General features: G+C 41.4%; 4 protein-coding genes across 4 annotated transcripts in view; 3 read left to right on the top strand and 1 right to left on the bottom strand.

Annotated features, from left to right (window-relative positions):
* Positions 1–12,527: 12,527 nt before the first annotated feature.
* LOC130085723 (endoribonuclease ZC3H12A) lies at positions 12,528–36,579 on the top strand. Its single transcript, XM_056251649.1, has 6 exons — positions 12,528–12,656; positions 14,373–14,806; positions 18,818–18,957; positions 31,851–32,085; positions 32,182–32,288; positions 35,537–36,579. Exons 2-6 carry the CDS (start codon positions 14,463–14,465, stop codon positions 36,445–36,447), a joined length of 1,737 nt encoding a protein of 578 aa, XP_056107624.1. The 5' UTR covers positions 12,528–12,656; positions 14,373–14,462; the 3' UTR covers positions 36,448–36,579.
* Positions 36,580–50,569: 13,990 nt separating this feature from the next.
* Positions 50,570–73,343, bottom strand: LOC130085725 (uncharacterized). The gene is made up of 9 exons (XM_056251652.1): positions 73,242–73,343; positions 73,197–73,208; positions 72,929–73,023; positions 71,320–71,395; positions 69,665–69,885; positions 65,661–65,793; positions 59,206–59,317; positions 58,277–58,516; positions 50,570–50,658 (listed from the first exon to the last, which is right to left on the bottom strand). Exons 3-9 carry the CDS (start codon positions 72,998–73,000, stop codon positions 50,601–50,603), a joined length of 912 nt encoding a protein of 303 aa, XP_056107627.1. The 5' UTR covers positions 73,001–73,023; positions 73,197–73,208; positions 73,242–73,343; the 3' UTR covers positions 50,570–50,600.
* Positions 73,344–120,719: 47,376 nt separating this feature from the next.
* On the top strand, positions 120,720–134,559 carry LOC130085731 (uncharacterized). Its single transcript, XM_056251660.1, has 9 exons — positions 120,720–120,901; positions 123,031–123,082; positions 123,415–123,711; positions 123,779–123,813; positions 124,805–124,900; positions 125,021–125,180; positions 125,258–125,328; positions 125,415–125,510; positions 133,971–134,559. Exons 2-9 carry the CDS (start codon positions 123,031–123,033, stop codon positions 134,220–134,222), a joined length of 1,059 nt encoding a protein of 352 aa, XP_056107635.1. The 5' UTR covers positions 120,720–120,901; the 3' UTR covers positions 134,223–134,559.
* Positions 134,560–139,217: 4,658 nt separating this feature from the next.
* Positions 139,218–144,179, top strand: part of LOC130085705 (type II inositol 1,4,5-trisphosphate 5-phosphatase-like) — an 18,082-nt gene continuing 13,120 nt past the window's right edge. The window contains exons 1-2 of the mRNA XM_056251619.1: positions 139,218–139,542; positions 139,950–140,029. Of these exons, the coding sequence (XP_056107594.1) occupies positions 139,486–139,542; positions 139,950–140,029 (137 nt within the window). The 5' untranslated portion in view covers positions 139,218–139,485. The remainder of the gene's footprint in view (positions 139,543–139,949; positions 140,030–144,179) is intronic.

Below are 144,179 nucleotides of genomic sequence, written 5' to 3' on the forward strand. Positions count from 1 at the left end.
ATTTTTTGCAGATCATCTTAAAATCTTCTCATGTTGATGAGTTTGTTTTTCTGGACGCCAGCAACCGTGATCATGATGGAGAACAGTGTCAGGAGGACCATGACCTGACTTTAGGTTTTTCTATTATAAACTATTTCGCAGTGGTTGAGTGAAGAAGCGATGTGAGTACAGATCCATTATTGTTACCATGTGAACTGTTTAATATAACTGATTAATATATGCAATTATGCATGCACATCTAATCATTCAACAAGACACCGATACGCCAATACAAAATTAAACTCTTTATAAGTGATAGGCTAATTCTTATTTTAATGTTTTTTTTTTCAATATGTAAGAGAGGTAATTGTTGCAAATATTGGGCTATCAATTAATTAACAATACTTAACAAAAGACATGAAAAGAAGTAATGAAAAAGAAGTTGCGCTGGTCTTTTCCCCTGCCGTATATCGAGTGAAACGCTTCTGGAACAATAACAGATGTGGGCGGGGCTTGATTGGCTGGTTGCGGTTTGCTATTGGCTGAGCTCATGTGAGTGACAGGTTATAGCCCCGCCCTCATCATCAGAGAAGAGAAGAGATGCTGCAAGAGGAACATATTCTGATTCAAGATTATTAACACAATAATGATGTGCACCGTCATGGACAATCCAATCAATCCACAATCATCCAATCAATTCCCCACAGACAAAATTAAGCCCCGCCCACATTTGTTCTTGTTCGTGAAACGATTCACTCGGATATACACGATATGGAAGAAAAGACCAGCGCAACTGCAGTTTCATGCTGACTTTAACCATGAAGAACTTAACCTGGACGAGAGCAGAGCATTATAATCATCCACTGTTGTGGTTTCAAAGCATGATGTGAAATTAAACTAATACTGTATGTATTGCTCTATAAACGAGGGATTTTCTTTTACAAACAGTTTTAAACGTTCCCGCAATGTTCCACCAATACACCGCAGTAATTCACACAAATCGAATGGGTGAAAGTACACAACGAAATTAATAAATAGCTTGAATGAAAAGATAATCATCTAAACAATTACATTTGCAGAAAGAATAACGGTTCCTTGTGATCAATATGAGCCTAAAATACAAAATAATAAGCGTATCAGGGACAGTAAAGGTCCATTTCCAAAAGCACAATAAAAAATTGTTTAAAAAGTTGTAATTACTGTGTTCAAAGTTTAAGAAAATGAAAATATTAAATACAATTAGAAGTTAAAAAATGTGTTAAATAGTCTGTTGTATTTATCATATGATAATATATTACTTTTGTTTTATTTTTGTAAAGTCATAATTTTGTTATGATAAATATATATACTATTTTGCTATTTGAAGTTGTTTTCATAGTGTAATTTTTGGTGCATGTAAAACCATATTGATAGACCCACAAATATTATAATAATTATTAATTATAATAATATATAACACACAACAAGTAACACAAAATACATATTGTCCCTATTTTTTTAATTCAAAGACAATAACAATTGAGATTTCACAGATATTTTGACCAGTTTAACACTAACACTGTTTCAGACTCAGTGGCTTCAGTATCGTGTGCTTTTACTGCCCTCTTGTGTTCACTATAAAATAACTCTCAACAGAGATAGATTACAAATGACTAATGACTATAAATATTCAAAATATAATTCATAATCTTTGAGGGCAGTGAGACATTTTAATTCTATAATGTCATAATAAACTGTTCATAATATGCAGTTAGCGCCACACTTAAAACAAATAGGAATGTAATGTTTTAGATGGACTTTGTATATATTAAATGTTTATAAACATTGGTCATTTGTATTCTATGATCTTTGAGAGTGAGATATTTTAATTGTATAATGCCATAATAAGCATAGTTTATCATATGCAGCGCACACTTAAACATATCTAAGTGCAGTGGTATTAGAAGGCCTGTGTGTGATGTCCTCCGGTTAGTTGGATCTCAGACGCTGGTGTTTGCCGTGATTTGACATCCGGAGTGTCTAATTGTTGAAGGTGACATTGAGTCCCCCTTCGAGGCGAGCGCCAGCGGTGTGATCTGTGTGTGCCGGTGGAAACTCATCTGTGTTTGCCGTAGCTCATTGCCCCGCTGTAATGCGAGCGCCGGAGACACCTGTGCCCGCTGACACAGGACCTCAGTGAGAGCAGTGGACTGGCAAACCCCCGGTGATTGCTTTCTCCAGCGCCCGGACCTCCGCTCAACACACACCATTAACCCATGGACATATCAGTGACCTCACTCATGAGAACTTCCTCACAACACACACACACACACACACAGAGAGACTGACCTGGCACGGCCGTTTAATGATACTAGACCGGTGTTGTGCCGAATTTCGACCCCCGCCAAATTATTACCCCCCTTGCATTGGTAGGTTTAGGATTAGTTGAGGGGGAGGGGTTATGATTAGGGGCGGGGTTAGGATTAGTTGTGGGGGAGGGGTTATGATTAGGGGTGGGGTTAGGATTAGTTGTGGGGGAGGGGTTATGATTAGGGGTGGGGTTAGGATTGTTGGGGGGAGGGGTTATGATTAGGGGCGGGGTTAGGATTAGTTGTGGGGGAGGGGTTATGATTAGGGGCGGGGTTAGGATTAGTTGTGGGGGAGGGGTTATGATTAGGGGCGGGTTAGGATTAGTTGTGGGGGAGGGGTTATGATTAGGGGCGGGTTAGAATTAGTTGTGGGGGAGGGGTTATGATTAGGGGCGTGGTTAGGATTAGTTGTGGGGGAGGGGTTATGATTAGGGGCGGGTTAGAATTAGTTGTGGGCGAGGGGTTATGATTAGGGGCGGGGTTAGGATTAGTTGTGGGGGAGGGGTTATGATTAGGGGCGGGTTAGAATTAGTTGTGGGGGAGGGGTTATGATTAGGGGCGGGTTAGAATTAGTTGTGGGCGAGGGGTTATGATTAGGGGCGGGGTTAGGATTAGTTGTGGGGGAGGGGTTATGATTAGGGGCGGGTTAGAATTAGTTGTGGGGGAGGGGTTATGATTAGGGGCGGGGTTAGGATTAGGCTGTCAGGTACTGACTTCAACGAGGGGGGTAATAATTTGGCGGGGGGTCGAAATTAGGCACAACACCTGCCTTGAAATAAAATCCTGAGACCGGGACTAGAGTGAGTACAAATGTGGTCGGGAAAAGATCAAGAGCTTCAAATGAACATGATCTTGAGACCAGAGCAGTGTTGAGGAAAGTTATTTTTAGAGTACATTTTACATTTTAAAAGTAATGCATTACAATTAAAAAAATACACTCGGTAAAAAAGTAACTAATTGCATTACTTAGTTACTTTTAATGGAAAGTAATCCGTTACATTCATGGGCGTCGGAATAAAAAAAAAAAAAGTGTGTGTGTCCTCCCCCAGAAAAACGTTACTGGAGTAAATGCCATTTAATGTATTCTGGAGCCTTTTAATTATACAAGTGAACTAAACTCCGCTTCACGACGGGCATTAATGCACAGCTATCCGTGGATTATCCCGCTGATATCATGATCATTTACCAGCATTCACAACTTAAAGCTGTTGATGTTTGCAACGCAGTATTTGACTGGAAGGGTAAAACGGGTAGTTATTTGCATCAGTTGAGGCTCGTTGAGAAATAATATTAGCGATTCAGTGGAAATGGAGATTAATTTATTAGGGCATTCCTCAAGTGGAGTGGATTTGACTGACTCTGAAAAATGAACAGACATGCGCTGAATTAGAGACGGTAAAAGTGAGTGGATATCATTGGTCTTAAAAAGTGTGTGGGTCTTGTCCCGACGCCCATGGTTGCAATACTTTTGCGTTACTTTTTATTTCCTGGGCTGGGCTTTTTTTAATAACAAACAAAAGTTATATTTTTGGTAAATGTAAAGGCCCTTTTCCACCAAAAGTGAGCTGACGAAGCCTCAGGCTGAGAGAAATGCACATTCACTCCTGTACAGCAGAGGGCGCAGTTAAAACCTTTTCAGTTGTTTAGCCTCTCAGGATTGAAGAACAGGACACAGAAGAAGAAAGTACAACACTTACTTCAGCAATAAAAAATGAAACCCAAATGTGATGTTTATCTAAAGTCATTTTTGTTTATTGTTATGATCGAAGTGGATCATTGAAGGTCAGCAGCAAAGGCATTGGTTAATAAATACATATTCGTGTAATTTAATATATTTAATTATAGCAGGTTTGTGTATGAGATTGTATTTCACTGATTTTATTCATTTTGAGTAATACCAAACCTGTTTGGGTTGTTTTGCGAGTGAGATGAGTAAATGGCTGCACACATTTATTCTAAAACTACAATAACCATCATGTTTACACAGCGCACACAAACCCTGTGAACTTACGATCTCTCTCAACATGAGGACGCGAGCGCTGTCAGTCAATAACATGTACCAGATGTGGGCCGGATCTGAGCCGACTGTCTGGGTCGTCACATTGCTGAGGCATCAGAGTCCAAATAAACTGCATGTGTTGACAGGTTTTAAAGATTTATGATTTATTTCCCATATAATAGGTTTCTATAAAGGGTCACTGAATGACTCGCTCATGAAGACACGGCCATATACTGTAGAAAAGGATGGACAGTGTGTCTCCACTTCCTTCACTGTGGAAAAATTAAGGCAAAATAAAATGTTTTTTTTTTTAAATGTACTTGTCTTGCATGTCATGTGCGGGGCTCCGTAAACTACAAACACAGACATTTGTGAAACCGGTGAGGTCATGCGCATGCTTATAGAGAGCCTAAGTCCCTCCCCTTCCGGTCGACCACCATGGGACCTTATTTCGGAAAAATATTGTAAGGTAGTCAATGGCGAGAGACTACGGAAGCGTATTGCATTCACTTGAGGAAAAAAATCTACTCTGTTTTTCTGAATTAACGAGTTAATTATCTCAGAATTACGAGATAATTTTTCATGGAAAAAAAGTTTTTGCTCTTTTTTTCTGAATTAATGACTTAATTATCTCAAAATTATGAGTAACTCATTAATTCATAAAAACAGAGTGAAAAAAATGTTTTTCAAGAAAAATGTATCTCATAATTCTGAGATATTAACTCGTTAATTCAGAAAAAAAGAGCAAAAACTTTTTTTCCATGAAAAATTATCTCGTAATTCTGAGATAATTAACTCGTTAATTCAGAAAAACAGAGTAGATTTTTTTTTTCCTCAAGTGAATGCAATACGCTTCCGTAAGAGACAACAAATATTTTGATCTCATTTGAATTGTGCCCTGAATTACACATGATGTTTGTCAATTTAACAGATACATTTTAAAGTCAAGAAAGTCGCAGTTTGATGTAAAACTGTTGAGGTATAAGACTGTGAAAATACGTAATTACAAAGACTACAAACCCCAAAAGGCGCACATGTGACGTCATACCTTTCTCTCAAGGAATGAAGCTAACTTTACTGAAGCTAACGTCTGTCATTGTTTCTATAGTCTTACGTTATAATCGTAACGTTACGCCGTCATGCCTGAGTGTTTTGTACCAGACTGCACACACACAAGCAGCGGATCTCGCTCGTTGTTTCGCTTCCCGGGAGATGTAGTTCATTGAGCGATTTTCACATAAAACTAAATGTTACTCTTCTGTTTTATGACAAACTGTGACTTTCTTGACTTTCAGAATTATCTTTTAAATTGACAAGCATCATATGTGTAATTCAGGGCACAGTTCAGACGGAATAAAAAGATAAGTTGTCTCTCTCCATTGACTACCATACATATTTTTTTCCGAAATAAGGTCGCAACAGCCGGAAGCGGAGGGGAGGGGCTTAGGCTCTCCATTACATGTTCAGTCCATAGGTTCGTTTCTTTACAAAGTGGCATCGCCATCTAGTGGCCTGGCATGAATAATGCAGCGCTTTAAGTTGTTTTCATATATCTGTGTGTATGGGGATAGTTTTGACAACGTTGTTGTCTGTATGCGAAAAACTCAAAGAAAAAATGTTTTCGTTTTTAGTACATTGTTATCATGTAAAGGTACTAGGGGTGTAACGATATGTCATATCACAATACTGAACTCACGATGCGATATTATTGCGATACTCACATAACACATAAAAGGTTAACAAAAAACGAACTGTTGATTTAAATGCTATATTTGGTGTTACACTGTGTGTGTAAATGAATAGTCTTGGACTTGGTGCTGAAACCCAAAGCACAGGACAATAGAGACACCAGAATAACTATATTCATGATTCTGAAGCTGAAAATACTGAATTATGTTAGACGAATATGCTTGCACTCTTTCACTGACTAGATATATTTAAAATAATATTGGACACTTTTTACTGGTAACATCAGACATTTGGCATTATCAGGACACACAAATATTCCCCCATTGCATTATTATACATTATATTCAACATTATTGTAGTTTAATGTAGTACTGACACTAAAACTCTGAAAACTTAAATTATTTCTCGCAGAGTAATTTTCATTTTAGGTGAATTATTCAGAATACAAATTCACAATACAGATTGTCCCTATCCACAATACATATTGTTGCATTTTTTTATTGCGATATATTGTCCCAGGATATATTGTTACACCCCTAAAAGGTCCCGCTAATCGCAAGCACAGGCGATCGAGATGCGTTCACTTTTCATAGTCACCGCCAGGGGGCGATCGAGATGCGTTCACTTTACACAGTCACCGCCAGGGGGCGATCGAGATGCATTCACTTTACACAGTCACCGCCAGGGGGCGATCGAGATGCGTTCACTTTACACAGTCACCGCCAGGGGGCGATCGAGATGCATTCACTTTACACAGTCACCGCCAGGGGGCGATCGAGATGCGTTCACTTTTCACAAACACCGCCAGGGGGCGATCGAGATGCGTTCACTTTACAGACAGTCACCGCCAGGGGGCGATCGAGATGCGTTCACTTTACACAGTCACCGCCAGGGGGCGATCGAGATGCGTTCACTTTACACAGTCACCGTCAGGGGGCGATCGAGATGCGTTCACTTTACAGACAGTCACCGCCAGGGGGCGATCGAGATGCGTTCACTTTTCACAGTCACTGCCAGGGGGCGATCGAGATGCGTTCACTTTACACAGTCACCGCCAGGGTGCGATCGAGATGCGTTCACTTTACACAGTCACCGCCAGGGGGCGATCGAGATGCGTTCACTTTACACAGTCACTGCCAGGGGGCGATCGAGATGCGTTCACTTTACACAGTCACCGCCAGGGGGCGATCGAGATGCGTTCACTTTTCACAAACACCGCCAGGGGGCGATCGAGATGCGTTCACTTTACACAGTCACCGCCAGGGGGCGATCGAGATGCGATCACTTTACACAGTCACCGCCAGGGGTCGATCGAGATGTGTTCACTTTACACAGTCACCGCCAGGGGGCGATCGAGATGCGTTCACTTTTCACAGTCACCGCCAGGGGGCGATCGAGATGCGTTTACTTTTCACAGTCACCGCCAGGGGGCGATCGAGATGCGTTCACTTTTCAGTCACCGCCAGGGGGCGATCGAGATGCGTTCACTTTTCACAGTCACCGCCAGGGGGCGATCGAGATGCGTTCACTTTTCAGTCACTGCCAGGGGGCGATCGAGATGCGTTCACTTTACAGACAGTCACCGCCAGGGGGCGATCGAGATGCGTTCACTTTACACAGTCACCGCCAGGGGGCGATCGAGATGCATTCACTTTACACAGTCACCGCCAGGGGGCGATCGAGATGCGTTCACTTTACACAGTAACCGCCAGGGGGCGATCGAGATGCGTTCACTTTACAGACAGTCACCGCCAGGGGGCGATCGAGATGCATTCACTTTTCACAGTCACCGCCAGGGGGGGATCGAGATGCGTTCACTTTAAACACTAACCGCCAGGGGGCGATCGAGATGTGTTCACTTTACAGACAGTCACCGCCAGGGGGCGATCGAGATGCATTCACTTTTCACAGTCACCGCCAGGGGGCGATCGAGATGCGTTCACTTTTCACAGTCACCGCCAGGGGGCGATCGAGATGCGTTCACTTTACACAGTCACCGCCAGGGGGCGATCGAGATGCGTTCACTTTACAGACAGTCACCGCCAGGGGGCGATCGAGATGCGTTCACTTTACACAGTCACCGTCAGGGGGCGATCGAGATGCGTTCACTTTTCACAGTCACCGCCAGGGGGCGATCGAGATGTGTTCACTTTACACAGTCACCGCCAGGGGTCGATCGAGATGTGTTCACTTTTCACAGTCACCGCCAGGGGGCGATCGAGATGCGTTTACTTTTCACAGTCACCGCCAGGGGGCGATCGAGATGCGTTCACTTTTCAGTCACCGCCAGGGGGCGATCGAGATGCGTTCACTTTACACAGTCACCGCCAGGGGGCGATCGAGATGCATTCACTTTACACAGTCACCGCCAGGGGGCGATCGAGATGCGTTCACTTTACACAGTCACCGCCAGGGGGCGATCGAGATGCGTTCACTTTACACAGTCACCGCCAGGGGGCGATCGAGATGCATTCACTTTACACAGTCACCGCCAGGGGGCGATCGAGATGCGTTCACTTTTCACAAACACCGCCAGGGGGCGATCGAGATGCGTTCACTTTACAGACAGTCACCGCCAGGGGGCGATCGAGATGCGTTCACTTTACACAGTCACCGCCAGGGGGCGATCGAGATGCGTTCACTTTACACAGTCACCGTCAGGGGGTGATCGAGATGCGTTCACTTTACAGACAGTCACCGCCAGGGGGCGATCGAGATGCGTTCACTTTTCACAGTCACTGCCAGGGGGCGATCGAGATGCGTTCACTTTACACAGTCACCGCCAGGGTGCGATCGAGATGCGTTCACTTTACACAGTCACCGCCAGGGGGCGATCGAGATGCGTTCACTTTACACAGTCACTGCCAGGGGGCGATCGAGATGCGTTCACTTTACACAGTCACCGCCAGGGGGCGATCGAGATGCGTTCACTTTTCACAAACACCGCCAGGGGGCGATCGAGATGCGTTCACTTTACACAGTCACCGCCAGGGGGCGATCGAGATGCGATCACTTTACACAGTCACCGCCAGGGGTCGATCGAGATGTGTTCACTTTACACAGTCACCGCCAGGGGGCGATCGAGATGCGTTCACTTTTCACAGTCACCGCCAGGGGGCGATCGAGATGCGTTTACTTTTCACAGTCACCGCCAGGGGGCGATCGAGATGCGTTCACTTTTCAGTCACCGCCAGGGGGCGATCGAGATGTGTTCACTTTTCACAGTCACCGCCAGGGGGCGATCGAGATGCGATCACTTTACACAGTCACCGCCAGGGGTCGATCGAGATGTGTTCACTTTACACAGTCACCGCCAGGGGGCGATCGAGATGCGTTCACTTTTCACAGTCACCGCCAGGGGGCGATCGAGATGCGTTTACTTTTCACAGTCACCGCCAGGGGGCGATCGAGATGCGTTCACTTTTCACAGTCACCGCCAGGGGGCGATCGAGATGCGTTCACTTTTCAGTCACTGCCAGGGGGCGATCGAGATGCGTTCACTTTACAGACAGTCACCGCCAGGGGGCGATCGAGATGCGTTCACTTTACACAGTCACCGCCAGGGGGCGATCGAGATGCGTTCACTTTACACAGTCACCGCTAGGGGGCGATCGAGATGCGTTCACTTTTCACAAACACCGCCAGGGGGCGATCGAGATGCGTTCACTTTACACAGACACCGCCAGGGGGGCGATCGAGATGCGATCACTTTACACAGTAACCGCCAGGGGGCGATCGAGATGCGTTCACTTTACACAGTCACCGCCAGGGGTCGATCGAGATGCGTTCAATTTACACAGTCACCGCCAGGGGGCGATCGAGATGCGTTCACTTTTCACAGTCACCGCCAGGGGGCGATCGAGATGCGTTTACTTTTCACAGTCACCGCCAGGGGGCGATCGAGATGCGTTCACTTTTCAGTCACCGCCAGGGGGCGATCGAGATGCGTTCACTTTTCACAGTCACCGCCAGGGGGCGATCGATGCGTTCACTTTACACAGTCACCGCCAGGGGGCGATCGAGATGCGTTCACTTTACACAGTCACCGCCAGGGGGCGATCGAGATGCGTTCACTTTTCACAGTCACCGCCAGGGGGCGATCGAGATGCGTTTACTTTTCACAGTCACCGCCAGGGGGCGATCGAGATGCGTTCACTTTACACAGTCACCGTCAGGGGGCGATCGAGATGCGTTCACTTTTCACAGTCACCGCCAGGGGGCGATCGAGATGCGTTCACTTTTCAGTCACTGCCAGGGGGCGATCGAGATGCGTTCACTTTACAGACAGTCACCGCCAGGGGGCGATCGAGATGCGTTCACTTTACACAGTCACCGCCAGGGGGCGATCGAGATGTGTTCACTTTACAGACAGTCACCGCCAGGGGGCGATCGAGATGCGTTCACTTTTCAGTCACCGCCAGGGGGCGATCGAGATGCGTTCACTTTACACAGTCACCGTCAGGGGGCGATCGAGATGCGTTCACTTTACAGACAGTCACCGCCAGGGGGCGATCGAGATGCGTTCACTTTTCACAGTCACCGCCAGGGGGCGATCGAGATGCATTCACTTTACACAGTCACCGCCAGGGGGCGATCGAGATGCGTTCACTTTTCACAGTCACCGCCAGGGGGCGATCGAGATGCGTTCACTTTATACAGTCACCGCCAGGGGGCGATCGAGATGCGTTCACCTTACACAGTCACCGCCACCTACTGGTGTAACAGTGTAACTGAAGTCGCTTGAGTCATGGAAGTCGTTTTTTTGTACTTCTGACAGTAAAATAAGCCACTATAAACTTATGTAAAGACCAAGTCACGCAAAGAAACAAATATATACAGTGAAACCGCCAAAACTATTTAAAAAAATTATTATTTTTGGTCATAGCACCCAAAACTAATGGCGCTTTTCCACTGCTGGTACAGCTCAGTACGGCTCAGTACGGTTCGGCGCTCCTCGGCAGCCAGCGAGAGGAACGTCTGCACTTCGTCCACTGACCACGATTCAGCCATTTCTTTTTTGGAAGTTTTCTTTCTTTCTTTTTTTTTCAAGCAAGTAGTTTTAAAACAGGTGCTACAGCGGTGGCTGTTACCGGCTATTTAAATCTAGCGGGTTTGATGTCTCGCAAATACAATGACGCTGGTAATGACGATTCGAAGCGAGCCGTACCGTACTGTACCATGCAGTGGAAAAGCGCCACAAGTGAGCCGTACCGAGCCGCGCCGTACCGTACCATGCAGTGGGAAAGCGCCATAATTATATTGTGCGTTTTATTAATATTCTTATACAGTATGCAGTGAGGTCCAAGGTTGTATAATGACCATTTTGTAGTATGATATATTGATGCTCCTGAAATAAAACCCAGGAAGTTATGATAAATTGTTTTTGTAAATATGACTCATCGTGTACATCATATTCAGTCCGTATAAGGGTATGATTCAAAGTTTTCCCATGGTCTAGTGTTAAAAAAAGCAAACAAAAACAATATTTTTGTTTAAAACACTAAACATTACATGTTTATTGGCATACACTTTCACAGACAAAAGAGGAAACAACAGATGATGACAGTAATATTGTTTCCTGGTCTTTATTTAGAAGACATGAGGGAAATCACATGAGACACAAATCACCCGATAAAGTCATCTCTCAAATGTATTTGATACTTCTCTCTCTCTCTCTCTCTCTCTCTCTCTCTCTCTCTCTCTCTCTCTCTCTCTCTCTCTCTCTCTCTCTCTCTCTCTCTCTCTCTCTCTCTCTCTCTCTCTCTCATAAGTGTAATATAACCCACAGTTGCTTTGATAAAAAGCATTATGTCATGATCATAAAATATGATATAAGGTATGTTTATTATAACACCTCCCATATGATCATATTTCGTTTGGACAGGTTTCACACACATAAATGTAAATTGTATGCAAAAATGTGCAGTTTTTTTAAACAAAAGGAAAGTTGGAAAAAAAAACATTCCAACTTATTTCAAGATATTTCAAGATTATTGATTGTTTACCACCCTGTCAGTTGGTTATATCAGTGATATATATATATATATATGTTGCTTGCTTTAAATGATGCCAAAAATACAATAATAAAGTAACAAGTATCTGAGAATTAGTATTGTAATTAATGTTAATTATAAACATAATAATAATAACACTATAATCTCTCAATCTGTCTCACTCTGTCTGAGAGTCAGATTCAGCGATGACTGATCATCCACATTTACAGTTTTACCAAAGCCTGGTCAAGGAAAAAGATCAATCACCAAAAAGGACAACAGCAAGTGAATAAAGTGCTAAAACAGAAATACAGGAGATGAAGATGAGGATGAAAGAGAGAATAAAAAATTCTAACAGAAAATAAATTAAGTTTAGAAAAGAGGAATATAAAAGTAAACTAATTCATGTAAAGGTGATTTGCCAGTGTAATGTCTCTCTCTCTCTCTCTCTCTCTCTCTCTCTCTCTCTCTCTCTCTCTCTCTCTCTCTCTCTCTCTCTCTCTTTCTCTCCGGGGGAGGAGTCACACCTGAAACAGGAAGTAAAGTAAAGGTGTTACACTGAAACACGTCATTGAACACCAGATCAGTTCTTCATAATCCTCACAGATGCGCGTTATCGATCACTGGACTCGTCATTTGGAGAATATGGTAGGTCTGGGTTACTCTATTATATAAATGGTGTTTATTGACAGCTGAGACAAATACAGGTAAACTCTGTCATCTGTTTACATGACAGCAACGATTTATTATTCTTATTTTAAAACTAGCTTCCTTAAGTATTAACGACGGTTAACAGGTTAAACAAAAATCCAGCCGGTGTTTTTACCGGAGAGCCCGGAGAAGGCGAGGACGAGCGCGCGCGGTTGACAAGTAGTGTAGAGTTGTTTGTTAAATGTATAGTTTACTATTGTTAAATGCACTATATTGTCTCTTAATTATTCAGATAGACAGGTTATCACTGCTTGAGCGTAGAAAGTTCACCCTACTACATTATCACTGCATCAAATACCTCACATTTAAATTTTGCTCCAATTAGTGAAATCGAATGCAAATTAGTCGAAAATAATTAATAAAGAGGAAGACAATAAACTGATTTTGCCTGAGCCCCTCAGACAGTCTGGCAATGGATTTCAAAGCCATTTTCTACCTCTTTAAATAGGCTATATTCCACTGTACACACGTCAGGCTGTCCAAGCCATATCAACAAAGACAATAAATGTATATTGAACGCATATTTAAAATAAAAGTGATCAAAATAGCAAGTCAATGCTGCTTTAAATTTGTAAGTACAATCAACTAAGCTGTATGAGTCATAACTTAAATGACATTAAACTGACTTGAAAATGAGTTGACTCTTATAACTTACACAAAGGTTGATTATGTTTGCTTAACTTATTTTAAATTAAAGTAATGTAAAAACATATGTTGTCATGACTTATCGATTATATCATTCTTTTTACATCGTGTGTATTTTGCATGCACTGGACCATTGTGATTAAAAAAATCCATTCTATCTTTATTTTATTTATTTTTTTATTATTGATGACTTGAAAGAATGGATGAATTAATTTATGGAGAATATCTGTGTAGGCATATATATATATATATATATAAGATAATTATGCAGTTCTTTGAAACAAAAGGAAAGTTTGAAAACACTTTCAAGATGTTGTAAACTAAAGCATCTTTGAGTGTCTAGTGCCCTGTCAGTTGGTTATGTGTATCTGTGATTTATATATATATTGCTTTAAATTATGCCTACAATAATAAAGTAACAAGTATCTGAGTATTGAAATTAATAATAATTATAAACATAATAGTAATAATATCACAATTAACTCTCAAGATTCTACATGTCAAAGATAGACACTACATGTATATTGAACGTATATTTAAAATAAAATGAGCAAAATAGCAAGTCAATGCAGCACAAAATTGAGTACAATCAACTTTTGTATCAACTGTAAAAGTCATTTATGTAATTATTACATGTTTAATATTTAATATGTGTGTATTTTGCATGCACTGGACCACTGTGATTTTAAAAAATCCATTTTATTATTGATGACTTGAAAGAATGAATGAATGAATTTATGGAGAATATCTAGTGTAGCAGGGGCGTAATTTGTGGGGGGGGGGGGGCCCCCCAATATTTAAATCTATGCATTACAACCCCTATTATTTATACCATGATCACAATATCAGGAGGCATACCCAAACTTCAACCCCCCCAATGTTCAAACCAAATCTACGCCCTTGTAGTGTAGGCATATATATATAAATAGATCATTTATGTAACTATAACATGTTTAATTACAATTCGAAGCATGCATTTTAAAGAGCATTTATGTGTTGCTGTTCCAGCCTGATTCGGAAGCGAGAGCAACATGTGTTTGCAGCACACACACCACACAGGAGCTCCTGCACTGAAACACACCCCCGTCAGACGCCAGCATGCAGCAGTCGAGGTGTTTCCATCATCCGCCCGCGGGCCTGAGCCGGGACACACACGACCCGCAGACCAAGGTGGACTTCTTCCGTAAGCTGGGCTACTCTCCGGAGGAGGTGAAGGACGTGCAGAGGAAGCTGGGACTGGGGACGGACACCAACGCTGTGCTGGGAGAACTGGTGCGGTCCGGGGCGAAGTCCGTGCCCTCCCCCTGCTCCGACAGTGATGATGGGTTGCCCCAGTGGGGGGGGAGCTCATCCCGGGGACAGGGGTCAACGCTGGAGGACAACAGTGAGCCCGAAAGTGACCTGAAGCCGATAGTCATTGATGGCAGTAACGTGGCCATGAGGTGAGGAATCGGCTCTGCTTTCAATAGTCTTTCCGTAGGAAGAGAATTATCTAATGGAGCTTGAGTCTTTGCCAGTTTCTTTTATTTCAATAGTCTTTCCGTATGAATTCTCTTACGCTTTGCCAGTTTAACAGTATCAACAAGTTGCAAAGGGAAGTCCAGGATGAATGTGCTCCGCGGTTGTGTGTGAACTTTTCCCGAACTGTGCAAGGCTTTTACTTTGAAAACACTTTTTTTTATAAATGTCGGTCCTCCTCAGATTCTTGTAACCGTTTAAAAAGCATTTAAAAAAGGGAATATCGCCAAATAATTGCATAAATGCACATGCAAAATGGTTGATGGCTCATTATTTGTAATCGTTTAATAATTCGGATCAAAAGTAGTAAGTAGTTTGTTTATTATAATATTAGTTACCACTTCCCATGCTGAATTGATCACGTTGCCTCAGGGCATTAACCTTAAACCTGCTTCATCTGAAAAGGTTTTTACTTCCTCTTTGTCTATGCCTTTCTGTTCTCCAATATGCAAATAATATGTAACCTTTTCACTTCCAGTAAGCCTGGTATACTCAGCATACCCAGCCACATTTTTGGTCACGCTTTCTGCAAATGTCACAGTAGGGAATTCTGTGGAAGACTTTCATTCAGGGAAAAAATGAGATTTAGTAGTCAATTGCAACACTTTACAATTACTGTATGGGAAAGGCTGCTGATGCATTGATTTTTGTTATGACAACATGGCGTAATGTAAATTGCAGTTTTGTATGTGTTCTTAGATGTAGCTTCCCTGTCAAAGCAAACAATTCTGTCATCATTTCCATCTCGGGTTTTCTTTATCAAACATCTCTGACAGGCATCTTTCAGCAAGTGCAGTGCGCCTTCCAGTTGTCTTGTAGTTTACTGTTTTGTGGTTATGCAAATTTTTTAGCTTGCTCCTACTTGCATTATTGCCTTAAGCTATTCCAATTATTCCAATAATTATTCCAGAGCGGGAATTAATTATTTTAGGTTCATTGGGCCTTCTGAGTTCAAATCTGATACAAGTTCAGTCATGATACTCAATTTGACGCTCAAATCACATCATTACATCATGGCACAAGCTGATTGGCCTCTGCTGATCCACCTTCCCAGCTCCACCTCCCCAGCTCCACCTTCCCAGCTCCACCTGCCCAGCTCCACCTGCCAAGCTCCACCTGCCCAGCTCCACCTGCCCAGCTCCACCTGCCCAGCTCCACCTGCCCAGCTCCACCTGCCAAGCTCCACCTGCCCAGCTCCAACTGCCAAGCTCCACCTCCCCAGCTCCACCTGCCCAGCTCCACCTGCCCAGCTCCACCTGCCAAGCTCCACCTGCCCAGCTCCACCTCCCCAGCTCCACCTGCCCAGCTCCACCTGCCCAGCTCCACCTGCCAAGCTCCACCTGCCCAGCTCCAACTGCCAAGCTCCACCTCCCCAGCTCCACCTGCCCAGCTCCACCTGCCCAGCTCCACCTGCCAAGCTCCACCTGCCCAGCTCCACCTGCCCAGCTCCTCCTGCCCAGCTCCACCTGCCCAGCTCCACCTGCCCAGCTCCACCTGCCCAGCTCCACCTGCCCAGCTCCTCCTGCCCAGCTCCACCTGCCCAGCTCCACCTGCCCAGCTCCTCCTGGCCAGCTCCACCTGCCCAGCTCCACCTGCCAAGCTCCACCTGCCCAGCTCCACCTGCCCAGCTCCTCCTGCCCAGCTCCACCTGCCCAGCTCCACCTGCCCAGCTCCTCCTGCCCAGCTCCACCTGCCCAGCTCCACCTCCCCAGCTCCTCCTGGCCAGCTCCACCTCCCCAGCTCCACCTGCCCAGCTCCTCCTGCCCAGCTCCACCTGCCCAGCTCCACCTCCCCAGCTCCACCTCCCCAGCTCCTCCTGGCCAGCTCCACCTCCCCAGCTCCTCCTGCCCAGCTCCTCCTGGCCAGCTCCACCTCCCCAGCTCCACCTCCCCAGCTCCACCTTCCCAGCTCCTCCTGCCCAGCTCCTCCTGGCCAGCTCCACCTGCCCAGCTCCTCCTGCCCAGCTCCTCCTGCCCAGCTCCACCTCCCCAGCTCCACCTCCCCAGCTCCACCTGCCCAGCTCCTCCTGGCCAGCTCCACCTCCCCAGCTCCACCTCCCCAGCTCCACCTTCCCAGCTCCACCTTCCCAGCTCCTCCTGCCCAGCTCCACCTGCCCAGCTCCTCCTGCCCAGCTCCACCTCCCCAGCTCCACCTGCCCAGCTCCACCTGCCCAGCTCCACCTCCCCAGCTCCACCTTCCCAGCTCCTCCTGCCCAGCTCCTCCTGCCCAGCTCCTCCTGGCCAGCTCCACCTGCCCAGCTCCACCTGCCCAGCTCCTCCTGGCCAGCTCCACCTGCCCAGCTCCACCTGCCAAGCTCCACCTGCCCAGCTCCTCCTGCCCAGCTCCACCTGCCCAGCTCCACCTGCCCAGCTCCACCTGCCCAGCTCCTCCTGCCCAGCTCCACCTGCCCAGCTCCACCTCCCCAGCTCCTCCTGGCCAGCTCAACCTCCCCAGCTCCACCTGCCCAGCTCCTCCTGCCCAGCTCCACCTGCCCAGCTCCTCCTGCCCAGCTCCACCTGCCCAGCTCCACCTGCCCAGCTCCACCTCCCCAGCTCCACCTCCCCAGCTCCTCCTGGCCAGCTCCACCTCCCCAGCTCCACCTCCCCAGCTCCACCTTCCCAGCTCCTCCTGCCCAGCTCCTCCTGGCCAGCTCCACCTCCCCAGCTCCACCTCCCCAGCTCCACCTTCCCAGCTCCTCCTGCCCAGCTCCTCCTGGCCAGCTCCACCTGCCCAGCTCCTCCTGGCCAGCTCCACCTCCCCAGCTCCACCTTCCCAGCTCCACCTTCCCAGCTCCTCCTGCCCAGCTCCACCTGCCCAGCTCCTCCTGCCCAGCTCCTCCTGGCCAGCTCCACCTCCCCAGCTCCACCTGCCCAGCTCCTCCTGGCCAGCTCCACCTCCCCAGCTCCACCTCCCCAGCTCCACCTTCCCAGCTCCACCTTCCCAGCTCCTCCTGCCCAGCTCCACCTGCCCAGCTCCTCCTGCCCAGCTCCTCCTGGCCAGCTCCACCTCCCCAGCTCCACCTGCCCAGCTCCAACTGCCAAGCTCCACCTGCCCAGATCTGGGGTTTATCTGTCTATTTATGCAGCAGCAGCATATAAGCGCAACAATAATCAACAGCAGAAATGTAGAAGATCTAATCTATCCAAATACATTAACATTTTCATTTTCAATAACAATAACATGCTAAAACTATTCGAGAGCTGTCATGATTAAAAAAAAAATATATATATATATATATATATTTATATATACATGCATGCACACAGGTTCACACAGGACACTCTGCACTTGTCTGACTCTAATCTGACACTTGCATCTTAGAAATGTGACATTCATGGTGAAAAAGCAGCAGTACGTTACCAAACCCCAGAGGGACCTTAACGTGTGTACGGACCAGCAGTTTAACATGCATATTTAATGATTTGTGCCATATGCTAGACTAATGCTCTCTCTCTCTCTCTCTCTCTCTATATATATATATATATATATAAAGAGAGAGACCCACCCAATATATATATATATAAAGAGAGAGACCCACCCAATATATATATATATAGTTTCAAGCTTTTGAGGGGAAAAAAGAGAACAAAATGGCACTTTGAAATTGGAAATTTATCTGACAAGAAAGGAAACATTAGAAGGTGAAGTTGGTCGGGATGTAGTACACGTTTTTAAGAGTTTAATAAAAGTAAGAATTAAATCAGATTTTTATTTTATACAACTATGAAGAATATAGAGGAATTTAAAAAATTGATGGAATTATAAGGAAATGTTGTGCTTTGTTAGAGACGGTGAATGAAATTTTGCTAAATGTCTTGAGTAAAGTGAATGTTTGTTAATTGTTTTTAAATGATTTAATAAAGTGTTATTAAAGTGCTCTCTCTCTCTCTCTCTCTCCCTCTCTCTCTCTTACTGTCTCTCTTGTTCTCTTTCAGTCATGGGAACAAGGAAGTGTTTTCATGCCGTGGGATTGAGCTGGCAGTTAACTACTTCCTTGACCGAGGACACAGAAATATCACTGTGTTTGTGCCTTCCTGGAGAAAAGAGCAGCCCAGGCCTGATGTACCTATTTCAGGTAGAGACACTCCCTCAGCACCTTTGGTAAAAATGAGTCATCACGGGTGTTTTCGCTTTTCCGAGAAACCAGTCTATCTGACAGCAGACTAAAAGTTTAGGGTCAGGGAGTTTTTTCTAAAGAAATTCACACTTATATTTATAAAGGACGCATTGAATTGATCAAAAGTGATAGGACATTTATAATGTAACAAAAGGTGTATATTAAAATTAAACTTTCTATTCATCGGTTTACACAAAAATATGACTATATATTTCTTTCCAAAACATTAAAAAATATCTGACTGACCCCAAACCTTTGAGCAGTGTGTGTGCTTGAATTAAGTTTATTTATATTATCCACTGGCAATTGTTTTTTCCTTGTTTTAAGCGTAAACCTCACTAAGTTTTGTTATATTTTTGCTGAAAAAGTAAGAAGAAAAATAATCAATAATCAAACAAAATATATTGGTTTGTTCAGACAGTTCATGTAAATAAAAATGATAATACAAAAGACTCATCCCTGCGTAGAAGTCCTTATTTTACATTTTGTTAAGTGCTGTTTAAAAAGCTGAAGCTTTTGACACTGTTATACATTAATTTACTTTAACTACATTAAAGTTTGCTGTTAAGTTTTTACATCACAAAAAATAACATCTCAGCTGGTTGTATTTTCAACTATTGCAGCGTTTTGTAAAAATTTAACAGTGTTCTGTTCATTAGTTAGTTGCAAAACAGTCCCTCTGTACATCTTGGTACTAGTACAACATGACCTTTGTTTTAGGACTTTAGGAACACTGATGTTTAGTTTAACAGCCCTGAGGTGTTGTTGTAGTTGATGATAATGTACTTGTTTATGTCCCTGGACTATCTCTCTTCTGTTGTGAACGCCCCTGCTCAGATTCCTCAAGTCAATTCGGGCAAGAGAACAGTAATAACAAAACCAGAATAATAAGGAAGAGTTAGGTTTCCTGCAGGTCTCACTTGGGATTTCCCCACCAGGAAGTTCAAGAGCTTTCCCTATTACCACAGTTTGACTGTGAATCTTTAATCCAGTTTAGTGTTGCGTGCCTCTTTCCTGTTTCACAACTGATAGCCTGTGTTATATGGGATCTTGTGGGATCCTTACAACTTCCCCAAAGCAGCATTTGATATGGTCACTTGTGGTAGAAATTAAATGCTAATGTAGGGAAATAACCATTTGTTTTGTATCTGTAATGTAGAGAATCATTATTTTTGAGCATTTATGTCATGAATTCAGTTAGTGCACAGTGATCAAGTTAGGGGTGGAACGGTACACAGAAGTCACGGTTCGGTTCATACCTTGGTTCAGACATCACGGTTCGGTACGATTTCGGTACAATGGAGTGAAAAGCAAAACAAAAATGCAGAAGGCATTGTATTTTTTAAATAAGTTTTATTATTAAAGGCATAGAACCAGTTTATTTGTAGTGGACTGACAATAGTTTTATATAATTAGTTTATTACTTAAATTAATAAAAAGACCTTGCGATATGTTTGGTAATTGTACCTGAATTAATTTAAAATTAATTTGCTATATTTCAGATCAATATATTTGTTTTCCTTATTTTTAATTAACATTATTAATTAACAATGTAACATTATTCTCTTCTGAATTATAAATAATTGATTTCTGTATAAAATAATACTACCATTAAAAACACATTCGATTTTCTTTTTTTAATCAATGTAGAATGTGTGAGATTAGTGCTCCGAGGACAAGAAATGAAAACCAATGCAATATGATGAATGTCCAAAAGATGGGACCCACAGAGTGTTTTGAAATGGAGTTGGATAAATATGTTTTGCTTTTAAAACTGTGTGTGTGTGTGTGTGTGTGTGTGTGTGTGTGTGTGTGTGTGTGTGTGTGTGTGTGTGTGTGTGTGTGTGTGTGTGTGTGTGTGTGTGTGTGTGTGTGTGTGTGTGTGTGTGTGTGTGTGTGTGTGTGTGTGTGTGTGTGTGTGTGTGTGTGTGTGTGTGTGTGTGTGTGTGTGTGTGTGTGATTTTGGTTGGGTGACAGTTGTAGGTTACAGTTTGACAAGAGTTTACAGTGTGACAAAAGCACAATGTTGTGTTTTATTGCGAGTGTACACAAATATAAGTAAACACTTTGCAGGTATAATGATCTATATGAACAAAATGACGGAGTATGTTTTTTTTATGTTTCCACAATCGCGCCCGCGCCTCTCTCTCACACACACACACACGCACACTCCAGCATTGCAATCTTGACATCGCAGCCTGTTCATTATATGCGGTTACACCAAACGCGAATAGAGCGTCAAATTCGCGTCTATGGCGTCTAGTTCGACGCTAGTTCAAAGCGAATAGGATGCGAGTATAAAGCCAACGTTTGAAGTGAACGCGCGTTCAGAGCATAGACAGTATAAGAAGTGGACAGAGCCATCTCATTGGAACTCAGTTGAGACAGTTGAAGCCCATTTTTAGCGATTTTTGAGCACTTCCGTTCCTGACGCGCAGACTCAAACCGACTCAAACTAAGCTTGATGACGTGAGCAACCTGTCTGACAGACGTTACTCTTCTAGTAGCTGTGCGTGAAAATAGCCAACGTTAATCTTGCAGAGACGGGGAACTTGAGCAAAGAGGTCTTTGGCGTGAGTGAGCAGGAGTAAGTATCCCGTTGCTTTTATGGACTCATTATCTATGTGTAACGGGTATATATTACCTAGAAATAATTATTATTTTTGGCGGACTTTTATTTTGACGGGTGGACTGGTTTTCGGTGTTCAGTGTGGGCTGAGAGAGGAGAAGAAGAAGAGCGCGGGGTATGAGAGGGTCGGACAGACAAAAAAAGTGAGTGTTGTCGTGTTCGAGAAGCTCGTTCGATAAAGTGACTTGAACAGAAGTTGATCGGGGCTTTGGTCGAATAAAGGACGACATCAGGTGATTTTTGCGAGCTGTGTCCCGCGTTTCGTAGTTTTTTTGTGTGAATTTTGATCCGTGAATCATATCGCATTGCTTTGGACTGCTGGAGTGACGCAGTAATGTTTTGTGAAGGCAAGAGAACTGTCTGTGAGTGCATTAAAAGTACACGTTAGTTTGATTGGCGACGATTGAAGAGATTTTTTTTTACATTTTTGTTAAGTTTTGGACTTTCATTTTGATTGAGAAGCACTCTTACGAACAAACATTTCAACCGCACTGGTCACGCGCATTTGAGTGTTCTGCACGTGTCATCGCACGTGAGATGGGAATTGCGGTCTGCAGTTGGTGCTGAACATAGTTATTTTCGGAGGAGATTTGAGTTTAAGACTATTTGTGTTACCCTGCCATCCAACGACATCTCAGGTTGACACATCTCTGTGGGGTATCTCAGTTTGTTACATTCCTGTACATTTCATCTTTGATTCATCTCAGTTTGATTCATTCATTTTTCGACTCATTTTTTGATTCATTCATTTTTTTTTGTGGGACATTTCATTGAGCTTGAGTGATATTGCTACGAAATCTCAAGATAATTTCAACGCACGCTACGTCGAGACAACTCCTCTCAATTTTTCAACCTATTATTATTTTCTTTTAATTATATTTTTGATCCGAGGAACTGTGAGAGTTCTGTTGAATCACAGAACCTAAGGTGAACTGAGTGAGCACATAAAAGGACATTTCACGTAAGTGCTCTTCTAGATGTGAAACTGCATTGTGTATATTGGAGTTTTTCCCCAATGTGATTGTTTGATCATTTGAAAACTGAGAACTCATCCTAAGTGGTGTTTACAAAAGGTTTTTTTTGTATTTTATTTTGGAGTGAGGTTTATCTTGGTAAGTGAAAAGTTTAGAGCTTTTACATTGAAAGTGATTGAGTCATAGTGAGGGTAAAGGAAAAACACAAAGACCATACATTTTATTCCTTTATTTTTATTTTATTTTATTTTGTGATCATTAACCCTGAATTTAACATTTGATTACAAGAAAGAAGAAAAGACACAAAGAATAAATATTGTTTGATTTCGTACTTACTTCATTGTATCTTTTTGTTTAGAGCTGTCAAGGAGTAGGGGCATCTCAGCTACTTTATTAGACCAGAGGAGGGAGGGGTTTACTTTTACTTCAGGAAGCCAGTGACATTACTTAAGCTGAAGCCTACTCTCGTCAGTCTGTACATCCCAATAAAGTAGAACATAACATACACACATTTAGTGTGTAGTGAGATTAAAAGCACTGAAAGCGGGGACTAAGATCTTTCCGTTACTCAGTCTTCCGTGGCAGCACTAATACATTTTCCCCTACAAGACGGGTTAAATTCCCGTTACATAAGTGGCGTCACGAACAGGATCATACTTAGCCTAATTTTTGTTGTTGTAGTATTCTGTCCCAGGTCTGTGAGCAAGAAGAAAAATGGCAGAACTGGAAGAACTGAAGAAGGAGTTCGCTGAGATGTAGAAGAGGTTAGCGGAGCAAGCTGGGGCATTGGATCATGCCAGAACAGAACAGCGAGAAGCCCTGTCACTGGCCAGAGCAGTAATGGAGCAGCAAGCATCCACTCGTGCAACCCCAGCAACAATCTATATCCCAAGAGATCATAAACTTACCGATTTCACTGGAATCGCAAAACCTGGAGAAGGAAGTGTGGAAGAGTGGATTGTCTCTATGAAGTCAGCCTTTCGAGTCATGAAGGTGCCAGAGGAAGATCAGGTGGAGCTGATAAAGCAGCACTTAAAAGGAGAGGCTAAAGATACTGTGAGGTTCATGATGGAAGAAGTGGATAACAGGGTGGAGTCCATTTTTCAGCTGCTCCAGGAAACCTATGGGGACAAGGTACCTATTGGCACAAGGTTGAAAGACTTTTATGATCGAAAACAAGCACCTGGTGAGACCATACGCGCCTATGCTTACGATTTACGAGAAAAGCTCCACAAGGTGAAACGCAGAGAGCCTAAGCGAGTTCCAGATGAAGAGAGTGTTTTGAAAGAGCAGTTAGTCCTTGGACTGAGGGATGATTTCCTAAGAAGAGAGATGAAACGGAGGGTCAAGGAAGAGCAACGCTTGACTTTTGCACAGCTGATGCAGGACGCCATAACATGGTCTGAGGAAGAGGAAGCACAACCTGAAGGTAACTTGAAGACCCCTGTGCGTGCGAGAGTAGCAGTTCACACTACAGTTGCGACTGGTGACAATCCATCCTCACTGACATTAGAAAAGTTGCACGAGGCAATAGAGAAGATAGCTGCACGGCAGGAAGAATTGTACAGAATTGTCCATAGTCAAGGGAGAGTTGATCCCCAGCCTGATGTTATGAGAAGACAGCCTCTGAGAAACAGTGAAGGGCAATATATCTGTTACACATGTGGTCAACCAGGTCACACCAGTCGACGTTGTAGACAGTATAAGGAGCTGGGTAACCGGGGCACGGCGTCATCACCAATGGCCGAAGTTTCTGAGGTGTTAAAAGGAGCTTCGTCGGGTGACAATGCAAGCACCAGTGGGCCTTCCGTAATCCGGAGCCATGCAGCTGACTGGAATGCAGATATAGCACCAGAAACACTAAGGGATAGTGCTTTTGGAGACTGTTTGACAGTGGATGTAAAAATAGCAGGGGTGCCTACCAAATGCTTGTTGGACACAGGTTCAGAGGTTACCACCATCTCAGAGTCTCACTTTAAACATCATTTCGGAGGACAAGAAATACATCTGTCATCTGCTAACTGGGTGCGCCTCACTGCTGCAAACGGACTAGACATTCCTGTCCTTGGATGTCTACAGGCAGACATAGAGTGCATGGGAAAGCTGCTTCCAGGGAAGTGTGTTTTCGTGCTAACAGACTCGAACCCCGATGTGAAGGAGATGAAGGGATTGGATGGAATTGTGGGGATGAATGTGCTTAGTGAATTGAAAAACCTTGTGCTGTCTGGAAAGGATTTGGATAAGGAAAGCAAAGTGAGTCAATGTGCAGATGCTAATGTCAGACGAGTGATAGCAAAAGTGAAAAAAGATGAAAGACTCTTGGGCTCAGAGGGTAGGATAGGATTTGTTAAGGTGTCTGGCAAGCAAGTTGTGATAATCCCACCCTTAAGTGAGAAGATTGTGGAAGGCCACTGCAGTATCCCTCATCAAGTGAAGCATCAAGTGTTGGTGGAGTGCACAGGTTCTGTTACCCTTCCAAAAGGATTGTTAGTAGCCAATGTGCTTGCAAGCCCAGAGAAAGGGAAAGTTCCGGTGCGAGTGTTAAATCTCTGTCAAGAAACCATCAGGTTGATGCCGAGATCCAGGATTGCAGTTGTGTCCAAGCCTCAAAAAGTAGTCCCAAGGCAAATGGTGGAATTCGAAGAGAGTGATGATGAGTTGCGTGTTAAACGACATGTACAGTGCAGCATTAAGAGTGAGAGCCAGCCCGCACAACTGTCAGTTCCAGTTCAGATGAATCAGGATGGACTGTCTGAGATGCAACGGGAGGAGCTAAATGCTCTGCTGACACGTTACAGTGATGTTTTCTCCAAGAGTGACACAGACTATGGATACACAACAACAGTGACGCATAGCATACCTACTGGAGATGCTCAGCCAATAAAACAACGCCATCGACGAGTCCCACCTCATGTTTTTCAGGAGTTTAAGAGACATGTGCAGGATCTTGTCAGTCAAGGTGTACTAAAGGAAAGTCGCAGTCCGTGGGCCTCGCCTGCAGTCATCGTCATAAAGAAAGACGGAGGTGTTCGTTTCTGCTGCGACTACAGGAGACTCAACCAAGTCACATTTAAGGATGCCTACCCCCTTCCGCGTGTGGAGGAATCATTGGATGCTTTGGGGAATGCACAGTTGTTTTCCACACTGGATCTCACGGCAGGTTATTTTCAAGTGGCGGTAAATGAATCGGATAGGGAGAAGACTGCTGTCACAACTCCGTTTGGGTTGTTTGAGTGGACACGGATGCCGTTTGGTTTATGCAACGCTCCGGCCACCTTTCAGCGATTGATGAGTGCAGCATTAGGTGATCTGGCCTTTGACGTTCTCTTGATCTATCTTGACGATATTATCGTATTTTCTGTGGATTTCAAGAGCCATTGTGAGAAGTTAGAGCTTGTGCTCTCAAGGTTGCGTCAGCACGGACTGAAGCTGAAACCGAGTAAATGTTTCCTCCTGAGACCAGAGGTCCGGTTCTTGGGACACATCATTTCGTCGAAGGGAGTTCAGGTGGACAAGGACAAGGTTCAGTGTTTGGATGCGTGGCCTTCACCTATGAATGTTAGGGAGGTTAGACAGCTGCTGGGATTTATGAGTTGCTATCGCCGTTTTGTTCCAAGATTTGCACAGCTGGCAAAGCCCCTACATGCCCTGGTGGGAAAAGGTAACAAAGGCAAGTCAGCAGAAGCGTTTCTCTGGAGTGATGAGTGTCAATCCGCATTCAGCAAGTTAAAGAGTTGTCTCATGTCACCTCCGATTCTGGCTTACCCCGATTTCCAGTGTCCGTTCATACTCACGACGGATGGGAGCCTCAACGGACTTGGAGCAATACTCAGTCAAAAGCAGGGGGGCGTTGAACGTGTTATTGCTTACGCGAGCAGAGGTCTAAAGGGATCTGAAAGAAATGACAAGTATTACAGTGCCTTCAAGTTGGAGTTACTTGCCCTTAAGTGGGCAGTAACTGAGAAATTTAAGGAATACCTGATATTTGCAAAATTCCAGGTTATTACTGACCACAACCCTCTTCGCTACCTGGAGACAGCCAACCTCGGAGCAGTGGAACAGCGTTGGTCTGCACAGTTAGCGGAGTTCAGCTTTGAGGTGTGTTACAAGCCCGGCAGACAGAACATCAATGCTGACGTTCTTTCTAGGATTCCCTGGGGTATGGAACCTGAGGAGGATGACGATGGAAAAGACTTCATTCGGTTGACAACAGATGAGGTACGGGCATGCCTGTGGCCAGGTAAAGAAGAAGGGGTTGACAAGTCTGTTGTCAGAGTTGCCAGGCAAGCAGCCATAAGGAAGGGTGTTGATGGTTATAGCTGGTCATCCATCAAAGAACAACAGAGGAAGGATCCTTGTATAGCACCTGTGTACAACGCTGTATTCGAGAATAGGAGCATAATGACACGTAGTTTTCGGGAAATGGAAACCCAGCAAAGAAGCTAGCTAGACAGTTGGAACGTTTGAAATTAAGACATGAAGTGCTGTTCCGAGTGATTACAGACCCAAGAGACGGAGAGGAGATTTGGCAGTTGGTAGTGCCTGAGTCTTTACGGGAGAAAGTGTATAAGGGAGTCCATGAACATGGAGGGCATTTCGGTAGCAGGAGTACATTAGAGCAGGTGCGACAGAGTTATTATTGACCTACCATGGCCAATGACGTACAAACATGGGTAACCCAGTGTCGAAGATGTACCCTAGCTAAGGATGTATTCCCCAAGATTCGTGCTCCTATGACCTGCACCAACGTAACTGCACCTCTAGAAGTTCTTGCCATGGACTACACTGTGCTTGAGAGATCAGCAGGGGGTTACGAAAATGTTCTAGTGCTTGTTTACAAGATTTACTGTGGCAGTCCCGACGCAAAATCAGACAGCACTTACCACCGCCAAGGCCCTTGTACGACACTGGTTTGTTTGCTATGGGTGTCCTGCCCGATTGCACTCAGATCAAGGCAGATGTTTCGAGGCAAGTGTAATAAAGGAGCTCTGTAAATTGTATGGAATCAGCAAGAGTCGCACCAGTCCTTATCACCCGCAAGGGAATGCGCAGTGCGAAAGGTTCAATCGCACAATGCACGATATGCTGCGAACATTACCTGCGGAAAAGAAGAAGGATTGGAAAACGTACTTGCCTGAACTTGTGATGGCCTACAATAGCCACGTTCATTCATCAACCGGTTACTCCCCATTTTATTTAATGTTTGGACGGGACGCAAGATTGCCTATGGATGTCCTAGGAGGAAAAGACCTATCTGATGATGAGGCAGATGATCTTGATGAGTGGGTAAAAGTGGGTAAAGAATCATCATGAACGCCTGAGAACTGCAGTGGAGGCGGCGAAGGTAACTGCTCAAGAAGCTTCCAGGAGAAGGAAGAGGGTCTATGACCGCAAGGCTTCAGGAGCGCTCATTAGACCTGGTGACAGAGTATTGTTGCGTAACCACAAGTTTAGAGGACGGAACAAAATCCAAGATAAGTGGGAGTCTGTACCGTATTTGGTAGTGCAGCAAAATCACGCAGGTTTACCAGTCTTTACTGTACGTCCTGAGCAGGGAGGTTCCACAAAGGTGGTTCACAGGGATCAATTGAGACACTGTACTTTTCCCTCACCCACAAGGCAGGTTACACATGCGGGAAGAGAAAAAGAATTGTCAGACTCAGACTCGCAAGACATTGTCTACATTCCATATACTACACACTTACCAAACACAGGCTTACCGGGAGAAGTAGAGGGTGAAGTGGTATGTGAGGAGGGTAATGTAGCTGGGAATGAGAGAGTAGACACAGGTCAAGATGGGGAATCTGAAGATTCTGACATTTCAGAAGTTGACACTAGTGGGGTACCTGGTCTTAGACGTTCGAAGAGGGAAACCCAGGGTAGAATGCCTGTGAAATACAGGAATGATTACATTCTAAAATAAGGGTCCAGAAAGTTTTGTAACTTGTAAGGTATTAGGAGAAAGAGTTATACATGTACAATGTGATGTCTGCCTAATATGTTTTTTGTGTTTCAGAGATGAGTCTGCTGGAGATGTCGATGGAGTGGCAGGGTTTAGTAGGGGGGAAATGTAACGGGTATATATTACCTAGAAATAATTATTTTTGGCGGACTTTTATTTTGACGGGTGGACTGGTTTTCGGTGTTCAGTGTGGGCTGAGAGAGGAGAAGAAGAAGAGCGCGGGGTATGAGAGGGTCGGACAGACAAAAAAAGTGAGTGTTGTCGTGTTCGAGAAGCTCGTTCGATAAAGTGACTTGAACAGAAGTTGATCGGGGCTTTGGTCGAATAAAGGACGACATCAGGTGATTTTTGCGAGCTGTGTCCCGCGTTTCGTAGTTTTTTTGTGTGAATTTTGATCCGTGAATCATATCGCATTGCTTTGGACTGCTGGAGTGACGCAGTAATGTTTTGTGAAGGCAAGAGAACTGTCTGTGAGTGCATTAAAAGTACACGTTAGTTTGATTGGCGACGATTGAAGAGATTTTTTTTTACATTTTTGTTAAGTTTTGGACTTTCATTTTGATTGAGAAGCACTCTTACGAACGAACATTTCAACCGCACTGGTCACGCGCATTTGAGTGTTCTGCACGTGTCATCGCACGTGAGATGGGAATTGCGGTCTGCAGTTGGTGCTGAACATAGTTATTTTCGGAGGAGATTTGAGTTTAAGACTATTTGTGTTACCCTGCCATCCAACGACATCTCAGGTTGACACATCTCTGTGGGGTATCTCAGTTTGTTACATTCCTGTACATTTCATCTTTGATTCATCTCAGTTTGATTCATTCATTTTTCGACTCATTTTTTGATTCATTCATTTTTTTTTGTGGGACATTTCATTGAGCTTGAGTGATATTGCTACGAAATCTCAAGATAATTTCAACGCACGCTACGTCGAGACAACTCCTCAAATTTTCAACCTATTATTATTTTCTTTTAATTATATTTTTGATCCGAGGAACTGTGAGAGTTCTGTTGAATCACAGAACCTAAGGTGAACTGAGTGAGCACATAAAAGGACATTTCACGTAAGTGCTCTTCTAGATGTGAAACTGCATTGTGTATATTGGAGTTTTTCCCCAATGTGATTGTTTGATCATTTGAAAACTGAGAACTCATCCTAAGTGGTGTTTACAAAAGTTTTTTTTTGTATTTTATTTTGGAGTGAGGTTTATCTTGGTAAGTGAAAAGTTTAGAGCTTTTACATTGAAAGTGATTGAGTCATAGTGAGGGTAAAGGAAAAACACAAAGACCATACATTTTATTCCTTTATTTTTATTTTATTTTATTTTGTGATCATTAACCCTGAATTTAACATTTGATTACAATAAAAAGAAGAAAAGACACAAAGAATAAATATTGTTTGATTTCGTACTTACTTCATTGTATCTTTTTGTTTAGAGCTGTCAAGGAGTAGGGGCATCTCAGCTACTTTATTAGACCAGAGGAGGGAGGGGTTTACTTTTACTTCAGGAAGCCAGTGACATTACTTAAGCTGAAGCCTACTCTCGTCGGTCTGTACATCCCAATAAAGTAGAACATAACATACACACATTTAGTGTGTAGTGAGATTAAAAGCACTGAAAGCGGGGACTAAGATCTTTCCGTTACTCAGTCTTCCGTGGCAGCACTAATACATTTTCCCCTACAAGACGGGTTAAATTCCCGTTACATATGGGCTTCTCCCTTGACGGGACGTCCCCCCGATTGCCTGCGAGCTTCTCCTCCTGTCTGTACGGTCATTTCTGTACAGCGCGACAGAGAGTCGAGTGGTTATGACGCAATCGTTAGCCTATTTTTACTAAATCTGTTTCTACGGGGCCATAATGTAACATAGAAGGTAATGGAGCACTTTATACATTGTCGTGTTTCTTTAGAAATAAATAATGGACAAATGGAGTCTTTAAACGCCTCTGATGTAAAGTTATTCGCTGTCAAAGTGACGCCAAAATGAATGGGAGTCAATGGAAATGCTAACGCAAGTGAAGTTCTGCTACAACATAGTTGTACAACAGTTTCTGCTACAACCCGGCCGGCCAACCCCTTGGTTCAGAGCATAGACAGTAAAAGAAAGGTTCAGAGGCAGAGCTAAGCCGATGGTACAGATTATGTGTCCCTAAAGAACCCGCGTATCTAACAGTAGTTCCGCATTACATTAATTAATTTGTACGCGAGTTTTATTTATTTTTATACCGTGTATTCTCTGTGTAAATTCGTGCACCGAACCGTGACGCCCGTACCGTTTCGGTTCAATACGAATAGGCTACATACCGTTCCACCCCTAGATCAAGTACACCGTTGAAAGTGCAAAGTAACAATGACATGAGTCTCAAGATCGTAACACAGCGTCTTAAAAAATGCAAAATCTAAAAAATTTTAAAGAATACATTTTTATTCTTACAGAAGTTGTCATAAAATTGTTTAGATTTGATGGGTGTTATGGTGTGATCATTCTGTCAGCAACTGGTAAATAATGTCCCATGGCAATGGGGTTAGAAATCGAGAATCCATATTAGAGGTCAAGAATCGGGTATTTGTTATAAAATTTTAATTTTGATTCCTTTGTGAGCATTTCAATATGACTTTTCGAGCGCGAGACGACTGGCGCTCTGTTTTCTGTGTGTAACTATATTGGGCGACTCTTAAAGTGACAGCACTAATATTCCTGCTGCCGTCTCTATAATAACACTAATCAAACGACAAAAGACAGAGAAAATTAACTCGTTCTTGACTGAATACAATTTTTAACTATATTTGTAATGTATATTTTATTTATAAAGTGCAGTGTTATTGTACATTTGATTACAGTTTCTGTATCTGAACACTGAAAATCTTAAAACACTGTTTATTTCAATCATATCTTTGTTCAGTTGTATCTATAAAAACTTTTTTATTTGTTCTTTTTTAATTACTGAGTGTTTACTTGTCTTTAATAATGCTTGAAGTTTTCATTAGTTAGGTTAGTAGTTTTTCTATGGTATTTTTAAACCTCAGGCAAACGCTCCTTGTGTTTTAGCCTGTAGATTTTTGTTCATGATATTCAGCTACAATTAAATGTTTTGCAATAAGACTAAATGTCAATGATATCTACGTTTTTTTGTTGTTTTTTACCATATTGGAATCCAAATTAGGATTAGTCATTCAAATTCAAACGATCCCCAACCCTACATGGCAATTAGAAATACAGCCTCCATTCCTGAAAATTGTCCACAAAGACAATAAAATTTCCTTGTTTCTTTATTTCCAGATCAGCATATTTTGGAAGAGCTGGAAAGGAAGAAGTTTCTCGTGTTTACACCTTCACGGAGGATTGGAGGAAAGCGCGTGGTCTGCTATGACGATCGCTTTATTATCAAGTTAGCTCACGACCTGGATGGCATCATAGTGTCGAACGACACGTATCGTGACCTGCAAAGTGAGCGCCCGGAGTGGAAGCGTTGCATTGAGGAGAGATTGCTTATGTACTCCTTTGTAAATGACAAGTATGTTATTGCATCAATATTTCTTCTAAAGCTTTTGGTACTATGTCATCTCATTCCTATCCATTAGTCTAACCATCATAACTCCATCTTGCACAGGTTCATGCCGCCTGATGACCCACTCGGCCGTCACGGACCCAACTTGGATAATTTTCTTCGGAAAAAAACATTGTTGCTTGACCACAAGCGCCAACTCTGTCCATATGGTAAATATTTATCACTAAGAATCCTGTTATTCAATTTTTAACCACAAACCACTGATTGAAAAATGTTTATTGGGCTGTCAAGTTAATGTGTCAGTTGTGTGCAATTAATAAAAAAAATATAGCCCAATAATAAATTACAGGCTTTCCTGTAGCTCAAACAGTAGAGCGTTGGCGCTTGCAACGCCAGGGTCGTGGGTTCAATTCCCAGGGAAAGCAAGAACTCATAAGAATTAAAAAAATGTGTACTTTGGAATGAAATGTAAGTCGCTTTGGATAAAAGCGTCTGCCAAATGCGTAAATGTCAATGTCAAATGTCATAAATGGATGTCATCAATCATGCCCAATGACTCATCACATATGTTTGACAATAAGGGATTTTCCTGCCATCACAGACATTGAAGCCGAATGTAACACTCTGTAGGCCAGTGTTAATCTTGAAGGTGAAATCTGTTCAATGATATGGAAACAAAACAAACAATATATTCACTTCTAAAACAACTATTCAAAGTCTATAGTATTCAGTGCTAGTATTACATTTTTCCAGTCGGAGAGCTTTTCTTATACCGATAATAGGGGTGTGGCGGTATTCGGTAATGCGATAAATCGCGGTAATGAATATGCACAATATTGTTATCGCAGGGACTTCAAAATATCGTGAAAAATAATAGATCCGAATTTAGATTTTTAGAAACGCGCATTAGCTAATTTTCCATCAACCGCTTAAAAAACACTGCGTATATGCTGAAAAAAATATCAGCTCTCAGGTTCTGTCCATTTTATTACGAAATTCAGACAATAAATACTTTTTTGGCGCTTGTAAATGTGACGTGACAGATCCCCTAGTGCCTCAGTTCAAGTAAACCGACCATCTATTACTTTTTATTTAAAGATACAGTACAACTTACCGAAAGGTTTATGCCTCATACATAATGTCGATCAATCAGCGTTTTTCAACCACGGAAAGAGGTCAATAAAACTGCAGGAGAACAATTTTCCAATATTTCTAATATTGGAAAATAATAATAATTTCTAATATTTATCCAAATGAGTCAATTTTGAATCAAGATTGAAATCCAATCCAAGAATTTAAATCGTTAAAATTGTGTTAAGCAATAATACAAACAGTAGTCTACCAGTCATTGTACCATGTAAACATTGTAAAAATTCTGTTTAGTTACCAAATGTTTTGACAATCACAATTACACATTGTGAAGCAAGTTGATGTTTTTTTAGAGACCCCCAATCCAGCTGTTTCTCTTGTGCAGTTAAAATATCGTGATAATACCGTATACCGTGATAAAAGCTCAATCAATTAATCGCAACATGAAAATTTGATACCGGCACATGCCTAGTGTAGGGGGGCATGTATTCGTCCCGAACAGTACGGGACGTCACGGTTCGGTCCATGCGATCGCACAACGAATACAGTCAGTCACAGGCGATCTGCACTCCAATCCAGAAGGGGGCGTGCGCGGTAATGCAACACTGTTTGCTAACCGTAAAAAGCGCAGAAGAAGAAGTGACAATCGATCGATATGTTTACATCTCTCAACCAGTGTTTCTACTTTAGAAAGATATTATTCTCAAGCTGTTTTATTAATATCTCACGTAGCACTACATTTACTTCAGGCATTTAGTGTCAACAGCAGGTTAGTTCACTAGAGAAATGAACTCTTGAGAGAAGCATTTCGTTTATGCACTATATTAATAAATGATTTAGTAAATGATTATATTTCTAAAATGAATTGGAGTAGAAAATTAACTTTATAATTAGATTTAGAAGTTAATGCAAAACCTGCCTTATGTGCAATTTACAGTATTTATTTATTTATTTATTTATTTTTTAGTGTTGATTATTGTATCTAAAAATATATAGCAACTAAATTTAATAATTTGGCCTCTGTTGTTAATTGTAATCTTTAATATTACCCACCTTTTCGAAAAGCCCTGCTCTGATTGGCCAGCTGGCCAATGTTTTTGCTCCTCGACATAGTGAAATCACTCACCCAATAGTTTATTGAGGGTGGGCCAAAGCAGCTAGTAGGTGGGAATTGTGCAAATGTGTAATATGATGACGTAGCAAAGTCACAGAAATAAGGCCAGGATTACAAACAAGGCATTTCAGACACGTGTTTTTTCCTGGATAGATTAACCTCCTTTAGTGTGGACTTTGTGCTTTGTAAATTTGCAGATCCTTTACATGCACAAACAGCTATACTTCAGGAAAGGAAAGGAAAGCTCAAATAAAAAAAGCATAATAGGTGCCCTTAAAATATCTGCATTTTATGTAATTCAAGTCACTACATTTTTAATCAATTGACAGCCCTAGTATTTGACCTAACCCTATATCAGAGGTCTTCAGTCCAGCTCCTGAAGACCTACTGTCTTGCAGAGTTTAGCTCCAACTTTAATCAAACACACCTGAATCAAAGTCTTCCGTATTGCTTGAGAGCCACAGGCAGGTGTGTTGGAGCAGGTTGCTCTGGCCTCTATAGCCACGTTTCCACCGAAATTACCCGAAACTGTTTTTCCCCCAGACCTGTTGCTGTCTGCTTTTCCACCATGGTCTAAAGAACCTTGAAGATTATGCAAATTAGTCCGATGACATAGGACTACGTGCTACTTTACAGTTCCCGCTGGATTTCATCCTCTGAATTTAAGCTTAATAAAGCCTGAACCTCGTCGTCGGTCCATCTGTCGTATTTTTTAAACTCCATTATTAATTCGAATAGCAAACAACTGTTACTGCACGCGCCACAACAGATTTAAAAACAAAATGGTGGTTAAAATAAAATGCTGCGTGGAGTCAACAAATCAAAATGCAGCATTAACTCAACCAATCAGCATGTTCAGCGCCCAAGTCCCACCCCTGAAAGTTCCTAAACTTTGAAAAAGTACTACCTCGCAAATATTTACCCGGAACTTCATTTAGACCCTGGTTCCTGCGGTGTAAACGCACTGAGAACCAGCTCAAAGTCCCTAGTTCCTGCAATGTAAACGTGGCTTATGTCAACACTCGAAGTGAATGAATGGGTGAATGAACCAGGGTTCCTCAAATCTCTGCTCTGCAGAGTTTAGCTCAAATCCTGATCAAACTCGCCTACCTGAATTTTCTAGTAGCTGCTCCAGAGGCGTGCGACCTCTGACATATATAGCAATTGTAAGTCGCTTTGGATAAAAGCGTCAGCTAAATGAATAAATGTAAATGTAAATAGACCTTATAACACTTTTGTATTTTTACTCTTCAGGAAAAAAGTGCACATATGGGATCAAGTGTAAGTTCTACCACCCAGAGCGCACTAACCAGTCACAGCGCTCTCTAGCCGACGAGCTTCGAGAGAATGCCAGACTGTCTGGATCTAAAGAGGACAGCAGAATAACTGGGAGAGGCATGTACCCAAGAAATGACCCCGAGTTTGGGTCCAGTTCTCCCTCCTTGGAGCAAGAACTTGAACAGAAGCTCAAATTGGAGCCAGAGAGCTCTGACAGCAGGGGTGTCATGCTCAATTACTGGGATGATATTTTGTCCATGAAAAAGCCTTTAAATAGAGCCCCAGTGGGACAGCGCAGTCCTCTGGTTGACAGAACCAGTATGCAAGCACCTTTCCCAACAAACCCTTCGTCCATTTTCAGTTCCGACTCTGGGCTTGGATCCTATGAAAGCCCGTTTTCAGAGCCATCCAAGAGCATTGACGACTCGCATAGGATGAGATCGAGTCATCCGCCTTTGTCCGGTATCCCTACCACACCTGTAGGCGGCCAGCGCTACTACGACAACATGAGCCCTTACTCCAACTTTCATCACAACTATAGTGCCTACAGCTCCCTACCTCTTGCCCACCCTGCCCAGAGTTACAGTCTTCCTGCTTATGCGGGCTGGTCTTACCCTCTCTACTCACCACAGGCGAGCAGTTTACCCGAACCTTTACCCTGCCCTAGCTCGCACAGGTCTTCCAATGGCTACGGAAGCCAGCAGCACTCAGCCATGCCACAGTCCAGCACTTTCCAGGAAGAAAGAGAGGAGGTCAGGAAGAAGCTTCATGCAATTTTTAACCCACATCATGTAAACAAAGTTATGGAAATGTTCCCACAGCTGAAAGACGCACAACAGATGGCTGCAGAGATTCTCAAACTCAAGTCCAGGGGAGACTTCTTTTAATTTCTTTGAAACTTTGGGACCACGAAAAGGGCAATGCATGAATAGTCTCTCAAAAGAAAGAATCATCTCAGAAGCCGATAACTTCATGGGAAGTGGTCCGACATCTAGATCTTCGGCAACCCGAGTTTGAGTCCAGACGATCGGGAAAGGTGAAAGACAGTCTGGACTCAAACTCGGGTTGCCGAAGATCTAGATGTCCCCCTTTCTCTCCCACTTGCTGTCAGTTCTCTGTACCAGGGGTGTCCAAACTCGGTCCTGGAGGGCCACTGTCCTGCAGAGTTTAGCTCCAAATTGCCACAACACACCTACCTGGATGTTTCTAGAATGCCCAGTAAGATCATGATTAGCTGGTTCAGGTCTGTTTAATTGGAGTTGTAGCTAAACTGCAGGACAGCGGGTCCCCAGGAGTAGGGTTTAAGTCCTCTGTCTTAAAAGGGGACAACTGTGTACCATGTTACCCCTAGCTCAGTGGCCCTCCATGAGCAGGATTGGACACCCCTGTTCTATACTATCCTATCTCATTAAAGGCAAAATGGCAAAAAATAAAGAACACCCTGCCCATAAGTAGGTCTTACTCTCAGAGAAAAAAAAAGCCCAAAATTTTTACCTTCATGGTACAACAGCTTGTCTCCAGGGCAATACCCTTAAAGCAGAGGCCTAGGGGGCAGTCGTGGCCTAATGGTTAGAGAGTCAGACCTGTAACCCAAAGGTTGTGGGTTTGATTGTTAATACTTGCAGGAAATTACTTGGGTACCCTTGAGTAAGGCAATAACCCCAAATCGCTTTCCGGGCACCACCGCAAAAAAGGCTGCCCACTGCTCCGGGTGTGTGTGTCTATGGTTTGCAGAGTGCAAACTCAGAGTAGGGGTTACCATAGTTGGCCTTCACATATCTTCAACCCTGCACCTGGGGGCTTCAATGCTTATTTCCAACCTGCTTCAGCACACCTGCCTGTGTATTTTCAAGTGATCCTGGAGAGCTTGATTAGCTGTTTCAGGTGTGTTTGATTAGGGTTGGAACTACTCTCTGCTGGAGAGCAGGTCCCTGAGAGCAGGTCCCCAGGAGCAGGGTTGAAGACCTCTGCCTTAAAGGGACAACTGTGTACCGTGTTAGCCCTAAAAGTTCATTGTGTTACTTTTAAGGGTACATGTTACTACCCTAACATACTAATATGCTCCATTTGGGGGTAGATAAGGTACTATCTTTTCACCCAATGACAAGCTGTTGTACCCCTGAAGGTACCGTTTTTGCCCATTCTTTTCTGACAGTGTAGCTCTGGTGTTTTCATCTTTTCTGTTTTTTGGAGGTTTCTGACTGGGGCTCTTTAAAGTCTCAGAAACCTAATTGACTTATCACATAGTACATGTGGTAACTACGTATGACTACAAAGTCAAATGTGTGTCTAGTTGTTTTTAAAGAGGTTGATGCACATTGCATCAATTGTTGCTCCTAGCGTGCAGCAAACTGTACCTTGTCTCAAAGGCTGCAGATTTGGTTTGGACAGAAGCTGAAATGTAATTTGAGCATTCTGTAAAATTAGTTGTATGTAATTACAGTCATTAAGGGCCAGCCCTGCTTTCAATGTTCAGAGTAATTTTGTTCTTAAGTCTGCACCTAATCGTTCATTCAATTCTACTCCACCACAGAATCACTTTAAATAGTAATAGATGTGATTCCTTGTCTCCTGCAGACTTTTTATTGTACTTCTGTGTTTCAGTTGTTAGGGATGGGAATCCGCTGATATGTTTTTATAATAGTACTCAAGTCAAGCACTACAATTGGACTGTCACATTGCATTTTCTGAATCTTGCCATAGTACTGGACATCATATTTAATTGTGCTTTATTGTTACATGTTTCTTATCAATCTGGTTCAGTTATATAATGTTGAGCTTGTGGATTTTGACAATTTGAATGTACAAAGGACATCTTATGTTGTCAATTCAACATAATGATGACATCATTATTGTTATAATAATTATACTGATGTTTTATCCAATATTGTCAAATTAGCATATAGTTATATGTGTAATTTGTATCACACTTGTGTCTTTGATATGCTAGTATCTATTTTAACTGTCAGTGTGCATGAGTTTGTCCAGTTTCATGTTTTCTCTTCAGAGGAGACAGTCTAATCTTAGCATCTGTCTGCAAAGATGTCCCATTAACATGAGCTTGTGTGCATTATGTTGTTGTCATTCTGTTTAATGTTTCAGTTCTAAAAATATCATACTCAGCTGTAACAGCTTGTCACGTTTAGTTCAAGGTGTCCAAGTAGCAACGTGCAACATGTTTATTACCTGCCAGTGCCTTATAATCATTAATGTGAACAGGAATTAAGTTCTCAGAGTTGCATTGGCAAATGCAATAAATAAAGATGTACTTCCTGCTCCTTGTCCGTTCAACATTCATTAAAATAAAATGATAAATGTGTATTTGGCTTCTTCTTTTTTTTCTTGGTGCACATCATCTCATTGATATCACAAATTAAAATGCAATACTTAAAGGTGAAATGATCAATTATTAAACTGACCGATAATAAAAAAAATAGAGAAAGTAGTAACAAAAAAAATATATATGTGTGAGAAAATCTTGAGACAGTAGCTGTTCTCATCCAAAATTGTGAATTTAACTAATGCGCAAAATTGGAATATCACACAAAAACATTTGCGAATAAAGCAGCGTTTCCATCCCATGTGTTCAAGAGAACAAAATCATCACTTCCAAGGAGATTGGTGCAAAATATCTGTAAACATTCATTAAAATAAAATGATAAATGTGTATTTGGCTTATTTCTTTTCTTTTTTTGGTGCATATAGTTATAAAAATAGCATATAGTCACAAATTAAAATGCTATATCCATTTATATATAATATAAATGGAAGTTGTTGCAATGTGGCTCTTTCTCCTCCATCATCATTTATGAGTGTCTCAGAGCGTCAGACGAAACACAGTAAACGCTGTCATGTTCATCTTGCGTTCGGATGCTGGTGTTTGGGAACACACTCGTGTGTGTGAGACGCTTCTGGAGGGAATTAAACCTCAGATTAAAGATCACACAGTTCGACTCCGGCGTTTCGGAAACAGCAAACCAACATTAGAGACGCTGCGACGCCATTGGTCCACTGGTTACTCCAGTTATCCAATCACAGCTGACGCTGACGGACAGTCGCATGGGGACGAGGGGTTTATTCGGTAAATGTGTTTCAAACATGTCTTCTTACTGGATAAAAAATATCCGCCTTAATTGAGCACTTACATTTTTAGACTTTATGCGCGTCTTGCCGTTTCAATCCAGGGTTTTTACAAAATAGGTGGGTGAAAATCACAGTAACTTTATTAGTCTAAAAAAAAGAAAGAAAGACAGAAATAGAGCCTCCTCATTCCAGAAGTCCTCTGCATTCAACCAGTGGTGCCATAAATGGTTTAGTAATAATAGTCAATAAAATGTTCACGTGTTCACTTTTTTGGTTTCACTATAACTTGAGCTTTTATATAATCAAATCATGCAATCTTACTAATTACGTTTTGAAATATGTAAGTATATACAAATAGGTGTTAGCTCTAAAAAAAAAGCTGCATGCACAACAATTTAAGACCAATTATTGAAATATGTTTTAACAGTTTTAGATGGAGATTAACCAGTAATACCACAGACATGAGTATTTTATGTTGACTATGTTTTGACATGTTTCTTGTCACGAAATAAAAACGTTTGTGTCAAATATTCTGTTTTGATTTTAATTGTGATTGATGGTTTATGGCATCTGAAGTATGTACTAGAGCTCTAATTTTAGTCCATTACTATAGACACACCTTTAAATTCAACAGAAAGTTGTGTTATACTTTTTTCTTTTTTCTTTTTTCTTTGCTAATTTGCTTTTACTGCCAAAAGCTATTTGCAGCTTATAAATAATGACATTTTCACATGTAAAGATATACAAAAATCATGTAGAGCAATAGGTTTGATTTGAATGGTGAATCCATGTGTATATCAATCCATGTCGAATTTGGCTTTCCTTCCTTCCCTCCCTTTCTGACTATATATTTATCCGCCTCTACAAGGAAGAAGGAAGTTCACAAGCAACAAAAAGTGCATAATGAATATGCAAAACAGCTCCTTGTAAACATTGTTTATTACTTTATCTCAATCCATAGGAATGTTATTTCCTTTCTTAGTAAGAGGAAGTTAGGTGACTCAAATAATAACCAAAATAGACAAAAGCCAAAGCAAACACTTTTGCACAAGACGTGCGTCACATTATTGCATCTTTGACAAACATTTGATAACATGATCATTATAGTTTCTTTAGTGTAAAATACTAAATTAAATCTTTTAACATCCTCTCAGTTTCCATGAAGGTCCAAAGCAATGAAACATCATCACATCACATCGTTCGCCATTCAGGGAAATCCTTAGATAGCTTCATCATCGTGAGGATCACAGTTGTGATGTACAGTAAATACAGGGTATTTTGAACCTAAACCTGATATGGTACAATGCAAATGAGCGGTGGCTGATCATTGCCTAACATGGCTGTTTAAAACTCTACTTCGTCCTGGTCCAATAAGTGTTTCTTTGATTTGCATTAGCGGATATTGGCAGTAAGTCGCCCTGTCTGCAACGCCTGACTGCAGAATTCCACAGAATTTGTGTTCATCGCTCATCACGCTTCTACACATGTCTGCTCCTTATTGTGGTTGATTTGATCATTCTCTAAAGCTACTGTTGAGAATGTGCTAATGTTCAAAACAAAAATAATCACTGAATTCTGCAGAATTGGTGGCTAATTTTTGTACGACCTGCTGACGATTAGGAGTGGACCCCCTCTGGTGCTCCTCGGTTATTTGTGACCGAAAAATGTTAAGATTTTTTAGTTTACGATCGATTTTTTTTACTTCATCGGAATGGTACGAAACTTAGCAAAGGTTTTGGCACTTGCTATGTGAACTAAAAAAAATCATGGACATGATTCGAAAAGGTTAAATGCAGAGGTGGGTAGTAACGAAGTACATTTACTTCGTTACATTTACTTGAGTATTTTTTTGGAAAATTTGTACTTTTAAGAGTAGATTTAATTGTGGGTACTTTTACTTTAACTCGAGTAGATTTCTAATGAAAAAACTGTACTTTTACTTCGTTACGTTGGGCGACGTTCCTCTCGTTACTTTATTTTAATGCAATATGTTGTTAAAAGCGTAGTTTATTCTAAGCGCGCGCTCTCTCTTTTTTCTGGGCATGAGCGATGCTCAATTCACAAATGAATCACTCTTTTGAGTCGATTCTGTTCAAAGACTTCATCAAACAAGTTGGGCAGATCTGTCTAAATCGGTTCGCGAATCAGTTTGAATGATCTGTTCAGTTTCCTGCACGCACTGAATCGTCTCGGAGTCGTAACAGGAAGATTTAAGAACATCAAGAACATTGTGTGGCGGTCCATAGTCTACAGTACAGTCTAGAAAGTAAATCTGCAAATGCATCATATTTTTTGCCAGCGATGAAGATCTTTATTAGTTGAACTTGAACATCTTCGTATACTTCGTAAGCTGTCTGTGAATGAATTATTCCACACGACGATACATTCGATTTCATTCAGGTAATACATTTTACAACCAAACACATTATTACGCCATATAGCACTACTACAAAGTATGGCATTACCCTTTTTTTGGACATATACATTACTTTATACATTAAATAAGCTATCATCGTCCAGTTTATGAATGTGTGTACACACACAATGTATTCTCGGTGTTGTAGTGTCGGTATTGCGCAGTGGCGTGCGAACTCGACTTGAAAACGAATGCCTTTGCCTGCCTTATTAGACTCAGTTAACCAGTTTAAAGATGCTTTCATAAATATAGCCTACATTTAAATACATTTTGGAGAACAGACAGAAGAAGATCCGTGCATTTGATCGTTGTTTATGTTGGGCACAGGGTTCTCAAGTTTTATCAAAAGCTTGGAGTGAGATCACATGCGGTTAGGGGAGGAGCCTAAATGGAGCCCCGCCCCCGCCTAGCCACGCCCCCAAGTTTACCCATTGTTCATAAAAATTAACCAGCAAAAATTGAAATTATAACAATTGGTAAATCTGATAAATGACAGAGCAATTCATCACATCAAATATAGGCCTACTCTTTAATGTTATATTTCAAAATTAGGCTACAAATATATAACAAATTGCTCCAAAATGTTTGGAAAAACAAATATTTTTGCATTTTTCCCTGACATCTTTGAAAAATACAAATGCAATGGCAATGATTAGGCTAATGTATGTTTTGACAGGATATACAATATTACCAAGAGCACTCTGCTTTAGCCTTAATGTAGCCTAACTAGAAATACTATTAATACAGTATAATATAGAATTTAAAATAAACTGAAGAAATACATCTTCATTCCTTCCCATACCCAATAACATTTCCTTAGCCAAACTGAGCCAAAGCTTTTGGCCTGGTTGCAAAGCAGTTGTAGAGTTTTTGACTGCATCAATAATGTATAGGCTACGATGGGCTATATATTAAATATTCTAGAACTTCTAGTCTAAAAATGTTAGGCGAGCTTTCTTCCAACTTACTTTCTCCATCACGACGTGTGTTCGCGCGATGTCGCGGTGGCCGAACTTCCGTGTGTGTTCGCGGACTTCGCGCGTCTATAAGTTGCCTAGTAACGAACGCAATCTGGCCGAGATGCGGACGCGCTGGCGGCAGGAAACTTATCTTTGTGTGCATGCGCCTCGTATACAACGTTATATATAAAGCTTGCAGGACAACTTGGTTGGCATTGCCTTTTCAGCGTGAGAAATACACGGTGTGGCGTGTGAGCGTGTGAACTGGTTGAATTGCGTGTGTCTCACGGCCAATGCGTGAGACTTGAGAACCCTGGTTGGGCATGACATGACTGCGAGCACATGTGCAGAGTTTTAACACTTTCTAATCTGTCAATGGTTCCCATCCCTTGAATGCAAAACTCCATAGAGTCACTTTATTCCGACATTGTCTAATAATCCAAATGTAGTTGTATAAGTTACTATACTATTATACAAACCAAAGGACAGCCAATGGTTTTCAGGCTATAGATATACAGAAATAATGTTTGTCTCTTCTGTTTTTGTTGCAAAGATAGCTTATCTAATTATGATAATAATAGTCATTTAAATGAAAAAAAAAAAATCTAAATAATATCATGTTACATATACAGTATATATATATATATATATATATATATATATATATATATATATATATATATATATATATATATATATATATATATGCCTATGTGTAAAGTAACTAGTAACTAACTACTTGAGTAGTTTTTTCATTGGATACTTTTTTACTCTTACTCAAGTAACTTTTAAGATTATTACTTTTACTTTTACTTTGAGTAAATATTTCTATAAGTACTTGTACTTTTACTTGAGTACAGTTTTTGGATACTCTACCCACCTCTGGTTAAATGGTCCTGAAAAAATAGTCACACTTGTTCTAATCGTGGTCAAAAGTGAGCGCATTGGAAATGAATGGGAGACGAGTTTCCTCTAGTGGAAGCGTTTGGTACTGCAGCCGAACACACTCTCACTGAACGGCACTCATTTTTTGAGATATCAAGCTCAAATTTGGAACACAACTTTGTGTTCTTTGTAAAGCCAATTTATGGCTTTGATTCTCTTGCAGTTTTAGAGTAAAACGTGATTTAGAAAATATATATTTCATATAAAAATTGAAAATAGTATTTTTGTGCATTTTTCATAACAATACACATAACATTCTGTGACTTTTTTTAAGTTCACTTTTTAAAACTTTTTTTCACTTCAGCAATAATCTGCCGAGTGTCGACTTTGAAAAGAGATCAAACTTCAGCCTGTTGCTTTAAAGCATTCAAGATTTACCAGTTTAAGTTGGAAATTTAATTTTCAGGGGCCGTATTCACAAAGAATTTTAAGGCTAAAAGTAGCTCCTAACTGGCAAATTTAGGAGCAACTCCTAAAAATAATGGGCGTGTCACTCCTAACTTTAGGACTCCTAATTTTTTTCACTAAGAGTAATTCACGAAGCATTTTAGCCCTAAAAGTAGCACCTAAGTCTGGGACAGCTTAAAAGAAGTCGAGAGGACTCCTAACTCACTAAGACCTATTCACAAAGGATTGTAGCGCATACCAGCGCCTCTCGCAGTCGTCCGGGGTCCGCGACACAAGCGGGAACGCTGCATTGATCTGCAAACAAATCCTCTCCCATTCTCACGCTAAGTTTTGCTTGATATCCCAGTGCCGAATTTCACTTTTATTATGTTTTTGGGCCAGCAGCAGTAACTGATCCTGCGTCCAGTTGGGCTTTCTTTTCCGTTTTGGCGAGTTCATAATCCACCGTCATTCAACTATTATGGTGTGTTCACACCGAACGCGAATTTAATTATTTGCGCGAGTAGATTACATACAAAGTCAATGCAAAGACGCGAATAGGCGCATCATTCGCGCCGGGCGTTGCAAATGACGCGAATTGGGCGACGCGTTTGCCGCGAATGTCTTCCGCGCAAGTTGAAAAATTTGAACTCGAGCGAATGTTCAAGCGATAGACGCGTATTTGACGCTTTATTCGCGTTCGGTGTGAACACACCATTACATTACTTCAATAGGAGTAACATTTCCTTGCTTTAAGTAGTCTATTTAGGCTAATAGGATGTCAATTAACCAAGCAAGTGTTAATGCAAGTGTCGTTTTTTCATTATTAGGCAAGTGGCGGTTTTCATTGGGGTATAAGGCTACCTTGATTTAATTTAATTTAATTCACGACTTCTCTCTCTCTGCCTTTTTAGAATTACACTTCACTGGGGCCTGCACAAACATTTCGATGACATTACTATTATTATTTTGTGTAGGACACAGACATATTTAGATGTCCTAAATCCATGATTTGTTGCGTCTGTGTTATGTTCCGCATGATGGCCCTGTCATCTAACAACCAATCACCGTGATCACTGCGAGGAGGCTCGTGCATGAGAAGTGACGTCATCCATAGCAACGAAGACTCACTCTTAGTTTAGGAGTAGTCATTTTTCCTTACTAAGAGTAGGTCTGAAAGGCGTTGTGAATAACTTTTAAGAGAAAACTCCTAGCTAAAATATTTTAGTGCGATTTAGGAGTACTCCTAGTGGTAAGATAAAATTCTTTGTGAATACGGCCCCAGGTCTATGCTCAAAAAGTGAATAAATGGATTATAAATACAGCGTAAATATAACTTAGTACCATAAAATCCCCTAAAAAATACAAAATATGAAATAAAAAACATTATCAAGCTAAAATATAGTAGGGGAGAGCCGGAGTTGAAACACTTTTCAGATAAACGTTGTTTTCTAAGATAAGGGTACAGATTTTTTTTTTTTTTTTTTTTGTGATCAACAACTCACATGTGTTCTCTTAGTATCATGTGTTATTCGGTAGAAATATAGAATGATTTAAGTAAAAAATTGACGCCAGCGGGGCGATTGAAACACAGGGGTGGGACGGATGAAACATACCAGTTTAAACGGTAACTATTCATCTAATGCTTGTTTTTCTGAACAATACCTGACAAGTAACTTATGTACATATTGCTACAAACATATTTTGTAATTTATTTTAATTTTAAGGTTCATATTAACATTTTTGTTCTGTCGCCCAATAAACAATAGGCGATAAGCATTTGCGCATTTTGCGTAATCTTTCTAATAGGCTGTTTTGAAGAAGACAGACAAATCCGTTTACAATAAATTTTCTTACATTTATTCCTAGAGTCATATTGAGTGATTGAGTCATATTGAGTGTTTTCCTATGACCAGGTTTAACTGGCAGGAGTCGTTGTTTCAACCGCCCAGAAAGCGCCTCCTGCCAGTTAAACATGTTTTGTCCTTAAAAAATAAAAAATTCCCAATAAAACTCTGATATTAGACCCTTAAAGGGTTGGTTCACCCCAAAATGTAAACTCTGTCAGTAATGACTCTCCCTCATGTCGTTCAACCCCGTAAGACTTTCGTTCATCTTCGGAACACAAATTAAGATATTTTTGATTAAATATGAGAGCTGGGTCACTCCACAAATGTTATTTTTGTTTGTTTTTTGCACACAGAAAGTATTCTCGTCGCTTGATAAACTTAAGGTTGAGCCACTGTAGTCACTCGGACTATTTTAACGATGTCTTTAATAACTTTTCTGGCCTGGCGAGTTTCAATCCCCTAGAAGCCTATGGAGGAGTGAACCAGCTCTCAGATTTAATCACAAATATCTTAATTTGTGTTCCGAAGATGAACGAAAGTCTTACGGGGTTTAACAACATGAGGGAGAGTAATTACTGACAGAGTTTACAGTTTTGGGTGAACGAACCTTTTAAGGGTGTGTTGCAGTACTAATACACCTGCCGTATTATCATTACAATGGCACATGAAACAATAAATACAACTTGTCAGTCAAAAAAAACCAGTACCGCACGAAAGAATTCACTAACCACACTCAAAAACAGCTTTAAACCGGTAGGCTTTAAACTTTAAACCGGCATGACGTAAAGAAGACATGTTTTCGCCGGTCTGGTGGGCATTGCGTGCTGAAATTTGACGTACATGACGCGAGTGGTTTTCAAGGAAAATCTCAATGTTTCATCCGTCCCGTGTTTCAATCGTCCCGGCTCTCCCTGCATTCATTTCATTGAATTTTGTCATTTTTGACCGACACGCGAAGAGCACCAGAGGGTTAATTTTTCTTATAAAATCCTTATAAAATTTCTTATAAATGGATTCATAAGAATAAATCGTATAAATTCATAAGAAATCACCCCCTTATGAGACCGGGCTGACAGATTCTGGTAACAGGTCTCTGAGTAACCCATAAAACATCCGAAGTCCTATTCTTTCCCAAAAGATTTTGCTATGCAAGTGTGTCGTCTCCTAGCTAAATGAGCAAAGACAGGTATTACTTGATTCGCCGAGAGGGTTTGTTTTTGAGAGGGTTCGGGTAAACAGTCGTTGTTTTTGCTATTTCACTTGTGAACACTAGTAGAAGTTCAATAAGGTCACTAGATTGTCAATAAGAAGTTACTGTACTAGTTAGACTACACACACACACGTGAATAGAGTGCTGCAGGGATGACATATTTCTGTAAGCCAAAACCCACAAACGAGTTTGTATTTTAGCACTTCCTGTTCCATCGTCCCGAGGTCAATGAGTTTTTTGAATGGGGTTTTTGGTTCATAAGGTTCGCGGTGAACACATGCAGGCTCAATATATTTTCATGTTTTATTCTCTGATATAAAATAAATTAATGTAATGGGATTTTTTAAGCTTTTACTCTTGTAAAAAGGCGGTTGCTAACAAGTGTCGGGCTCGTTTACACTGGAGGTCTTGATGCCCAGTTCTGATTTGTTGCCTATATTCGATTGTTTTGACTGTCCGTTTACACGTTCTTTAAATTGTGACCCATATCCGAGTCATGTGTTTACACTATCTGAAACATCGCGCATGCTTAAAGGGTTAAATTCTCCTGCACAGATGGACGAACGCGAAACATGCTTGACACTTGCTCTGCGATAAATGCAAAGTTTGCCAAACATCAGCATGATGTTGAGGCGGAGGACGACGAACAGGACCATCATTGAGCCTGACCATACGCGTCAGTTACTGTGTGCGAGAGAGATCTCAGGACTGGTGGGACGGGAGCATATTGTGGCGGGCTTTAACGAGGAGCAGTGGGTCCGAAATTTTAGGATGAGCAAGCCAACCTTTGATATGTTGTGTCAACGTTTGTCCGCATTCCTCTCCTACGGCGACATGGCGTTTCGCCAGGCCGTGCCTTTGCAGATGCGTGTCTGGGTGGCTCTCGTCATTAAACCGCGGAGATAGCCTAAAGCCTTGTTTATACTTTCGCCTGGAATGTACATTTTCAGAAGAAAATGTGAGTGGTGCTTGCAGTGGCAAAACTCGCCACTCGGTTGCTAGGGTGTTGTAGCCTACATGATTGCATACGAGCCAACAACCATGTCTGTACGATATTGTGGAGCTGAGATATGGCTTATTCATGTGTTATGGTTACTAGGGTACTCTATATGGTTGCTATGGTGTGTTTATACAGTTTATGAGATGATTTTTAAAGACTAGTTGATGAGTCAAAAAAGCCGAACTCCTTTCTACTATTTTCTGGAGCTGAGATATGGCTTGTAAATGTTGTTTTATGGTTGCTAGGGTGCCCTAAGTGGTTGCTAGGGCACAGCTATGAAGTTATTATGTCACTACTTATTGACATTTCGAGTCATCAGGAATCAACGGTGAGAAGAAGAAAGGTCCACACGTGACAATGTTTATTTTAAAGTGCATTACCAAAAACAACACTACAAAAAGAATCGTGTAAAATCCAGTAAACCCTGAGATTATTACTTGTGACATTAGAAGAAAATATGTGGATATAAAAACATGTATGTAGTCTATATTTATAACTAAATTATTTTATTACTAAATAATTTTATATTTTATTACTAAATAATTTTATATTTTATTACTAAATAATTTATAACTAAATTAACGATCTCTTAAATATTTTCTAATTTCACTAAACATTTCATTAGGTTTCGTGGACATTTTATAAAACATGGATCTTTATTTTTATTAAAAAGGCGGCTTATGCTATTGTAGGCTCATTTTGTAAATATGCAACTGATTTAGACGCGCAAACTGGGTGCCGGAGCGGTGAGATGTACATGCTCGGGCAGATCATAGAAATGGACACAGTGACCCCATAGATTTCAACGGAGAAAAGTGAAGCCCATTAGAAGCGTCTCTTCCTGATGGCTGAGCGACTGCGCCGGCTCAAACTGAGCTTGACGATGGAGATGTGACGTGAGCAACCGTTCTGACAGCTGTACGTCTTCTAGTAGCTGTGCTGAGAGGAATCTGAATCATTCCCTTCCAAATCCCACAGAGCCGGAGATCGTGAGTATTAGCTGTCCATGAGCAGCAGGAGCAACTTTATAACTCTCTATGGGCTTCTCCCTGGACTTTATGCCTCCACGTCCCCCCGATTGCCCGCAAGCTTCTCCTCCTGTCTATACGGTAATTTCTCTACTGTGCGACAGAGAGTTGCGTGTTATGACGCAATCGTAAGTCTTTAAACGCCTCAGATGTAAAGTTAATCGCTGTCAAAGTGACGCCAAAATGAATGGGAGTCAATGGAATGCTAACAGCAGGTACAATGGCGGCGCCCAGGCAGGCTTCAGTTTCCGTCTGATGGATTACCCCCTTGGGGCAGATTCGGTTAGAAGTCGTTCATCTTCGGATGCAGCTTTAACCCTAACCCGCCCGCCAAGCGAAATGGGGTCTTGCACCCAACGCGCGTGACCGCCCACACCGCAATGACGTCATTTTTGCCGGCGCACCTTCGCGCTCGTGCGGACACGTCGAGTATAAACAAGGCTTTATGCTTCAGAAAATCCGATCAGCCTGTTTATATAGTCGCATTGGCACATATCTGATTTATATCCGATTTATTTCCACATATGAACGAGGCCTGAAACCGATCTCGAAATATCCGAATGCATGCGTTTTTTTCCTGTTTATACGGTCATAACACATCTGATCTGTGTCACATATGAGCAAAACATCCGAACTGGGTCACATTTCACTGACAGTGTGAACGAGGCCTGACTGTTGTGGCGTCATCACATTGTTGTGTGTACCTTTATTGTTCCTTTATCCTATATCACATTGTTCCTTTATTCCTTTATATTTTTCTTAGTTTTAAGAAGGTCAGCCTTATTTGTTTTTAAATGTGCTTTATAAATAAATATTGTATTGTATTGTCATCGAACGTCGTAAACTCATCTACTTTCACGGCCTTCTTTGTGTTCATAATCGCGCTCTAACTCAAACAGTCAGGAGAAATGTTTTTAAATAAAGACTGAAGGAGTTTTAATGAAGTTTAATGATGGTGATGTGTGTAGATCATTGTCAGCTTTTGACTTCTGCCAATTGTGTTTACGCTTGTTTTCATTAACGAAGATTATCATGATGAACAACATCAACAAACTTGTGTTAGTCACAGAGCTTATATTCGGCGATAATCCAAAAGCCAGGTCTCTTTGTTGAGGGATCCAGGATGGTTGTGCGACTGCAGTTCTTCACTAGTGTCCCTTATTCACTCCCAAGCCATCAACAGTTTACTGAATGCTACAAATGCTCCATGGCCAGGGTCACTGAAGACAAAGAGGAAATGAAGAAGAAATATCAGAAGAAAAGAACAGCAATGAAGACATGTATTTCTTTTCATCGGATGCCCATTTTCCACAAGTTGGGATGATTCTTTAGGGCAGGGGTCACCAACCTTTTTGAAAATGAGAGCTACATTTCAGGGGTACTGAGTCATATGAAGGGCTACCAGTTTGATACGCTCTTCTGAAATAACAAATTTGCTCAGTTTGCCTTTAGTTATACATTATTAATAATGATTAATGATACTCATCTATGTGAAGACACTGATCACATTAATGATTTCACACAATAATTATCAACAATGACAATAAGGTGGGAAACAGATATCATTATTCAGCACTTTAATCTCAGATTGTTAAATTTTCAGATGATCACTTACATCACTACATTTCATAGGAAAAATGTCCCATTTTCACTAGCCACTGAGAAACCCTTTTAACAAATCATGAACTATGTTGCACTGTTTCAAAAAGTTATCAATTATGTAATGTTAGAAAAATCAATTTACATATTTGTAAATAAATCTTGTCACATTTTGAACAAACGACCAAATCTGCTGCATTTTTTAACACACTTTTAAATTGAACACAATTCTTCAATATTTTAATTTAACTTTGGCATGGCACTGCCATGTTGCCACTGATAACATCTGGTATCTGTTTCTTAATGTTAATGGGAAGACTGGCATTGTATGCTGTTCACCATTGTATTGTAATCTGGTGTGTAACTTGACACTGCAACTGTGAGTGAGTCTTTCAGATGTGCATCAGTTAGGCGTGTTCTGTGTTTGTTCTTGATGAAGTTCATGTCAGAAAACGCTGATTCACAGAGATAGGTTGAACCAAACAGGCTCGCAACCTTCATAGCTGCTGTGCACACTCCACTGTACTTCTCTGTATCAACAAGGCTCCAAAAGTTTGGTGCAGCCTGGTAGGCTTTGAGGTGGAGGTCATTTTGCAATGTTATGATTTCAATCTCCAGCTGTCCAGCATCCAAGTTGAACGTTGCACTTATTTGCTCAGCAAAGCATGTTGTGTCCACATTCATGAAAGGATTGGAAATGAACGACACACATGGCTCAAGCTGATGAAGGTCACAAAACCTATTCTCAAACTCTTGCCCAAGTCTGTTTATGACTTCACAGTACTTTTCAGCAACTTTGTCAAATGTCTCAGAAGCAGAAGCATTGTCTTTCAGCACCGACTGCACAGAGGGAAAGTGCAGCACCTTTTTTTTCTGTAGATCCACAGAGAAAATGTTCATCTTGGCTTTAAATGCATTTAAAGCACTTATCATATCAACAACAGTCTTACCTTTGCCTTGCAGCTTGCAGTTCAAGTCGTTTAGTTTCCCAGTAATGTCCGTCAAAAATGCAAGGTCAAGTGTCCACTCTGTGTCCTCTAGCAGTGAGACGTCTTCGCCTTTGGACTGCTTGAACTCTTTGATTTCACCCAAAAGTGACAAAAAACGAAGTAAAACTCGTCCTCTGCTGAGCCATCGGATTTCTGTGTGTAGCAGCAGGTCACTAGCCTGGATGCCAGCCCGAACCCCGCCCACAACATTTTTTGATCGGGAAGTTCGGTCTGGACTCGCTCCATTGAGGAGTAATTATGATCGGTTCAGAAATCGTCGGGCCAATCAAATTGTCAGGGCGGGCTTTATACGATGATGGACAGATGATCTGCAGGGACGTAATCCTCACGTTATCAAAGAGCGCTTGGGTTGAACTGGTTTCCCTCACAGATGACTGCCGCTGGAGAACTGAGATGTATAGAGTCCGCTATTGCGTCTGTTGTAAAAGAAATCGACAGCGCATTCATTTTAAAAGACGAACATAGAACTGCAATCAAGGCATTTGTCGATCGGAAAGATGTGTTTGCCGTCCTTCCTACGGGATTCGGCAAAAGTTTAATTTATCAGCTGGCTCCGATGGTAACTAAGAAGATGGAACGCAATGAAAACCCTGTGGTCGTTGTAGTTTCTCCTTTGGTCGCACTCATAGAGGGCCAAGTAAAAGAAGCAACACTCGTTATTTTACTTCTTCCAGCGTGCGTGCATTTGAGTTCTGTAGTTGACAACTGTGCTATGCAAAGTAGTTGACTTACTGCGTTGCTCTCATTGGTTGTAGGTCTATCCAATTGAGTGCAGAGTTTTTTTTTTTCCTGGTTCGGTTAAGACACGCCTCATAATCATAGCCCTATGAAGCAGTATCAGACTCACATTCTGACTAGAATATGAGTATGACGAAGTCAGGCTAGCAGGTCACCATATTCAGCTGACATCTCCTCCAATAGCACCTTAAAAATCCTGTGCTGTTTTGCTTTGGAGCGGATATTGTTTATGATTTTTACAACGGGAGTCATCACGTGCCCAAAGCCGATCACTTTTGCACATAACGCCTGCTGGTGAATGATGCAATGGTAATGCAGAAATTTGGGGAAGTCTGGGTCACTTTTACAGTGCGCGATGAAACCTGTATGTCGGCCGATCATAGCAGGAGCCCCGTCTGTAGTCACGGCTACCAGCTTTTCCAATGGTACCTTTTTCTGCACGAAAAACTCCTTCACCGTGTTATAAATGTCAACTCCCCTCGTAGTTGTCTTTAAGGGCAGTAGTGTCAGGAGTTCTTCTCTTGTGGAGAAATCTTCAAACACCATCCGGATAAAAACTAACAGCTGTGCTGTACTGCTGCTGTCCACGGACTCGTCGCACTGGATGCTAAACCAGCTGCACTTCGCCAGATCCCGGTCCAGCTGATCGGCCAAGTTACCAGACATAGCTGACACTCGTCTAACCATCGTAGATGCACCCAGTTGGACGTCGGAAAGAGAGGAGATCAAATCGGTTACATTTTTCTCGTCTTTAAGTACAGTGTTAGCAATTATCATCATTGCTTCTTTGACAACTTCTCCGTCTGAAAATGCCTTCTTCTTCTTGATCAGTAAATGTGTAGCTCTAAACGAGGCTTCGGTTGCTTTTTGTGACTTTTTCGCCGTCCTCGTGAAAAAAGACTGTTGCTTACCCAAAGCTGCCTTTAGCTCACAGGCTTTTTCTGCCCGTAGTGCACTTCCCGGTGGGTAATTAGCATGGTAGATTTTGTGACAAGTAATGAAGTGTCTCTCCACATTGTGCCGTTTTGCCGTCGCCACAGTCGCCCCGCAAATGAGACACACGCAGGTTTCTTTCACCGTCGTAAAAAATAATTCCTCCTCCCATTCGTTGTGAAAGTGATAAGCTTTCTTCCTTTTTTCTGCCATGTTTTTGGGGCAAGAAACTGCATTCAGCTACCATCTTCGCTGCGCCCGCTAGCTTACTTCTCGCACTGTTTTTTTTGTCACGCGCACAATACTGACCTTTGAACTAGAGATCTCAATTCATGTATAATAAAAATATTTTTAAGATATTTTTGTCATTTTTAAATATATATAAATGCAAGTGTGATAAAAAAAAAATAGCAACAGAATACAATTAAATTTCAGACGCAGCTCACTAGTGAGTTGTGCTATTTTTAGAACAGGCCTGCGGGCGACTCATGTGGTCCTTGGGGGCGACCTGGTGCCCGCGGGCACCGTGTTGGTGACCCCTGCTTTAGGGTCTTCATGTAAAGTTTGTAACATACTTTGATTAAAATTCCTCAATGGTTGTGTAAAACAACTAGCCTGGTAATACCAAACTCTGCTACTTCGCTTTGCTTCATTGACAGAGTCTGGCATGTCATCATTGAAAAGTGTTTTCTTTCTCGCGGGGGGGGGGGGGGGGGGGATCTTTTCTGAAGTATAAAATCATTGGTTACCCGTAAGCCAATCACATAACGTCTGGTTATGACGTGTGTTATTCGCCAGCTCAGCCGCATCGAACTTCCACTGTAAACACATGTATGATACATACGACGACATACATCGGCCAGCAGCCATATCACCCTGTAGCCCAAGACTGGTTGCCCACTGAAGCTAAGCAGGGCTGAGCCTGGTTAGTACCTGGATGGGAGACCTTCTGAGAAAACCAGGTTGCTGCTGGAAGAGGTGTTAGTGAGGCCAGCAGGGGGCGCTCACCCTGTGGTCTGTGTGGGTCTTAACGCCCCAGTATAGTAATGGGGACACTATACTGTCAATTGAGCACCGTCCTTCGGATGAGACGTTAAACCGAGGTCCTGACTCTCTGTGGTCACAAAAAATCCCAGGATGTCTTTCGAAAGAGTAGGGGTGTAACCCCGGCATCCTGGCCAAATTTGCCCAGTGGCCTCTGTCCATCATGGCCTCCTAATCATCCCCATATATATACCAATTGGCTTCATCACTCTGTCTCCTCTCCACCAGTAAGCTGGTGTGTGGTGGGCGTTCTGGCGCAATATGGCTGCCGTCGCATCATCCAGGTGGATGCTGCACATTGGTGGTGGTTGAGGAGATCCCCCCTTCTATGTGAAGCGCTTTGAGTGTCCAGAAAAGCGCTATATAAATGTGATGAATTATTATTATTATTATTATTATTATGATGCGAAAACGAAACCATCGAGCGAAATACCGGAGTGAACATGGCTGCCCGAGTTTTGCTGCCTCCTCAACCTGATCCTCCATGAGTGCAACCAAGGGGGACACAATCACAACTATCGCCTTGCCGGCCTTTGGCCTCCCCAGTTACTCGCTGACGATCGGTAATAGTTGATAAACTAAACTTTTACCAAAACCTGTCGGGAGTAGGGCCACAACATCACCTTCATTCAAAATATTAACCAAACACTCTTCTTGTTCGGCCTTCAGGTTGGAAATGCCAGGAATATTCTCCACAACAGAGCGAATTGCATCCCGTGTCTCCATATCCGCGGTCGTTTTCGATTTCCCCAATCTTAAACTCGGTGCTTAGCGTCTACGTCACGGCTCTCAGCCCGCCCTCTGTTCGTTGATTGGCCGGCTGTTTTCAGGCCGGAGGAAAACTGAGAGACATGTAGATGTCTCAGACTGAGTACAGAAGCGAACTGAAAAAGAGCGGAAGTACGAAGTCTGACGTAGTCAGGCTATAAAACAACATCCTTTTACCTCCTCAAAAACAGCTCTGTTCACAGCGACCCGTTTCAGTGCATGTCTCTTTAAATGATAATGAGTAACTGCTAACCCCCGCTAACCTAACCTAACCTAACTTACACCTAAACTAACCTAACCTACACCTACACCTAAACTAACCTAGCCTACACCTAAACTAACCTAACCTAACCTACACCTAACCTAACCTAACCTACACCTAAACTAAACTAAACTAACCTACACCTAAACTAACCTAACCTACACCTACACCTAAACTAACCTAACCTAACCTACACCTAAACTTACCTTAACCTACACCTAACCTACACCTACACTAACCTACACCTAAACTAACCAAACCTACACCTAACCTACACCTAAACTAACCTACATCTACACCTACACCTAAACTAACCTAACCTACACCTAAACTAACCTAACCTACACCTAAACTAACCTAACCTACACTAACCTAACCTACACCTAAACTAACCTAACCTACACCTAAACTAACCTACACCTACACCTAAACTAACCTACACCTAAACTAACCTAACCTACACCTAAACTAACCTACACCTAAACTAACCTAACCTACACCTAAACTAACCTACACCTAAACTAACCTAACCTACACCTACACCTAAACTAACCTAACCTACACCTACACCTAAACTAACCTACACCTACACCTAAACTAACCTAACCTACACCTAAACTAACCTACACCTACACCTAAACTAACCTACACCTACACCTAAACTAACCTAACCTACACCTAAACTAACCTAACCTACACCTACACCTAAACTAGCCTAACCTTCACCTACACCTAACCTACACCTACGGCCTGAAGGAAGGAGAATAACATATTTGTAAAGTGGGTGATTGAGTCGTTTAAGATTTGTTGTGACTTTCGCAACGTGAATGTCGAGACACTATACGATAAATTAGGGGTAGGGATATCAATAATTGTACTTGCTAAATAAGTTATCTTTAATAATTTGTTCTTGTTGGTAACTGTTAGCATATGAAACAGTGTTTCTGTGTTTCTCGGCGGGGGTAATCAGAGAACAGTGTTCTTGTGGGTCGAGTTTACACCGAAGATTCACGGCAAGAGAAGATGAAAGTGTACTTGCAGAAGAGAATGGTCTGCGACATTGTAACACTGGCTGGACGCTTCAAAGCATTTCCAAAACTGTAGTCACAATCACACGATTACATCAGACAGAAGCGCACATCTGTTGACTGTGCGCTAGAATAGACCTGCACTGATGAGGACGGGTTCTGTTTGCTTTAGACGTGACTCGTCTGGTGTAGACAGGGTGTAAAACCTGAGTTTCTGTTAGCTTTCACAATGACATCCAGACATGATATCAAACATGACATCACTAAACAATCCCTTCAGCTTATTTTCTAGAATAATAAAAAGAGAGCTTCCTGTTTGCTGATTGACTGAGTTTGTGATAAGTTACCGATGAACAGTTTCAGTGTTCAGTCATAAATATTCACATGTTTTTTTTGCTCATTGTGAACCTAATGATGTAATGATATTCCAACTGTCCAGTCTAATCAAATTTGCTATTTAGTGACATTCTTTTTTAGTGATATAATAATAATAATAACAAACAGAAAAATAATCAACATTAATATTCAGGGAAGACCACAATTTACATTTAATTTGATGCAGTGGTGAGGGATATAAATAATGAATGTTGGCTGAAAAATGTTGAGAACTACTGTTTTAAAAGAAGGTTATTATAGTTGACTACAACTACGACTAAAGCCATAAAAACAATATTTTACTTTAAATAAAATAAATGTTAACTGAAATCAAATCGAATATTTCATCTAGTTGCCAAAGCAACATTTCTCATTTTTATTTAGTTTAACTCGATGTACTAAAATAACTAAAACTAAAACTGAAATAAAACATATTTTAACTAATAGAAACGACAAAAAAAGAAATAACAGAATTACTAAAAAAAAATTTAAAGTTAAAATGGAAATGGTAAAATAAAAACTAATTCAAAATATTATGAAAAACCTATAAAAGTATTTTAATAATACTAAAATAACACTGTTTAAAAGGTAAATATTTTATCAGAAATCTTCAATATGGTCAAATTCATACATTCATTTCTGATTCTCCTCATTGAAACTTTAAATATTTAATTAATTAATATTAATTAATTCATTACATTTATATAGCGCTTTTCTGGGTACTCAAAGCGCTTTACATAATGTAATGATATTTAAGTGATCATTTTTTATAAATAATCTTGTTGCCATGTTGTAATTACCATAATAATGAGATTTGCGTCCTCGTAATTCGCAACTCGTAATTACAACTTGCAAACTCGTAATTTCCCGAGAACTGACGGCTGCAGATTCATTTTGACGTTGATATTGTTGCCATATAGAAACACATAATTCCGAAGACGTGAACTTTTTTCTTTGATCTTTGAATGGAATGTCACTTATGATAATTACAGCATGAACGCAGAGTTAGCTAGTCTTTTCATCAGTATAAAACCCAGTTTGCCATCATCCAAATGTCTGAAGGCCAGAAAGTGTCTCATACCAGTGAAAGTAGCAGTGCCCTCCACAGGCGCCGTCATGCTGTCCGTTGTCCGCCGACTCCAGCTCCACGCCGAGATGGTAGTCGGGAGAGTTCCTCATGTTGCCCAGGAAGCGTAAGGTACCGGTGCTGATCCGGCCCGAGGGTAACATGATCCGGACCCTGTGCCCGATCTTCAGATCCAGGGGAGAGTGCGGAACGAACACTCGATGAGGTCCACCTCCACTCCGCCAAGACCTTACACTGAAGAAAAAGTCAAAACATCTAACCCTTATGCAGATACAACTCTTTAAATCTATCACTGATTGTTATAGAGGAATTCTTGATTCTGATTGGCCAATCACTGCATTCCAGAGTCAATTTATTACACGGTTCTCTGGAACACTTGATTGTGACAATGACAGGGAAGAATGAACATGTCAAGCTTAAAGGTGCATTGTGTAATATTTAGGAGGATCTGTTGACAGAAATGCAATATCATATACATAACTATGTTTTCAGTGGTGTATAAAGACCTTACATAAGGAACCGTTATGTGTTTATTACCTTAGAATGAGGCATTTCTCTCTACACACACCGTGGGTCCGCTTACATCGACATGTTTCTACGGTGGCCCTGAACGGACAAACGTGTTTCGAATGTTGTTCTTCATGCAAAGAAGCGAACTAAAGTCAGCGAATAAAACACTGACACAATGATGAACAAGTAACAATAATATTCGCAATAAAATCGTTTTACTGAATAATTAAGTAAACATAATTTCTTAATTTTTCTTTGTAAAGAAACCTCATTTCTGAACTTGCTCTGCTGTCTCAGACGACGACATCACTTCCTGTCGGCCACCGCAACTTCTGTTGGGTGCAATTAACAACCTCACCACTAGATGCCACTAAAACTTACACACTGCACCTTTAAAACATAATAAACGAGACCTGATGTTAGACATGGCAGAAGTGGCTCTGGAGTCTGATGGGCCGGTAACACCACTAAGCAATCCCATGTCAGATCCCTTCTGCTGGTGAATCTGTCTGAGACTGAGACCACCTATGGAAAGTTGGAAGAGATGGTCTAATTTCTTTTCATTCATTTCCATTTTCCTCACACCGTGTGCTAACCAGACATGATGCAGTGACACGATAAAAGGCGCCTTTTCATAATCATGATAATCAGCGTTTTTGTTCTAACCAGCCGGCTGGAACAACAACTTTATTTAATGTTAAAGGCATCTTAAATATCATTTTGTGTGACAGTTATAGCCATACTGAGAGCAACAATGGATAATTCACTTCACAGGGATTAAAGTGAAAAAAATTCTTCTGACTGAAATTTTTTTCAGGCCAAGTCATATTCCTGTAACTTTATTTAAATAGTCGAGACCAATAGCGTTTTAAGGGAAGATGTTTAAAACCGATCTAATATTGAGTAATTTAAAAGCTATTTTAATCTATGAAAAACAATTACTTATCTTGACAAATAATCAACCATCTACATAACTTTTCAGTGCGTGTTTTTATTTATCTTATGAGACCAAACAATGCTAAACTATATTAATATATAGTTTGTGCCATGGCAAATTGTTTTGGCTGAGGGCAAAGTGAAGTTTTATAACTTTATTATGTAGGCTATATTTAACTTTAACTTTGTAGCCTATTACAGAGCTGACTTATGTTTAATTGAATTGTTTGCTTTATTTCTCATTGTATAGCTTATTATAGCCTACCTAGGCTACTACTTTTGAACGGGATATTAGCATTAAAACTGACATTTAACAAAAAAGAGACATGGTTGTGTAATTTTATATATTCTAAAATATATAAAATATTATATTACTATGCATTCTCTTCACTGTATGTGTACGCATAATACAATAAAACGATACAACCCTGTCTGTTTGTTAAATGTCAGTTTTAATGATAAATAATGTTTCATATTTTTAAAATGAAAACAAAAAGAAGCAGGTTTGTGTTTTAGCTATATTTCGTGTTGTTATAACTATATGATAAATCAATGTGCGTTGCCTGAACCACATTTGTGTGGCCATTTATATGTTTATGATAATAATTATGTTCATTTATAAAAGAAAAGAGGCACAGTGGTGTTGATGAAAAAAGGCAGAGTTGATAACCGGAGTAGCCGCGTGCTGAGTGACGCGATCAAGAACGCGCTGTTAGCAGCGTCCTCTCGTTCTCGGGAGTTTGTTCTCCTGAGTCGAACTTGGCAAGTCCGAACTACCAAGGACGCAAGTCCGAAGTTTGCGTACTTGGTATTGAGAAACGACCAATATTGACCCGCGTTCTGTTTTCTATCATGGGACCGCAGCAAACGAGCTGTAGCCTCGCCTGACAAGATTGAGTGAACAGGGTCCAGGGAGCAGTTTTTCCGTGAGCGGGAATTGAAAAACCGGAGTGGACCATGAGCAAAGTGATTACAGAATGCTTAGAGTGGAGAGAGGAACGTGCTTTTGCTCCACTCCAGGCTTTATCACATCCCCCCTCAGCAGGGTGAATACGCATCATCTTTCCTTAATTTAAGACCTATTCAAACTAAAATTAAGACATTTATCACACTGTTTGCGAAATGAAAGCCTATTTACGGCCTTAAAATTATGAAAAGTTAATTTAAGACATAAGGACAGACGGGAACCCTGCAATTGACGGATATCCGTCATAGACTCGCTGCAATTAACGGAAATCCGTCGTAGCGACGGAGAACTTTAATCCCTGACTTCAGATGTTAAAGGGGACATATTTTGCAGAAAAAAGTGCTATAATCGGGTCCCCGGTGCTTCTACCAACCCAGAAAACGTGAAAAGTGAAACCCAGTAACTTTGTTTTGGTGAGTCTTTCTCTGCAAGTATGTCAAAAAATAAGCAAATCAGATTTCGCTCTCCTTCTGACGTATGAAGAGGATCTTATTATAATATAACCGGCCCTTAATCTGCACGTTTATAATATTACCGGCCCTTAATCTGCACGTTTATAATATTACCCGGCCCTTAATCTGCACGTTTATAATATTACCGGCCCTTAATCTGCACGTTTATAATATTACCGGCCCTTAATCTGCACGTTTATAATATTACAGGCCCTTAATCTGCACGATTATAATATTACAGACCCTTAATCTGCACGTTTATAATATTACCGGCCCTTAATCTGCACGTTTATAATATTACAGACCCTTAATCTGAACGTTTATAATATTACCGGCCCTTAATCTGCACGTTTATAATATTACCGGCCCTTAATCTGCACGTTTATAATATTACCGGCCCTTAATCTGCACGTTTATAATATTACAGGCCCTTAATCTGCACGATTATAATATTACCGGCCCTTAATCTGCACGTTTATAATATTACCGGCCCTTAATCTGCACGTTTATAATATTACAGGCCCTTAATCTGCACGATTATAATATTACAGACCCTTAATCTGAACGTTTATAATATTACCGGCCCTTAATCTGCACGTTTATAATATTACAGACCCTTAATCTGAACGTTTATAATATTACCGGCCCTTAATCTGCACGTTTATAATATTACAGGCCCTTAATCTGCACGATTATAATATTACAGACCCTTAATCTGAACGTTTATAATATTACCGGCCCTTAATCTGCACGTTTATAATATTACAGACCCTTAATCTGAACGTTTATAATATTACCGGCCCTTAATCTGCACGTTTATAATATTACCGGCCCTTAATCTGCACGTTTATAATATTACCGGCCCTTAATCTGCACGTTTATAATATTACCGGCCCTTAATCTGCACGTTTATAATATTACCGGCCCTTAATCTGCACGTTTATAATATTACCGGCCCTTAATCTGCACGTTTATAATATTACAGGCCCTTAATCTGCACGATTATAATATTACAGACCCTTAATCTGAACGTTTATAATATTACCGGCCCTTAATCTGCACGTTTATAATATTACAGACCCTTAATCTGAACGTTTATAATATTACCGGCCCTTAATCTGCACGTTTATAATATTACCGGCCCTTAATCTGCACGTTTATAATATTACCGGCCCTTAATCTGCACGTTTATAATATTACCGGCCCTTAATCTGCACGTTTATAATATTACCGGCCCTTAATCTGCACGTTTATAATATTACCGGCCCTTAATCTGAACGTTTATAATATTACAGACCCTTAATCTGAACGTTTATAATATTACCGGCCCTTAATCTGCACGTTTATAATATTACCGGCCCTTAATCTGCACGTTTATAATATTACCGGCCCTTAATCTGCACGTTTATAATATTACCGGCCCTTAATCTGAACGTTTATAATATTACCGGCCCTTAATCTGCACGTTTATAATATTACCGGCCCTTAATCCGCACGTTTATTATATTACCGGCCCTTAATCCGCACGTTTATTATATTACCGGCCCTTAATCCGCACGTTTATTATATTACCGGCCCTTAATCCGCACGTTTATTATATTACCCGGCCCTTAATCCGCACAATTATAATATTACCGGCCCTTAATCCGAATGTTTATAATATTACCGGCCCTTAATCTGAACGTTTATAATATTACCGGCCTATAATCTGCACGTTTATAATATTACAGGCCCTTAATCTGCACGTTTATAATATTACTGGCCCTTAATCTGCACGTTTATAATATTACAGACCCTTAATCTGAACGTTTATAATATTACCGGCCCTTAATCTGCACGTTTATAATATTACCGGCCCTTAATCTGCACGTTTATAATATTACCGGCCCTTAATCTGCACGTTTATAATATTACCGGCCCTTAATCTGCACGTTTATAATATTACCGGCCCTTAATCTGCACGTTTATAATATTACCGGCCCTTAATCTGCACGTTTATAATATTACAGGCCCTTAATCTGAACGTTTATAATATTACCGGCCCTTAATCTGCACGTTTATAATATTACAGACCCTTAATCTGAACGTTTATAATATTACCGGCCCTTAATCTGCACGTTTATAATATTACCGGCCCTTAATCTGCACGTTTATAATATTACCGGCCCTTAATCTGCACGTTTATAATATTACCGGCCCTTAATCTGCACGTTTATAATATTACCGGCCCTTAATCTGCACGTTTATAATATTACCGGCCCTTAATCTGAACGTTTATAATATTACAGACCCTTAATCTGAACGTTTATAATATTACCGGCCCTTAATCTGCACGTTTATAATATTACCGGCCCTTAATCTGCACGTTTATAATATTACCGGCCCTTAATCTGCACGTTTATAATATTACCGGCCCTTAATCTGAACGTTTATAATATTACCGGCCCTTAATCTGCACGTTTATAATATTACCGGCCCTTAATCCGCACGTTTATTATATTACCGGCCCTTAATCCGCACGTTTATTATATTACCGGCCCTTAATCCGCACGTTTATTATATTACCGGCCCTTAATCCGCACGTTTATTATATTACCCGGCCCTTAATCCGCACAATTATAATATTACCGGCCCTTAATCCGAATGTTTATAATATTACCGGCCCTTAATCTGAACGTTTATAATATTACCGGCCTATAATCTGCACGTTTATAATATTACAGGCCCTTAATCTGCACGTTTATAATATTACTGGCCCTTAATCTGCACGTTTATAATATTACCGGCCCTTAATCTGCACGTTTATAACATTACCGGCCTTTAATCTGCACGTTTATAACATTACCGGCCCTTAATCTGCACGTTTATAATATTACCGCCCCTTAATCCGCACGTTTATTATATTACCGGCCCTTAATCTGCACGTTTATTATATTACCGGCTCTTAATCTGCACGTTTATAATATTACCGCCCCTTAATCTGAACGTTTATAATATTACCGGCCCTTAATCTGCACATTTATAATGTTACCGGCCCTTAATCTACACGTTTATAGTATTACCGGCCCTTAATCTGCACGTTTATAATATTACCGGCCCTTAATCTGCACGTTTATAATATTACCGGCCCTTAATCTGAACGTTTATAATATTACATGCCCTTAATCTGCATGTTTATAATATTACCGGCCCTTAATCTGCACGTTTATAATATTACCGGCCCTTAATCTGCACGTTTATAATGTTACCGGCCCTTAATCTGCACGTTTATAATATTACCGGCCCTTAATCAGCACGTTTATAATGTTACCGGCCCTTAATCTACACGTTTATAATATTACCGGCCCTTAATCTGCACGTTTATAATATTACCGGCCCTTAATCTGCACGTTTATAATATTACCGGCCCTTAATCTGCACGTTTATAATATTACCGGCCCTTAATCTGCACGTTTATAATATTACCGGCCCTTAATCTGCACGTTTATAATATTACCGGCCCTTAATCCGCACGTTTATAATATTACCGGCCCTTAATCCGCACGTTTATAATATTACCGGCCCTTAATCTGCACGTTTACACACACCAGCCGACATTCGGTTCGGCGAGCGCCAACAGAGACCAGTTCTAATGCAATGGCAGAAGATCCAGCTAAGCCTGAAACTGTTCTGTGGTTGAGCACAGACGAGCACTGAACAATACTGACCAGAACATGTCACCGCTGTCTTATAAACACCTCAGGAACTGTGGACACTTGTGGAAGAGTTCAACATGATGGTACATGCAAGACGATGAGATCAATGTTACTCCACAACAACTACATAAATGATCCACTAACATTCAGAAACGTCTAAAAGTGAAACTCTCCCTGAGTCTCTCCGTAAGGCTGCACTCGCTACTGGTTATTTCTGAGATTTTGGATGAGTGATATTCCCATGTTTTGTTATTGCTGGAGTCTCTGAAGCTCGTGTAAAGGCTCCGCCCTGGAGGCGGAGCAGCAGCTCATTTGCATTTAAAGGGACACACACAAAAACAGCGCATTTCTGCTCACACCCAAAAAGGGGCAACTTTGACAAGCTATAATAAATGATCTAGGATTCTAGGGGACATTTTGAGCTGAAATTTCACAGACACATTCTGGGGACACCATAGATTTATATTACATCTTATGAAAAGGGGCATAATATGTCACCTTTAAATTAAGTTAAAGGAAACAAGAGCATTCAAGCTTACTCAATGTGAGCAAACAAGTTCGACAAAGATTGCTTCTGTCACTCGGTAAGTAATTTTAATAATGTTAAAATGGTGTAATATTAATATGCAGTGTGCTTGCAGAGAGGCTCCGCCCACACGCTCTTCTGATTGGCGTCTGGTAGTCGTGTCACATGATCTGGTGTGGAGAGTCTAAAATGCTTGTCACTGGAATCGTATCCCATCGCGTCTGGTAAGGACACGGTGTAACACCAGGGCAGTTTTGACATCCAGTCCACCAAAGGAATATGAAACTCTTACTAGAACATTCATGTTCCTTCTCCTCAGAATCCAGTCCGTTCTCCAACCCGGACTCTACAAAGACCTCGTTTGTATCATCTGAATCGGTGTCTCTGTACAGCAATCCAGACCTCACCAGAACCTCAGCGCTCAACTGAAAAGATCACATCACACAATTCAAATGCAAGTATAAAAGGTTAGGTTTCCGTCAGGCGCTTCATTTACTGTATATACAACCTTTTAGGGGTTCCCATCATGGCATCATTTTATGGATTTAGTCCTAAATAATTTAGCTTTAATTCATTTTTTTATTTTGATACAATTAAACAGCTTGTTAGCATACTTTATCACTAGAAAATTAGAAATAGCTCATAAAACATGAAGACATTTCTCCTTATATAAACCATTTTGGCATAAAGGGTTCTTTAAAATTGAATCAAGAACCCTAGAGTTCTATATTGAACCCTATTTTCTAAGAGTGATACAGAAACCTTGTCTGTTCACACACTGCAAAAAACAAACAAACAATTATTGGAGTGGGTAGTATGACGATATATATCGTTACCACGGTATAAAATGTTGAGATTTTGCTGTAAATATCACGGTGTGTAAATATATAGCTCTTTTGACACTTTAGTTTAGAGTGATAAGTGTGCTTGATGTTATAAAAGAGCTATAAGCGCAATCTATCCTGAAAAGGACCTCGGTACGGTGCTCGTGCTGACTGGCACACACAGAAAGCTGCCTGTCTCAGTCGATCGCGGATTTGGGACGTGCTCGGCACTGCTCGATGTTCAAAAGTTTTACTAAGCAGTGAAAAAGAGCTCAATGTGGTGCACGCGCCGACTGACACAGCATAAACACAATGTATTGATGAGGAGACCATATGTGATTGAACTGAACTGGCTTTTACACGCGTCTGCCTATGATATAATGATGGTGATGCTATAGTGCCTCACAGCGTTCACGCCATTACATTACAACATGTATCATACATGACAGCGTGCACAGAAAGCAGAGTCTCTCAGCATGTGATCGCGAATTCAGTTCTCTTTCACGTCTTATTGCGCTTGAATGGTCGAATACACACACAATTACGTCAAAACGCCCATCGTGTGCAGTATTCACGTGAACACAGCCAGTTATGGTTATGGCTGAAGTGAAGGGTGTAAACTGGATGTGTATCAGTATAATGGATCTGTGCATTCGGTCTTAAAGGGACAGCAGCTAATAAACCTGCTCTGTGTATCATTAATATGAATCAAACAAAAGAGAATATCACTTACTGCTCTTCACTGAATAACTTTTTTAGCTTTAATAATAAACAAATTTATATTTAATCCATACAGTGATGACTATGCAATATTTTATTTTTATATTTGATTATTACATTTCTGTACTAATTCTAACATGTTAAATAAACCTATTGTACCTGAAAAACTTAATTTGTTTAATTCATATTTTTGTTATATTGTATTTGTCCTATTGTTTGTAATTTGCTTCTTTTTAATCATTTTTAATAATAGAAATGAGAGAAAATAACACAAATAACTATATTGCGGTATACACTCACCTAAAGGATTATTAGGAACACCATACTAATACTGTGTTTGACCCCCTTTCACCTTCAGAACTGCCTTATTTCTACGTGGCATTGATTCAACAAGGTGCTGAAAGCATTCTTTAGAAATGTTGGCCAATATTGGTAGGATAGCATCTTGCAATTGATGGAGATTTGTGGGATGCACATCCAGGGCACGAAGCTCCTGTTCCACCACATCCCAAAGATGCTCTATTGGGTTGAGATCTGGTGACTGTGGGGGGCATTTTAGTACAGTGAACTCATTGTCATGTTCAAGAAACCAATTTGAAATGATTCGAGCTTTGTGACATGGTGCATTATCCTGCTGGAAGTAGCCATCAGAGGATGGGTACATGGTGGCCATAAAGGGATGGACATGGTCAGAAACAATGCTCAGGTAGGCCGTGGCATTTAAACGATGCCCATTTGGCATTAAGGGGCCTAAAGTGTGCCAAGAAAACATCCCCCACACCATTACACCACCACCACCAGCCTGCACAGTGGTAACAAGGCATGATGGATCCATGTTCTCATTCAGTTTACGCCAAACTCTGACTCTACCATCTGAATGTCTCAACAGAAATCGAGACTCATCAAACCAGGCAACATTTTTCCAGTCTTCAACTGTCCAATTTTGGTGAGCTCTTGCAAATTGTAGCCTCTTTTTCCTATTTGTAGTGGAGATGAGTGGTACCCGGTGGGGTCTTCTGCTGTTGTAGCCCATCCGCCTCAAGGTTGTGCGTGTTGTGGCTTCACAAAAGCTTTGCTGCATACCTCGGTTGTAACGAGTGGTTATTTCAGTCAAAGTTGCTCTTCTATCAGCTTGAATCAGTCGGCCCATTCTCCTCTGACCTCTAGCATCAACAAGGCATTTTCGCCCACAGGACTGCTGCTTACTGGATGTTTTTCCCTTTTCACACCATTCTTTGTAAACCCTAGAAATGGTTGTGCGTGAAAATCCCAGTAACTGAGCAGATTGTGAAATACTCAGACCGGCCCGTCTGGCACCAACAACATGCCACGCTCAAAATTGTTAAAATCACCTTTCTTTCCCATTCTGACATTCAGTTTGGAGTTCAGGAGATTGTCTTGACCAGGACCACACCCCTAAATGCATTGAAGCAACTGCCATGTGATTGTTTGATTAGATAATTGCATTAATGAGAAATTGAACAGGTGTTCCTAATAATCCTTTATGTGAGTGTATATCGTATATACAGACGGCCGTACACAAGTCGACTTACGCCAGAAGAGTAACACTTGACGATGTGTGACGTAGACGTAGGAGTAGCGTAAGCTTTGACGCCTCTCGTCATTACGTTGTGAGTCAAGTTGAAGAGTTACTCTTTTGGCGTAAGTCGACTTGCGTACAGCCACCTGCCGGAAGCTAGTTATTTTAGTCGATAAAGTTTTAAATATGTATATTTTTCTTACACCGACACATGGCTTCGCTTCAGAAGGCCTTCATTAACCCCCGCAGAACCGTTTCAAGCACTTTTATCACGGATGAATGCGTTTTGATGGACTTCCAAAAAAATATACCCAATGACTCCATCATAAAGCTTTGAAGAGCCAAGACATTTTTTAATATAACTCTGATTGTATTCGTCTGAAAGAAGAATGTTATATAGGTCTAGGATGGGTGGAGGGCGAGTAAATCATGGGCTAATTTTCATTTTTGGCTGAACTATCCCTTTAAGGGCCAGATTTACTAACAGCTTACTCCATCTGCACAAACCCTCTTTTGCCGTTAAAAAACTACTGTCAGGATTTATTAAAGACACACAGTGAAAGATTTGCGCTGAAAAGGCCTGGACACAGTTATTTTTGCTGCTGACTTTATTGCATTTCTATTGCTCACACTTTATATGAGGTGTTTTTAAATACTTTGTAGTTACGTCAAAAAATAAGTACAGTGCACTTATTTTGTTGATATGTGCATATGTGAATATGTGGGTACGGTTAGAGACAGGTCTGCTGGTATGGGTAGGGTTAAGCGGTAAGGGAAGGTTAACAGAGTAATTATAGATGCAATTACAGAAAATAATTACAGATGTAATTACATGTGGGTTTCTAAATATAAGTACAATGTAAAAACATACTGTACACAATAAGTGCATTGTATCAAATTATTAATTTAAATGTTAGTACATTTAAGTAGGCTACACATAACGTGGGACCTGTGCATTTGTAGAAGTTTGCCTCTCAGACGCAACATTTATGGGAGGAGAGTATTTACTGCAACCTTTGAGCATCGCTAGTTTCAGTCGCCAACCCCATCAATTACCTAATGAAGCAGTTATACTCATTATCAAAAAAACGTGCATGCTACATTTAGCATTTAAACAAAGGGCAAGCAGTCAAAGTGTCACAGGTGGTTCGTTATAATGGATTTGTGAGTTAGATTAATTTGTGAAATATTATGAGACACACATAGGCCTACCTGGTCTCTCAGATCACGTTGTCTCCTTCGCAGCTCCACAAACCGCATCTCCCATGATGCTCTCTGGTTTGCGATCTCTATCTTCAGCTCCTGGATCTCCCCTTCAGCCTTTAACAGTCTCTTGTGCAGGCGTTCACGCTGAACACCGTGTTCTGCTCTGTCCTTCTTCTCAGAGACTGTGTTCACATCTGTCCCTGCGAGATGCTTGACACCTTGGACAACTACAGATTTATAAGGCTTAATATTTTGACAAAAGCAAATCAAACGGTTAATATGATAGTTCACCTAATTTTTTTTTTTTTTAAATAATCATTTTCTCACTTGCATGTTGTATGAAACCTCTGTGGTTTTCTTGTGGAACAAAAAAATCTGTATTTAAAAAAAAAAAATCTCAATATACAATGAATGTCAGTGTTGTTTTGGATGGACAAAAACATTCTTCACAATATAATGTTCCACAGAAGAAAGAAAGTCATAGAGGTTTTGTAAGAGACGAGGTCCAAGGAATCAATGACAGAATGTTAATTTTCCCTTTAAGGACCCTTCATTTATGAGTTCTGCAATGTGATTTTGTCAGACTATTTTTCATACAAAACTAGCCTGCCATCTATTGGACAAGTATGGACATAACATGTTTCTTGCATATAAATAATTTAACATTTACAGATAACTCATCCACATGTTATGATGTATTGGTAGAGTTAAAACATTTACCTTACAATTGACTGTCAAGCTTTCGCGCCTGGCACATCTATTACAGTGTGTATGCACCGGTGTCAGACATTCCCAATGAGATAATTAGTAATTTTTGGCGAACATGTGAAATATCTGAGAGAGCAAGACAATTAAGGGACTGCAATATGCATTCGAGGGATATATCCACGACATAATATGCAACCGATTAGAGAATAATTTCATAAAAATTTAAGCTAAAGCCTAGTCCCAGCGCAAGGCCTCATACGCTGACCATTCAAATGGGAAACACACAAATTGAGGAACAGCTATGTTCGTGCACAGCAGGGTAAGTGATGTGAAAATAATCTACCGGTAATAATTATAAATCAAACAGGAAATAAATCTTGCGGAATAACACCGGGAGAGCCACGGTCGGATTGGGTTAAAGTTAACGTTACTTAGTCAGGGGTAGTAGGCTGTCGATTAACAAAATGCTGAAATATATTTTAAAGTATGTCAGTGAGCCTCCATCTTGTCTTTAATCGTCTTATTTTACGTTAAAATATATGCATTATGAACAAAGAACCGTCATTATTTCCAACTTCCAAGCAATAGGTGTTTTTGTTAATCCTGTGGACATGTAGTTGTGAATGGGGTCTCACACACTGCTTGATCACGCCCGGCATTTCTCCCCTCGGCTTTTAGATTTTCGGGAAGGAAAAAAATTCCACTCCCCCGTCCAAACTTTTAGGATATCGGGTATCAGATTTGCACAATCCTTACGCACAACACTTCGGCATGTTTCCCTGGCTAGAAAGCTTGCCAGACCTCCCGCGCCCAGTTACGGTTGCTAAGACACGATTGGCCAGTGGCGGTTTTCGGGCGTGGCTTAGCGAAGGGTCAATTGTAAAACAATCAGCAGAGTTTGAATATAAAAAATGTATCATGACTGCAGCTCTATGCTGGATGTTTGGATTTACCTGTGGTCAGTTTATGGTCAGTATCCGCTGCGTTCTCCGTCCATGGGGCAGATTTTAGAGCACAATATGGGCTGACCTACAGTACAAACAAATAACATTTGATTCAATTTAGCAGTCATAACTGGAATAAGCTATATGTATACAATGTATTAACATTAGCATTAAAGAGGACCTATTATGGGTTTTTTTTTTATCTCTCTTTAGTGTGTAATGTTGCTGTTTGAGCATGAAAAAGCTCCAGTTATTCTCTATATCAGAGTTAGTGTTTCTGAACTTCCGTGAACAAAACACATCACAATATTCCTTATTTAAATAATTCATATGCAGAATAAAGTGGCCGGGCCTGGTTGAGTTAGTTAGTTAGTTAGTAGTGTGTTGAAACTGTGGTCAAGCAGTGTGGTTATGGCAAGGGGTGGGACATTTCCCAAACACACTCAAAGCGCTCGACCAATCACAACACACTGCTCCAGCCGACCAATCAGAGCACAGTGTGCTTTTCAGAAGGAGGGGCTTCATAGAGACAGGAAGTAAACAGAGCGTTACCAAGGGGGTAATCCATCGACCGGAAGTTGAAGCCGGCCGGGTGCCGCCATGTTGTAGCAGAACTTCACTTGCGTTAGCATTTCCATTGACTCCCATTCATTTTGCCGTCACTTTGACAGCGAATAACTTTACATCTGAGGCGTTTAAAGACTCCATTTGTCCATTATTTATTTCTAAAGAAACACGACAATGTATAAAGGGCTCCATTACCTTCTATGTTACATTATGGCCCCGTAGAAACAGATTTAGTAAAAATAGGCTAACGATTGCGTCATAACCACTCGACTCCCTGTCGCGCTGTACAGAAATGACCGTACAGACAGGAGGAGAAGCTCGCAAGCAATCGGGGGGACGTCCCGTCAAGGGAGAAGCCCATAGATAATGAGTCCATAAAAGAAACGGAATACTTACTCCTGCTCACTAACGCCAAAGAACTCTTTGCTCAAGTTCCCCGTCTCTGCAAGATTAACGTTGGCAATTTTCACGCACAGCTACTAGAAGAGTAACGTCTGTCAGACAGGTTGCTCACGTCATCAAGCTTAGTTTGAGTCGGTTTGAGTCTGCGCTTCAGGAACGGAAGTGCTCAAAAATCACTAAAAATGGGCTTCAACTGTCTCAACTGAGTTCCAATGAGATGGCTCTGTCCACTTCTTATACTGTCTATCAGCGTTACTGACAGACTGGGAAGAGAGGAGCCGCAACAAAGGAGAATATGAGGAGAATAATCAACATTCAAGCAGGAAAACCTGTTCTAGTAGAGCCTGAAACAACATCAAGACTTTAGCATAATAGGTCCTCTTTTAAATAATGAACCGGTAAACTATGCTGAGAGTAAATAAAGTGATTTTCAAAATGGAAATGGGAATTGGTCAGGGCTAGGTCATATTCGTACGAATTTATACGATGGGCAAATATGTACAATTTAGCAAAAATCGTACAAATTCGTACGAGTGAGGTCGTATGAATTCGTACGAATTAACCACCTCGTAACATTCGTACGAATTGCCGTGAGATCGGGTTGGAAGGGCATAATAGGTCTTCTTTAACTGAAGAGTACACAATTCACCCAGAAAAACCTCCATGTGCACAACAGGCCCTTGAGTGTCCAGGCGACTGCTGACCACACACACGTAGCCATTTTATGGAGATTTCACATGGTGCCTGCAATACAGACATGGAATTAATTCAAGCATAATTCTGTATATTAAGTCCTTAAATTCTGACTCAGGTTTTAAGACTCATGACCAGAGTGACTGCCAACCGCTGTGGCTTTGAGTGAAAGAGGAATCTATTCTGCTATTTACTTCTGCAAAAACATTGAAGCAGGTAAATACCTTGATACAACAGTTGAATGATTCGGTGTCTGAATAAAGATCCCTGTTGAACTTCAGTGGATATAAAAGTGTGTGTTGGTTTGTTTCTCTTCAGCTGGTCATCCGATGGCATGTTTACAGACCAAGACTTCAGCAGACGCATCGAGCCTAGAGACATAATCCTGTGTAATCTGATTAGTGACAGGGTTACGTGCTCCTCTTGTGTCCCTTCATACTAATTTTGGTTCCTGATCCTATTTTTCCCATGTCCATATATCTGTGTATTGCAGTGGCAATGATCAGTGAGCGAAACCCTCAGATTCCTCTAAAACAAGCCCTAATCTAACAAGATGCTTCTGCTTGACTGAAATAAGCTTTAAAATCCTGATGTATCCAGTGTCATGGAGGGCAAAACATCCATAGAACTGCAGCACAGGCCTGTATATTTTTCATCTGTTTAAATACATGAATTTTTAGATCAAACCTTAAAACAAAAATAACAAACCGCAAGTCTTGGACACTATCACTGGTGATTCAATCACTAAAAACACCAGGCCGTTCTAAAATGCAAATGTACTATAGTGATGTTAAAAGATCAGTTTACAGGTGTGATCATGACACATAAACACTATGAAGCAAACTGATGCTTATATGTCATTCACAGTCTGGGGAAAAATCATGGTTTAATGAGTTGTTTATCATTTATGTAGTTGCACTTGCAACAAGATGATTATTTGAAAATTAATTCGAATTTAGTAATAAAACAGATCATAAAGCTGGGTAACTTTTTTTGTTGTTCAAAATGAACAACATTTAAATACTAAATCAATACATTATCAATCAATCAATGTTTTTGTCTTACCCTGATTCACTATGGTAAGCCTATTTGTGAATGCCTTTTCATTATGATTGTTGTAGCGCTGTGCTGGAATTTATTTTCAAGAAACTGCCGTGCCTATTAAAGTACAAAAATCACTATAGGCCTCAGTGCATATCAGGGTTGTGGGTAAGGAATGAAGTGAGGACTCAAAAGCAAAAAAAAAGCAACAACAAAAAAAATACCCTGTGGGGGAAAACAAGACAGCAACTGGACAAGGCAAGACTTGGCAAGGAAAACAGGATAGCAGGGCAGGACACAAGGGGTGCATTCGACGTCTGGGTCTCCCCTATCTGAATCCTGACAGACCGAACCAGCCGAGATTGGACCCAGCAGAATGAGTTTTATTTGATTTTTTTTCACTTTATTTTTAAAGATTTGACATTTTTACATTTGAACGAAAAACAGAATGAACTTAAAATAACAAACAGATAGACCGACCAAAGAAGAAATTATTCTCTATAATAAGAAGCCATAATACAGTGAATCATGTTCCTTAGATACATATTAGGTGGAATTATTATATATATTTTCTAACATAAATGGCATCTATTTATCAAAGAAAGCTTTCCATTTCTTCCAGTAACTTGCCCCTTTTTCCGAAGCATGCCTTAAGAAAAAGGTCAGTTTCTCCATGTTGTATATTTCGTTTGTAATTTCTATCCATTGTGATGAAGTAGGAGGGTCTATCTAGATTATATCGTACCTCATTAGTCTGTGGGGTTTTTTTTAACTTATGTATGTAACGACTAGCTTCTTGTTTGCATGTTCTCCACTCAAGTAATCTCCTGGCTTTATGTCCATTCTCGTAATAGGTTTGTTTGATAAATTTAGGCTTTTTGGTCAATTGATTTTCATAAAGTTCATTTAAAGTCTTCCGGGCCAGATTTAGTTGTTCTAAACTATCTGCATTGTTATTTCTTTGATGTTCCTCTTCCAAAAGCTTAAGTTCCCTGTCCTTATCAGCAATTCTTTTCTCTTTTTCTTTTTTCCTATGACCACATTATCAATTTACCTCTGAGAACTGCTTTAGCGGCATCCCATATTACTTGGTGAAGTATTTTCCTTATTATTGTGGTACATGTAATCTTCAAATTCCTTCTGATTGTATTGCTGAAATGCTTGTCTCGTTAAGAAAACTAGAGTTTAACCTCCAAAGCCTTTCTTTTCGTTTAATATCTAAATGTATTATTAAGTATACCCCTGCGTGATCCGAGATGTCTCTAACTCCATTTTCAGCATTAATCACTCCTCTTCCCTTCAGGTCGTTCGCGGCTTCTTGAAGATCTCTGTAAATCACTGGACCGGTTTGGAAATGAACACGGAGTCGCGCTGGGTATAGCGTCTGACAGCGAAGGTTTTTTTCCCTTAAGAGCTCTTCTAACGGGGGCATAGGCCTTCCTCTTTGCCAAGATGTCATTGGTGTAGTCTTGTTAAAAGAAAATGCGCTTCTCTTTGTATTGAATGTTGTTCTTCTTCCAAGCAGATTGAAGCACACGCTCTTTGATTTGAAACTCTAGAAAGCATAGGACGATTGATCTCGGGTTAGCTCCATGAGGAGGTTTAGCAGCCAGTGAGCGATGGCACCTTTGTATTCCGAGGGTGGTGTCGGGAAGAGCTAGCTCTGCTTTGATAAATCTCTCCACAAAACCCGTTATATCGTCTCCTTCGGCCTCCTCTTCTATGCCGTGGATCCTTAAATTGTTTCTACGGGAGCGTGCCTCTAAGTCTTCAAGCCGTGTTTGGAGTTGTTCCTGTAGTTCAAGTGAGTGGGATAGCATATCTCTTGCATCCGTGCTAAAGGCCTCCATTTCAGTGATTCTATCCTCAGTCGCCTCCACTCTAGTCGTTACATTTTTTATGTCGGTCTCAATAGCATTCAGTTTGGTATTCATTTCTCCTCTAAAATCACCAAGCTCCCTTTTGAGCTGCTCCGTTGCCTCGCTGAGCTCTTTAGAGATGTCCGTGCGTATTTGTTTTATTTCGTGAATGATGCTAACCTTCATAGCCTCCATGATATTGGCGTCTGTTAACTTGTCAGGGCACGAGGAGCTGTCCTCGCTGTCACTCGGTACTAAAACGTCCTCTTCTGAATTAACAGGAGTCTGTCCTTTGTTTTTTGATTTCCGTCCCCCTGGCATTATCTTCAGTAACTTTTATATCATTAAAATGGCGTTAAACCTTGAGGGGGATTCAAACCTGCCGGGAGCTCTATAATTATGCGACCGCTCGTCTCTCCGCCATTACTGGAAGCCAGCAGAATGAGTTTTAAGATACTTCCACCCACCAATGCTCAGGACGGTCCGGTCAGCGTGGGCTGGATGTGAGGGCCTTCGCCCAGACATTCTGGACTATGGATAGGGGCCTAGACTATCAGGATGCGGCTTTCAAAGACATTTTTAACCTCTGCTTGGAAAACCCTCTGCCACAGTGGGAGATGGAGGGGGTGAGAACCTTGGAGTTCTGGGAATTCCCCAACTATCTAGACCAGGGTTACTCAAACTCTGTCCTGGAGGGCCACTGTCCTGCAGAGTTTAGCGCAAATCCTGATCAAACACACCTGAGCAAGCTAATCAAGGTCTTCAGGATCACTAGAAACTCACAGGTAGGTGTGTTTGATCAGGGTTGGAGCTAAACTCTGCAGTACAGTGGCCCTCCAGGACCGAGTTTGAGGAATCCTGATCTAGACCTTCACAGACATTGAAAGCACTAACACGACCTGAATCCTTTTGCAGCGTCCAACCCACTCTCTCACCCTTGTCAAGTCAAGTTCCAGAGCCAGTCGATTCAGCTCCTGCCGGTCCAGAGCCAGTCGAGTTAGCTCCTGCCGGTCCAGAGCCAGTCGTGTCAGCTCCAGCCGGTCCAGAGCCAGTCCAAGTAAGCTTCTGCCGGTCCGGAGCTAGTCGAGTCAGCTCCTGCTGGTCCAGATCCAGTCGAGTCAGCTCCAGCCGGTCCAGAGCCAGTCGAGTAAGCTTCTGCCGGTCTGGAGCTAGTCAAGTCAGCTCCTGCTGGTCCAGATCCAGTCGAGTCAGCTCCAACCGGTCCAGAGCCAGTCGAGTCAGCTCCTGCTGGTCCAGACCCAGTCGAGTCAGCTCCAACCGGTCCAGAGCCAGTCGAGTAAGCTCCTGCCGGTCCGGAGCCAGTCGAGTAAGCTTCTGCCGGTCCGGAGCCAGTCGAGTCAGCTCCTGCTGTTCCAGAGCCAGTCGAGTCAGCTCCAGCCGGTCCAGAGCCAGTCGAGTAAGCTTCTGCCGGTCCGGAGCTAGTCAAGTCAGCTCCTGCTGGTCCAGATCCAGTCGAGTCAGCTCCAACCGGTCCAGAGCCAGTCGAGTCAGCTCCTGCTGTTCCAGAGCCAGTCGAGTCAGCTCCAACCGGTCCAGAGCCAGTCGAGTCAGCTCCTGCCGGTCCAGAGCCAGTCGAGTAAGCTCCTGCCGGTCCGGAGCCAGTCGTGTCAGCTCTGGCCGGTCCGGAGCTAGTCGAGTCAGCTCCTGCCGGTCCAGAGCCAGTCGAGTCAGCTCCAGCCGGTCCAGAGCCAGTCGTGTCAGCTCCAGCCGGTCCAGAGCCAGTCAAGTCAGCTCCTGCCGGTCCAGAGCCAGTCTAGTCAGCTCCAGCCGGTCCAGAGCCAGTCGTGTCAGCTCCAGCCGGTCCAGAGCCAGTCGAGTCAGCTCCAGCCAGTCCAGAGCCAGTCGTGTCAGCTCCAGCCGGTCCAGAGCCAGTCGAGTCAGCTCATGCCGGTCCGGAGCCAGTCAAGTCAGCTCCTGCCGGTCCAGAGCCAGTCGAGTCAGCTCCAGTCGGTCCAGAGCGTCAGCTCCAGCCGGTCCAGAGCCAGTCGAGTCAGCTCCTGCCTGTCCAGAGCCAGTCGAGTCAGCTCCTGGCGGTCCAGAGCTAGTCGAGTCAGCTCCTGCCGGTCTAGAGCCAGTCGTGTCAGCTCCTGCCGGTCCAGAGCCAGTCGAGCAGCTCCTGCCGTCCCAGAGCCAGTCAAGTCAGCTCCAGCTTGTCCAGAGCCAGTCGAGCAGCTCCTGCCGGTCCAGAGCCAGTCGAGCAGCTCCTGCCGGTTTAGAGCCAGTCAAGTCAGCTACAGCCGGTCCAGAGCGTCAGCTCCAGCCGGTCCAGAGCCAGTCGAGTCAGCTCCTGCAGGTCTAGAGCCAGTCGAGTCAGCTCCTGCCGGTCCAGAGCCAGTCGAGTCAGCTCCTGCCAGTCTAGAGCCAGTCGAGTCAGCTCCTGCCGTTCCAGAGCCAGTCGAGTCAGCTCCTGCCGTTCTAGAGCCAGTAGAGTCAGCTCCAGCCAGTCCAGAGCCAGTCGAGTCAGCTCATGATGGTTCAGAGCCAGTCGAGTCAGCTCCTGCCGGTCCAGAGCCACTCGAGTCAGCTCCTGATGGTCCAGAGCCAGTCGAGTCAGCTCCTGCCAGTCCAGGGCTAGTCGAGTCAGCTCCTGATGGTCCAGAGCCAGTCGAGTCAGCTCCGGCCGGTCCAGAGCCAGTCGAGTCAGCTCAAATTGTCATGCCCTCAGAAGAAAAGGAGGTCCCATGTTGGCAAGTCAAATGCCCTTCTTATAGAGGCCCCTAGCCCATTGGTCCGGGAGGTCCTGAATCAAGTGGTTCCAGCCCCTGACCAGAGTCCAGTGATGGCTCCAGCTCCTGACCAGGGTAAATCATCCGCTCCAGCCCATGAGGCTGTCCCAGATGAAGCTGTCCCAGAGCCCACCAGTACAGCCTAGGAGGGCACTCCTGAGTCCAGAGTCCAGTGTTTGCTAATTCAAATTTCCTGAATGCCCTGGAACTCCAAGTTTTGTTCCCCGCATGCCCTCCCAGTAAGTATCTCATTGGAATCCTTTGCTCAGTATAGCTGCACTGGTTTGATGAAATAAAGAATAAAAAAGAAAAATACTGTCAGGGTCTTGTCTGTCTTGTCTCTGTTCAATGTTTCTTTGTTTGTATTGTGTCTGACCACATGGCTCTGTCTTTGTTTGTGTTGGCCATATGCTCCTCTAGTCCTGCCTCCTTTTTTCCCATTACCACGCCCCCTTTATTAGTCCTTGTGTAGTCATCCTTTTCTTGATTGTGTTCACCTGATCGTCATGTGCTGTTCCCTTTATATTGTGCCTCTCTCCCTCATGTCTTTGCTGATTCGTTGTGTGTGTTGGAGACTTTTCCTTTGACGAAGCAGAGACCAGGAGACGTTGGGATATCTTTCAAGCAGAAGTTATTCTTTATTGAGGACTTCACTGTGCGTCGCTGTAGTCATCCAAGTCTGACTAAGGGAACTTTACATTGCAATTTATATACATTTAGGGGGAGGGATTTACATCGAGGTGGCATAAATGAAGTACAAGATTCAGCTCGTTACCTGATCTCATCAGCATAACAGTGTCATTCAAATGCTTAGATGCTAATCCAATCAGCCTGACTATTCAACGACTGGGACAGGGGCTCCGAGAGACATTAAAGACAAAGGGTGAGAGTCTCTGTATTCTGACTCATTTAAAGAAGAATTCCGGTATTTAGCACTTTGAGTCTATTTTCTAGTTTGTTTTGGATGAATTAGAGTGGTGAACACAGACATTTTTACTTTTAATCTCGACTTTTTTACTCTTTTAGAATCGCCTCTGACCGCTTCAGAGTGGCTGTCTACCGGCATGCACAAACATGTCCTTAAAACAACCCTTAACGTTCGTTTTCAAAACTGTGCAACTCACCGAGTGGTTAGTGGTGTTCGTTGATGTTCCAAAACAAGTAGCGTAGCGAAATACAGTTTCTGTCGTGTTTTATTTGGCATTTTGTAAAATCGCATTGATTTCTGTTGGAGGACTCATTGCTCGTTGATATTACTGCGCTACCATCATCATCAAGTGGTCGGGAGTGTGCTAACGCTTCAGCGGAAGTTTGTGAGGTATCTGAAAAAATAGTTCCACTATAGCAAATAACACGGATTGAAATCATACATTGCACCGATATATTTGTTTTTAATCATCAATGAACACCACTAACCACTCGGTGAGTTGCACAGTTTTGAAAACGAACGTAAGGGTTGTTTTAAGGACATGTTTGTGCATGCCGGTACACAGCCACTCTGAAGCGGCCAGAGGCGATTCTAAAAGAGTCAAAAAGTCGAGACAGGACCCATCATCAATTTCTGTGTCCACCACTCTCATCCAAAACAAACTAGAAAATAGACTCAAAGTGTTAAATACTGGAATTATCCTTTTACTTACAATAGAGAGAACAGGACTGGCAGGAATCTCTTGCTGGAAACTCTGATATAATCATCATTTATACCTCAAATGCTAAATTCAGTGTACTAAACTTTCTCAGTCTATATACTGTTGTATTGGAACCTAAATTAAACATTGAATAAATTTGTAATACAACATGCGTTATTGCTTATCTTGTCAGTCAGTGCTAAATTTAGTGTCTCTGTCAGGTCTAGTTTTGTATTTATTTTCGTTTGACTTTTTTTAGTTTAGTCTTTGTTCCTGATTTTTAGGTCATGTTCTAGTCTTTATTTTGCTCTAGTTCTCCCAAGCTTTATTTTTGGTTTTATCTCTTGTTTTTGCTTTTGTTAACTAATCTTTTATTTCTTTTCTCTTTAGCTTCCCTTCAAGGTTGCATTCTTGCAGTCTTGCAGTTTCAGTTATATTTGGTTTCTTATTTTGTTTTCTGGTGTTCTAGTTTTGCCAGTTTCTATTTTACTCTTGTTTTCTGTTATCTCTTGTTGTCTTGTCTTGAATCTTGTCTCGTGATGGTTCCCCGCCTGCAGGTTTCTTCCGCCTGGCAGTTAGACTGGTTCAGAGTCTGTGTGCAGCAAGTATCAGATCTCTGCTTCATTGTGCCTTGTCTTGTCTTCACCACAACCATCTGCCAGGCCAGGGTGTTTCCCGTACAACGACGTACTCGCTGCTTCACTACCGCAGTACGATGCATCGTTGAAGAAATCAACTAGCTAGTCACGACTGTTTCCCCAAACCATAGTGTCACAAATTGATCGTTCAACCTCTTTGATTAATGATGTCACGCACGTGTGGAGTAATAACGAAAGTGTTTGAGATCTTATTAACGCTAGATGTTTTGATATAAATTACAGACATGGCATCTGAGGATATTTCTAATTTTTCTCAGTTATTTTGCTTTATTTCCAGATTCAATCATAGGCTCGTTCTTACCATAGACAGTAAAAGAAATGGACACAGACTTCAACGGAGAAAAGTGAAGTCAATTAGAAGCACTCACTATATATATATTGGTTTATCACTTCAAAACTAAAAGACTTCTTCGTTTTGATTGGCATCCAATGCAGTCATTTACAGACATTTTAAGTTTTTGTGGCCACTAAGTGCTTTAGTCCTGCCACTAGATGGCAGAAGTAATCATTTCACATTCCTGATTTTAAACTAGAAATAATCATAGACAGTATAAGAAGTGGACAGAGCCATCTCATTGGAACTCAGTTGAGACAGTTGAAGCCCATTTTTAGCGATTTTTGAGCACTTCCGTTCCTGACGCGCAGACTCAAACCGACTCAAACTAAGCTTGATGACGTGAGCAACCTGTCTGACAGACGTTACTCTTCTAGTAGCTGTGCGTGAAAATAGCCAACGTTAATCTTGCAGAGACGGGGAACTTGAGCAAAGAGTGCTTTGGCGTGAGTGAGCAGGAGTAAGAATTCCGTTGCTTTTATGGACTCATTATCTATGGGCTTCTCCCTTGACGGGACGTCCCCCCGATTGCCTGCGAGCTTCTCCTGCTGTCTGTACGGTAACTTCTGTACAGCGCGACAGAGAGTCGAGTGGTTATGACGCAATCGTTAGCCTATTTTTACTAAATCTGTTTCTACGGGGCCATAATGTAACATAGAAGGTAATGGAGCCCTTTATACATTGTCGTGTTTCTTTAGAAATAAATAATGGACAAATGGAGTCTTTAAACGCCTCAGATATAATCGATGGATTACCCCCTTGGAAATAATAGTTCAAATGTCAACAGGATATCCTATAATCTTCTAAAATGCATTCTGTGCCACAGTTACTCTTAATAAACAAATACATTGAAATTGTGAAATGGATATGGACTAAAATATATTCTGTGAATTCTCACTGACACATTGTTTAAGCAGGAACTTTTTGTAAAAACAAGAGGTAATTTAAGGACATATTACAGCATATAGCATACTTTCAGAAATATGCATTGGTCAAGCTCAGACATATTAAACTTTACTGGTTATAACTGTATCTAAACCATTATGTTTTGGTTCACATATCAAATATTTGAGCCAAAAACTCAAGAAAAAATTTGGATTTTATTTTAGAAACAACAAGTCAAGCTTTTCTTTTAATGCGAGAAAGAAACTAGTGTCTGCTAGTTTTTTTTTACCAGTGTTTGACTCTGTGGATGTAGTGTATAAGCTCTTATCTTCTCATCTCTCTGATGCTTTGTACCATTGCTCTGAGATTCATAACTCACTGTAGATTTTCAACACACCATCGTGATCTATACAAAATGGTTATTTGGCCTTCGTTGAATATTAGAAGAAAAATGCACTGGTATTTGTTGATTTACAAAGCTATATTGGGTTACTGCCCCCTTATCTTTGCTGTCTTGTTAAACAGAAATTGCCTGGTAATTACTCATTACGCTCTGAATCAACCCACGATCTGTGTGTGCCTTTCGCCAGAACCGATCTGGGTCAAACCTCTAAAATTTGCCGGAGCCTCGGATTGGCATCTTCTCCAGACTGAGATGAAGCTAAAAAATTTGGTGTCTTGAAGTCAATTAAAATTTTTATTAAGCAATCGTCAGAGTAATTTTATGGTGTGTAAATGTTCTTAACCAGTTGTATGTTTATGTCTAATGATGTTTCTGTTTTATATGTTTATGTGTGTCGTAACTTTGATGTAAAAACTGTCTATGTAAACTCAGCTGCTTCTCTTGGCCAGGACACTCCTGTAAAAGAGATTTTAATCTCAGTGAGTCTTATTTCCTGGTTAAATAAAGGTTATACAAACAATGGCAAGAAACAGGGTGGAAACAACCATATTTTGGTATTATCAGATTTACTTTTAATTCTCTCTTTCTTAGAGTGAGACAATATCACAAAACAGCACATAATTCATCAAATCCATTTAGTTTGTGCTACTGTTTTCTACACAATAATGTCCCTTCTTGATGTAACATATCAAACCCTTTGAGATGGCCGATCAAAGAAAGCTATTCCTGCAAAAGCGCATCAGAATGGTCATCATTTTAAAAGGTAAAAGTGCCAGGTAACACATTAGATGCTAACTTTATACCCACCGACAGTAATCTGCACCTTTTGTTCACCTTTTGAATTGAAAATATGCCAGTTAGACATATTTAATAATTATTATTATTGTAGTTCATAGTTGTATACCATATGTAAATAGAGTGAAGACAAAGAATTAGCTGAACAGATTTCAGCGTATCAGACATAAACAAGTTTACAATACATTTGAGAGTTGATGATTATTACAAGGCCAAACTAATATTATTAAAGTTGGTAACACTTTAAAATAATGGTCCGTCGTTAATATTCAGGAAGTAATGCAGGAAAAATTAGTGAAACTAGCCTCATAAAGAACTATTAACATGCTATGACAAATGAATTATAAAGAATTATCAATTAATTACAAATAAGTCAAGTGTAGTCACTCTTCAAGAAATATAGCCATTATTTTAAATCATTTTTTTTAAATCATTTTAAATCCTGGTCCAGATCACTAGTAGTTCTTAAAGATTTGAGTAATTAGTGATGCACTTTATGGTCATGTTCAGAGTCGAAAGGAAAAGTGCTCAGACATGTTAATGTTGAGATTGGTAATTCTTTATAATTTGCTGTAGTTCTTAAAGAGGCTAATTTCATTCTGTGATTATTGATTACCTAATTAAGAAATATCTCAGTCCCAACTTTGCTATAAGTTCATCTTGTTTCCATATTAGTTAAAGGGATAGTTCACTTTCAAATAACCGAAGCGCCGGCGCCCTCAGATCACTTGGACGTGGCTGTGGTTACAAGAGGTAAAAACGATATAAATACTGTTCGTTTTCTCACACAAACCGCTCGTTTCGTGTCTTAGGCCATCAATGTGTACTTACATTTACGAGTCATTAAATCATGTTTAACTTGGACTTCTCTGTGCATGCTCTTTGAGGAAGTGACCGTAGACATGCATTATATGACTGACAGACAAGAACGGTTTGACCTAAAAATATCAAAATTGAAACTACTGCGGAAACCAAGACACATACATCTTGGATGCCCTTGAGGTAAGCTAAAACATACCAAAAATTAATTTCAAAGTGAACTATCCCTTTAATACAGGTGAAACTCGAAAAATTTGAATATCCTGCTAAAGTTATAATTTTGATGCTTATGGCTTGCAGCTTATGAAAACCCCAAATTCAAAATCTCAGAAAATTAGATTACAGGAAATCAATAAAAAAAAGTATTTTAAATGCAGAAATGTTGGCCCTCTGAAAAGTATAATCATGCATATGTATATAGTTATACGTATATACTAAATATATTAGTTTCAGCTTCTAAGTTGAATTACTGAAATACATGAACTGTTGCACGATATTCTAATTTTTCGAGTTTCACCAATTACTCATTACTTTCTGTAGTTACCTGTAAATGATGGACCATTATTCTAAAGGAAGAGCCTACATACATTTTTAGATTAATATTGTATCAAATAAGACAAATGATGGGAATATGAAAATGCAGTACAGCATAGTCATATTTTCCTATCAGAGGACTGGTCGTGTTATTACAGTATGACTCGATGAGCCTTTCATTCAGCATTTCATTGTTGCAAATATATTTTCATCCGCATTGAGGCGAGTTTGTTTAGGAAGAATTCATCAATCCTCCAGACACACGTGTTTGTCCATAATAACATGTAAAGCGAGATTCGACTTCTGTTTGAACATGTTCTTGTTGCATGTCGCAATGAAAGGCTCATTTTCCATCAGTGTGAATTCTGATGTTGATCCTAAGCTTTTAAAAGAAACCGGAGCTTAAAATCACTGCGACTGATTGTTCTGTGTAAATAGCACTCGAGTCGGCTGTTTATTTTTGGATTGCCAGGAGTGGGATGGGTGGAAAACCGAGGCCTGGTGTAAACAACAGTGTAATGTTATCTCTTTAACAGGGACTCTGGGGAGCGTTTAATCATCTTAAAGGGAAAGTTCACCTTCAGAGTTAACATACGCTAACACTTCATTTCAATGCTCCACTTTAGTTCTACTGACTATATATACTGCATGTCGACTTATTAATACTCTGATGAGAGTTAGTTAGCTGACATGAAGTTGCAAAGTTACTTAAGGTGATGATACACAGGGCAACTTTTTGAGCAACGTTGCTGGGCAATGTTGCCGTCAACGGGCAACCAGATGAGACACAGGGCCTACGACCGATCCAAATTATCCAGATAGAAATGTATTGCCCATTTTCAATGGGAAAGTGCCCAAGCAACAATCGCTTGGCAAGATTGCCCAGCAACATTGCTCAAAATGTTGCCCTGTGTATCATCACCTTTAGTTTCGTGGTTAGTACAGTGTCTGAACTATATCGGAATAACGTGTAAATGATCATTCTGCATCATTTACTCCAAAACCAAAGTCCCTTTAAGGCAAGTCATTTTTCCCAACGGGTTACGTATGGTGAAACTCGAAAAATTAGAATATCGTGCAAAAGTTCATTTATTTCAGTAAATCAACTTAAAAGGTGAAACTAATATATTATATAGACTTATTACATGCAAAGTGAGATATTTCAAGCCTTTATTTGTTATAATTTTGATGATTATGGCTCACAGCTTATGTAATGAGTCTATATAATATATTAGTTTCACCTTTTAAGTTGAATTACTGAAATAAATGAACTTTTGCACGATATTCTAATTTTTCGAGTTTCACCTGTATGTGCAGCTCTCATCTTTTATCTCCGTTATTAAATTTCATATTTGAAATCACCAATGAAATTTTTTGTAAGAATATCCTGGCCACTCTTTTCCACTAAATGAAAATGAAAGTGGACTGTGTCTAAGATTATAAAAAACACTTACATGTTTAGTCTGTCAGAACAGTACAGCACATGAGACTTGTGCACTTGTAATTGCTGTTATTTTGTATGGTGTTTTTTGTGATTTTGCAGCTTGACAGGCACAGTTTCCATTCAGGCTGTTCTTTAGAAATGCACCTTGAGTGGGTCTGGTGAATGGATGGATGTGCATTCGTGACGTGTGAGTCTCAGGGGTTTCATTAGTTCAGTCTCCGAACACCTGTCCACAGAGACACAAAAGCATACAGGCTTTTGAATTCAAACACGGGCGTCTTAATGAGGCATTTTTCAGGTCATGTCCTCTCATTCACTTCAGTTATGAATTACCTGCATTGTTATATATGACGGAGCACTTTCATTCACTTCATTCAAAGCACTTACAGTGTTTGCTGTCTTCCTGTCATGGAAAATATGTCACATTAATCTGGATAATTACCATTTTCATGTACAGTGGTGGCCCAAAGTGGCCTATAAAATCTGACATCTGCACCCTTTATTTAAACATGATTATAAATGTGCTAAAGATAGTAATGCAATGAAACATGACAAATTGTGTGACATCATTGTTGTCCAGGCGGTCATAAAGATATTATGAACACATGCAAAAGCAAGAGAGAACCAACCAAATATTAATAACTGATTGTGTTGTAGTCAATGTTTGCTTTTTCCTGTCAGCTTTTTGTTTGCATAGAACCTGTAGCTGTAGTTTGCCAATTAATTGTGTCAGATAAATACCTTAACTAAATTTAGTTTAGTGTTTCGTTCTTGCCTCATATTTAAAATATTTAAAAAATAGAAAATATTTTCCTCATATTTTGATGGTTTAATCAAACTTGTAGGGTCATTAAAAACAAACATCCCCTCCAGACATCATCACTTTCACACTACTGTACTACTTAAATTACTATAAATTATACTACTATAATAAAAAAAACACACACACACTGTAAAAAAAATGTATACGTTGGTATCTTGAGGGTCTATTTTTACCTGATCTAAAAATATTTAACAGGAAAATAGTTGGTTCTTATCCTTAAGCTAATAATATATTTATTTTATTACATTTATTAGTAAGTATATTCCTGCAGCTCAGACAGGGAAACATGCGGTCGATTCCCAGGAAATGTATGAACCTTGAATGCAATGTACAGTAAGTCGTTTTGGATAAAAGTGTCTGAAAATTAAACTATTGTTAATTGTGATTATACATTTATACTAGTTTTTGATTTATTTATTTATTTAATGAGCATTGTAACGAATGAAGTTAAATGGAAAGTTATTTGCCTGTGTCTTAGACATGGCCATGTGATTTGATTATGTTTCACTGCAGTTTAACGACATGCATTTGTCTCGAATTGCAATGCAGTAATTATGAAAATGAGCTGCGATGCAAACGTGTCCCCCTGCCTGCCGAATGGAAATGCAAAGCCACATATTTGAGAGCTAAATTTTACAGATGACAGAAACATACTTTATTTGCTCAGTACAAATCAAGGGCTTATTTCGGGTCATTTCAAAGAAAAAGAAAAACTCTTATGTTGATCTTTTAAGTTTTAATACAGTTATTTCTGGAATATTTAGGAATGACTTTTAAAATGTTGATGTTTAATAGTCTTTGCTATTTTCGAACAATTGGGTCAAGTTCTAAGTCTAAATGACATATAGGGTTGGGTAAGCTGTGCCATAATTTACTTATGTTGTCCTGGTCAAGGAGAAAGTAATAAATAAATACACTTCATTTGATTTAGGATGCCTTCGATCAACTAATCTACGACAAAGTAATGTCCACATTCTCCCAGAAAGTCTTTGAAATGAAGTGTAACCAGATCTTTTTTGTAATGGTCCACTTTAGACATTCTACTGACTATAAGTAACTTTGCAACTACATATCAAGTTATTCTACTAACCTGAACCCTAACCTAACAGTCTACTAATACTCTAGGCCTGGTTTACACTGGAGGTCTTGATGCTCAATTCTAATTTGTTGCCTATATCCAATTTTTTTGACCTGTCCGTTTACACGTTCCCTTCCGAAGGGAACTCGCACTGCGTTGAATGATGCTTTGGGGAACGCCTCAGGCGTGACAGGTGTCTGAAATCACTATCAAATCACGTCAATCACATTGACCGGCGACAGCCCGTGAATCATTAACGTGAATGATAAACGTGCGACCTGGAAGTATATAAGGGCGCCTTGCAAACGTGACAAATCATCTCATCGTCTGAAGGCGACTTGCGTCATGGGGTTCCCAGATGGAGCTCGGCGATCGCCTCGAGAGGGCTGTTAGCCTCTCAGATGATTAGACGGCTGACGAGGGCGAATTGCAGGTCGATGTGGAAGATTATTCACCGACTGTTCCTGCAGTTGCGGCTCAGTTGCGGCTCACTCCTTGGCAGCGTGCTAGAGGAGAGATGGCTCGCGGTAGGCTCGACGATCGGTTTCTCCCCAGCCATACACCACCAGCTCGGGTGAGCCTTCCATTCCTTACTGATCTTCACTTGGAGATCGAGAAGGCATGGAAGAACCCATACTCTGCCCGTATTCATCAACATCAGCGGGCCAGTTTCGCTGATGTTGAGGGGATCGGAGAGCATGGGTACGTGTCAATGCCGCCCATTGACGAGACGTTCGCGAACTATCTCGTATCTGGGTGGGCAGCGACACTGAGAGCTCCAACCCTGCCATCCAAATCGCTGAAAACAACGGCGTGTTTAATGGCAGAGCGTACACGGCAGTAGGTCAGGCCGGTGCTGCACTGCACACTATGGCGGTGTTGCAGGCATACCAGGCCGACCTGCTGGGGGATCTCGACCAGGGGCCAGGGATGTCCCCTGAGGCGGTGGCTGAGCTGCGCCGCACCACAGATCTGGCTCTCCGGGCTACCAAGCAAACCGCCACCACGATCGGGCGGTCGATGGCGGCGATGGTGGCCACGGAGAGGCATCTGTGGCTAAATCTAGTCGACATCGGGGAGAAATAAAAGGCCTTTCTCCTCGATTCGCCGGTTTCGCCTTCCGAACTCTTTGGCACCTCCGTAGAGGCGGTGGTGGAGAAGTTCAGGGAGGCGAAGGCGCGCTCAACAGCATTCAAAACCTGTATACCGCTGAGATCCGCGTCCGCACCCGGGCAGGCGGGAGAGCCTGGCCCTTCACAGTCTGACGACCGTAGGCAGGGCCAGCGAGCCAATGTCGCCTCTCGTGCGCCCCCTCCCTCGAGGAGCAGGTCGCAGAGGAGGCGTGACTCCCACAACAGAGGAGATTTGAGGGATTCCTCGGAGGGTCTCGAAATCTGCCCTCTCTCCTCTGACCCCTAGGCGTTCATTACATCAGGCCTGGGGATGGGCCTATGATGAGAACTATGTTCTGATGGCCCACCTAGGCTTGGTTAGTGGAAACGCCCCTTTCAGGCATGTAAAGTGGCGGATCCCAGGTTCGTAAGAACTATCTGGCGAGTCTTCACTTCGCACGCCGCAGGTGAGCTGCTGGTCTTTATAAAGAGTATTTTTTTGTGATAAAAAATAATATGTTTTCTCTTTACAGACCTCGTTCCCTGTATAGAGGTATGGGGTCATGTAACAGGAATAAGGTAAGAGAACTTATTGGATTATCAGGGCCCTGAAGTTCCCTGTTAGGTGGCCAGAACGATAACTATGTTAGCCTTCGGGCTTTTAGCCACCTCAGGGTAGAGTAGTTGGTCCCTCTATAGGATGTTTTACTTAGAGTGGTGACTGACGCTAGAGCTTCAGATAGATCTGTGTCCGGCCCATGGGACCGTTTTGACTTCTCTGAGTATTTCGCCCCTTGAGCTCTGAGTTTTAATTAGGTTGAGCGCTTCTGCAGCCCTTTGTATGGAATAATACAGACTATATTCTTTAGTAGGCTGTGGCTCCTCCGAGCCCTCAGATAGATCTATGCTTACAGGCTGGCCCTCACAAGGGGCCAGCCTGTAAGCTGGCCTAGGCTGTGCCTCTGTAGCTGGCCTAGGCTGTGCCAGGGATATTAGAGGCGTTCTGTTAAAATTAGCATTTCTTCCTCTGACCCTTCACTTTGTGAATGTAGGTTTCTGGCATCCCTGTATAAACAGCCTCCTCCCATGGGAGTCGTTAGGCCAAGGCCCGCCCCCTTCTCTGCATTCTGGGGTGACTAGAGTAAAGCAGCGTGGTGCAGAGGATGGTTTATAGGCCTCAGTTAGGCCTCCGTGGTATATAAGTCCTTTTGAGCAGGGTTACCCCGTCTTTCGCTTCACGAAGAAGACTGGGTCTCCTGCCCGACCCTGCCGTGCAGAACTGGCCTACGGATTTAGGTCGCCAGTATAGGCTTCACTTACCTCGCTGAGCTACTGCTCGAGCGCCGGGTTGTAGGTGGTTGGCTTTCATCCAAGCCCCACTCCCCTAGGTTGGGCACAGATACATTTCTGTCACCCCTAGAGCCGCTGGCAGGCCCGTCCCCTGGTAACCTCAGGGTGAGGCGTGAGTATTCCCCTGTGATTCAGGGTAGGTCTGAGTACTTCACTCCCAGTTCTGTTTATCCTACCTCGCACCACTATGGCTCGGGTTGAGTATGAAGTAAGCCTTCACTTCTTCTTTGGTCGAAGTACACTCCCCTGTAGCCAGAGCATTGCCCTGAGCTGACGCCCATGCATAGATGGTAGGCCTCTGACTAACTGGGGCCTCCGTTGAGGCAGAGTGGCGTATGTTGTACTCCCCTTGTTTTTAAGGGTGCTAAGCTCTCTTGCTGAGTACACTGCCGTGGGCAATGTGATTAGGCACCAGGATGCTGTAGGTGCTGTGTAAACAGCTTATCTGCCAACGAAGGCTGCGCCATCAGGTAGTAGGCCTCAGCAGGCCTCCTTTTATGAGCAGCCCCCAAGAGGGCGCTATAGGCTACTTCTCGAGAGAATTGGTTGGCCTTGGTGGTTCGGGCAGTTGACTCACCGGTGGGTAGTAGGCCTTAAACAGGCCTCCTCTGAGGTGAGTCCCAACATTGTGGGACATACTTTATAGCTGCTGCAGGTAGCTAGCCGTACTAGGCCTCCTGTGGGTGGGCCCAATAGTTACGTTGGTGTAGTATGGTCCCCAACAGTGTTCCCTTGTAGCAGAATTGACTTGCTATCAGCTAGTAGGCCCAACCAGGCCTCCCTGATAGGCGAGTCCCCAGCTGGCTGGCCTTAGCAGGCTGCCTTGGAACTGTCACCCGGACTAAGTTAACAGTTGCTATCAGGTAGTAGGCCCCTCAGGCCTCCCTGAAGGTGAATTCCCACTTAAGATGGTTATCAGGTAGTAGGCCTCACCCGGCCTCCCTGAAGGCGAATCCCCACCTACATTGGCTATCAGGTAGTAGGCCTCACCAGGCCTCCCTGGAGACAAGCCCAAGGAAAGACAACTGGACAGCTAGCCTGACTTTCTATCGGGTAGCAGAAAGAGCTCCCAGATATTATGGCTGTCAGGTAGTAGGCCTCACCAGGCCTCCCTGAAGACGAGATCCCACATGCTGTGATTATCTGGTAGTAGGCCTCACCAGGCCTCCCTGAGGGTGAGTTCCCCACGTACTATCGTTATCAGGTAGTAGGTCTCTCTAGGCCTCCCTGTAGGTGACCACATACTGTTGCTATCAGGTAGTAGGCCTCACCAGGCCTCCTTGTGAGTGGTTCCCTAGCGGTGCTGGGTTCAGGAAGCTAGTGGCCTCTTGCTATCATTTCAGCTGGCCTTATCAGGCAGCTGCTGAAGGCGAGCTTGCGCCCTGGCTCGACTAAAGTGTTCATTCTCTGCTACTGGTTCCCTCCCGGAACCTCTTTCCTGCCTACAGCCTGGTTTTGCCTACCAGAGGGACCATATGAGTGAGTGAGTTAACTTTATTGTCCCCGAGGGGAAATTTTGCTTGGGCACAGTGCAGAGTTGTTTCATAAAACAAACATCATACAAAACATCACAAATTACAAAACACATCAACAAAAACAGAAGCAAATATAGACACAGAAGAAAAAGGGACATAATTGACAGCACAATTCCATGGATTAAAGTGCAAGTGCTTAAGTGCTAGTATGGTTGTTGCAAATTACTCCATTGTATTGAAGTTTATGTAAAGTGCATATGCTAAGGTGCTAGTATATATATTGCACATTGCCCTATTGCACTGAGATCACAAGTAAAGTGCTGAAGTGCTCACACAGTTTTATTTCACATCGTTCAGCAACTTAATAGAGACTGGCACGAATGATAATTTTAAGCGATTAGTTTTGCATTTTGGTACACGGAGTCTTCTTCCCGATGGCAAGATTTCATATTCAGGAAAGAGGGGATGTTGAGGGTCTGATTTAATTTTCATAGCCTGTTTTATAACTGCCTGATCATACAGGCTCTGTATAGGCTCATATTCTCTCCTCCCTATAATTTTCATGGCTATTTTGTGCATGTTAGCAAGCTTATTTTTCACCTTAACTGTTAGGTTGCCAAACCATGCAGTAATTCCATATCGGATGACACTCTCTAAGATGGCATGATAGAAGATCATCATGATACGACTGCTCACACCACACAACCTTAGGCGCCTTAAAAAATATAGCCTCTGCTGCAGTTTGTTACACAGGTTATCAACATGTGTATTCCAACAAAGAAGACAGTCAATATGGACACCTAAATATTTGTATGAGGACACCTGAGTTACGTCCTGGTTTTTAATGACCACTGGCTTGTGGTCTGTAACTTGCCTCGGTTTAAAATTAGTTAGTTTTACTAATCCCCTCATTGAGGGTCACTGTGAGCACGCGGACTCCTGAGTCTGGTCAGACGGTCGTAGGCCTCTCGTGAGGCCTCCCAGTTAGATCAGTCCTTAGGCCTTCACAGGCCTCCTCAGTGTTTTGAAACACAGACACTGGGTTGATCCGTGGATCGAGTAGAGAAACTCCCCTCACTAGCAAGGGTTGGAAAGCACTATGCTGAGTCATACTCTCCGGGATATCCCGTCTCTGAGATCCGGGCCGAGTGGTTCACTGCCAGCTTCGCAGTCCCTCGGGTTGGATGCCTTACCTAAGGCAAGTGTCCAGAGGCTCTGTCTTCGGACAGACAGGAAGGGGCCAGACTAAGTGTCTATGTATCTGATGCCGGGTCAGGCCGTCCTGGTGGCATTTCGGGGTGAGTACGTTCCCCTGAATAGTGATTGGCTGGGGTTCCTTCGGGTTCCCTAGCCACATTCTCTAGAAGGGACCCCCTTCTAATTGAAGTTGTGGTCCTAGGCCTTTGAGCAGGCCCAGGTAGGCCTTTCATTTAACTATGTTTATGGAGGTTTTGCCTGCCTGCCGTGCAGTCCCTTCAGACGATAAGGTGATTTGTCACGTTTGCAAGGCGCCCTTATATACTTCCAGGTCGCACGTTAATCATTCACGTTAATGATTCACGGGCTGTCGCCGGTCAATGTGATTGACGTGATTTGATAGTGATTTCAGACACCTGTCACGCCTGAGGCGTTCCCCAAAGCGTCTTTCGACGCAGTGCGAGTTCCCTGTTCTCAGGGAACATAGGTTACAGACGTAGCCTGACACGTTCTTTGAAGCTGCAGTCCGTAGCTTTTTTGGGGTTAAAAATGATCCAAAATACATATTTGAGAAAATACATAACCAGCCAGTGTTCAACGCTATCTGCTTGCCGTAGCTCGATTCAAAACGGTAAGCTTGTAATAATGTTTTTAATCCCAGTGGTACTGGTGGATTTCCACGGGAGATTCGAGCATGTCTTTGCGTCATTACGTCACATCTGTACACACACATCTGCACACACACATCTGCACACACACATCTGGTGCACTGCACACACACATCTGCACACACACATCTGCACACACACATCAGTACACACTAGGGGTGTAACGGTACACAAAAATCACGGTTCGGTACGTACCTCGGTTTTAAAGTCACGGTTCGGTACGTTTTCGATACAGCAAAAAGTAAGAAATGCCAGAGAAATTTCCTATTTGTTAAAAGAAAAAATATTTTTTAAATAAGTGAGTTTTCCTACATCTTGAAACTTTCAGGTTTATAAATGGGGGTCATCTTTGAAGGATGAACAAATAATGTTTTGGTCATCACATTAAAAATAACATTTAAATTTATGAGGAGTTTAGATGCAAAAGCCATTTGAAATTTTCTTAGAATGATCATTTTTATCAAGCTTGTATATTTAAGTTCAGTAATTTCACTTAAATGGCAATGAAGATTGCCTATTAATTGTCATTTGAGTGAAATTACTGAACTTAAATGTACAAGCTTCATAAAAATGATTATTCTAATTTCTAGAAGAAAATTTCAAATGGCACTTATAGAGGCTTTTGCATCTGAACTCTTCATATAGGCTATTTATTTATATAATATTTGAGTTTTGAAGTGCTGGAAAAAGATGTGTGAAGTACTTGAAAGCATTTCACTATTCCAGCCAAACTGGTTACAGACAGTTAGTGTTACTATATTAAATACATGGTGAATGTTGCTGGTCTGTGGACGTAAAGTATTACTAGTTCATTCACGGCACAATGTTTCTCCTGGTGTCCACGTCAGCGCTGTTTGATCTAATAGAGATCTACGGTTAATAACGGAGAAATTTGAATGCTTCTCACTAGATCTCGCAGCGATGTTATTACTTCAGTGGCGAACTCAAATGTTTTCTTTACTGGATCTCTTAGCGCTGTGTTGTAATGGTTGTAACAGTGTCGCTTGATCGAGATCGGCTCCCGCTGCACAGATGTTGCTGCTCTGCTCCGAACTGATAAACGATCCGTGAAGCACAATAGCGCAGTTTCGTTCCGGTTTCATTACGCTTGCCATTTGATGTTGCGCAACGTTGTGGTGATCGCGCCAGCGCGAATTTTGTCGGCAGGAAAAATGGTCCAAGGAATCGTTCGGTTTGTATGCGTACCGAACCGGAAGCCTCGAACCGAAACGGTTCAATACGAATACATGTACCGTTACACCCCTAGTACACACACATCTGTACACATAAAGAAGAGTCTCGGCTAGTAGGCTATAATGCGTGTGAGGATGTTGGAGGTGGAGATTTATAGCCTTTTCTCACAGCACTTGATATAATTAAACTTATCAATTTGATGGCAGATCCAGAAAGGTTCAAAGGACAATCACCAGTGACATGCAAAAGACTTCGTTCGGACTTCGGAGTGGCTACAGAAAAAAAGAGACTGCAACCGGACCCATGCGAAAACAAGGATACATATCGGAAGGACATTACATGTAACGTTAGTCACGCAATGCTGACGTTGTTAACATTAAAAATTTGAGAACAAAGTATAATTTGCACGGTTTTGCGTGATGATAAGTGATTTTTAGATTTAATCAGCGCAATTTACTGCAATGTCAGGACCAGAACAAAAGTGGATGTTACTTGTTCAGATGACATTTTCCGGTGAAAATTATTATGTTAGTCATACTACCAAAAAGAATAATCTGTGATTCTGAATGCCAGTATCCACACCGGCGGTGACTGACAGCTGCACACTCTCCTCAATGTGTTCATCCGCGCTGTGCGGTGTCGAACTACAACTTACGTAAAGTTGATAATTCCGCGAATGACTGCAATTGCAGATTTCGAACAGAGATGGCGACAAAGAGGTAAAAATGCGGACTGCAGCTTTAAATACAATTGACAATTAGCATACAGTTTGGATTGGCGGTAGGGTTCTGTTCTGGGTAAGAACTCCCTGCGCATCCATGAGGCCTAGCATGAATAAGAGCAGGAGAGCAGCGATAACCCCGCTTAGGCCGTGTGTCCACCAAAGCGTTTTTAGCCAGCTGAAAACGCTAGACACTCTGCTGAAGACGCCTAGCTTTGGGCGCTTGAGAGCGTTCTGGCAGCGCAGCGTTTTTTCCGTTGAGACATTTCATTGCTATGATACAGAATATCCGCAGCACAGTTTACTTATAACTGATTTCGCAGATAATTTGTTTCATACTAAAAATGTATTTTTCATCCATTTTGTTCGGTTAGCTCTGCTGGTTGATGTCGTTGTACAGAAAGAATGTTGTGACAGTTGGTCGGTGTGGTATTAGTCCCGCCCCTCCTCCACTATGATTGGACGGCTGGGTAAAAAGTGACAGTGATGAGCGCTGCGTTTTATCCAAAGTTGAACATTTTTCAACTCTCGGCGACCAGTAAAAGCGCCGAGCTCTCAGCGCTTCAGCGTGAAAAAAAACGTTCAGCGCCTCGTTACGCTCATGGCGTTCTAAAAACGCGGCGCTCCCATTGAAAACAATTGAAAACATACACCAGGCGCGTGGAAAAATGCTTTGGTGGACACACGGCCTTAGAGTAAACAGAGCAGAACCAACATGAATGTATTGCAAATATCATTAATTCAAGATTTTAAAGTACAACATAATTCGAGAATTTATTCTGATTCAAGGGGAAGATGACAACTCTTGGAGATTTTGGTATGGTGATGAGAATGACAATGTCAATGTGTTTGATCTTGGATCTATAGATCTGCGGCTGCTGTTATTGCTGCTGCTGCTGCTGCTGCTGCTGCTGCTGCTGCTGTTATGGCTGCTGCTGCTACTGTTATTGCTGCTGCTGCTGCTGTTATTGCTGCTGCTGCTGTTATTGCTGCTGCTACTGTTATTGCTGCTGCTGCTGCTGTTATTGCTGCTGCTGCTGTTATTGCTGCTGCTGCTACTGTTATTCCTGCTACTACTACTGTTATTGCTGCTTCTGCTCTTATTGCTGCTGCTGCTACTGTTTTTGCTGCTACTGCTACTGCTGCTGTTATTGCTGCTGCTGTTATTGCTGCTGTTATTGCTGCTGCTGTTTCTTTTATTGCTGCTGCTGTTTTTGTTATTGCTGCTGCTGCTGTTATTGCTGATGCTGTTACTGTTATTGCTGTTGCTGTTATTGCTACTGCTGTTGTTGCTGCTACTGTTACTGTTATTGCTGCTGCTGTTATTGCTACTGCTGTTATTGCTGCTGCTGTTATTGCTGCTGCTATTGCTGCTATTGCTGCTGCTGCTGCTATTGCTGCTGCTGTTATTGCTGCCGCTGTTGCTGTTATTGCTGCTGCTGCTGCTGTTATTGCTGCTGCTGCTGTTATTGCTGCTGCTGTTACTGTTATTGCTGGTGCTGCTGTTATTGCTGGTGCTGTTACTGTTATTGCTGGTGCTGTTACTGTTATTGCTGCTGCTGCTGTTATTGCTGCTGCTGTCATTGCTGCTGCTGTTACTGTTATTGCTGCTGCTGTTGCTGCTATTGCTGCTGCTGTTATTGCTGCTGCTGTTATTGCTGTAATACCGCTATAATGCTAGAAGCCTAAGTAACAAGAATATATTCGATAACATTTGCACTAGCAACCATCGTACAGTACTGATAGCAATGTTGCTGAAACCTGATAAGCTTAGCACAGTATGTGATAATGACACCAGATATAAGCCTAAAACACAGTCATGTTCCAAATAACGACTGGGCTAAATAACCTTAAAGAAAAAAAACATGTTCCCAATAGCAACTATCAGCTTTTAGAGCAAGCTGTTTTCATAGCCACTAGATAGCCTTTAGAACAAGCAGTGTTTCAATGACATATAGGTTAGATAGCCTTTAAAACAATCACATATACAATACACTATAGCTTTAAAGGAGCACTTCACCCATTTCAACATTAATCTTTATTGAAAGTGTGTCATATATGTAGTCGAAATGTAAAAGAAATTTTGAATTTGGTGCCCTCTTGACCGAGAAAAGACAGAAAATAACTTTAGGGCGCATTTGTGTGTAAGACCACAACTCCCAGAATGCACCACGTTGCACAGCTCCGCAAGCCACTCCCACTAATCCAGAACAGCGCAAAGTCGCAAACATCAGAGAAATCACTCTTCCGTCTACTCTACAGGGCTAACGTTAGCTGCCAACAGAGTTAGAAATTCATTTCACACAAAATGTATAGTTAGTTGGCTGTGGCGAGCAGGACGAGGGACGTGAGAGCGGCGCGAGGCCGGTGGCGTGAGTGATAATGAACGACACCTGTGAGACCCACTGGTCTCTCTCGCGTCTCTCACCGAGGAGCGGACGCATAAAACAAGGAGCGACAGGGCAGATCGAGAGAGGAACAGGCCTGATTTTATGGTGTGTTTTGTTTTTGTTGTGTGTGGCCAGCAGTGCGGGGCTGCTGGCTTATACTTTTGTTTTGTATTTGTTTATTTTACTATTAAAATGTTTAAATGTTCGCCGATTCCCGTCTCATTCTTCCCACAACAACGAACCCGACGCAGCCGACGCCGCCGCCTCTTGTTCCTCCATCAGCCTCAGCTGCTCTTCGCTATATTGTGGCTCGTATAAATAGCCACGAACATCAGTTTCGAGCAAAAGATTTTCAAAATCCTCGTCTTCCATATCGTGTGTCGTAAATTCAGGCATTATGGTAAATCTAACTCCTTGAGCGCTTGTTAGCTTAGCTTGCTGTCTTCCAAGCAAGATGGCGGATTAATAGTTTAGTTTCTTCAGGTTTAGTCCCACCCACTGATCTGTAATAGGCCGGTGGGGTGAGTGGGTCCCACGCCCTTGAATAATAATGAGCTAAAGGCTGTAGTTTTCTTATTATGCAATGAAATTTATCTTTCGTCCTATCGTGACGCAAAATGACGATATTTACGTCACGATAGGACGGAAGTAAAACACTTAAATCCTTTTTTCTCCCATCTCAGAAAAAAAACAAGCAAAATTCCACCATCATTATAATATATGACTGGGTTTCTAACAATACAAACCTTAATGCAAATGGGTGAAGTGACCCTTTAAAGGGTTAGTTCGCCCATTTAAGACATGAAGTTGTATGCAATCCTTACCAGCACTATAGTGCATACACACTGACCCACTCTGTTGTCACCTCCCTGGTCAGAGTTCTGGCCGCTGGAAGTTTTTCAAAAAAAGTACTCCCGGTTCTCTTTCAAACATTCGCTCGGTATCTCACTATGGGAACGCCTCTGAGCATGACAGATCTGGAAGTACCAATCACACCACGTCTGTCAGTTGACAGACCAATCACGACAGTGATGCGGGAGTCCCACCTCCCTCATATAAACCACTGCCAGTGGTCCCTACTTCATTCTTCGATCTCTTCCCCGTGAAGATCAAAATTGGAAGCTTTCCTTCAGTTGGACCTGTCTTCAAAATAGTTGTTTAACTGTTCTAAGACGAGCCGTCGAGGTACGTCACCGAACGCAGCTATTTTTTGTTAGCAGGTCTTTTACCACTGTAACGGTGATTTTTTATTTGAGTCTGGTATACCACGAGAATTAACGTGTTACGGCGAATTCTCTTGGATATTCCTTTCTTCTGAGTTACACGTTGTGGTGAGCTTGGATACGGTTGTTATTATTATGGCAACTGCAAGTTCTGCAAGCGGCGGTCCGAAAGCAGAAACTTCACGTCCGTGGCAGCCGCAGGGCAGCCTTTTCCTCGGCTTCAGCTTCACTGCCAGGACGCACTGAGCGTCTAACAGCTTCAGTGTTTCAGAAGATTTATCGCTCTTCTGCACTGGCAGTGAGGGCTTTTAATGCCACCTCTCTCCTCACTGCTTATCAAGCAGAGCTTATGGAAGAGATGGGGAGGCAAATGGATGCTGGGACACCAAACCCAGCCCTCTGGGAGGAGATTTGCGTTATTGCAGATCTGAACCTGAGAACTTCCAGAGGTGCGGTCCAGAGCTGTGGCCGCAGCATGGGCCTAGCAGTGGTCGGCGAGCGAGCTCTCTGGCTGGGGCTGTCAGGGCTGTCAGACAGAGAGAAGGCTGACTTCTTGGATGCTCCGGTTGAGCCCAAAGCTCTTTTCGGGGCATCGGTCACTGCTATGCGACAAAGGTGTGATCAAAAGAAACAAGAGGGTGAGGCTTTCCAAACCTGCCTCCCTCGCAGATCCACCGTTAAGGTTTCTCAACCACCACGATCCAGGTTTGATGCCCCCCAGCAGAGAGGTCGGTCAGACTTCAGAGGCCCTAGACCTTCTCAGCCTCACTAGACTGAGCCACAGTCTAAGTCAGCTCAGCCGAGGGGAAAACCTTCCTTTGCAGCGGCTGCAGCCAGACACCGACCAGCAAACCCTCAGGGAGGGAAGAAACGGCGAGCAACCTAATATTATATCAGGTTCAGAAAGAAGGGATGAGCAACAGCACTCACGGAGTATCTGTTGTTATCCTCCCTCAAAGAGAGCGGTCATTTTCTCCCCCTCCCGCCAAGAGAAGGCGTCGGACACGGGAATTGTTCAAAGAAAAAAGTTACCCTATGACCGGTTCAGTTGTGAAGTTTGCACCAGTTCTCCCAGTGCCTCACAGAAAAGCACCAGTTCCCCCAGTGCCTCACAGAAAAGTTTCCCTCCCTCCACCCACGGGGTTAAAACAGAGGGCAGAGGGCTGTTTTCTGAAAGATATGTGTGCTGTGAAAATAATAAACACGTTCCCTGTGCATCCAGGCAGTGGGCCGAGGGCACAGCAATGTTTGAAAATAAAAACACACACAAAAACAAAAAATTCCAAATCAGAGCTGCAGTCCCCAGCTCCACCGCTAGATGGCGCCGCTGCGTCACTAGTGGACGAGAGCTGCTGCGGCCCGCTCTCTGCTCACGCAGAGAGCTGGCGCGCATGCGCAGTACACCCCTGGGTTTTATCCACAATAAGCCGGGGTTATCGTCTGCAATTTGCTGTAAAACCTCCACTTTCCAACAGTGTGTTAATGTCAACAGCAGAAGGGGAGTCAGCTCAGATTATGGAGGAAGAAATAACCTCTTTATTGAACAAAAGAGCTATTCGAGTTGTGCCGCCGGAGAACAGCCATCTAGGTTTTTACTCCCGGTACTTTGTCATTCCCAAGAGAGGGGGGGGTCTCCGTCCTATTCTGGATTTACGGAACCTCAACAAACACCTCAGAAAATACAGGTTCAAAATGTTGACCTTAAAAACGTTATCTCAAATTATTCGTCCCAAGGACTGGCTTACGTCAGTCGATCTGAAAGATGCATATTTTCACATAAGCATCTACCCGGCGCACAGAAAATTCCTCAGATTTGCCTATCGAGACACAGCCTACGAGATTTTGACAGTCCCGTTCGGTTTGTGTCTGGCTCCCAGGGTTTTCAGCAAATGTGTGGAAGCAGCGCTCACACCGCTGAGAATAATGGGTCTAAGAGTGTCAGCATATTTGGACGATCTGCTGCTGTGCGCGCCGTCATGGCAACAGGCAGAGAGAGAGACACAAATGCTTGTGTCTCATTTGGAGAGCTTAGGTTTCAAGATAAACGAAACAAAAAGCTGCTTGGTGCCTACACAAGAGATAATTTACCTGGGTCTCAGACTGAACTCGGACCTTTATCAAGCTTTTCTGTCCGAAGAGCGCATCAGGTCAATTCGCGGCTGTTTATCCCTTTTTCAGAAAGGAAACAGAGTTCCATTCAGACTCTGTTTACGTCTTCTAGGGCTGATGGCCTCGACAGTTTCTGTCATTCCACTGGGACTGTTGCGAATGAGGGAGTTTCAGAACTGGAAGGCGGCGCAGGGTTTGTGTCCAAAACGCCATCTCAACCGCAAGGTGATAGTGACGTCACGCTGCATGCGCGCTCTCCGTCAGTGGAGAGATCGCTCATTTCTCGAGTCAGGGACTCCGCTGGGAGCAGTTTCTCTGAGAAAGGTGGTTACAACGGATGCGTCGCTCACAGGTTGGGGTGCAGTGTGCGAGGGCAGGATAGCGAAGGGGAAATGGCCCGTCTCGCTACAAAACGCACACATAAACTTCCTGGAACTGTTAACAGTTTTTCTGGCACTGAAACATTTTGTGCGGTTCTTAAGGAACCACCACATTTTGATCAGGTCAGACAACACAACGGCGGTGGCATACATAAATCGCCAGGGAGGCACACGTTCCCATCTGCTTCACAGTCTGGCGCAGAAAATTATCGTGTGGAGCGTGAAGCATTTTCATTCACTACGGGCAACCCATGTCCCGGGAATAATGAATGTGGGGGCGGATCTCCTGTCCAGAGGAAATCCTCTGTATGGAGAATGGACTCTCCACCCTCAGGTAGTGAGCCAGTTGTGGGAGAGGTTCGGCCAGGCTGCCGTAGATCTCTTCGCCTCGCATGAAAACACTCAATGTCCTCTATTCTTCTCTCTGGCGAGAGACGGTGCGCCTATGGGTGTGGATGCTCTAGCGCACCTGTGGCCAAACGCACTTCTGTACGCGTTTCCGCCACTAAGTCTGATATTTCCGACTTTAAGAAGGGTAAGTGAGTGCGGTCACTCAGTCATAATGATTGCCCCGAACTGGCCGGGGAAGTTGTGGTTGACGGAGATAATTCAACTCCTTTGCGACCAGCCTTGGCCTCTCCCGTTGCGCAGGGACCTTCTCTCACAAGCGCGCGGGGAGATCTTTCACCCAGCCCCAGACAAAGTGGCTCTTTGGGCCTGGCCCGTGAGAGGTTAAACTTGAGAGTGACGGGTTTGCCTCCGGGTGTGATTGAAACAATTCAGAATGCACGAGCGGCTTCGACGCGCTCTGCATATGATCGGAAATGGACTGTGTTTGAACGATGGTGCGCACAAAAACACATTGTTCCTTTTCTCTGTTCTGTGGCGGATGTGTTATGTTTTCTGCAGGAACTTTTGGATAAGGGCAGAGCCTTTTCAACTGTTAAGGTTTATCTTGCCGCAATTTCTGCGTGTCATGTGGGGGTTGACAGAAACACTATAGGTCAACACCCGCTTGTATGCAGGTTTATGAGAGGTGCGCGACGTTTGAACAGGGTTTCAAAGCCATTGATTCCGCCGTGGGATCTGTCTGTGGTCCTTAACGCACTATCTCAGCCCCCTTTTGAGCCAATAGAGAGTGTTGAATTAAAGCTCCTTTCGCTAAAGGCTGCTTTATTATTGGCTCTTTCGACCGCAAAGCGGGTTAGTGAACTTCACGCGCTATCGGTTCATAACTCTTGTATGCAGTTCGCTATGGATTACTCGAGAGTAACTCTCAAAACGAATCCAGCGTTTGTACCTAAAGTTAGCGAGTCAGCTCTCGCCTGTAAACAGGTGGATTTACTGGCTTTCCATCCGCAGCCTTTTTCCTCGTCAGAGGATGCGCGGCTTCATTGCTTGTGCCCTGTCCGTGCGTTGCGTCATTATGTGGACAGAACGAAAGCACTAAGGAAGAGTAATCAGTTATTTGTTTCATGGGCTGATTCTCATAAAGGGAAACCTATTTCGCGTCAGCGCCTGTCCCACTGGGTAGTGGAAGCTATTATATTAGGTTATAATGGCATGGGTCTCTGTCCTCCGGAAGGGCTGAAGGCTCATTCTACCAGAGGTTTGGCTGCCTCATGGGCACTGTTTAAGGGCGTTTCAGTTCAGGACATATGTGCAGCAGCAAGCTGGGCTTCGCTTCACACTTTTGTCCGATTTTATAGAATGGATGTCACTGAGCCATCACTGGCTCATTCCGTCTTAAGTGTGTAAAAAAAAAAACAAAAAAAAAAACACACACACACACACACTCACTCATTATGGAGTGTTATGTCGCATACATCACTGAGTTGGTTGACATGCCTGCTTCAGGGAAGCATATCTGCAATACGGGAGTTGTCTATATCCCATAGTGAGATACCGAGCGAATGTTTGAAAGAGAACTTTAGGTTACTTACGTAACCCCGGTTCTCTGATAACATGAGTGAGGTATCTCACCACACGTCCCTCCTTGCAGTGCACGGAGAAGAGATATGCAGAGAATGAAGTAGGGACCACTGGCAGTGGTTTATATGAGGGAGGTGGGACTCCCGCATCACTGTCGTGATTGGTCTGTCAACTGACAGACGTGGTGTGATTGGTACTTCCAGATCTGTCACGCTCAGAGGCGTTCCCATAGTGAGATACCTCACTCATGTTATCAGAGAACCGGGGTTACATAAGTAACCTAAAGTTATTTTCCGGTGCCACAAAACTGTGCGTTTTTACGTGAAAAAATTATTTGCGTTTCAAAGCTTGATTAATTTACCACACAAAAACACGCCGGTCAAAATTCATACCTCAGTTTTAATCGGCACTATTTTCTATCCATTTCTATCAATCCGCGCTGCTGTCAACGTCAACAGTGCGCACATTCAGATCAGCTGTTGATAGCGCGACTCGCTGACAACATGTCTGACTGCGAAACTTCTGATGATGAAACCAATTTTAGCACATTGTCAGACGGATCAGATGATGAAAGTAATTTTAGCACAACGACAATGTTATTGATTGCAACACAAAACCTCAATTGTGTGTGTGTGTTCAATCAAATAGTTTTCTCAGCAAATTGTACCAATATCCCTATAGCTGTTTTTATATTAGACATCTTTTCACGTGTTTTATAATGGAGTCTAAACATCAGCTTGTTTACCGTACAGTTTAGACATGGGATCATAAAGTTAGTAAATAGAGCTTACCGTGGTACTGGTAGACTCTTTAATTTTCATTTTCCTCCTTGATTGGGGATGTAATCGTCTTCGCTGAAGTGAGCACTACACACACGAAAATCCTTTATTTTGGATATTTTAGCTCCCGCAGAGTAGCCGATGGCAACCAGCCAAATCAACAACACGCGCTTTCACCCCCTGCTGGTGAGGTCGACTAACAGCAGATGGAGATTATGCTCGGTAAGCTGTCTCATAGTTATATTCGAAACAGGAAAACGATGGAATCTGAACTTTGATCCCGGCACATTGTGGTCACAGCCTGGGAATTTACAAGTTCGCACCATTGTTAATTTAATACTTTTTACGTCATTGTCAATCGATTGTGTAAACACTATGGAACAGCTGATCGGAACGTGCGCACTGTTGACGTTGACAGCAGCGCGGATTGATAGAAATTGATAGAAAATAGTGCAGATTAAAACTGAGGTATGAATTTTGACCGGCGTGTTTTTTGTGTGGTAAATTAATCAAGCTTTGAAACGCAAATAATTTTTTCACGTAAAAACGCACAGTTTTGTGGCACCGGAAAATAACCGGGAGTACTTTATTGAAAAACTTCCAGCGGCCAGAACTCTGACCAGGGGGGTGACAATAGAGTGGGTCAGTGTGTATGCACTATAGTGCTGGTAAGGATTGCATACAACTTCATGTCTTACATGGGCGAACTAACCCTTTAAGAACGCTGTGTTTCCAAGAAATGAAACCTTTAGTGTAAGTTCTGCTAGGAAGACTCAATCAGTGTGTCACGTATTACCTCACTTCTAACCAATTATGTGCTAACACTCACAGTATAAAAGATTGGTACTTACATTCGTCTGAGTTCACAGATACTGACGCTGCCAATTACCTCCATCCTCCCCAACCACCACCAAGATGGTACCTTCCCCAACCACCACCAAGATGGTACCTTCCCCTTCATCCTCCCCACCACCACAAGGATGGTCCCTTCCTTTACCTCCAGGGGGGTCGGCTGCGCCCCTGCCTTCATCTTCAGGCAAGACATGCAAATTCCGCTACCCTCGCATTGCTCGCTAAGAGTCAGCTGATGCAAGCTTGACTAACGTGACCTGTCAGAACTGACTCTACACTTGATTATTGCTGCTGCTGCTGTTATTGTTGCTGCTGCTATTGCTGCTGTTATTGCTGCTGCTGTTGTATTTCAAGAAAGAAAAGAATGCTACACAAGTAATTTCCAAACAAGAGGTATCTTTTAGGTATGCAGAGAACAAGCGACGTGAGCAGGTGAGTAACTGAGTAAAACGATAAGTTGTCTGATGATAGCGGGGAATGACAGTTCTCATCTGTTTCAGATGGGGATGGCAAATTACTAATACGCTGGAGAAGACTGAAGATTTGCTGACAGGATCGCACAGGTAAGTGTGTCAGCGGTTGGTAGTCAGGTAAGTAGTTCAGGTTAGGAACGTCAAGACCAGACAAGGCCTGTGTGTGTGATGCTAGCATTTATAGAGAGGTGCTGATGAGGGTAATCACAGACAGGTGTGGTGATTGTGGAGTGTGAGCAGGTGTGAGCCAGGAGGGATTCTGGAAAGCGTAGTGTGCTGAGGTGACTGGACTGGTGAATGGAGATATTTACTGTTGACTGGGTTATTGCTGCTTCTCTTGGTTATTGCTGCTGCTTCTGTTGGTTATTGCTGCTGCTGTGGGTTATTGCTGCTGCTGTGGGTTATTGCTGCTGCTTCTGTTGGTTATTGCTGCTGCTGTGGGTTATTGCTGCTGCTTCTGTTGGTTATTGCTGCTGCTGTGGGTTATTGCGGCTGCTATTGGTTATTGCTGCTGCTGCTTCTGTTGGTTATTGCTGCTGCTGTGGGTTATTTCTGCTGCTGTTGGTTATTGCTGCTGCTGCTTCTGTTGGTTATTGCTGCTGCTGCTGTTGATGGTTATTGCTGCTGCTGTTGTTATTTCTGCTGCTGCTGTTATTGCTGCTGCTGCTGCTGCTGTTGTTGGTTATTGCTGGTGCGTCTGCTGTTGGTTATTGCTGCTGCTGCGGCTTCTGGTTATTGCTGCTGCTTCTGTTGGTTATTGCTGCTGCTGTGAGTTATTGCTGCTGCTGCTCCTTCTGTTGGTTATTCATGCTGCTGCTGCTGCTGTTCTTGCTGCTGCTGTTGTTGGTTATTCCTGCTGCTTCTGTTGGTTATTGCTGCTGCTTCTGTTGGTTATTGCTGCTGCTGTTGGTTATTGCTGCTGCTGCTTCTGTTGGTTATTGCTGCTGCTGTGAGTTATTGCTGATGCGGATCCTTCTGTTGGTTATTGCTGCTGCTGTGGGTTATTTCTGTTGCGGTTGGTTATTGCTGCTGCTGTTGGTTATTGCTGCTGCTGTTGATGGTTATTGCTGCTGCTGCTGTTGTTATTTCTGCTGCTGCTGTTGTTGTTTATTTTTGCTGTTGTTGGTTATTGCTCCTGTTATTGTTATTGCTGCTGTTGTTGTTATTCCTGCTACTGCTGTTATTGCTGGTGTTGTTATTGCTGCTGTTGGTTATTGCTGCTGCTGTTACTGTTGCTGTTATTGCTGCTGTTGTTGTTATTGCTGCTATTGGTTATTGCTGCTGCTGCTGCTGCTGTTGTTGTTGGTTATTGTTGCTGCTGCGGTTATTGTTGGTTATTGCTGCTGCTGCTGCTGCTGTTGTTGTTGTTAGTTATTGCTGTTGCTGCTGTTGGTTATTGCTGCTCCTACTGTTATTGCCGCTGCTGTTTTTGTTGGTTATTGCTGCTGCTGTTGGTTATTACTGCTGTTGTTGTTGGTTATTGCTGCTGCTGCTGCTACTGTTGGTTATTGCTGCCACTGCTGTTGGTTATTGCTGCTGCTGTTATTGCTGCTGCTGTTGGTTATTGCTGCTGCGTCTGCTGTTGTTGGTTATTGCTGCTGCTGTTGGTTATTGCTGCTGCTTCTGCTGTTGTTGGTTATTGCTGCTGTTGTTGGTTATTGCTGCTGCTGTTGGTTATTGCTGCTGTTGTTGTTGGTTATTGCTGCTGCTGCTGTTGGTTATTGCTGCTGCTGCTGTTATTACTGCTGCTGCTGTTGGTTATTGCTGCTGTTGTTGTTGGTTATTGCTGGTTATTGCTGCTGCTGCTGTTGTTGTTGGTTTTTGCTGCTGCTGCTGTTGTTGGTTATTGCTTCTGCTGCTGTTGCTGTTATTGCTGCTGCTGTTGTTGTTGTTGTTGGTTATTGTTGCTGCTGCGGTTATTGCTGCTCCTGCTGCTGCTGCTGCTGCTGCTGCTGCTGCTGCTGCTGTTGTTGTTGTTAGTTATTGCTGTTGCTGCTGCTGTTGGTTATTGCTGCTGCTACTGTTATTGCTGCTGTTGTTGTTGGTTATTGCTGCTGCTGTTGGTTATTACTGCTGTTGTTGTTGGTTATTGCTGCTGCTGCTGCTGCTACTGTTGGTTATTGCTGCCACTGCTGTTGGTTTTTGCTGCTGTTGTTGGTTATTGCTGCTGCTGCTGTTGGTTATTGCTGCTGTTGTTGTTGGTTATTGCTGCTGCTGCTGTTGGTTATTGCTGCTGCTGCTGTTATTACTGCTGCTGCTGCTGTTGGTTATTGCTGCTGTTGTTGTTGGTTATTGCTGCTGCGGCTGTTGTTGTTGGTTTTTGCTGCTGCTGCTGTTGTTGGTTATTGCTTCTGCTGCTGTTGCTGTTATTGCTGCTGTTGTTGTTGTTGTTGGTTATTGTTGCTGCTGCGGTTATTGTTGGTTATTGCTGCTCCTGCTGCTGCTGCTGCTGCTGTTGTTGTTGTTAGTTATTGCTGTTGCTGCTGCTGTTGGTTATTGCTGCTGCTACTGTTATTGCTGCTCTTGTTGTTGGTTATTGCTGCTGCTGTTGGTTATTACTGCTGTTGTTGTTGGTTATTGCTGCTGCTGCTGTTGGTTATTGCTGCTGTTGTTGTTGGTTATTGCTGCTGCTGTTGTTGGTTTTTGCTGCTGCTGCTGCTGTTGTTGGTTATTGCTTCTGCTGCTGTTATTGCTGCTATGAGCAAGCAAGACATGCTGCTGCTGCTGTACTAGCATAGGCTGGGGAAGGTGGAGGGTTTCTGAAAGCCCGCTGCAAACTGCTACAGAAAACATTAAGAAAGAATTGTAATGTTGACCAGAGAGCCCATTAGCTATCAATACACAGCAAACAATCAGCTGTGCTCTATAGAGAATGATGTAATTGCAAGCAGAATGAGGTAAGGACTTATGAGCCTGTACTATCTAGAGTTTCAGGACAGAAATGTCTAGATCCTTAATACAACATCTTTAGAATGAAGTCTCATACTAACCCAACCATCTGGCTGGCAACAGCAGGTGCAAAAGCTTGGAATCTAGAGTTACCTTCAAGTAATAATAGGTATCTTCAGGAAAAGGGAATTGGTAAATGATCTTTTGTTACCATGCCAATCCTCATCAAGAGACTGAGATTCTGAGAGACTGACTTTTTTTCTAATGTTTGGCCAAGAGCAAGGTTTCAGAATCAGTGGTTAGTTTTTTTAGTCTTTTGCAGAATGTAATAGAATGAGAGCAAAATCCATTTCAACTGTTCAAAGATTAAAAAGTTTTTGCAGGAAAAATTCATAATTACACCACTTACTGTTGCTTGAATCTTTTTAATGATGTACTGTACCTGACCATAGTACAGCATAATCAAATAAACAAAGGTTTAATTAATCATCAGAATTCAAACTAATCTTCAAACCGTTTTGATCTTCGTTCTACTAACATTCAGATTTGTTTCGACACACTTTCAGTTTCTCGTTGTTTTTGTTGTTTTAATAGTTGAACATCAGCTTTGCATAGAGACTTTGACTATCAGTGGTTTTAGTAACTTTGATGCATTGCTTTCCTAAGCCTAAAATCATACAGCATTTATCTCTAAAACTTGACTCTCTTTCCAGTTGCCATCAGTTGTGCTTTCAGAGACACTTTTATTTTATTTTTTATTTTATTTTTAACCCTCCTATTATCTTTGGGGTCAATTTGACCCCATTCAATGTTTAACGTCTGTAAATACATGATTTTATTGTTTTTTTTTTGCTTCAAATTTAATGACTTTTCCTAATTTAATGGGGACAACTCTGTAAACATAAAATTAACCAGCTGATATTTTTTCAATGTCCTGTACACATTTTGTAGCATCGGTGTTCCTTGGGGTCAATTTGACCCTAGGCTCTTTTAGCTGTATAATAAAACAGAAAACATATTAAAATTTCACACACATTTGTTTTGGTTGTTTTATTGAGGTCACTATAACATGTTATAATGTGAATTTATAATGTTCATTATAATTTTACATATTCAATATTATATTCAAAAAAGTCCCTCTGTTTTAGGGCTCTAACCTAACATAACCATATCTGTAGTATTGCAAGAACCACTAGTAGTTCACATGACATGTGATATAATTCTCATGAGAACTAATAATTCTTTCCCGTGCCATGGGGAGTGGAAAACATAATTTTTGCGAGAACTTTGATGTTTCCCGTGCCATGGGGAGGGGAAAACATCATTTTTGCGAGATTGACCCCAAACATAACTTGTGTTACTATCCTTGATAAAATAAATAGTTTTTCTTTCCAAATGTTATAGATTACAAAAATCTATACTTAGAAATATTATAAAACAAATAAAACACCAAATATATTTATACTATTTATATTTTTATAATTTTAGGTCAATCAGTAAGATTTTATGGTAATTTGTAAATTTGTCCATAGTCGTGCAATGGGTATTCTGGATGTATAAGGGGTGGGGAGGGGGGGGGGGTGGTGGGTGGATGTTAACTTAAAAGGTTACTTAAGTAGTCAACAAATACATAAATTACCTGAGACAAACCTTTGTAAAAAAAAAAAAAAATCATATTGTGGAGGTTTAAATTACTGGGGTCAAATTGACCCCAGTGGGTAATAAATGTTATCAGATTTGAGGGTAACAGATAACAAAGACTGTATAACAACACAAACTTTGTCATAAACATTCACTTATTTACATACAGATAATCAAAAGAAAAGAAAGGGAAACACGTATATACACCAACAAATACATACACAAATCTTTTTTTAAATTAAGGCCTCCTCGTACAAGATGCATCCAACAATACTTATCTTACATATCTTCTAATATACCATCAGATATATCCCCATTGTTTTCTATTTCTAAGAAAAACATAAAGGGGTTCCAAGCATCTTCAAAAACCCCATATCTGCCTTTGATAAGATACGTTATTTTCTCCAACGACATATTCATTGCCCTCTCCTTGAGCCATCTCCCTATGCTTGGTGCCTCCAACTATTTCCAATGAAGCGCTATAAGACGCTTAGCTTGTAGAATACACATATAGACAAAAATATATTCTCTTCTTCTCAATTTAAGATTACTATGATATAAGTTTAATATAAAAAAATTGGTTCAAGTAAAATTGTAACATTGATTATTATTTGTTTAATAATACTGGGGTTACATAAACTCGCATTAGCCAATTATACTGTAACAATTTCAATCTTGTATTAACAGTTTGCTTCTGAGCGTCTCAACAGACCTCACTCCAATCATTCATTGATATTTCCTCATTAAGGTCCTTCCTCAATGCCTCTAATCGAGAATTTGCAGACTCCTGAGATCCTTCTACAAACACGTTATATAAAAGTGAAATCAGACCTTCACTACAACAATTTTTGGTAACTTCATTTTCCAAGATGGATAAAGGTGGTATATTTATAAAACACTTCTGAAATGACAAAATAAAACTCCTTATTTGCAAATACCTAAAAAAAAATCAAAATTTAGTAATCACTTCTTTAAAGGACATTAGTCTATCTTCCTTTAAATCCTTTATATTTTTAATACCTTTCTCTGCCCATAATTTGAAGCCTACATCTATTCTGCCCGGAATAAATTTTGCATTTCCACATATAGGGCAGTAACAAGATAATGCATTTGTATACGAGATGCCCAACTATCTCTGCATTTTATGCCACACCCTTACCATGTTTAAAACTATTGGATTCGTAACATTTTCCTTCATTTTCTTTAATACTTTACAGTCTGAGTCATATAGATACGTTTCCAGAGATAAATCGTAAAAACACAGTACAGCATGGATTAGAGAAATGATTGTCTAAACTGTACAGAAAGATGTTTAAGACACTCTTTCTAGATTAAATATAGACTAAAAACACATCTCTTTGACCTAGCATGCACATAACACACTATAGACTTCTTATGATGTAACATTGAATTATAGAAGAATGGCGTCTACGCTAATATGCTAATTAGTCTCTCTGTTTATACCGAGGTTTACCGCAGACCGCCGGATCCAGGCCGTATCCAGATCTGATGAAGGACCTGCGTCTGGACACACTCACACTCTCTCTCACACACACACACACACACCAGATCTGATGAAGGACCTGCGTCTGGACACTCTCTCACACACACACACACACACACACACCAGATCTGATGAAGGACCTGCGTCTGGACACTCTCTCTCACACACACACACACCAGATCTGATGAAGGACCTGCGTCTGGACACTCTCTCACACACACACACACACACACACCAGATCTGATGAAGGACCTGCGTCTGGACACTCTCTCTCACACACACACACACCAGATCTGATGAAGGACCTGCGCCTGCACACGACGACACCGCAGTCCTGAAGTGTCACTAGTCCCTCCCTGTGAAGGCCTCCTCCCTTTACCTCTGTACATATAATCTTTGTCGGGATAATTCCGGTTCGTGTGATTTTTTTTTTTTATGTTTTATACTAGGGCTGTCAGTTAAACTCGTTATTAACGGCGTTAACGCAAACCCATTTTAACGGCGTAAATTTTTTTATCGCGCGATTAACGGTCTTTTTGGCCTAGCAAACTTTGTCGTTTATTTTCACATGCTTTTGCATCAGGACGTGGCATGCGCGGCGCGGCGCTATGAAACCCATTCATTTCAATTGCTTGCGCCGCGCAAGGACGTTTTGTTGCTTCGTCCACCAAAGCGCAAGCGGATCTAGCTAGACCCGAAACAAAACAACAGGCACGACACCGCACACACTTGTTTGGGCTTGCGAGCCGGACAAATAGTTGGTTAACGTTACGTTTTGAGTGGATGACGAGCGCGAGACGCCGAAATGGATGCCAATAAGATTCTGAATGGAAAGTTTACTTTTAAAAAGTTGCCAAATGGTTCCATTGACGAGACCAAAGTGATCTGTGTGTTTTGTCGTTGTGAACTGAGCTATCATCATCGCAGCACGTCCAGTCTGAAACACCACTTGATGATGGCCAAGCACACACACACACACACACACACAGCTGATGCGAATTCTCCGCCCCCTCGTCAATATCAGGACCTCGTCAGTATTTCTTTCACCCTTTTATTGATGGACAGTGTTACATTGTGTGAGAGATTATTTGCTCCAAGTGAGAATGTTAGTGTGAAATTGAACACAGTATTGTCAATGTTGTTTTCAATAAAAAAACATTTGCACAAAGCAAGCCGATCCACTTTCCCATGTTGATAAGAGCATTAAAATGAGAAAAAATAATGGGACAAAAAGAAATCAAGAGACATTTAGAATAGATAAAAATGTGCGATTAATTGCGATTAATCGCGACTTAACTATGACATTAATGCGATTAATCACAATTAAATATTTTTATCATTTGACAGCACTAATTTATACATTTTTTAGGCCAGACAAAGTAGTTTGTTGAGGGTTGATTTGTGAAGGACTACACGCCTGCGCACATAAATATTCAAACGCGCACACCTATGGACTGAACACGTGATGTGCATGTGCACGCCGTCTGCGTTTTCGCGGGTTTGCGTTTTTTATGTTTGCGCAGAGATAACGGACAATCGTTTGCACCTTTGAACCTGTTTCAGGGAGTGCGTTCTCGAGACACCAGGCACTGTTATTTTCCTCTCACGTTATTTCCCCTGGTTTGTTGTTCTTTTCTTATTTATTTTGTAAAGTTTTCTGTAAATGGTTTTCTTTTAACACTCAACGTGGCTGAGTGTTTTTGTTTGTTATTATAATTATTGTAAATGTCACTGCGCTTCAGCACGGAAGCCGTAGGGGTTGGGGTGCCACTTTTTCTTTGTTGTGAACTATATGTTTTGTCTTGTTTTTGACTAGTAAGGGGGTCAGTTTACTATCTGAAATTTTGTTTAAATGTTTTTCTTTGGTAGGACAATAAGTTTTCTATAAAAAAGGTAGACTCAATTTTGTTTGTTATTTTGGCTTTGACCCAACCCTGAAATTAATTTGCTTCCTTTTGATGTCTTGTGCTGATCGTGTTTCAAAATAATAAAAAGAAAGAAACAAGAAGTCCTGGTGTAAAGACATTATTTATGTGATTGTCCTGGACCCTAGACCTGGGACGTAACATAAATTGTGCGGATGAGCGGCCGGAGAGCGTTAGGGTTTTTTCAGTTAGAGCGGTGTCGTGTTAGCGTCCCATAAGTTAATCTGTTAACTGTCACCCCCCTTTTTTTTGCATAGACATAAAAATCACTATCCAAACTTAAATGGTTGTAATTCAGGAATGCTTTGAAATAAAGACCTATGGCTGGTCTTGTTTTAAAGAAGACATTTTCCAGATTATTGTAGAAGTCTAGAAATGATAAAAAATGAAACAGAAAAAAAGTTATGAGTTTGAGTTTATGAAATGGTGTAATGTAAAAATATAATTATTAATATTTTATATAAAATATATATATTACAAAATATATTTTACTCTAAAAAAGTTGTATTCCAAATTTTAGGTTGATATCTAAAAAAATGAGCTTTCAGTAAGATTTTATTTGGGTGCAGTACCCAACTTTTTCACTAGACTCCATTACTGCCCATATAAGGGCGCCTCCATTTTCATATATGTTTTGAGTGATCTGAACCATGTATTTCCATAATTTTCATACAATTTATGAAGTAGACATCCTATTCAGAAGTAGTATGGGTGGTTTGGCAGTATTTGATTTGAATTCAACCTCTAATAAATGCATAAAAAGACTACGTTAAAGCGTTATAGCTCGCAGCCAATCAGAAATCGGGAATCCATACATTTTTCTTTCTATTTAAAACATTTTCAGACCTTTTTTTCTCATAAAATGGAATTGGTGTTATCTTTTGAACTCATGGCATGAAAACAAACTGAGGTTTCTACCAATCTTTCATGATTTTTCGTGTTTATTGTTATTTCAAAATAAAGGCCTAAATACTCCTAATGAATATGAAATATTCTTGTTGCAAATTGATAAATTACTTCTCCTCTGTAATTTATTTTAGATAACAGCCACCAAATATGAAAACTAGAGATTTTAAGCTTTCAAATGATATATAGTTTGGCAATATTACTTTAGGTTTTTACTAAGATATTATTGTTTTAAACATGCAATGGCAAATGGAGGTTAAGAGGTTAATAACTAATGATCTTCGCAATGGAAGTGAATCAATCAAGACTATCTTTAGCTGGACAATACATTATTCTAGAGCTGCTGTAAAGCCTAAACAATCTGTTACGGTAATTCCTATTATCACTGTAAAGCTGCGTTGAAACAATCCATACTGTTAAAAGCGCTTTATAAATGAAGGAGACTTAAGTACTAGAAAATCCTAGAAATCCATGTTTGTCATCTGAGCACCCACAATCCCTCTGTGTCTCAAGCTAGTGCAGTGCATTTTTGTGATACACACCACCACAAAGGGGTAATTGTCCGGGGAAAGTCTTGATTTCACCTGCTGAAATCAACTTCAAAGTCCGTCTTACATCTTTGTGACATGCCACAGTTTCCACTCCTCTCAGCCTGCCCCAAATACATCTCAGACTCAGTGAGTTAATGTTACTACTGAACAAAGAGCTGGAGACTGCACTTGTACACAATAGATGAGCTGGAGATTAATTTCAGTATCTTTGATTTAAATGACCCGAGAATGGTAATTTGTGAGTAGCATTGCTGAAGCTGGAAGTTACTGCTATTGAATTTTTTGTAGTATTGTAAAAAAAAAAAAAAAAGTATTTCGTTGTTAGATTTGTGGATGATGGTTACAATCCATTTGGTTTACTTATTACACCTTAAAATATACATTTATTCCATACTTTAATTGGTTTTCCTTGCTTGATTGGACCAAATACTTGTTTGAAATGGTTACAATCCATTTGGTTTACTTATTACACCTTAAAATATACATTTATTCCATACTTTCATTGGTTTTCCTTGCTTGAGTGGACCAAATACTTGTTTGAAATGGTTACAATCCATTTGGTTTACTTATTACACCTTAAAATATACATTTATTCCATACTTTCATTGGTTTTCCTTGCTTGAGTGGACCAAATACTTCTTTGAAATGGTTACAATCCATTTGGTTTACTTATTACCAGTGTTGTGCTAGTTACTAAGAAATAGTAACTAGTTACAGTTACTAGTTACTTCATTCAAAAAGTAACTCAATTACTTTGTTGATTACTTGCACCAAAAAGTAATGCGTTACTGTGAAAAGTAACTTTTTAGTTACTTTTTTAAAGAAAGTTCTTTAATGTTCCCATTAATGCCCTTTTATGCGTTATGGTCTATACAAACACAAAACTGACTTAAACAGAAAGTAATTTTTAAACACTATTTTATTTAAGTCAGACCAGCACAAACTGAATATATCACAAGGATTTCTGAAATAAATAACAAAACAAGCATGTGTAAAGCTAGTGATGTGTTTGCTTTCTCAACATTGATATGTTCATGCAGCTGACAGTAATACGTTTTTACTGCATGAATGAATATTTGAGCAATACAATTGTACCTTGATCATTCTTGTTAGTTCATAGTAGGCTAATTAACTAAGGTAATAACAGATACAATAACAATTTAAACTCAATTTCAAATGTATTAAGTAAATGTTGAAATTAAAAAACTAACAATGAATGATACTTCTACAACATTTATTAACCATATTTAATGCTAAAATTGTAATCTCATTGTAAAGTGTTACCATTTTATATGATTCAAGCTTATAGAAGATGGCCATATTTAAATATCTGCAAAGGCCAGAGCATTAAAATTACATAAATGTAGACCTATATATTACATGTATAGTCTTTCACTTTATTTGCTTAAATTTTAGAACACTTGATTAGGAAACTTGATGTCGCTGCATGAACATATCAATGTAAGCATTGCAATCACGTCAGCTTTAAAAATACAACTTCGCCGGCTAATGAATGCATAACAGTGACCAGCTGGATATAAACTAATGCAAATAGATGGTAACAATTGCGACATAAAACATCTGGGTCAGGTCTGCGTGTGTTTTGGTCACATTGCTTTAATCGCTTGAGGTAAGTTAGCCGTTACTAATGTTATTCCTCTCAGACTCGACGGCAAGCTTCTGTTCTTTCTCTGTTGATGCAGCATCTAGACAAAATATTACTTTATAATGATATGGCAATGTGTACTTTAGTGTTCTGTATTCATACCGTTTCGCTGTCTGTGTTTTAAATGCGCATCTGAAGTGCTCAGCGCTCTCCGTGCAGCTTGTAATCTCCGTGCTCGCGCGGCCTCACGTGTTAACGTAAACAACTCAGCCAGTGAGTTTATGTGTCCTCTCGCTCTGTATAATGCTAGCAGTCTCTTCAGTGATCTCGTACTGTGTAACAGCGCACACTTCTCAGCCGCTCCAGCAACTAATTAATTTAAAAAAGTAACGGACAACGCACCATATGGTAACGATAACGGAGTTACTTTATTTAAAAAGTAATGCGTTACAGTATTAGTTACTGTCAAAAGTAACTGCGTTACAGTAACGCGTTACTAGTAACGCGTTACTGCCCAACACTGCTTATTACACCTTAAAATATACATTTATTCCATACTTTCATTGGTTTTCCTTGCTTGAGTGGACCAAATACTTGTTTGAAATGGTTACAATCCATTTGGTTTACTTATTACACCTTAAAATATACATTTATTCCATACTTTCATTGGTTTTCCTTGCTTGAGTGGACCAAATACTTCTTTGAAATGGTTACAATCCATTTGGTTTACTTATTACACCTTAAAATATACATTTATTCCATACTTTCATTGGTTTTCCTTGCTTGAGTGGACCAAATACTTGTTTGAAATGGTTACAATCCATTTGGTTTACTTATTACACCTTAAAATATACATTTATTCCATACTTTCATTGGTTTTCCTTGCTTGAGTGGACCAAATACTTATTTGAAATGGTTACAATCCATTTGGTTTACTTATTACACCTTAAAATATACATTTATTCCATACTTTCATTGGTTTTCCTTGCTTGAGTGGACCAAATACTTCTTTGAAATGGTTACAATCCATTTGGTTTACTTATTACACCTTAAAATATACATTTATTCCATACTTTCATTGGTTTTCCTTGCTTGAGTGGACCAAATACTTGTTTGAAATGGTTACAATCCATTTGGTTTACTTATTACACCTTAAAATATACATTTATTCCATACTTTCATTGGTTTTCCTTGCTTGAGTGGACCAAATACTTGTTTGAAATAACTCCAAGACAAGACCCAGAGCTGAGGAAGACTGAAGGCTTAAAGGGTTCGTTCACCCAAAAATGTAAACTTTGTCAGTAATTACTCTCCCTCATGTTGTTCAACCCCGTAAGACTTTCCTTCTTCTTCGGAACACAAATTAAGATATTTTTGATTAAATCTGAGAGCTGTTGTGAGTGAGAGTGAGTTCGCATAGTGAAACAGTGCAGCGCTTCTGTGTTGTACGTCACACGTAGGCTCACTATTGGCCGACGCTGGTCGTGTGTGTGATGTGTCTGACGTACGCTGTTACACTACGTGAACTCACTCGAGGCCCACAGAGAAGAAGATGAAGAGTTGAATAAAGTCGTTATTTTAGGGTTTTTTTCTGCACAAAAAGTATTCTCGTCACTTGATAAACTTATGGTTGAGCCACTGTAGTCACTCGGACTATTTTAACGATGTCTTTACTAACTAGAACTAAAGACTGGTTCAAACTGTACGATTTTGGCCGGCTGAGACAAATGTTGAGAATCCTAAAAGATTCCTCTGAACCTACGTTTTTTAAATCAAATTTCATTTGAACTGTTTTTGCATTTCGATTTTTAACACTTTAAAATGAAATGTCAGTTTTGTAAAGGAATTCTGATGTAGGCATATTTTATATCTGTCTACAAAACTTATTTCAAGCGTTTAAACCACACCGTGTTTTTAAGATCCTAAGAAACAAATTACTGGTTATCAGAGGCGGACAGAGTACAGAGCTTTGTTACTTGAGTAAAAGTACAGATACCCCTTGCTAAATTTTACTCAAGTACAAGTAAAAGTACTACATTCAGATGTCTACTTAAGTAAAAGTACTAAAGTACTTGTTTTTAAAAGTACTTGAGTATCAAGAGTACAAGAGTAGATTTTCTAAATATTGCATTACTAATCTACTGCCACAGTGCTTACATTAATGCACAGAAACGTCCTACATGGAGTTATGAAAAATGTTAATGTTAATACCTTGGAGAATGTAAAAGGAATTGAAAGTAAAATCAAGTCATTTTCATCTTTTTACCATGTTGCTTTATTTAATTTAATTACATTTTTGGGGGGTCCCATCTTTAAATGCGGGGACAACACACACACACACACACACACACACACACACACACACCACATGTAAGGGTGGCGCTGCCAATAAAGCACCTAAAAGCTGTCACAAAGAACCGGCAAAAGGAATGATTATGAATATGTAAAATATAGCAAGGAGATATTTTAATTGTTTATTAATAAACACTTGTTAATAAACAAGTGTTTTCTTTGTCAGTGTCGGCTAGATGAAGTTGACGATGCTGACTCGCGATATTCAGTAGTGAACGCGCCAGAGAGAAATGCACATTTCATACGGATTACATAAGCAGTCTGTAGTCTGTTTTCTTTCGTTTTGATTTTTTCTGTTTAAAAGTAGACATGTCTGTGAGAGGCAAGTAGGCTACCTTATACACTCAGTTTCGGTTCATTTATGAGACGAGATCCAGTTCACAGGCCGGCGCCTCCGTTTCTTATCTATCGTCTGCTATTTACTTCTTATTTATTAAACCCAGGCAATTGGTTGATGAAACATTGATTAAAATTAAGATACAATTAAATCAAAACGAAATTCAGGTTAAAGAAAGGTTTTGTGTTTTCTGTTTGAGGTCTCTGTGAAAGTTTTAAAGCATTTTTTATGCCGCTTTCAGAGCGCTCACGTCCGTAACGGAGAACACGTCCATAACATTGTTTTTTCCTCATAAATGCAAACCGGAAAAATAAAATAAAACAAAATGAATATTGTATGTACTCTGGAGACTGAGCGCCAACCCTTCTTCATTCGCTGGGTAGTAGCCTACTTTGGTTTGCGCAGTGTAATTCACATAATCAGTAAAAATATATTTTGCCTCCTAAAGTTTTTTTTTTTAAGAAATCAGAAATCCCTCGTGGCTACGCCACTGCCACATTTGAACCTGACTGTGTTAAACACACCACATACTCAAGAACATCAAACCAAATGCTTGGCTTACATTAATGTGTAATATAATATCTGACCATGGAGTTGACTTTGGCGGAAAGCTGAAAGTGATTGCTGATAGGCTGTCACAATCAGTGGGGCCTGCACAATCCAATCACGTTTGAGAGGGAAACAACAAATTGAGGGTTTCCGAGATTTTTTTTTTTTTTTTTTACTCGTGTACTCACGGTTATGGATAGAAATGTATTGGAGTAAAGAGTACAATATTTGCCTCTCAAATGTACTTGAGTAAAGTCATGAGTACTCCCCAAAAATGATACTCGAGTAAAGTACAGATCCCTCAAAATTGTACTTAAGTACTGTACTCAAGTAAATGTACTCCGTTACTGTCCGGCTCTGCTGGTTATGATATTATCTACTATCTAAACAAGTTAAAGATTATTGTTAATATTTTCAAAAGGCTATAAAATCAATCTGACGCAGTGCTTTTACAGAAGTTAAACTGCCAGTCGAGATGTTAAACTCAAAGCTGTGCATAACTAATAATTGTATAGAGTTGAATGCATCGTTTCAGTAATGACACACCCCATCATCCTAGTATAAGCACACGGTCATCAGACCAATCCCATCAGTTTCCACTAATTAGGAAACCTTCCCTCTGATGTCATCGGGCTGGAGGAGCACATAGCAACAGAGAGAGAGAGAGAGAGAGGAAGGGGTAGAGGATCATATTGGCACACTTAACTTCATCCACAGCTGTTAACAACTCCAGTCTAATTCGTGCTTTCCCACTGTACAGTGAAGGTAAGCATATTTCCCAATATACGTGTTCAGATGTTGCTGCCGTGTAGATCTGGTTTTGGATGCAGCTGTAGGTTTAGGTGGATCTGCTCGGGCTGGAGATGCTGGTTCGTATTGAAGGTCACCATGTTTTCAAACAGGTGTTTTCATGAGTCTAGACCCGACGTAGGACGGATGATTCATATTACATGTGTGGATTAAGTTGAGGAATATTATTTAAAGTTTATTTTAGGTTCAGGGTTAGTACCTAGTTATTACCCAGTTATTGTAATTACTATAATAAGTACATATGTACATGGGAAAGGATAAGTGTTGCTGTGAATGTAGGCTGAGATTTCTTGCCTTTTTTCTGAGTATGAGATCCTTGCAAAACAGGATTATTTTTATTTCTTTTGATTATTTTAATTCCTTCTATGTAAAGCACTTTGAATTACCAAGTGTGCTATAAACTTGCCTTGCCTTTACAAGTAACAATATCAAATCATTGGAAAGTACAGGATATTATATATATAGTTCAGCCAAACTATAAAAAAAAAATATATTTTTCAAAGTTAGTAAATCCTACAGCCAATTTTTTTGAGTGCATCTAATTTTTTTATTATGCATTTCGCTGACACTGGTTACACTTTATTTTAAGGTGACGTAGTTACATTGTCACATAAGTACTGAGTAATACTAATTAACTACATGTACTTACTATATTAAAGTTAGGATTTAGTCTAGGGTTAGTTGCTTGTATTTATGCATAATTTACTGTTATTACTGTCGTAACGTGTAACTGCGTCACCTTAAAATAAAGTGTTACTGCCACTTTTATCCAAAGCAACTTACAAAACAGCAACAAAAGCAATTTAGTTAAAGAGCCCACAATATTGGAAACATACAATGCCAGGTTTATTAGACAACTAGATGAGGAGAAAGAAGAGGAGAAATGCAGACAGATGTTCAAAGTCATCCAAACATGCTACTGTGGGATAGAAAGAGAAAGTCATAATTTGGTGGAACCAATGTTTTCACACAAGACATGGTTTCCAGGGTAGTTTCCTGACGGGGTTGTTCACTGTCTCACGGGGAACGGAGTAACAAGCCGTGCTTTGCACTTACACCTGGGGGATTCGCCCAGAACAAACAAGTTGTTAATTGTGTGAGGGCAAGCGGCCTCGATGCAAGGGAACATCTGTAACTGTGAACCCGTGTGTTTGGCAGAGACACTGAACCCTGGATTACGATTCCTGTGATGTAACATTGAAGAGATATCACACACGAGATGCTGTGTGTTTCATATTCAAATACTGTACATGCGCTTGTGGAAACTGAATCTCTTTCGGCTCAGTCAAACCAAAATGGATTCAGAAAATGGTGATAAATATGAGCAGAACTCAGAGTTCTCGGATCAGTGGATATTTGACTGGTTTTGTCCGTCCTTCTGTTAGACTCTCACACATGAATTATGTTGAATATCTGTCAGCTGTTAAATTTAACTACACAATTAGATAATACCAGTTTAGCTCAACCAGTGACCAAGCAATGCTTCATGTTGTTCAGTCTGTGTGTAAAAAGAGCATTAGCAATTACAGAAAACACACTGAAGAAAAAAACATGATCAGCTCAAAGTGGAGGATTAATATTTGCTCCCAGATGTGTGTAAATGTCACTGGTAGTCTCTGTATGAAGAGTTATTGGGTGTAATATGTCACAGTTTACTTTATTTTGCTCTCCTCACTTACATAAATGAACTATAGTGTCCTGCACACACTAGTGAAACATCAAAAATTATATCTGGTGTCTGAATCATTTTTGGTTTGACTGTATAAGAAGAAATTGACATGGTCCACTGCAGATCAAAGCAGAACATCGTGTGCCGAGGTTAAGCATGTTCCACACCGACAATTACACACGCCACGTTTGCATAGCTCTCGGTGAAATCTTTCTGCAACGTCATGGATGCAAACCAGGCAAAGGGAATTTTCTGATACTAATACTCGCCATGCTTTTCGATGGTTGCTGGACTCATTAAACATGTCAAATGAATTTGATTGAATCATCAAAAAACACCAACATCCATAAACTTAGCAAAGTTCTTGCTGTTTTGCATCATAACTAAATGACAAACATATTTTCATGCCTTTCAGATGGCGTTGGGAGAAATTGAGAAAAGCAAGAATGTGAGGTCTTCGAAAACAGGTTTGTTATTATACCTTTTCATCATGTTATTGTAAATAGATATTTTATGTGATTTGATTTGTGGTTAATACATGGTTTTATTTAACATGCCAATGGAAATCAGTACTAATCACATTCTTTATAAAGCAGGGAATTTCTGTATAAATCGTGCAAAAAAAAAAAAAAAAACGCTTTAATAATTTGATTAGAAATTCATTCTGCTCGTGCTCCTAGTGTGCATGTTTTTCCATGCATTTCTCGGCTGGACAAGTTACATTTAACCAAATGCAAATCCAGTCAATTCACAATAGTTGTCACAGATGTTTTCTGTCGTTCATCTGTTTGTCCAACAGGTTTCCTGTTTTTTCTATTATTGCAAATGAGTCTGCTCTCTAAAGTGTGGCCAGACACCTCAACCGTACAAGACTCTTCCACAACCGTACAAGACTCTTCCGCAACCGTACAAGACTCTTCCACAACTGTACAGTCTTCCGCAACCGTACCGACAGCTGTAACTCATTCAATGCATCCCGAGAGCTCGAGCTCCTCCACTTCAACGGGCCAGATGCCCACTATGAGCACTTCTTCTGTCAGTAATGCTGTTTCCACAATGGGCAGTACTAATATGAACAAAGGTATTCTTTCTTTCCGTCAAATTTACGTTCTTTTTCTTGTTTGGTTACAATGTTTAACTTGTTTATTTGTCAATATTTTCAGATAATTCATCATCAGTAACAGGAAATTACTCTGCGGTGAGTGCTGGACATAGAATGCTTAAGATACACTTTATATAAAAGTGCCCATATTATGCTATTTTAAAGGCTCCTAATTTTGTTTTTGAGTCTCCTACAACAGTATTACATGCATCCAAGGTAAAAAAAAAAAAAAAACACTCATAAAATCCACTGCAGCATCAGCTCTTTCTCACAGTGTCTGAAACGCTCCGATAAAGATTCAGTCTCTCTAAACCCCGCCTCTCTGAGAGGTTCTCTGCTCTGATTGGTCAGACCGGTCAGTCTGCTATGATTGGTCAGAAACTAAACGCTCCTTATCATATCTGAATCTCAGCTCTTGATCACAGTGATACGAACAGTGACAGTGGCGTGGGTTTTACCGTATCAATCTCATCAAAGTGGATTTGCTTTGTCAGCAGAAAACAGCGTCTTCTCGACACGAACAACACGAACCGAAATCTCCAGTCTCAGATACACTACAGTGTTTGAGGGCGGAGCTACGAGACGCTGTTCAGCCAATCAAGACTATATACTGGCGTTATGCAAATGTGTTTCAAACCTACGTAGATTCAGCAGAAGAGAGACTAGAATTACTGACGACTCATTTTTGTTCAGAATCACTTCTTCTGGGAGACAAAAACTTTGCAGACCTTTTACATTTACAAACAGCTGCTCTATTACACACTACATGAAAGGCAATATCCAAAAAACATAATAGGGGCACTTTAAGCGTACTTAACTAATGCATATTAACATTTGAATTAATCGTTTTATACAGTGCAATTATTGTGAAACACTTTTTAATATTGTACTTATTTTTTTTAAATACCTGCTTGTAATTACATCTACAATTTCACTGTTGAAAATCCCTTTACCCTTTACCCACCATTAAACTTACCCATATAGCACCTAACCTACCCATATAGCACCTACCCGTTATCCCACCTCAATAGCAGCTTAAATGCTTAAAATGTAAAACTTTAATTGTAACTTTGTTCTTTCCTAAAAGATGTCCTGTCCAGAATTTGATTGCACTACAGATTGTTCCGTCCAGTTCATGAATGCGACGATGAATCACTGCCCACACAGCTATAATTTCTGTGAGGTCAGTCCACCGTGCGGCAATTTCAGATGGGAACCTCCAGTGGAAATTAAATAATGCGAATCATGTGCTCATGAACTTGAAATGATTTAAAGAGTTACACCTTGCTCTGTTGTGCTTCAGATAATGACACAGAACACAAGTTACTCTGTCAAGTGCAGTGCCTCATGTGGTGTGTCCTGCGGGAACTCGACTCTCGCTAATTGCTCTTGGAAATGTTGCAACACAACCAGTTGCCTCAACGACGCTCTGCTTGACTTGACCAGATCACCCAGTACGACAGGTAACCTCAAACTCTGTCTTATTATCTCAGATATATGGTCGCATTTGAATATTGACTGTTTTATTACATGCCTTCAGTAGCTGCAATAACATCCACTACCACTGCAACAACCACAAAGGCCACGGCTCCATCCACCCAAGCAAACAATGTAAGAGCACACAGCCATTTGTCACTGTAGGCACAAATACACATTTTCTGCCAGTTTCTGACTTTTGATTTCTTTATTTCCAAAAGGGCAAGAAGTGTCATAGTATCAAGTGTGAAGGGACAGCGTGTTACAAACCCATCAGTACCAGCATGCTGTGTCTCGTTGGTCAGGATTACTGCATGGTAAATCTTAATCATCTTTTCTTTTTATTAGATTAGATTTAATGTTTCCCCACCCTCCTGTCTATTAGAGCTAATGGACGATTTTAATAATCATTGAGAATAAACTGAAAGAAAGTTAAACAACCATGTCATTTTGTGGTGCATTCGGTGCATTTATATATTGGTCTATTCTAAAATCATGGTTTAAAACTGTTTTGTTTAGTTTGACTAAAAGGAAATAACACTCCACATAGAAAATTGATTATAAATTTTTTATATATATATATTAAAGGGATAGTTCACTTTGAAATACATTTTTGGTATGTTTTAGCTTACCTCAAGTGCATCCAAGATGTAGGTGTCTTTGTTTCCGCAGTAGTTTCAATTTTGATATTTTTAGGTCAAACCGTTCTTGTCTGTCAGTCATATAATGCAGGTCTATGGTCACTTCCTCAAAGAGCATGCACAGAGAAGTCCAAGTTAAACATGATTTAATGACTCGTAAATGTAAGTACACATTGATGGGCTAAGACACGAAACAAACGGTTTGTGTGCGAAAACTAACAGTATTTATATCGTTTTTACCTCTTGTAAACACAGCCACGTCCAAGTGATCTGAGGGCGCCGGCGCTTCGGTCTTTTCCGGAAAGCGCCGGAAGTGATATCTCGCGCGTGTATGTCACTCATACAATTGTTTTATTTTTATTTATTTTTTAATTGTTTTCTTTTACGACGGTTTAAACATCCCGGATAAGCGCAAATTAGTACCATTTTAATTAGCCGTCTTACCTACAATCTCTGTTCTGTGTAAACAATGAGTGACGTACACGCGCGAGAGATCACTTCCGGCGCTTTCCGGAAAAGACCGAAGCGCCGGTGCCCTCAGATCACTTGGACGTGGCTGTGGTTACAAGAGGTAAAAACTATATAAATACTGTTCGTTTTCTCACACAAACCGCTCGTTTCGTGTCTTAGCCCATCAATGTGTACTTACATTTACGAGTCATTAAATCATGTTTAATTTGGACTTCTCTGTGCATGCTCTTTGAGGTGGTGACCATAGACCTGCATTATATGACTGACAGACAAGAACGGTTTGACCTAAAAATATCAAAATTGAAACTACTGCGGAAACAAAGACACCTACATCTTGGATGCCCTTGAGGTAAGCTAAAACATACCAAAAATTAATTTCAAAGTGAACTATCCCTTTAAGTGAAAATTCTACTTTCACATTATAGCTAATTGAGCTTTTGTTTATGTTGAAATTAAGTTGTAAAATAAATTATTATTTACCTACATTAAGTATCCTTTTGGAAAATATATTGATTACTTATATGGTTGTAACACAGTTCATTGTTATGGGAAGAAGGAGGCGGGAACTGGCGAACATTTAAAGACTTTAATAATTAAATAAACCAATACAAAATGAAAGTAAAGACAGCAGCCCCTCACGGATGACTGCTGTCACATACACTCACCTAAATGATTATTAGGAACACCTGTTCAATTTCTCATTAATGCAATTATCTAATCAACCAATCACATGGCAGTTGCTTCAATGCATTTAGGGGTGTGGTCCTGGTCAAGACAATCTCCTGAACTCCAAACTTAATGTCAGAATGGGAAAGAAAGGTGATTTAAGCAATTTTGAGCGTGGCATGGTTGTTGGTGCCAGACGGGCCGGTCTGAGTATTTCACAATCTGCTCAGTTACTGGGATTTTCACGCACAACCATTTCTAGGGTTTACAAAGAATGGTGTGAAAAGGGAAAAACATCCAGTATGCGGCAGTCCTGTGGGCGAAAATGCCTTGTTGATGCTAGAGGTCAGAAGAGAATGGGCCGACTGATTCAAGCTGATAGAAGAGCAACTTTGACTGAAATAACCACTCGTTACAACCGAGGTATACAGCAAAGCATTTGTGAAGCCACAACACGCACAACCTTGAGGCGGATGGGCTACAACAGCAGAAGACCCCACCGGGTACCACTCATCTCCACTACAAATAGGAAAAAGAGGATACAATTTGCAAGAGCTCACCAAAATTGGACAGTTGAAGACTGGAAAAATGTTGCCTGGTCTGATGAGTCTCGATTTCTGTTGAGACATTCAGATGGTAGAGTCAGAATTTGGCGTAAACAGAATGAGAACATGGATCCATCATGCCTTGTTACCACTGTGCAGGCTGGTGGTGGTGGTGTAATGGTGTGGGGGATGTTTTCTTGGCACACTTTAGGCCCCTTAGTGCCAATTGGGCATCGTTTAAATGCCACAGCCTACCTGAGCATTGTTTCTGACCATGTCCATCCCTTTATGGCCACCATGTACCCATCCTCTGATGGCTACTTCCAGCAGGATAATGCACCATGTCACAAAGCTCGAATCATTTCAAATTGGTTCCTTGAACATGACAATGAGTTCACTGTACTAAAATGGCACCCACAGTCACCAGATCTCAACCCAATAGAGCATCTTTGGGTGTGGTGGAACGGGACCTTCGTGCCCTGGATGTGCATCCCACAAATCTCCATCAACTGCAAGATGCTATCCTATCAATATGGGCCAACATTTCTAAAGAATGCTTTCAGCACCTTGTTGAATCAATGCCACGTAGAATTAAGGCAGTTCTGAAGGCGAAAGGGGGTCAAACACAGTATTAGTATGTTGTTCCTAATGATCCTTTAGGTGAATGTATAACAAAACACAACATAAATCCAGGCCTGGCCTCTCTCGATCTCCACTGTCGTTGCTCCCCCGTGAGAGATACGAGACCGGTGCGTCGCGCAGGTGTCGCTCATCAGTAATCACGGCACCGGCCTCGCGCCACTCTCTCACGGCCCTCGACCTCGTCCTGCTCGCCACATACCGCATGTCGGAGGGCACACCCGAGACTGCGCACTACCCCCCTCCCCCCCTCTCTCTCCGGGGGGACTGGTCTGGGGGGTATGGATAGATGATAGAGAAAAGGAGACGGAAGCATGAAGAGCGACAGAGACGAGAGAGTGGAGAAAAAAAAAAAAATTTGCCGGTTCCCACAATGCACTGTTATCTGGTCCTCCACCAGCTGGGTGATCTTCTCCGCAGTGCCTGGCGGTGGCGCTGGATAGCCCTCCGTGGACGGCTCGACACTCCTCCGATGCCTTGTGGACGGCGACGGCTCCTCCGGATACGGGCAGACGGCAGGAGTCCCCCGTTCCCTGCTCCTCCCCATCATGGCGGACGGCCATTAAAATAAACAAATACAAAATGAAATTAAAGACAGCACTCACGCCGTCCTCCCACGGCCCTCGACCTCGTCCTGCTCGCCACAATGGTCTTTATGAATAATAATCTTTTTTCTTTGTATGAATGTTTTTGTCCTTGGGAAAAAATATTTTTGATATTTATTACCTGGGTCCTCATTAAATCATGGAATAATTGTTAAAAAATAAATAAAATAGGCATATTTGTGGAAAAAATATCTAATATTTGAGTTACATAAAAGCTTTTTATTTGTTTTCTTCCTAATTGTCCTTGAAATATTGGTCAAGAACCCCCCACCCCCACCCCCCCACCCCAAAAAAACAAAAATGGTTTGGCCACTGATCAAAACTTGATATAGTCATTTGATTTGAAGTTCAGTAGGCTAACGTTACGCTTAAAATGTCCGGTCAGCACAAGTCCAGTGCTCAGAAAAGAAAAGAAAAGAGAAGAAGAAAATAGAGGCCTTCGAGATAAACAGACCTAAACAAACATTTTAAAAAAGGTGGTGACGGTGAAGCTGGAACTAACTTTAGTAAAGTCAACGTAGAGCAAGGTAAGACACAGCGCAGCCAACGTTTATGAGTGTTGTCAAAGACCCGGTACTTCGGTACCAAGTCGGTACTAATTTTTTTTAGACATCACGCCACGGTAACAAGTTTTCTCAAACCCGGTACTAGATGCGCGTGCATGCCCGAAGCGCGTGCAGTTGCGTCCTCTTCATAAAAGCGCTGAGACATGGCGACCGGTGGTGCTGCTGATGTGGTGGCTGTAAATCCACTTGTTGATAAGAAAGGAGGAAAGAGCCACATATGGAAATATTTTGGATATTAGCTCATAATAGCGACGCGGCGCGCTCATTTTTACAGGCGCGCCTAAGTTCATTGTTGCATAGCAACGACAGACGCCACGGGAGAGCAAGCGCTTGTGGAAAGGAGAAAGCGGTGCGAACTGCGCTCTCCAAGATGACGAGAAAGTATTAGCAAAGAATTCATTGATTTCTAGCCCTTGCATTAGCTTTACTACTAGATATATTTATGGAGATGAGAAATGAAAAGCCGGCTGAAATGCGTCACTGTCAAGAAGAGCAGAGGAGGGGAAAGGAACAGGAGAGGAAGAGCAGAGGAGGGGAACAGGAGAGGAAGAGCAGAGGAGGGGAGGGGAACAGGAGAGGAAGAGCAGAGGAGGGGAGAGGAACAGGAGAGGAAGAGCAGAGGAGGGGAAAGGACTATCAGCTGGCCTGCCAGCAGGTATCTGGGAGATTTAGAGATGGCACAAATGGGACATCCTTGTACCAAACGATGAACTTCCTGAGACATAAATGGCCACCAGAAGCGATTGCGGAGGAGTGAAAAGGTTTTGTTGAATGCCTGAGTGACCAAAGCCCAAGGATGAGTGAACATCAGTGAGTCCATGAGGGTGAGGTGATGATGATTATGTGAGGAGGGACCGTCGGAGAGTCTGGAGAATGCAAACGAGAGAAAGCGTATGCCTTCACAATCTTCGATCCAGGTCGGTAGGATAATGTAAAGTTGAATCTGGTGAAGAATAATGGCCAATCCTGACGAGGATTCAGATAGTGCGCTTCACGTTGGTACTTCAGATTACGGTAATTACCTCAAATGGGGTACTTCGCTCCCTCCAACCAATGGCGCCACTCATCTAAGGCTAGTTTGTTGGCTAATAGCTCCTAGTTACCAATGTCATAATTTTAGAGAAGAAGACACATGGATGAAGTTTCACTGAGACAAAACCCCACCTACTCCAGAGGTTGATGTGCAACTTCTACGATGAAAGGATGTTCTGGATCAGGGTGGACGACCGTGAGTGTGGTGGTGAATGCTGCTTTCAGCCGTATGAAGGTGGTTGTGGCTGCTGTTGTCCAGAACAGAGGCTTGGGCTTATTGCAGAGTTAGAGGTTAATGCAGAGGCAATTTGGCTGAAGTTGGAGATGAAGCTTCCGTAGAAGTTGATGAATCCGAGGAAGCGTTGTAGTTCTACCAGAAAAACTTGGGAGGCAAAATAATGTAACAAGTATGCATTTATTAACCCAGCAAGCAAGTATTAAGATATAAAGTTCTTTGGCGTAGGCCCCGTCGGTAGCTCGCAATCCGAGGGTACGGAATAAAGCATTTCCTGCCTGAAGACGAAGGCAGGGGCGCAGCCGATCCCCTGGGAGGTATGGGAAGGGACCATCCTGGTGATGGTGAGGAGGATGGAGGTGAATGTAGGCGCCAACATCTGCGATCTCAGACATGTGTAAGTACCGATCTTTTATACAACAAGTATTAGAACACGATTGGATAGATGAGAAGGTAATAAGTGACGTAACCATTGAGTCTTCCCGGCAGAACTTACGCTAAAGCTTTCATTTATTTTACTGTGGAGGGAATGGGCCAGTTTCTAACCTCCGTCTGCACCAATAATGTATCCGAGGAACTGAATAGAGGGTAGATGAAATTCAGACTTCTCAAGTTTGAAGTAGATGATGTTTTCCCGAAGCTTTAACGTGGAGATAATGGTCAGTCTCGTTCCGGGAGTTGATCAGGATGTCAGTGATGTAGATCATCAGGAAGCGATGGAGGTACTCCTAAAAAACGTCATTCATAAATCCCTGGAATACAGAGGGTGAGTTGGCTAGCCTGTACGGCATTACCCTATACGCCATTACTTGTAGTGCCCAGTGGGTTTTATTATCCGGATGAGGTTGTACGCGCTACACAGGTCCAGCTTGATGAAGATCGTGGACCCCCGAAGATTCTCGAGGGCTGCAGGAACCAGGGGAAGAGGGTATCAGTACTTGATGGTATGTTGGTTGAGTACTCGATAATCAATACATGGCCGCAAGCCTCTGGAAGTGGCAGGGGAGGTAGAAGGGCAGATGTAGCCCTTGCAAAGAGCCTATTCTACATACTCCCCCATGGCTTCTGTTCTGGGATGGAAAGTGGATAGATCCTACCTTTGGGCTATGGTGCACCCGGCTGGCAATCGGAGATCAGTCCCTTGATTGATGAGGTGGTAGTTAAGCCTCCTGGAACGCAGAGATGTTCACAAGTCATTTTTTGGAAGTCCGAGTCAAGTCTCAAGTCTTTGAGGGGCAAGTTCAAGTCAAGTCTCAAGTCTTTTGCTACGAGTCCAAGTCAAGTCTCAAGTCTCTCTTGCCATCTGATCTGTCCCCCTGCTGAGAGACATGAATTTGGAAACGTGCTAAGAGACACGAAAAAAATGAGAAAATCATGTCCGTGTACACAAATCAATAGATTTAAATTTCGTGACTATTTCACAAACTGTCGTGAGTGTCTTGCGACATCGTATTGTCTAATCTTCTGCTACTTAACACATCCCTCTAGCCCTCGGACCTGGTGAAATATTAACCTAAGTCTGTCACATTATATGGATACAACACTTTGTGATGGTTAGCTTGTTACTGTACCTGTGACGATATATGCTAAATTTAACGTCTCTTTCACATTAGCAAGTGACTGACCTATCTGGGTGCGTTTTGAGGTGCCTGATGAAGTTCGACGTTGTGGATCCGGCATCATTTATCTTGCATGTAGTTGTTCGCTTACCGCCACTGTTTGTAAAGTTATTAAAACCAAAACTAATGACAAAAGGCACAACTCCGGGAGGACTTGGTGTCGCCATCGTCAATGCATTTTCTGATATGTGAGTGCGCGCGGCGCGCACATAGGCATAGCGCATGCACGTTGCACAGTATGGCAAAGGGCAGGGGACACGGCATGCAGCTCATCATACGCTTCCCCAACGTATATATGCGCCAATAAAAAAAAATAGGAATACATTCATGAATTTAGATTTAAAAAGCAATAATTGCATGAAAACAGGTTGTTGACAAGTCTCAAAGCTCGAGTCTTAAGTCTTTTGGGTCGAGTCGCAAGTCAAGTCCTAAGTCAGCTGTTTGTGCGACTTAAGTGCGACTCGAGTCCGAGTCTCAGACTCGAGTCCCCATCTCTGCTGGAACGCCTGGTACTCGGCTGGAATGACCATCTTACTCTCACTTCAAGGGCTCTCCACCGTGATGGCATTGAGAGGTACGGTGTGCACCCACGCAGGTTTTAGGGACTTTTTGGGAAGCTGAAGACAGTCAAAGAAGACAGTCTCACTCCAGGCCAGAACCTTACCAGTGGTACAAGATATTTGAGGAGAGTTAATCTTAAGCCAAGTGCGTCCCAGCTGAGCCCTCCAGAACCAGCAGCGAGATCTCCTCTACATGAGTACATCAGATGTGGAGAGTGAGGGTAGGGGTATGGTGAGGGATGATGCCTCGACCAAGGGGCAGGGGATTTCTGGATGTTGAGTTGATGGAGGAGTTGTTCAGAGATGAAGTTTCCTATGGAACCAGAGTCAACAAGGGCATCTTCAGCCAATCAGAATCCACCTGACATTAAAGAGCTTGAACATTTAAAGCTGCAGACGAAAAATAAAGCTGTGTGACGTCTGTCCGTACGAGGAGGTTGATCAAATAAGTGGGGGCTTGCCCGGGATAACATTGCCACCGTATTCTGAAACGTTTTTGTGTGGTGAATGTCATTAAGGTCTTAAGCATGTTTTAAAGATCACCTATTATGCTTTTCTCCATGTTCATTGGTCTTTGGTATGTAATGTTGCTGTTTGAGCGTGATAAAGCTCTGCAAAACTCCAGTTATTCTCTATATCAGTGTCAGTGTTTCTGAACTCCTGAAACGCCTCCATTGTAGTCTCGAGTTTCTTCCTGGAACGAACACGTCACAATATTCCTCATTAATTAATTAATATGCAGAATAAAGGGGCAGGGCCTGGTTGAGTTAGTTAGTAGCGTGTTGAAACTGGCGGTTATGATAAGGGGTGGGACATTTCCCAAAACGCGCTCGAAGCGCTTGACCAATCACAACACACTGATCCAACCGACCAATCAGAGCACAGTGTGCTTTTCAGAAGGAGGGGCTTCATAGAGACAGGAAGTAAACAGAGCGTTACTGACAGACTGGGAAGAGAGGAGCTGCAACAATGGATAATATGGGGAAAATAATCAACATTCAATCATCTAAACCTGTTGTAGTAGAGCCCAAAACAACATCAAGGCTCTGTAAAAGGCATAATAGGTCCCCTTTAAGACAGTAAATAGGGTCAGTTTTCATTTCATGTTGACTTTAAACCATGTGATATTCAGAAAGGATCAGCTCTGATGCTAAATGCACATGTTTAATCGAAACAATCATTGTCTAATTTTTTTTAGCTAAAAAAGACAACATCTGGCAGCATAGAGAGTTGGCAAGCAGGTTGCAGTGAGGATTGCAGAAAGATGGCGGTTTGTTCAACCTCCGTTACTACCTGCTACTTGGAGTGCTGCAATGCCACTTCGACCGCCTCGTGCCTCAAACTGACCGGTGAAGTGAACATGCCCAGCTCCGCCACCAGGGGTCCTCACTCTCCCGCGCTGCTGATCGCCTCTCTACTGCTCTTCTGGATACTGAGAGTCTTCACTTGAGTGCAACAAAGTCACATTTACAGGCAATCCAAGAAAGCGCAGAAAGTGTAGGCCTATGTTTGTTTTAAAGCTGTTTGTACATCTTTTACTGTCCCTTTTACATTATCTGTGATATAAGCACGTGTGTGTGTGTCTACAAGATCCGTATGAAAAGCAGAATGTGGGCATGTGTGTATATATGTGTATAGATGCCAAATAAGCTTTACGTGGGGATCCATAGAGAGTTCTGTCAAGTGGGAGCGTGCCTGTTGTTGGATTCTTTATTTCACTGAAATCAGCCACCAAGGAATAACACTGAAGCAACAAATATGAGGTTTGCTTATTCTTACATACAGATTGTTACTGAGTTGTGTATCTGTTAGACTTGTAGTCAAGACCGCCTAAACCGAGACCAAGACACTACCAAGACCAGAGGGTATCGAGACCAAGACAAGACCAAGACCAAGACAGACCAAGTCGAGACCAAGACCGAGACCAAGTCGAGACCAAGACCGAGACCAAGTCGAGACCAAGACCGAGACCGGAGGGGGAAAAAAAAACAGACTAGTGTTGTTGAAGCTAAGCAATAACTTGTAAGATTTTGTTTTGCATTGCCTGCCTTTCTCTGCCGATTTCGAAGTCTCCAAATGAATCCATTCTGCAACTTTTAAATACATAATTATATTTTTAAAAACGAAATTATAAGCTAAAGTCTAGGATCCGAAAGTTGGTTGTTTTGCCGCTATGGTTACACACACACACCGTTGGCGGTGCGCTCAAAGTCATCTGTCAGTTGTGCAGTTATCCAAAATCTCCTGAATGAAGTTAAAACCCATCATGTCACTGATAGGCCTATGTGTTTTACTAAATATTAATACATCAAAAACTGTACATGATATGTGTTTTTTAAATCAAGTGATCAAAGTGCTCGTTGCCGCAGCGATCAGTGGCGCGGATACGGCTTGCGCACCGCACTGTCTTCACTCGGACACGCGCTTCAATCCGTTGCGGATATCGTCGTGGATATTGATATTGCTAAATCCCCCGACCACTATGTCGGTCTGAGACAGCGAGACCTAGACAAGACCGAGAGGTCCGAGACCAAGACAAGACCAAGACCAAAGACCGTCAAGGCCGTGACAAGACCGAGACCGGTCTCGAGACATACATCACTAGTATCTGTTATTAATTCTTGCTCTTTTTTTGGCATTAAAATTCTACAACAAACTCCGTACATAAAAATGGAGAATGTTAAACGTAACCTTTTCCGTTAAGTTTAAGGGCATTTCCTTCAACCCTACACTAGATACAACACATACTACACCATTACAGTGCATACTACACTACATACAACACATACTACACCATTACAGTGCATACTACACTACATACAACACATACTACACTACATACAACACATACTACACCATTACAGTGGATACTACACTGCATTCTACACTATTACACTGCATACTACACTGCATACTACACTATTACAGTGCATACTGCACTACATACAACATATACTACACCATTACAGTGGATACTACACTGCATACTACACTATTACAGTGCATGCATACTACGCTACACACAACACATACTACACCATTACAGTGGATACTACACTGCATACTGTACTACACTAATACAGTGAATACTACAGTACATACTACACTATTACAGTGCATACTACGCTACATACAACACTTACTGCACCATTACAGTGGATACTTCACTGCATACAGTACTACACTATTACAGTGGATACTATTTGGATATATGGATACTATATGGATATAATATTTCAAAACACCAGAGAAAAATCATTACAGAAAGGGCCATATTTTTTTTTACAAACTTCTCTCAGAGTGTATGTATGTATGTATGTATGTATACATTTTTATTGTAGTCAATCATGTCTTTATCTGAAGCATATTTCTCTTACTCATATTTTGTTTTGTCTGTAGTACACAGGTGTTGTGCATTCTAAATATATATATATATATATATATATATATATATATATATATATATATATATATATATATATATATATATATTTATTGTGACAACCAAGTTTATATTCCATATTACTCAAAAATACTCCAAAGAATTTCCTTAGAATGCTTAGATAATCCAATTTCTTATACTAATTATATTTTGAAGAAGTTACACCGCACTCACGATCATCAAAGTGCCAGACAAACAAGACTAAATATCTCAAAAAATAAATAAACTGTCCGCACACTTAAATCCTTTAAGCAAATTTAATCACCAAGCTTTCGGTCAAAAGACCATCCTCAGATGCCCTGAGGATGGTCTTTTGACCGAAAGCTTGGTGATTAAATTTGCTTAAAGGATTTAAGTGTGCGGACAGTTTATTTATTTATACTAATTATATAAAATAACAAATTGATTGTTCAAACCAGGCAGATTTCACCTTTGCAAAATAATAGTTAAGTACAAACCAGTTAACGCCAAACAAATGAAATACGCACTTTATGCATCTAAATGGAAATTAGACAATGTAAAATATTTATAATGCATTTATAATATTGGACATATAAAAAGCCTGTGGGTAAAACCCATACTCGTTAACATAAAGCTTTATTTTTTCAGAGAAATGTGTTTATTAAATGCAACTGTACAGATCTAAATGCATAGTTTATGCTTATTTTATTAAATTACATGTGATATCATAACTTTGCTGGATAACACTAATGTACTGACAATATAATAAAGGTCATGATATAGATTTTGACAGCTCGGTTGATAAAGGGTTGCAATGATTTTTATCTCTCTGTACTGCTTATATATGAAAACAATGAAATACTGATATATTTATAGTAACTTGATATGATAACCAGCTTCATCTTTACACAAGCAATAGATCTTAATAAACTGCTTTTGAAATTAATAAATAAAATGCTTTATCTTCTCAGCACCCAGCCTAGCGTTTATTTGTACAGTTTCTTGTGCTTTACATTCTCCTAAAAATGCTGCTGCTTTTTTTAACTGCTGAATTGGATCAACCAAACCAGTCTATATTAAATCTATATTAGTATATTAAAAGGCTTGGGAATTTAGTATTCACATTAATGAAAGACTGAGAGGAGACATATTCAACACTCAGATATGGGTAAAACTATTACAGTGCATACTACACTACATACAACACATACTACACTTTTACAGTGAATAATACACTAAAAACAACACATACTACACTATTACAGTGCATAATACACTAAAAACAACACATACTACACTATTACAGTGCATACTACACTAAATACAACTCATACTACACTTAAAGTGCATACTACACTACATACAGCACATACTACACTATTACAGTGCATACTACACTACATACAACACATACTACACTATTACAGTGCATACTACACTACATACAACACATACTAGACTATTACAGTGCACAATACACTAAAAACAACACATACTACACTATTACAGTGCATACTACACTATATACAACACATACTACACTATTACAGTGCATACTACACTAAATACAACTCATACTACACTTACAGTGCATACTACACTAAAAACAACACATACTACACTATTACAGTGCATACTACACTACATACAACAACACATACTACACTATTACAGTGCATACTACACTACATACAACACATACTAGACTATTACAGTGCACAATACACTAAAAACAACACATACTACACTTTTACAGTGCATAATACACTAAAAACAACACATACTACACTATTACAGTGCATACTACACTAAATACAACTCATACTACACTTACAGTGCATACTACACTACATACAACACTTACTACACTATTACAGTGCATACTACACTACATACAACACATACTACACTATTACAGTGCATACTACACTACATACAACACATACTACACTATTACAGTGCATACTACACTACATACAACACATACTACACTATTACAGTGCATACTACACTAAATACAACTCATACTACACTTACAGTGCATACTACACTACATACAGCACATACTGCACCATTACAGTGCATACTACACTACATACAACACATACTACACTATTACAGTGCATACTACACTACATACAACACATACTACACTATTACAGTGCATACTACACTACATACAACACATACTACACTATTACAGTGCATACTACACTAAATACAACTCATACTACACTTACAGTGCATACTACACTACATACAGCACATACTACACTATTACAGTGCATACTACACTAAATACAACTCATACTACACTTACAGTGCATACTACACTACATACAGCACATACTGCACCATTACAGTGCATACTACACTATTACAGTGCATACCACACTACACACAACACATACTACACATTACAATGCATACTACACTACATACAACACTATTACAGTGCATACTATACTACACATTACAATGCATACTGCACTGCATACTACACTATTACAGTGCAACCTATACTACATACTACACTATTACAGTGCATACCACACCACCTACACTATTACAGTGCATACTATACTACACATTTCAATGCATACTGCACTGCATACTACACTATTTACAGTGCATACTGTAAGGTATGCACATTTTAAAAGAGTAAAAATAATCTAGGCTACAACATGTACAGTACACATAACGCACTGCCTTAGATGCTGTTTCCCACAATACAATGCTTGACTCGACTTTCCAATTCCAGCATGATGAAAAAAGCAGAAGTAATATATTATTTTGACTGGAGTGATCTGACTTATTCTGTCTAGAATATGTTCTGTTTTAACTAAAAGTAACTTAGTATACTAGTATTTCATACCAAACAGAGCCCTAACCCTACACAGAAAATATGCATACTATTACAGTATGCATGCAATATACATTTCAGAGATAGTAGGACAAATGGTGTTTAAAACATACCAGGTTCTTTGAGCTAAAATAAAACCCCTATAGCGCCACCTAGTGGATCTGCAGTAAAGAGTAGTGGGTGGGATTTGAGACCACTGATTCTGCCAAGTTTGGTGTCTGACGGTCAGAAGAAAAGTAATAAAGAAGAGGACAATCAGACGTGGTTTCATCCGAGACTCTTCATAAGCGACTACAGATGCTGATAAACTGATGAAGATGAGCTGGATCTGCTGCGTGGCACAAAGGGAAGTCGCGGAGGAAACCACGAACACACACACACTTTAAACGATCTTAAATGACACGTCTTGCGCTTGAAGAAGTATCGGGTACAGACTTGCTGTGAATTATGGATCAGTCCGTGGCAATTCAAGAGACTTTGGCCAAAGGGGAAAACTGCAAAATAGTATCCTCTCACACCGCTATCTCTCTTGCTGCTCAAAATAAAACCGTGCTTTTGAATTGACTGCATGTTTTGATGCATAACTTGGTGCGAAACTTTGTACTATTTAAACATACCCAGTTTAAATCAATCTTTAGTTATAAAGAATATCGCGTAGTCCATAATTATCTTCATTTCTGCTTACAATGCATGTCTTTTTTTGAGCATGCCCAGTTTTTATAGGAAAAGGAAAAGGAAATTTCAGTGTGTAATTCCTGACATGTCCGCCAGATGTCGCCAATTTACAGTAAACTAAAATGGCGGTTCTTCTTGTGAAGTGAACGTCGGTCATCATCCTGATATTTTGGTGGTCGAAAATGTAATATATCGTGTTGTATGAGCATGTATGTATCCTTAGCAGCCGTGCACATGCTGTGGAGTGTGTTTCACTGCTGAATGATGTGAGAGAGAGCAAACTGATCGGACTCGTGCAGCAGAGCAACGAACATGCGTGAGTTATAGACTTTCAGCAGTAACACTAACTAAACTAACATACTGGTAATATAACGCACAGGTGATATTTAGTGTGGGGTTACCGGGTTAGTGCATGCATTTAATTTGAGACTAACATATAATAATGGAAAACATTTTAAAATTCTATAAAAATGTCAAATGTACAGTCCCTTCTGAGAAAAAATGGTAACACTTTACAATAAGGTTCATTAGTTAACATGCATTAACCAGGCCCGGTTCTACGGGGGTGCTTGAGGGTGCTAAGCACCCTCAAACAAAAGTGAAAGCACCCTCAGATGAAATTTTTAATAGCCAACATGTAAACGAGATTTTACTGACAATAGAAACACAGACGGATTTCACACTCATACATATAATACACAAAATAAATCCATTAACACGATTTTTCAAATCAGAAATTATTTCATTATGCTTTCATGTTTAATGCATTTGATTGGTTGTCCTTTCGCGATCGTGATACGCATAGGTGAAACTGTCTCTTTAATTGCCCACTTTGTTTGCGTGTGTGCGTCTGCGTCCCGCTCAGGAAATACGTTAGCTAACTTTCTGAGACGGGGCTTGTAGGTAGGCTAAAAATATTAATAGTCCATTGTTAATCATGGACATACGAAATTGGCTCAAGAAAGCTCAAACCTCTACATCACAAAAAGTCGATATTACACCGCCTGCCGATGACAGCAGTGAACCCCGCCCTACAACCTCACTCTCACCGCATGACACCCATTCAAACACCGGCGATAAATCCCAGCAAGTGCCGCGGCCGATGGCGCCGACGCCGCCGAGTGACCTAGGTGATGAAGAGCCCTTACAGGTGATGTGCTTGTTATACCCCAGTCGACCTTTTAGTGGCAGTGGAAATAGTCGTTCATTTAGCAGTTCTTGGTTTAAAAATAGAGATTGGCTCGAATATTCTGTTGAACGCGATGCTGCATTTTGTTATGTGTGTCGTAAATTTGGCTCAGCTGGGACAGATGATGCCTTCACCACCTCTGGTTACAACAATTGGCGCCATGCCCTCGTTCAAAACAAGGGACTAAAAAGACACGAATGCAGTAAAGAACACATGTCAGCAGTGGTGCTGTGGAAGGAGAGGCTTTCTAGAGTCAAGAAAGGTACTGAGATTTCATCTCTTGTTAATTCACATCAGCTGGAAAGGAACCGCGCTTATCTATCTGCTATTGTGGACATAATCGAATTCATAGCTGTGAACCAGCTGCCTTTTCGTGGATCTGTAGATGCAGTGGATGCAAGGGGTAAAGAAGGCTGTGGGATTTTTTTAGCTTTGATGGACTATACTCTTAAAAAGGATAAGGAGCTTGCAAAGATTTTCAGCACAATACCATCCAATGCCACATACACCTCAAATAATATCCAGAATGAAATTATTGAAAACATGAGCGAAATTTTAACAGAAGAGATAGTCAAAGAAATCGGAGATGAGTGGTACACATTAAAAGTGGATGGCACCAAAGATCCCACTGGATGTGAAAACATTTAGATTGTGCTGCGTTATGTGGACAAGACTAACTGTGTGAAAGAGAGGCTTGTTTCGATGGCAACGACTCAGCACTTTGATGCCATGTCTCTGACCAAGTTGGTTTTATCACAACTTAAAGATAATGGATTAAGCACTGACAAAATTCTAAGCCAGTGCTATGATGGGGCAAGTGTCATGTCAGGAACACAAGGTGGGGTACAGAAACTCTTGCAAGAGGAATTACAGAGAGAAGTGCCATATGTGCATTGTTTTAACCACCAACTCCACCTGGTTATCGTGCATGCCATGTCTTCTGAAAATGCATTGGCAAACTTTTTCGATGTATGCAGCTCTCTTTATAAGTACTTCAGAAAACCTACAGTGGCCAGAGTGTACAATGGACAAAAGTTGAAGCGTTTGCTAGAACAGCGTTGGACTGGACACCTGGCAACAGTTACGGTCATCATGAAGTCCTTTAACAGCATTCTTTCCCTGCTACAGCAGATTGAAGACAACCAAACCAGCAGCACAGAAATGAGGCTTGAGGCCACAGGGCTACTGAAGGCCATCACACAGCCTAGTTTCCACTTTATAGCCTGTATGATACATAAAGTGTTGAGTTTGCTGGACCCCCCTAACACTTTTCTTCAAGCACACACCACCAACCTATTCACTGGTATCAGTGTGGTACAGAGTGCCCTCAAGTGTGTGGTGGAACTGAGATGTGAGAATCAGTTTGACATGCTTTGGGAGGAATTAAACAAAAAGAGAGAGGAAGCAGAACTCCCTGCAGTTCCTGGACAGAAACGACGAAGAGAAGTGAGCACACAATGGAAAGACTATGTGGTGGATACAACGTTTGGTCAAACCAGAATGGAAGGAGAAAAGACAGAATGTAAAAGACTGTATTTTAGTATCCTGGACGCAGTAGTTGGCGAAAAGTCCACCAGATTTTGTGAGCGAAATAGCAAGTTTATACAGGCCCTGAGTGCTCTACATCCAAGGAGTGCATTTTTTATGGATGGAGACAAAGTGAAACCACTGTTGGACTTAACAGGGATGGAGTTTAAGGAAGCAGAGTTTTCTGTGGCACAGCAGTTTTTGCAAGATGAAATTGCCAAATCAGATGAAAACTGTACAACTGCTAGCATTTTGCAAAGATACCATGATGCTCTATCAGCTATGCCTACCGTGCTGCAAACACTAAAGCTTGGATTAACATTTGGAGCATCAACAGCTACATGTGAGAGTTCATTTTCAACACTTAAGAATGTGTTCAGCGACCACCGTAGGAGTATGCTTCACAAAAGAAAAGCAAATCTGATTCAACTTGCAGTTGAGAGGGACCTCACATGTAAGTTCACTGGAGAATGGAAGGAGAAACTACTGAGAAGATTCAGCACTGCATCAAGGAGGCTGCAGCTGTTCTGAATGAGGGTAAGAACATTTTTTGCATATGACATATATGACTAATGTTTATTATTCTAACTTGTATGATTCTAAATTAATAATTGTATGTATATTTTTAATAATTAAATTTCTTATAATTTTAATAATTTAATATGTAACATGTAATAATATTTCTTGAATAATTACTATTTTATTTAAAAATCATACCTGATTCTCTACTCTCCTAGTTAAGTTAAGCAATTTGACTAACTTTTAATCTTTGTTTCTTCCTTTTAGGTGCTGTGTCCCAAAATCATTGGTCCTGACTCCTATTGACAGCCATACGTTCTTCCACATAACTCATTCTTCTCGACTTTCCCATGAACTCTGTCTCCTCGTTTTGAGTTTCCTTTTTTGACTTTCCTTCAAATTTTGTTCATTTAGCAACAAAGCATTTGACTGTCTTAATGAGTGAGTCACTGAATCTTTAAATCAGCTATTTTGTTCAAAAGGACTGATTCATTGTCGTCAGAAACTAAATGTCTAAAATGTAAGTTACTTATATTAACTTCTTTATTCAACTGCAGAATAAAATCAGTTTCAATACTTCACACATTTGCAATACTGCTGATATTTGGGGGAAAAGCACTCTGTGTGCAACATTTCTTAACTATATCATATGATATAAATGTAAAGGACAAAAACTCGTACAGGGCATTTCCCCCCCATATTTTGAATTTTGGCCATTCTAGCTGCATTTAAACCGTGCAGTAAAACACTCTAAATGCATGCGCCATGGTCTGAACTATAGGATAACATCACAGTGTAGGCTATGCGTGGCATGTTTTTGTTTGTTTTTTGCAAAGTGAGGGACATATGCAACTCGATCATGCCAGATTGCATATCGTTTAACATAACAGCAATTACAATATTGTCGTAGACAATAGGTATTGCTCAGCCCTATTTTCTATTTTCAGACTGATAACAACTGGGAGCCATTTCCTATGTAAGCACCCTCACTATTTTCAGAAGCACCCTCAGTGATTTGGTTCTAGAACCGGGCCTGGCATTAACTAACATGAACTAACCATGAGCAATAAATTTGTTACTGTATTTATTAATCTTTGTTAATGTTAGTTAATAAAAATAAAGCTATTAATTGTTTGTTAAAATTAGTTCACACAGTGTTAACTAATGTAACAAGATTTTAATAAAGTATTAGTAAATGTTGAAAACAGTAACAAAGATTAATGCTGTATAA

The sequence above is a fragment of the Rhinichthys klamathensis genome, unplaced genomic scaffold (assembly GCF_029890125.1).
Source record: "Rhinichthys klamathensis goyatoka isolate OS25496 unplaced genomic scaffold, OSU_Roscu_1.1 h1tg000087l_1, whole genome shotgun sequence".
NCBI lineage: Eukaryota > Metazoa > Chordata > Actinopteri > Cypriniformes > Leuciscidae > Rhinichthys > Rhinichthys klamathensis.

Coding starts and splice junctions, on each gene's coding strand:
- LOC130085731 (XM_056251660.1), top strand. CDS start 123,031: ATGGCGTTGGGAGAAATTGAGAAAAGCAAGAATGTGAGGTCTTCGAAA. Junction 125,181..125,257: donor CAGATCACCCAGTACGACAG/GTAACCTCAAAC, acceptor ACATGCCTTCAG/TAGCTGCAATAACATCCACT. Junction 125,511..133,970: donor TTGGTCAGGATTACTGCATG/GTAAATCTTAAT, acceptor AATTTTTTTTAG/CTAAAAAAGACAACATCTGG.
- LOC130085725 (XM_056251652.1), bottom strand. CDS start 73,000: ATGGCTACGTGTGTGTGGTCAGCAGTCGCCTGGACACTCAAGGGCCTG. Junction 69,886..71,319: donor TGACCATAAACTGACCACAG/GTAAATCCAAAC, acceptor ATAAATCTGTAG/TTGTCCAAGGTGTCAAGCAT. Junction 65,794..69,664: donor AACGTGATCTGAGAGACCAG/GTAGGCCTATGT, acceptor TGATCTTTTCAG/TTGAGCGCTGAGGTTCTGGT.
- LOC130085723 (XM_056251649.1), top strand. CDS start 14,463: ATGCAGCAGTCGAGGTGTTTCCATCATCCGCCCGCGGGCCTGAGCCGG. Junction 14,807..18,817: donor GGCAGTAACGTGGCCATGAG/GTGAGGAATCGG, acceptor GTTCTCTTTCAG/TCATGGGAACAAGGAAGTGT. Junction 18,958..31,850: donor GCCTGATGTACCTATTTCAG/GTAGAGACACTC, acceptor CTTTATTTCCAG/ATCAGCATATTTTGGAAGAG.